Source organism: Atractosteus spatula, chromosome 15, assembly GCF_055471065.1.
Source record: "Atractosteus spatula isolate fAtrSpa1 chromosome 15, fAtrSpa1.hap1, whole genome shotgun sequence".
In the NCBI taxonomy this organism is placed as follows: Eukaryota; Metazoa; Chordata; class Actinopteri; order Semionotiformes; family Lepisosteidae; genus Atractosteus; species Atractosteus spatula.
The window spans coordinates 7546119-7689749 of record NC_142720.1 but is presented as its reverse complement, the minus strand read 5'-3'; the positions used below and the strand labels follow the sequence as shown (position 1 = coordinate 7689749).

The following is a 143631-nucleotide window of genomic DNA, read 5'->3' as shown; positions in this document are numbered from 1 at the left end:
CTTCTCTACCCACAGATCATTATCTATCTGCAAATTTCTGTTTCTCAAAATTAACACAATGCTATTTCTTTGCATTCTTTGGTCATTTTTAATTATTGCAGTCACCGTGTTATTAATTTTAGCAAAGAAAAAGAACACTATAAACCTGAAATTGATTAAATTGGAATTGCTCTAATTCTACTTGAAGTATTTGAAAAAAAAATGATTACAGTTAAAATCCTTGCCCACATACCTTTAAAAAACAAATCTACAAAATGTCAGGAGTCTCCAGACAAATCTAAGATTATCCTTTATAACAAACAATCTGAAAGATTCTGGACATTTTTTTTTTGCTAGCCCACTATTTCTGTGATTATAGTCAGTTCAGAATGAAACTTCCAAAGTGTTTCCTGTTTCACCTGCTAAACAATTTACTTTTGTTATGCCTCCTCCTTGGGTGGGTTCTCCTCTTGAATATAGATAGGATCAGCAGAAGGAATTAAGCATCTGTTACATGAAAGGAATTGATCACTATTCATGCCACGACAAATTTTGTTCTGCAAACGATATGTCCAGCTGAGCCTGGAGGTCAATGTTACATCAATTACTGCAGGCTGGACTGCGGATGCTGATGGTGATGCTATTGGAATTTGTTTAAAACACAAAACAGCATAAATTAAGCAGCTCGTGTCTGGGCGACGAGCTTCATGGAACTGTTTCAACTGTTGTCTCTTTGCAGCATATGAAGAAAGAAAGACATTCTATAGCATTCTGACCAAGTCAGTACAGAACTGCATTCTCAGCAACACACTTTTTCATAATCCCTTCATAACTGTCACACAAGACGTTATAATCATGCTTTACAGGGACAGATAAAAATGACATAACATGCTTAAAAGGTCACACCTTTTGTCTTAGCATCCTTTTTAGTGCCTGGTAAGATGCATTGTAGCAATGTCAAAATTACATTCTCTTTTACCATCCGATTCTAGGTGTTGCGGCAAAATTATTTTAACTAAAGCCTGATTCAGTGAAGGTTAGTAAATGCAGATTTGCTGAATTCCTCAACTCTGTTGTGTGAAAAATCGTGTTTATTATAATATACTGGTATTAAAAAGGGGTTGAGGATGTGTGTAATGATCTACAAAAGCACTAATGAATGTTGACTATTCTTATACTGTATAATGCGCACTAACACATCACATACATAAAATAACAATAAGAATGTGAGCTAAATTCTGATGAGCAAGATTCCTATCTGTGAAGGGGGAGAAGCAATTATCTTGTCAGGAGGAGGATTTTAATTTCTGATTCCCCCCCAAATTTACTAAGAACGTACCCGTGGCTTTGTTTTTCATTTATGAAAAGAATGGAGCAGTTTAGGCTATCCTCTTACAATTAATGCATGTTGGCTTCTTTTGAGAACTCGAGTGACACTATAATAACATTTCAACAGGGCTGCCCTTACCTGTCAAGGAGTCATTGTGTTGTCATGCCTGTCGTATCGTACTCACCCCCTGAGCACGCTTAACTCTGCAGAAAACCTATCATTTACCGACTCCTCCACACACAAAAAGTGGGCAGCTTTTCATTTTTCATTGTTAGAACGAAAAAGAAGTTCATTTATATGACTTCTATTAACACTGTTTTTCAGTGACATCCTCTATAATGACTATTATTTCTACACGTGCTTCCCAAGCATAACAATCACAGTTCCATGGTACATTGATAAAAGACAAGGTCTTGGGACGATGAGCCTATTTGCCACTTTTGTGCCTCTTTTTATTAAAATGGATACAGTATACATGTACATAACAACACTCCGGGTACGCCCTAATGATATGAATTCAGTGTTCAAAAGGAGCCCCACTTCTGCTGCTCCTAAAGAGTTTGGATGAGACACCTCAATAACCCTCTGTATGCTGCTGGATTACTGCATGTGTCACCAGAGATGAGATGAGAAATCATCTTGCCTTAGTTCTTGTGGTGTACACTTGAGTAGACAACCGTTTAAATAAAATTCTAAAAAAACACTCTTTGGCATCACAGGATTGTATTTCACTGGCATGAAGAATCGAATATTTATATTTTTGGGAACGTGTTAATGATCTAATGATAATTATGAAAAAAACACCAATAAATGAAATGTATTTTTCATTGTTTTGATGCATTAAAGCATCACATTTTGGTGAGCAAAAGAGAAACAAGCAGGAGAAAGGACTATTGACATGATTTCAGTCTGCTGCAAGGGAGAGGCAATTATGTCATCAACAGTGGGATATATCTCATGGTTTCCCAGTTTTATGAAGAGACTGTCTGAGTGCAGCAGGATTCACTGTGAATCATTGTTAGACATCCACATATATACACTTCATCTCTAGACCCTTGTAAACGTTCAATCACACCCTTGAAGAAGTCCTCACAGCTGAACTGTCACATTTTTCTTGTTTTTACTTTTCAGTGTAGAATCTACCTGTTCCTTTGCACACGCATTCCGTTAGGCAGGATCTCATGCCTCATGTAAAAGGGTCATGCAGATAACTCTTATCTGTGCCATGAACATGAGATTAAGGTAGGACACTGGATTGACTGAAAATAAGCAGATCCCATTATTAGGGCAGGGGTTGCTGTATCACCAGGAATAGATCTTGGAGCTCAAAAGCTAGCAGCAATCGCAATCACAGACGTCCAGTGTTTTGTGAACCTACAGCAATGACCCCCCCTAGTGATGACAAAAGGTAAGATCGGGACAGCATTCGAAGCTGGGAAAAGCTATTGAAGAACAAAGAAAAGTGTAAATAATAAGCATGGTGCACTGCTGGTACCGTAAATGTTAAAACTGAACAAGTAAAGGTTTATTCCATGCTGAAAAGGGAAGAAAAGAAATGCAACATTTCAGCTGTGGAGCCTTCTTCAGGCGACAAGGAAAAGAAGGCTCCACAGCCGAAAAGTTGCATTTTTTTTCTTCTCTTTTCAGCATGGAATAAACCTTGTTCCTTTGCAGCCTACGCATGCTGACGCAGCTACGCACTTGAACTACTAATGTTGAAATCGGGCATTAGTCAGCATCCGAAGAACAGGAAGCACGATGGTCATCATCCTGCTCGTGGTTCAGGTCTTCCTGTCTCTGGGCACCGGGCTGGGTCTCTGAGCACAATGACATGCTGTGGCTGAGGGGACGAACAGTCTGGGACCACGATGTCCCACCCTTGTTACCTCCTTGCTGTCCGCTCACCAGACAATATGCCTCTGAGTGGACCTTGACCTTTTGGTTGTGTTTTGTATTTTTTCAAGTGAAGCATGGGCTAGAGACCGCGACACTGTTGCGTGTCAAAGACCATTTATGTTCTCGCCCTCGAATTGACCACAAGAACAGACCCAAGCACAGCACCTAAGTGTGTCATACTTGTCCAGTGACCTCTCTCTCTATCTCACTCCAGAGGCAGGCACGGGGACTTAAATGACAGGGATATGAAGAGGTGTTAAGGGTTCTGATTTTCACAAAGACACGTAGTATTCAGCAACAGCCCATACATGAAGGGAGTAAAAAGGAGGCAAACTGTCCTCCAAAGGTCACCCAGACCCTTTCTCCACCTGAAAATGACCAATGAGTAGAAGAATATATTCTCATAAGGCCCTAATAGCTAAGAGTTGTCACCTCCAAGCCCTACAAAGTGAGTGGGGCAGACATGAAGAGTTGAATCCAATCCAGCAAATTTCACCATCCTGTCCCCTTGAAAGAATCAGGTTTAGTGCTGTGATCCCTGGCTAGGAAAAAAATAAATACTCTTCCTAGTCAACAACTAACCACAAACTGAGCCGTGTATTCCCTCACTTGCAAGGACATTCTCAAGTGAATGCATTTTATTTGATTACCAATCTCCTGTTCAAATTGTGTTGCTCACTAAACCTGAGATCTATTTTATAATGCAATGCATTCTGCAGCCTTCAAGTCAGTAAAGAAAGAGTTCTTGATCGCCTTGAAGGAATCTGCGCCACTCTCTTACCTTACAATTACTTGTGTGATAATCCACATCCCTCAAATACTATATAAAGCAAATTAATTCTTAAAATAAATAAAACATCTAAAGCAAAAGAGCTTCAAAACGAGAAAACTGTCAGATTCACAGTTTTTCGATTCCTTGGGATGCATTACGCTGTGAGCTTCAAACCGTTTCTTCTTAATTTATAACAATATTGCAAATAAATATGTGATGCATACATTTTCTATTTGAACAGATTCTATGAATTAATTTAAGCAGTATTAGCTGTACAGAAATGACACAACCTGGAACTCCGCATATATGCCTTAAAAAAGCCCCTTTTGCTTGGTTCCATCTACAAAGTTGGATGTGTTCTGCTACAGTACAAGAATGAATGTGAGGTGGCAGGCTAATGTACTTTATCATCTTTTGAAGTTCATCCATTGTGACAAATGTTCATTTTCTAACTGTCTAGAATTAAGGAGACTCTACTTCAATTGTCAAACTCAGTTCTTTGGCATGAATGGTTACACAGACTGTGCTCCACCAACTGCAATTCCACATTATAAGCAAACAAACAGCTTGTAGTGCATAACAATAGCTTGTGTGTTTCTGTTTTCAGTCACAAAAAATAGACTTTGCACCCCTAATGGTTCAGAGTATTCAACCACACCACAAGGGAAGATGCATCTCTTCAAGGCAATTAGAAAACTGCTGACCTGAACGTTAAAAAAACACACAAAACAGCAAGAGCCCCAAAGAGCAGAAAGTGGTTCTCATCCTAGACATGCCTTAGTTGTGAATATGCCTCTGTTTTTGCTCATCCAAGTGGATGCACTACAGGATTAAGGGTAAAACCAGTTCTCTCTTTGCATTGTTTTCCATGAATGTGAATTAAGTTAATTGCTAAACATTATCATTTCAACGGGGAAGAAGATTTAAGAACCCTCCTTCTAGTGTTCGGATAGGAATTAATCTTTAGCCCAGTCTGTTTCCATGGCAGCTCATGAGCGGAACATTAATACCTACTTGCGTGACAAGTAACAGTGTGAAGAAGACTGCTGCGTCTATCTTGTTAAAACACTGCAGGCGTACGTTTGCTTTCTCAAGGTGCGAGATCAAATTAGCACACCAACACAATACCACACAAGAGACTGCTACAAGAAGAACAGGTAGAAAACGTGATTGCTTATTTTATAACCAGACATAATGGACGAACAGGCAGCTATTTTTATTGTATACACTGCGATCATATTAGAATGTCCAGGGCTGGATCTATTTGCACAGCTTAAAGCAGCGGTAAATCCCAATACCATATCATAATCTGTTCTGTGAGTGCCCCTGAACCCCCAGTGACCTTGCACAGGACAGATTAACGTTGATCATAAACAAAAGAGCATTGTGCCAGGCTCCTGCTGTGCACTGTGCCACCACAGCTGACCTTCTCACGCCACCCTGCTGCTCTGCTTTGCCCCTCCAACCCCCAACCAGATATTATACTGATCTAACATGTGCATTGGACACCAAAGGAAAAAACAAAATATATGGCTTGGAACTGTAAAAGACCAATATAAACATATTATACACCACACAACGAAGTCAAAGGATGTTTCACCAGCTAGAAATGCATCTCAGAAACTGCCAAGAAGACTAAACTCCAGCTTTCAGCACAAATATTCCGAACACAGAAGAGTTCTGATGCAGCAGCAGAAGCACTGACCTCAAACCAGCTGCTAGCTAAGAGGTCATCCCTTCACAGTGCCTGAGGCCAGTCAGGGCCAGTTCTGCCTGAAGATTAGAAACTTGGTTCATGTCTTTCAGTTCTGACTTGTTTTTAATATCGTGAGATCTGCTTCTTGCCAAATGTACTAAATTCTATTGATTGTGTCCTATCTCATTTAATCAAAATGCCCATTGTGCAGCCAGAATTCAATTTATGAATGATAAATTAATAGCAATTAGTAATATTATGCTCTTCATTGGTAACAGATTTCCTCACTTCAATTGCTGGTGGCTTCAAATACACAAACACATGTGCCTCATGCCTCTCGGTCCCCATTGTAAGTGGGGCATACATCAACAGATACAATTCCCCTTGTATAACGAGCAAGGTTATTCATGAGAAAATCACATTAATTCTGCCCCAGGAGAACCCATCAGCACATCAAAGACCAGGAGATGAATTTGACACCCTTTATGTGAAGAAATTTGAATTCCTTGAAGCACCGATTCTATGATGCAGTAGTTGGCCATCAAAAAAAACACCCCCAAGTGCAGGTCAGTGAATTTGTAATCTGTGATGGTTAGCAGCATTAACAAAAGAGTAGGGGGATCACATTTTGGGTGTTATAACTGCAGAAGGCAAGGCAGAGAAAACACCTCCTGTGCATGCACTGGTGATCACTAGAACATCAAATGCTTTGAGGGCAGCCAGAGAGCAAAATGCTCTGAAGGCACAGAAGCCATTAAAGATCTTGAAATCTAGCAGCTTTCACATACAAGATCTTAATGAGCACTCAGTCACATTGCATGCAGAGATGGTTAAAACTTTAAGGTCCTGCGAGACTTGAAAAAACCCACTTATTCTGTTCCCACTTACCGAACTCGGCTTCCTTCAGCTCCAGCTCCTGTTTCAGAAGGTCATGATCCACCTTCATCTTTTCAAGTTTTTCACTGTTACCCTCGCTCAGAGCCTGCAGCTTCTTAATCTGCCCTTCCAGTCCGTCTCTCTCGGCACACAGCAACTTGATCTCCATCTTTACCTCTTTCGCAGTGGCAAAGTCGCTCCCTGTGCATTCAAAAGGAACCGTTTTTTAATAACCATGCCAAAACCAAATTTGGAGATTCCAAAAGCAGATGGCTGGTCATTGGCTGGCAAACTGTCAACATCAAACACTGCTAAAACTCCTCTCTGTTGCTGGAAATTAAAGTTCAATCCTGTACATTTTTTTTCATCCATTAAACATGGTCCGCAAAACTTGACCACAATGCACATAGCTATTGAACCCATGCCAAAAGGTAACAAGATAACAGGAACTTCACCAACGGCATGAAGCCAGAGAACTAAGATCTGGCTCGTGCTCTTGATGTCCTCCTAGAACCAAACCAGCCATACACAACCCCCATGACATCCAGAGCATCTGACCAGTTGAACACGATGCATAAAGCCGATGTACTGTAACAAGCTACAGCTGTGCAAAACACAAGGCAGACCTAGCACAGCAGAAGAGCCACGCCTATATTGAGGGCTACAGTCTGGAGTAGTGACTAGAGCTCTAAACGCTAGACCAGGGAGCTGTAGGCTCACATACCAGGTTGGACACTGTTCTTTTACCCTGGAGCCCAGTACTTCACTCAAATTTAAGTAATGCCCTGCTGTAAACAGGGGTGCTCTCCTGGTCATTGTCAGTGAGAAAGAGAATTTATTCTTAGCTGGTTAAATAACGGATTTAAGATATTAATTCACACCAGACCCAAATAACTTGACCTTGCAAGCGAGCGTTACTCACTGAAGAGCATGGAGGTTACGGAGGCGTCAGAGGTGAAAGGTGCCTGTAAAGGGTTGGCAATCAATACAGTTTTATAGCATGTGTTTTCCACTGAACACAAGGGGAAGCCCCCCTTGTGCATTCTCAAAAACATGAACCGAAGGACCTTCTAATACCTTCTAGTTTGTTTCTACTACAGATGGAAATAAAGCAATTGCAGAATACACATTACAGGACCTTTGACACTCAGGGCTTAGCGACATGTGATTACATTAGGAAACAGGACCCCCCCCAGCATACACAGTGTTTAATAAAGAGTGTGCAACAGTCACCCTACCCGATATGGCTGCCAGTTTGGCTTCGTGCAGGGTCAGTAGCTGGGTCTCACTTTCACTAACTTTCTTCCTTAGGCTGCTGCACAGCCTCTGACTCATGAAAACCTAGATGGAAGAAGACAGCCGTGCAACATTATTTATTTAGATGAGAAAGGGGTTACTCGAAAAGCGCACTTCAAAAGCCTCCCAATGTACAAATGTGACATAACAACCACTAAAGAGTAATGTAGCTTATCTGAACTGCATTTAACTAAGAAAGTGGAAAAACCTTTAAAAGGTTTTCTTTCAAAAGATCTATGGATTTGGCTTCAGTGAGTGTTTTCTAGTTTTTAATGGGTTAGACCGCTCTAGAGTGAAAAGACTATAGTCCAGAAAAGCGCTATATAAGTGTAAGCAATTATTATTATTATTATATAACTAAGAACTGATTAAGTCCCTTTGTGTTGCAGGTTAAGGGAGTCCACAATACACCGTCAACTGAAAACAACTTTTTATTAACACGTCATTGGAAAGAATCGAAATAAACAGCCCAGGCATCTTTTTTAATTTATTTAAATCCTTTAAAACTCTTCCATTTCTGGGGTAGCACTTTAAAAATGTTTTCAAGCACTCTATATTTTTTTTTAAAGCAGGTTTTTGAACAAATATTTTCTCGTCCCAGCACAATGTTGCCAACTGCTTGTCTACAATGGAGTAAAACAAATCAAAAATCCCCATATTAATAATACACAAGGAAAGAGATACTAGACAGAAATATAATTAAAGCAAAATTACCCCTTGAAATATAATGGCGCCCAGTGTTTTCCTTTTGACAGTGTCTCTCATAAATTTGCGGGATGAAACATTTACTTGATCTATATTTTTGTTTGCATTCTGTAATGTTCATTATCCATGTTTAAAATATTTAACTAAATCCATGAGACTCGAGGGTTGCTTTTCTCTGGTGCATCACTATATAATCTACTGTATATACACAGTATCAGTTTCTTCCCATCAAATCACGGGACATTTCGAAGTGACGTCTAAGCTGCAATCAGCGTAGTGCAACTCAGCATTTTGCTTTGCTCACACTGGAGACAGATATTAAGTGCTGAGAAGGGCTTTATTTATGTATCAGGCGAGCAGGGTATTATTGCTGCAATAGAGAAAAGACAGCAATGCTCAGTGACCTGTGAAGTTTGACAGCCCACAGTAGCAGCACACCCCCTGACACATTCAAGAGCACACAAAAGTGGCAAAGGAAATGTTATGCAACAGAGGGAATATCATATGCACCTGAATCTTATAGAAGTTCCTACTATATACTGATTTTTCTGTATGCTAGTTGTTAACAAAGGGTAACTTCATCCAGCATGCGACCATCCATAAAAACCACTGACCTTGGATATGTTTTAAAAATTAAAATTCTTCCAAAAGCAGATCAATCATTTAATTTCTATACATGAATTCATTAGATTTATATAAACACTGCATTCCCTCCTTCTACAGTGGTTAAGCTTGGTAACTAGCCTCAATAATGTCCTTCTGTTTGCCCACTGCATAATCTATCTTCATCTCCTCAGTTTCCAACAAAGTATCTCACAGCTAATACCTAGAATTGTTACAGACCTATTAAACATGGTCCTTAGCTAAATTCAAAATACTTTTTGAATGATATTTTTAAGGAAGGTGAGAAGGGAGGAAACCAATTTCAATGCAGAATGACTGAATAGCCTTTAAATTAAATCTTTAATAGCTTTAAAATCATAATCTGCTTCGGAGCCAAGATTCTTTGCAATCTGCTTTAACAGTGGCTTTTCCATTTTTCCATGTTAAAACATTTGCCATATGCACACATAGGCAATATAATAAGGGAGCTGTATATATTTTTACAGAAAGTTAAAATATACTACTTGGCAGACAAGACTCCATTGTCCCATTATTATACCCCCAGACACTCTCCCTTCCCACCTGCAGAGTCAGTGACACTGCTTGGTTTTCGGAGTATTTTTCAAGGCACGTTGCCAAGCTCTCCCTATTTGCAGACTGACTGTGCTCCCTGTCACCCTCACTTGATACACCCTGGAGCCATGACAAGAAAAGTGGCAAGTTTCAGAACCTCACACAGCTCCTCGCGGTGTAATACCCCTGAAGTGTCTCCTGGGATAGATTTGCCCTGTCTAAGACTAATACTGAACCATTCCCTGAGCTGCCCAATGTCAGCCATCAGCTACACACCACGCCACACAGTGAGCAGAGCCACTGTGGACTGCACACTCTGCAGCTGGAGGTGAGGCTTGTGGTGGTTCCTGGACTCACCAAACCCAGACAAAAAATGCTTTAAAGAAAGCAAAGAAAAATGCACATGATTAAACTGTTAGACAAAAGCTTTTTATAAAAGGAACAAAGTCACTCAGACATACTGAAAAAATATCAGTAAAACAGGAAGTTAACATAGGTGCCTGACATAGAACATTCAGAATTATATTACTTTATAGATAGGAAGTGACATTATAATACCTATGGCCTGCTAGAAAATAAGAATTTCTTCAAGCCAGACAATGGAAATCCTTTTTTGCTCAGGTGCTAGTAAGTCGTGATTTGTCAAATACAGGAGTTTTCTGCCTATGACAGCACAGGACACAGTACATTAGGCTGAAATGAAGCCCACTAAAGCCTACCAATGTATGCTATCTTCAGCTGTGGGCATCAGGAGGAGATATAACATAGCAATGGAGCCGAATCTGCATTAGGCCAGCGCTCGATGCTTGAGTTCCAGGTAAGTTGCCCAGTGAATTTCACACACACTTCACTGGAATTGTCTTACACTCCACTCCTCACCATCAGAAAGCCTGACTGATCAACAGTGCTATGAAATCATGAAGCAATGAAGTGAACTGGATTTGGAAAAAAAGATCCGGCACCACAATTTTATCTTAGCAATCATTTTTGTTTCTAACATGCAATATGTGCTTTTTTTCACACTTTTCTGATGTCTTAAAATGCATCTCTCCCTTCTAAAGCGGTCTGCTAAGAGAGGACCTGGTGATAAGCTCTTACTTTGGCTGTAAGCTCTCTGATGGCCACGCTCAGTGCTTGTTCCTGCTCCTGGAGGCTATGGAGAAAAACAAACACACAATAAAGATTAGTTCATGGTCACTGTAGACTTGTATAAATCCACCAGTCTATACCTGGTCTTCAAACAGCAGCATCTTGTACACAGACGTCGTTTAGCTGCTACTTGGAACATATTTTTTCAGTTTAGATGTGATGGGGGTCCATACAATTTTACAATGAAGTATGTAGAAGTGGTCGTTTTCGGCTATAAAGACAAAGAAAATACTCATAGGAGCAATAGATATGCCATCTCTTGCCACAAGTTCGGTCTCTTAAGAAATACATTTTTACATTATCTTTAAACAGTCTGTGTCTTTTTCTGATGCTAAAACCACCCTCCTTCCTAGATTCCTGCGTCTGTGCTCTGGTATCTACAGCTGCTTGTATACCCATAACGCTGCAGTAAAACTAATTAAAATAACAATTACATAGATGAGAAAAAGCATATTTTTTATTACCCTTCTCTACAAAAGCTTAAAAATAACAGTCCAGTATGTGTCAACTTAGGTATTGAAAAGAATAATGCATTTTTTCCTGCTTAAGCACAGCTTGGGAAAAGGGAAAAAGGTAAAGAGTTTATCTGGCAGTAGAAAAAGTGGAGCCATTTCTGCATGTCTGAAAAGCTTCGAAAGCTGCCCTGTAAATTTTACCTCAGCATTTTTCATCAAAGACTCCCAGCACACTAACACGGTGTGCGCACAAACATGAGTATTCGAGAAACTCTTCCCCTTCTATACTCTGTAGTACCAGACATATTATGTTACAGAGTCCTTACACAGTAAAACACTGTGGCTGTGCTCCTGCATGATCAGGAACTGTCAGAAAATCCAGATTCCACATCATAACCTGCAGAACCCTTGTAGGTACTGAAGGCTGGTATGAGCTTTAACAGACCACACCACTGGAGATGCCATGACAGCAGTAAGAACTAAACCAGCGATTACAGCACGAGACTGGCAGGCACAGTTTATGTTTCCAACAACAACAACACCCCAGGGAGACAAGTGCAAGTTACGAACAGGTCGGCTTGGTTTAATCTCAGCGCTTTTTTTGATGCTCTGATCAGGTCAGAAAACAAAACAAAATCAGCAAAAGCCTTTTCCGACCTCAGCCCCCCATGCTAGGACAAGCTGCTCCGTGGTTTTTTCACTAGTTTCCAATTAGTTCTTCCTTCTTCAGGTATTCTTGCCCATCTTACCCTTCCTACTATTCTCCCAGAGCCGGACTAGGCTGGACATAAGGGCCAAACAGTATATTACATCAGTTTTTTATGACACGCAAACTGTAATTTTGAGATCCGTCAGACCAAAAAAGAACCATTATCATAATATGATCACTGCTAATTAGTCTTGAAATTATAATCGTGCATGAAACATCGAAAAGTCCAACCATACTATCCGTGTCATGACGGCTTCACAGGAGTTGTCAATTTCATTTGAACCAGAATCCACAAAATATTCTGAAAAGCTGCAGGAGTCATTGTTTCACCAGCATCTGAGAGATCCCCGACCCTAATCCTGACCCTAACCCTTCCTCAGTGCTCAACAAGGCACGCGCCCCATCTTCTGGATTCCTGGTCACAGCCAGCTCGTGCTCAAACCTGCGACATCAGAACCACGGACCCTAGCACCTTGTACAGGGGACCTGGTTGAGCCCTCCACTCTTGACCTTTCAAACCAGGTCACAGAGACCCCAGTGTCAACCCTCCCAGAAAGCAAACTGCCCCCATTTTGGTCAATCGTTTTTCAATGTCTTGCACATCTAAAAACAGCTGTTTTTTTAAAAAGTCAGTTCTCTTAGCGCATAAGTCAGTGACACAGAGCATTGCCGTTGCTGCAGACTTTACAGAAGAGGCCAAATCTTATTTGTGCTCTAGCAGAAGGGCCTCCAGGGAAACTCTAATGACGTCAAAAAGGGGGCACAGATGCCTGCTAAGGTTCAATTCCACCAATGTGACTGGCTAACAATTACAGTAATAGTTAGATGAGGCCTAATTACTCCTTTTCTTTCCATCGATCTGCAGTACAATCCAGGTGCTTCGCAATCAGTAAAACTGTCTCATTCCACTTTTTCCCCAAAAGGAAACCTTGTAGCCTTTCACTACTGCTGGTTCATCTATTTTTAATTACAGCTACAGAGACTAATCAGGAATCTTCTCCAAATAAGTGGTAATTAATTCCCGTGCTGTGAAAAGCATTTCGTGAACGCTGTGGGCTCTGAGGTCAGGACAGAGGTGTGCGTCCACCGAGAGCTCACCTAGTGCCTGCTGGCTCTGAGCTTCACTCCAGTCAGAGAGGCTGCCAGCCCTGTTCAACAGCAATTAAGAGGACCTGCACTGACATAAATAAATAATCAGTGAAACATAATAATTAAACTGTGTCCGGCTATCTGTTTTTTTTAATGAATTTTCACTAAATTAAAGGGATATGGCTCTACCCAATTGCAAAACATTTTTCGTTGCATCAGATTGTTTTGTTCTACAAATAGTGTCCTTGGGGTGAGTCTAATTAGTTTCTTTTGCACGAGAAAAATACATAATCACCACCGAGCTTTAATTATTTAGCTGTAAGACGTTCACAACCGCTAGCGAGAATTCCTCACATTTATCTGTAATAATTTAAATCGACAGTGTGTGAACTCAAACCGTTGTAAAATGATTGCAGCAATGAGAATGCCTTATAAAAGTCTTTCTCTCTAGAATGGAAAAATAAATAATTCTGCACAGGCTCTGATTAGAGTTCTCAACCCTCTTTCTTTACAACACAAAGAAGTTCAATCTCATCTCATGCTGGAATATCAGGCCAGAAATTAAAAAATATATATTTAGGCTCCTGTTGACAGAATTAATAAAGCCCCCCAGACTTTTTCCTGTTGTGAAGCAAAACAAGAAGCCAGAACTTTATGGTCTGAAAAAAAGTCATGTCTCTCATCCTACATGCTAATCCTAAACATATCCTAAAAACTGACGAGAATCTTCCAACCATCTCTCCTACACTGCTGCTAATTAAATCAATTAAAAATAAAAGACAAGCCCTATGAATCTGAAAAGAAATGAAAAGAAATGGAGTGTGAAAGAGGGACAAAAAGGCCTCCATTCATAGAGTGCTCATGTACAGAAACTGCTCTGGCTAAGACCAGCATCATTTTATCAGAAGCAGTTGGGGAAACAGCTCCACCCTCTGGACCAAAAGATACCAAGGAAGCAAACTGCTGTAACTTCACAAAGGCAGAAAGGGTGATGCGGATGAAACATTATCAGCTTACAATAGTTCTAAGCAATCATAATCATAAATTACGCACTGTCACTGATTTCTTATGAACATTTAAGATTCCTTCAAACGTCAAAAAAATTATATGTCAAAAAAGTCCTTTTACTGTAGCCTCAAAGCCAACCTATGACATTTCAACTACACACCAAAAATAAATAGACGAGGAAAAGAAGAATTTACATCTTATATTTTACTTTCTAAAGCAGGTGAAGTGCCTTGTGCCCGTCTCTGTGTTGCCCGTCTGAATCCATTAATTACAGACCCTCCTGAATGCACAAGATCACTGGCGGGAAAAGCAGAGTTCAAACTCATTTGCAGAAAAGTCAACAGAGGTGAGCGCGAAATAAGGAGACAGGACCAGAACGAAATGGAAATAAGATGAGGGAGAATATCACCTAACCTTTAACATTATTCTCAGAAAAAAACGAGCATTGTCACCATTTGGAATTGGAATGGCCTGCAACACAACAAAGCAGAGAGTAAGAAGACACATCTCAACCTAAGGGACTCCATCCCTCTAAGTCTAATTACAAGCACAAAAGAGGACAGGAATTTTTGTGATATTGCACTGTTTTAATAACTTAATGAAATACTGACCAGACTGACCAATACTGAAGCACAACCAAATAGAAATCCATCACTCCTTAAAATAGAACAATTATTTATTATTAAAAATCTTGGTCAAATCCATTTCTAGGCAGGACAAGGCTGATGCTGATAGGTCACTGAAGAAAATATACAATGTGACCAAGCAGGCCAATCTGTACTAGTATTTCTTTACAAAAATGATTTTTTTAAATTATTTCTTTTTAAACAGTCCTTTGATCCCTATATTGAAGCAAGTCTCTGTAAACTCATTTTTGTTCAAGAGACAAATTAAAGAGCCTAAATGGGGTTTCCTTTGTTTATCCACTCTCCCAGGATGTAAAAAAAAAACTAGGAGAGGTCTGGCAAGTCGAAGAAAATATTTTCCTTCTGGATCATGCAAGGGTACTAAACTGAATAAAGACTGTAAATATGTAAGTGCTGAACAGACTGCTGTGAGAACCTTGGATTTAATGTGACCTTAAGTTACAGAAGATTGGAGGGACTTTCTTCCCTATCTCTGTCTCTCAGCAGGCCAGCTGCATTGTCACCTGCTGTGAAAGAGAAATTCAAGTCTTGCCCTGCTGTGTGAATGAAAACCTCCGACGGAAAACGCTTTTTAACATCATTTTCGCCACCTGATTGCTGAACTTAATGAGAGCAAATTACACATCTGCTACTCACTCGAAAGTGCATTTTGATTATTATTATCATCATTAATTTTTTTTACAAAGTCCAGCTAGTTCCACACAAACTGAATAATACCTTGCAGCCCCATTACACAGTACACACTGCCTTTAAGTGTAAAAATAATGCTGTGATTGGAAGGAAATTGGAAGGAAATGCTGGAATGAGAGTCTGCTGGTCTCATTCCAGTGTATTTGTGGGAGGAAAATGTTGAGGAGAGCTGGTCTGATTACTTCATTAGCACTGATTTAGCAGCTATTCATTCTTAAATGTATTCAAATCCCCAAAGCAGACAGAAAAGGCGATATTTTTCACAAATCTAAGCAGAGTTTTAACAGAGAGTGCAACTGGCGGCCCACTGAAGCAAAGCAGGTGTGAGCCTGGTCAGTACCTGGATGGGAGACCTCCTGGGAAAGCTAAGGTTGCTGCTGGAAGAGGTGTTAGTGGGGCCAGCAGGGGGCGCTCACCCTGCGGTCTGTGTGGGTCCTAATGCCCCAGTATAGTGACGGGGACACTATACTGTAAAAAGGCGCCGTCATTCGGATGAGACGTAAAAACTGAGGTCCAGACTCTCTGTGGTCATTAAAAATCCCAGGGTACTTCTCGAAAAGAGTAGGGGTGTAAATTTTCCATTGGCCTTTACCAATCATGGCCTCCTAATAATCCTCTTCTATGAACTGGCTTCATCACTATGTTCTCCTCCCCACTGAGAGCTGTTGTGTGGGGAGTGTACTGGTGCACTATGGCTGCCATCGCATCATCTAGGTGGGGCTGCACACTGGGGGTGGAGGAGGGGATCCCCATTACCTGTAAAGCGCTTTGAGTGGAGTGTCCAGAAAAGCGCTATGTGAGTGTAAGGAAATATTATTATTATGAAACCAGTACTGTGGTTACTGGCTTGCAAAATCATGGAATAATCATGGATAATGGAAAACACTGTATGTATGAGAGAGGCAAAGTAAAACACAGCACACTGTAACACTGCAACACAGTTTTTAGTTTTATATGCAGGACTGGAGAAAATGGCTTCTATACTGTATGTGGCGGGAAAAAAAATCCCCCAGCTTCCCTTCCTGTCCTGACCCTCCCTGGCCAGGTGAAGAGTCTTTTTCAGGGCATTTTCAGGGCACTTGCTTAAAGCAGGAAGGTGCTGGAATGGACAAATGGCACTGGGCAGTGGATGTGGGCAGGCAGATCTCATTAGCATGAGAGCAGAGGCTGACCTGTGGATGTGTGGGGGCAGTTCTGTGCACAGCTGTGCTCGGTGCTCAGAGGCCACCAGGTCATCCAGGGCCCTGCTGAGGTCCTGTAGCTGGCCAGGAGGGAAGCTAACCAGAGGCAGCTCCTCGCTGTCGTCATACTCCATCAGCTGCTCCTCCTCCAGAACCTGGCGATCGAGCTGGCTGCTCCGGGCCTCCAGTTCTGACAGCTTCCTTTTCAGCTCCTGGATTTCCTTCTGCAGTGGAGAACAAATGGGAGAAACCGCTCAGGACAGAGTGAAGTCACCAATGGAGAGATATGTATATAATATCCATCACACTCCACACTACCCTGCAGGATTGTACGGGCTGGTATAGACGGTATACCTGGGGCAGCCAGAACTGAAAACCTTCATGATCAAGAAGTCTATCTCGTTAAGTGAAATAAAAGCCAAATACTTTAATTAAGGAGTAAATTACCTCGATCTGCTGCTTCTCCTGAAGGAGCTGTTCTCTTCTCTGCACAGGGCACTGAAGATGTGAGCATGAATCCCTTTCTTGTTTCTGCCACTGCTGGCTCTCTCTGTTACTGGGCCTTGAAAAGGAAAGATTGTACCTTTCCCGTTTACAAAAAGCAAATATGCAAGCATTGAATTTGTTCAAAACATTATGTGAACATTTTACCGAATTAACAATAAATTGTTAAAATAGAAGGACAGGACCTGCAGTTGACAGAGCGTAGAATTTGTGTGCCAAGTGACACAAAAGTCATTAAAAAGTCATTTCAGCTCATTGTAGACACAAATTATGACAAAAGAGACCTGGGTAATACTGATGTCTGAAAACACGTTTTCACAAACCCATCTATTGAGCTGATCTTTCATGGTTTTATTTATGTAATTAACTGGGACACATTCTGTCAGAAAAATACAGCGTCTTTAGAGTCACAGGCTCATCAGGCTGGAAATATTCCAGGCTCCTGGAGTGACAGGTGAAGTAAAGGTACATACCTTCCCCCTGGATAGGAAGCTAGTCCATCACCATATTACCCCCAGCAACCCTGGGACTCGTTTATACAGTGAACTGGGTAAACTGGGTGAACTGGAGACACTGTACCTTGTTACCCAGAGCAAATAACTTGCTCATGGGTACATCAGCAGCCCCTGAATCAGGAACTGGAACCTACAACCTTCCAGTTAGCAGTCCTGAATCCAAACCACTACTCCTAAACTGCCCGAGAGATTAACAGTAAAATTCTATTACAAATTCTATTTCAAATTCTAATTCTGTAATAGAATGTAATTCTATTACATTCAAAACACACACAGCTAATTGCCTGCTACAAAGTAACCCGCATTATTCTATACTCTCTCGCTTTGAAACTCTAGTTCATGAACGCTTCTATATAAGATACTCCTTCCTTTGATGATCGAACTCCTGCAGTACACAGTCAAAGCACCTCAGCAGCACTACTGTAGAAAAACACCAGGGCGTGACCCCTGCTGCCTGACCCATTTTTCCCTTCCCTTTTGGAATATCACAAATGACAGGGCAATAAGAAGCTACTGCAAGTATTAATTACTAGAAAACTGAATACCATAACCTTACCTAAAAAAAGGTAAGGTTTCACACAGCTCCACATCTCTGAAACTCGGTGTGATGAAAACCCTCTTAAACTTGTAGCTGCTGTTCCTGATCCAGCCACTACAGTCATGATTTACTGTCAGATACAGCCTCACCGTCAGGGCTGCAGGGTACGTTATATCACTTTAATTAGTAAAATGTTTCATTCAAAAGCGTGAGGCAGGCAACTTTTTTCCTTCAATTAAAAATCGGTCAGTGATGCTGTCACATGAATCACAGCCAGACGTGTCAGTGTCAGTACAAAAAACGGCACGCCAGTTTCGAGAGGTCTGATGTCTCCAGCCAGTCAAGCCAGGACAAGGTCAGAAGTTGCATTAAACAAACAAAAAGTCCTGAATTCTTATTCCACCGCAAAATTACACAACCCTTTAGTAGAACGATCTCCTAAAATAAGAGAAAGGTTACCCTTAGTAATGACACTGGAAGATAAGGTTGCAAAAACAAATCTCCTAGGTTTGGTTTGCAAATTCTGGAAAAACACTAAACATCTGACCAGGTTTTGTTAGATTTCTGTGGGTGAGAACCCAGACCAGTGGTACTAAAAGAGGCAGTGAGGAGTTTAATGATCACACTCCAGTGTGCTGGAGCTCACTTGGCAAAAGCCATCAAACAGCTACAGCAGAAGCTGTGCAATAACACATCTCAGCCTCTCTTGTGCCGAGTGCTTTATGATTTTTATGGTGACATTTGGAGTGGAAAGGGCACATGTTTCTTGTGGCACAAATGTTTTTTTTAAAAAAAACACTACAAATATCCACACTTTGCTGAAACACCTATAGTCAGTTTTGTCCGTGTAAAAGGTTACATTACCTGACACGGGTGGGAACTGGTTTTAAACTAATGGCACACCATTTTGCGGGCAGGAGGGGTTGTTGATGTGGTGAACGTGCTGGATTCCTGACACGCTAAAAGGCCTGACGTCGGTCTTGCGGTATTCAGGGTCTGAAGGCTCGTGGCCGGACACTCACCTGCAGGCGGGGGTCGCCTCCTGCAGTGCTCCCGTCACCTGATCCCGCAGCCGCTCCAGAAGACGGGACACTGCAGGGTGTCGGGAGGGAAGCTCAGCTGTCAGGGAGCTCTTCTCCCTGCGCAGTTCATCCAATTTGTTCCGAAACCTTTCCGCTAGAATGACAGCAAACCCCTGTCTTAGTTTTGGTTCCCGATAAAGATTTTGCAAAGAGCATTCTGAAACATAAATGTATTATTATGCGAGTGGGGCTTTATGGACCCCAGTTTCAGATTTGTACATTCCAGGGGACTGTGGAGAAACAAGTCTGTAGAAGGTAAGGTCAATAATATAGGTATTCTTACAGAACAAAACAAAATTCATACTAATTTCCCATCTTAAGTTACCATACGATGCGTTTCTGTGAGACACAAAGCAACATAATAATATTTCTAATTCTAATAATTCTGGTTACTCCACTCAAAGCACTTAAGAGGAGATAGGGACACCCCTCCACCTCCACCAGTGTGCAGCCCCACCTGGATGATGTGAAGGCAGCTATAGTGCACCAGAAGGCTCCCCACACACCAGCTCTCAGTGGGGAGGAGAGCAGAGTGATGAAGCCAGTTGAGAAATGGGGATTATTAGGAGGCCATGACTGGTAAAAGCCAAGGGAAAATCTGACCAGGACACCGAGGTTAACACCACATGAAATCACGAAAAGTATATGATGGAAACATTTCTTCTTCGATAACTGTCAAGTCAGCTTTAGTGTACTGGGCAGCGACGTCTAAAAAAAGAAGTAAAATATTGATGGAATCTACCGCATGTCTTTTCAGTTCAATACACATAAACGTGAGAAGATGAAGCATACAAAATGGGCGAGGTGGGCTCCTGTGTCACATGACACAAGTGGGTTCCACTCTCACAAGAGGGGGGGACACCAACACCTTCCACAGCAGCCACTGAGGGATACTGGACTTCTGTCTGGGAGCAGAAAGTGCTTTGAAGGTTCTGCAGCGCTGGGAAAACAACACGTTGTGCCATCCCCTCAGAGGGCTGCTTTTCAACACAGATCTCCTTCCAAACAATAAGCTTCTGTCACATCAATGTGCTGTCAAATCTGTCATTGCCAGAATACTCCTCACCAGCGCGTGCAGCCATGGATTACATAAAGGTCAAGTGGAAAAATGTCTATTCCACTACATCACTGCCACATTTTCTAAAGGTCAATTTGCAAACTAAAGCTTAAAAAAACAGTAATGCTGAAGTCAGCACGATCCTCTTTGCTCCTCCTCTGAACCTCATTTATGCCACAACTCTTGTAAGGCCTGAGCAATGTTTCACCCAAATACTAATTTAACATTTATTTTGCTCCTTTTGGTAGGCCAACTTAAAATGTAATTTAAAAAAAAACCCAACTATGTATTTAGACCAAACTAGCTGCATTACGTTTATAAGGACAGAGGGACATTAATGAACATGCATACTTACAAAAAGTACACTGTGAGATGTGAAAACAGTCCAAATGAAGCAGACTTTCCAAAAATATCTACGCGCGGGGAACGCAACTGCATGCTGTAACATCAAAGGCCTGCTGCTGTTCAGAGCTGACACACAAGGGGCAGAAGGTGGGCTGTGCACTAGGTCATGACTCCATAGAAACTGACCCCTGCTGGGGTCTTACCAGTGTGGTAAATAGTGAAAGAGGCTCGTCTGAATAGGCTGAGGAAAAGGACACAGCACACAGACTGTGAAGAAGGAGGCACTTGTGAAAGGACTTACACAAAGCCATGGATTGGACAGACACTCAATAGCTGACGTGTGACAAGTGAACCACGCTGGAAAGAGGAACACGTGCAGTAGGGATCACCCGGCTGTCTCCAAACTGCAGGCAGCTCTACATGAAAGGCATCTGAGTAATACTCAAGCTTTACAGTTCATGAGCAAGACCTCATTCGGGATATCGTATTCAATTATGGACACTTAGAGTTCTGAGAAGAGCAATAAACTGCTGCAAGAAACTTTAGGATTGCTTAGCTACTTCTGACTATTATCCACTACCACCTACAGCTGAATGTTGGTTTTTATGCCCACTGTTGTTCACTACTGTATATTGTCAATTGTATGTTATTTTTATTTTGTATGTTGTATCATTTTGATTACTGTCTTTTCATACTACTCGCCTACTGTTATTAGTTATTGTGGTCTTGACCTATCTGTACACTGGGAGAAAGAGTTCCAATGCCAAAGTCACAAAAGGCAAATAAACTTTGAACTGTACTGAAGAAAGGATGAAGGGGGCTTGAACAGCCTTCTCCTATCATCTCTCTTTCGTACTTAAGTCCTGAAGAAGAAAGGGGGATGGGCAGATGGAGGCCGAGAGATGCTTCAGTTTGCTCCTGATTTACTGTATATTTACATAGCTTCAGGTCTGCTACATGTAATCCCCATTCACACTGGGAACGTACTATACTGTGTACTTCACTGTATTGGCCTGGTACCTTTTTCCCATTTAATTAACCTGCATTATTTTTTATTTTTCTAAAACAGGCTTCCAGGAATGACTGCTTTTGTCGAACCCAGCCTGACTGCTGATAAATGAAATCACAGGATCCACTTGCACAACAAAGCAGGCAATTCTCATTCCTTGTCAACAGCTTGGGCTCAGCAAATCCCAAGACGCCCTCTGTCGAAAGCAAGACGCTTCAAGAGGAGACATCAGAACATCCTTGTCAGAGCTCCCTCTACTGGTCCTGGCTGAGCTCAGCCCCCTTCCAGGAGCGCACAGGAGAATCCACGTCTCAGAGACAGAAGTTGTCAGAAGAGCATTATTTATTTAAGGCCTCGGTCTCAGAGGAACAAGCTATAGAGCCTTGGGCTTAAAAAGATCCTCATTCCAGGGAAAGGTCAGAGTCACGATTCAATGTAAACTGCAGAAAACTCAGAAAAGCATCCTCAAACGCACTGCAGGCAAATGTGAAAAAGAAGGAAAGGTGTTCAGAAACGGCACTGAAGAAAGGAGTTATTTTTTACAATAAAAGCTATCCATCCAAATATGTCATATTTTCTGTAACTTAGCATAGATACAAGAAGGAGCTATCGATTTTTAAGAGTGCATTACTTTAATGACACAGTCTTCTTTTACAAATGTGTAAAGTATTTAATAATCATTAAGTAACTAAGGAATGATTCAGTACTTCATTTATTGGCAGATTCAAAGTCCTGGATTGGCATGGAATCCCACCGCTGCTTCCTTAGGGCGGAGTGGTGGCTCTGTGGCTAAGGATCTGTGCCTGTGGCTGGAAGGGGTGCTCCAGGGGCGCCGTATAAATGGCTGACCCTGCGCTCTGACCCCAAGCTTCTCGCTTACAGAGCCACACCAGTATTGTATGTGTATAGAACTGTTTAGTTCGCAAAAAAAGAGAAAATTGTCATGTTGTGGAAGTTTGTGGGTTTTCTTTTATTTGTATGAGAGAGAGGTTAAAGAGAAAAAAAGTTTTGGTTTGCCAAAAGGCAAATTCCTAATGCAAGAAATTGTATATGGCTAATAAAGAGATCTTATCTTCTCTTAATTAATGGGATGGAGGTTTCCCCTGCTTTAATGCGTCTTTACAGCTGTCACAAAAGAAGCAATACCACAAGCTGCCAGTCGGGGGCACCAGTAACCGCTACGACAGTATGTCCTTTTATACTAATACAGCCGCAAACATAGCTCGTTGAAAGTTGAAAGTTTCCTCCTCAAAAAGCTGAATGTAAAAATCGAAGAATATTCTAAGAAACAAATCACTAATTTGTTCAATTAAAGTGCCCGGAACAATAACTAGCAGATACTAAGTTCACAAGGATCTGAACTTGGAAGCAATGACACAGTACAGACAAAAAAGAAAACGACTTATGGTTTCAAACACAGCACAAATAATACCGTAGGAAACTCCAGAAAGTTTTTAGGCACTGCAATGAGTTGTCAGCAGAACGGGGATATTTTTAGCAACAGGCAGCCTAGTATCCTGCCAAGCTGAGAAGCTCTTGAATGCCCGTGCCCATTATGTCTGTTGCTGTGTGCAATGGCACCATTCACAGACAATATGATACCACTTCTCTGCAGCTGATGGCCAAAAAAAAAGTTCTGTTTTTTTTATTTGTCAGATCTTCTGGTCTTTTGCCTGCTCTAGACTTCTGCTAATCGGCATCAATAATGACCAGACAGAAGGAAAGAGCAAGAGATGAAAACCCCCTATCAGTGAAGTTCTCATCACCTGGCCAGGGTGGTTTATCTGTGGACAGTGAGGACCAGGAGACATCAGTCTTTATTTCTCGTGAGACTAGACAGCGACACTCTGGAGCCATACAATGACACACGCAATAAAAATTAATTATATTTTTAAAAAAAATGACAAACAAAATGTCCTATTCAGTTAAAAGAAGCAATCTCCCTTGAATCAAACTGATAAACGCCTTCCATCCTCACTATTGCTATCAGTCTGTACAGCATGTGCTGACAGCAGTGGTCAAATTCACCTTTAATTCTGCACTCTCAGAACTGTGTGGTCCTCCACTTGCTTCCGTTACATGACAAAACTACTTCTGGTGAACTTCAGCCACGAGTTCTTTGCTCTGCCTTGTGCCCCAGGGAAACTGAGACAATACAACATCACTTTAAAAATAAAATAATCTCTACTAGAATAAAAACTAACAACAAAAAAATTAACAGAATGGAAATCCTATTTATGCTTCACAAGAAAACTGACGCAGTGTATTTTGATTCTTCTTTCTATAAATATACTATTTTACATTACAAAGTGTATTTATCATTTGGTGGATCATTGTGAACCCAAAATCAAAACAATGCTAAATCTCTTCAGTTGCACACTGTCTCTGTTTATTCACAACCTCTGGGAACAGCAGACAGACCCACCTTTGTCATTGATGTCATTGTCTTTCTCACTGCCATTGAAGTAAATAATTTCCTTGACTTCAGTTTTATTAATAATAAGCATTCACATGTCCATGCTATTCGGGTAATGACATCAGATTATACCAGCTTTATCACACTGTTTAACAATGACAAAGAAAATATAAAAGCCTAGTCTTGTTCTTTGAAATAAAGCAACCAAAGGTTAAGCTCACAGTTTGACAATGTAAAAAAAAAGAGTAAAAATGAGTGGAATAAGATTCAACAATGAGGAAAATTGAAAATAGCTGTACTTAAACTACTTATACATTTAAAATAACAGAAAATTTGATATTTTTTCCTTAAATCACCTACAGGCAGAGCAGTGATTCAAGCCAACACTTTAAGCAAAGCTCTGCAGGAAGAGGAAATCTCAGTGCACTTGAGTACTTACCAGGCGCAAGCTCATGTTCCCACAATACAAAGCATTGCAGGCCTTAATCAGCTAAAACCCCTTGATGAAAAACACAAAAGCCTGGGGATTAAAAGTTTGAAATGCAAGAACTGTTTGCATGTAAAAAGTGTTTTAAAAGTTGTTGGAGCGCTTTGCCCTTGCTGGCTCATGCAGCAGTACTGTAACATTCTGATTCCTCCCCTTCTCTTTTCCACACACACACACACACACACACACACACAATTTGGGAGGACAAAAGTTTATAACTAAACCTTGAAGTCGCTCTTCTCTGGCTTGTGGAAGGAGAGGAATGGAAGGGGAGTTCTTAAACAGCAACACAACCAAAGGGCCTGTGCACACCAGGACAAGTGCAAGAGAGCCGGAAGAGGAGGAGACAACTGGCTGTGCTCCCATTTTAAAGGCAATCAGAAGAGCAGGCTCCACGCCGAGACAGGAAGTGACTGTCTGACATCGTTACAAGCGGCCAGAGAAAGGTCTCCTGATCCTAGAGGAGCCAGCTGCGTCTGGCGTTTCTCCAGCAGAAGGGAAAAGCCTCCAAGACGAGCAAGGAACAGAAGCTGCCATCTTCTGAGAAGACAATATCTAAAGACTCGTTTTAAAGAACTTCACATCTTTGACAGCAGAAACTTCAAACTATGTGTAAGGAATCCAAGTGAGGAAGTAGAAGGATCCTATGCAGACGAGAGAGAGTAGAGGCAGCGCAGGTGTCCAATCCAAATCGTCAGACCAGTTTGTGGTCAAAGAGCAAACTAAGTCCAAAAAGCCAAAAGAGGTCGTTCGAAAGGGTTTTCCAAAAGGGCGAGATAGGAGCTCTCCAGGAGGGAAATCAATACCAAGTGAAGAGCAGAGAGTTCTGAGGGCTTAAATATGATATGAAATAAAGATGAGTGAAGACAGCACATGCGACGGCGCTTGGTGTGATTAGTCAGCTGCTGAAACTGGTTAGCTCGTTTGTAGGTAGATCTCCGATAACTGGCGGCTGGGACACTGTGTCCTCATTTATTCTTTGTATTCAACACATTGTATTCAACACAATCCCCAACAACAGTCAGTGATGATGATGATGATGTAACAGCCACATGCCACTGCTGGAAAGACAGCTGGGACCCTGAGCCTGGGTAACCTGGATAAGGGGAATTAATAACAAAGCCAGCAACTTGGGGTCTCATTTAAGGCAGTAAAGACTGCTGGACCAAAACTGCCCAAACGGCCCAACAGAAGACAGGCTTCAACTCTATTTCAACTTCCTGCTGCAAGGATTATACAGAACGGGTGCCCCACATTTCTGTGTGTTATTGTCTCCACTGTTTTGTTTTTCTCAAAGGACTGGTGCTTTCCTGCTGTCTGAAATCCTCTGAATTCACTTGAGATGCACCAAAAGCAATAGGTTTTGAAGTAAATTGCCAGAATGAGTGCAACTTCAACAGGCACAAATATATTGTTTCCTCTCTGGAATTCACAGCTTTAGCTGCAAAAGTGAAATTCATACTGTAGGGGAACACATGTCCTGTCACTGCTTGGGATTTTAGAAGGCTGACACTATTAAGCATTACTGGATTCAGACAATATACCCATTTTTCTTTTGTAAGTGCATTAACTGAGCTTTATTGTTCAGTATACGCAAAAGCTCATTTTAACATCAAATGCTTAACACAGTTCATTCTACTGCACAATGCAATTTAACCACACTGAAACAGTGTCTTTGTTTTGGTTAAAAAAAAAGAAACAAACCAAAGTTGATCAGAGACTTCTTTATAATAACAGTTTCCAACTTGTCTCAGAATTAAATGTTCTTGTGTTCAATAACCTTACCTCTGTCATAGTCATCCTCTAGTATTGCATTTTCCTGAAGTCTTTTGAGCTTTAGTATCATAGATTCAATCTAAAGACAAAATAAATGGGAAAAATGTTAAACATTTAATTTTTAAAATGTTCAAATAAACACATTGCAGAAGTCAGTCTCAAGAAAGCAATACAAAGAGAAATAGTAATCCATGTGTGATAACTGCGTGTGATCTCCAGGTCATTAATTAAAGTCAAGGTATGAGGTATGTAGGTGAAAGAAAGTTTCCAAATCAGGTAAGACAATGAAGCACAAACATAACAATGTTGTACTTTTACAAAGACCTCAACTAGGGAACCTGTCGGCTTCTCTTTAAAAAAAATCTGTTATCACCCATTATTATTGTTCGTCTCGCCCAGTTTGGAATAGCCAATTAGTGCATACGTTTCTCATGTTTCCATCCCTAGCTACAAACCCTGTGACGGCACACAGGGGAGAATGAGGAAGTGCAGGCAGACTCCTCCCACCCACCCGACTTCCAGCCGATTTCTAGCACATCACAAATCCCCTACCGGAGCAGGAGCGCTGAATGGAGGAGAGGCGCTGCTCTCACTGACAGCAGCACCTGTCTTTTAACACTTCACTACAGGCAGTCCACACGGGGTCTCTGCAACTGATAGCTGAGATGGGCCCCGGACACCTATTCCCACCCTGACCTTGGTGGCACTCACCCCACTGGGCAAGTCACTCGGGGAATCCCAATCACACTGAACGAGTGAGCCGACCCAGACTCAAACCCGTGATCAGAGAGCTCCATCCAGTTCTTGCAAGAACTCTTAATGACGGAGCCACTGGAGAGTCCCCCCCCACCCCACCCCTCCTCTTCTCATCAGTTTTCTAACCTTTATGTTGGTCCGGTTGCCCTGGAGACAGTCCTGCAGGACCGCTTCGTACTTCTTCATGAGCGCGTCCCAGCTGTGGTCCGAGCATGGTGTGCTGCTCTCGTAGCCCGAGGTGACCGAGGAGCCGGCCGACGCGGCGTCCGAGGAATCCGCCGACAGGCAAGACGTGGCTTCAGCGTCCAGGGAGATGGAGTCAGAGTCCTGGAGACTCTCTTTCATGTCAGCCCTGGTCTCCCGAGAGCCCCCCTCACTCCGTCTCTTCTCCCAGGACGGGCCCTCCCCGTCCCTCCACAGATCGGCACAGAGGAAGTCCTCCTTGTTCCGCCTTGGGGACACAGATCCGCCTTCAATTTGGTCTCCTGTCGCCTCTGCTGTGCAGGGGAGATGCCTGCTCTCCTCCGAGGGCTCGCTCGCGGAGTCTGGCCCGCAACTCGAGATCAGCGAGAGCCGGATGAAACTGAAGCTGGAACTGAAGGGCTCACCAGGTGGACCCAGAAACTCCTCCACACCGCTCAGACGGTGGGACCCTTCTTCCAGCTCACGATTGCTCTCGGGCTTCTTCTGGTTGCTCCCTGGGGCTGAAGCGCTTTCCTCCTGAGGAAGGTCTGCAGGGAAGCACCTTCCATAGCCGAGGCCTGGGCCCCCCTGGTCGGCATTCGAAAGCTGGTGCCCACGTGGCGATTCTTGTACCACTAAGTACGACTGGGAACTCGGGCTGTCGGAATGGTCTGCCCAAGATCCGGAAACATGATGTTGACCGGAGCTGGGCTTTGGGGTCTCTGCTGCGACACTGCACCCCGAATCGGCTCTGTGAACCTCCCCGTTTTTCGCAGGTCGTTGACAAGGCCTTTTGCTGACCATCTCAGCAGGGAACCCCCGCTGCTCCTGCAGCCCACCTCTCATGTACCCTGGCCTCCTGTAGAGCTTTTTCCTCCGAGAGCTGCTTCCTCTGGGCAGCAGAACCGGGTCACCTGGCGAAAAGATGGAACAAAGATCAGCCAGGCTTTCAAATCCATTAGAATCTGAAACAACTGCAGATTCTGCATTCTCTCCAACGCAAAGCCCAAACAGAAACACCTCCACTCTAATGCGCGACACCGGGCGTACCATGAATAACCAGCACCAAAACTGCTCCCAATTCGAGGAAGCGCTTCAAATGTGCTGTAGAAATTGCAGGGCCCAGGCAAGGAGCACAGCTGTTGTGAATTACAGCATTCAACCCTGCAGTTCTTCCTGTTGTCTCAATCATCTCTCTGTTCAACAGCACCAATATATCAAACATGGTTTCAATGCATGAATGCGCTTTAATTCTGTTATTACAGGGACATTTGATTTGAGAAGGCAATTATTTTGTAGGACTCATTTTTTACGTATATCTAAATCATAACTCTGGGCCTCGATCGACATTTACATCCATGCAAATTAATAACCAGAACCCACAAAATATGGGTATATTTTTATTCCATCAGCATCCTACACTGCCTTCCAACGGCCGTCAAGGGTGTCTTTGTCTCCCCATCTGTTCCAATGGCGCACTGTATCATGTGACACAAAAGATGCCACTAACTTGCCCACACAGGCAAAATACTGATGCATTCTAAACCAAGACCAGGGAAAAAACACTGGCGACATTCAAGGCCCTGAATCCATGCTAAAGTCATGTCAGGAGCCAGAATAAACTGAATGTCAGTATAAACTCAGCATGTCAAATCCCTAGGTTTTGTGACTCTTGGCTACTAATTCAGAGTCCTAACTTCTCATTACTGCATAAAAACGATCGAAGGACAAAGCCTTAATTTCCAGATCAAATTAAATGTATAAACCACACACTCAGGCATGGAGTAACTTCCTCAGATGTGATTTAAAATGAGATTTATTTCATTTCTTACCATTGCAAACATTTAGTCTGGCAATTATATTGGACAATTAAGAACCCTGAGCATTAATAGCCATAAACCACTAAACATTAGCAAGAATCAAGACATGTGTTACTCATACCATCCTTCGCATTTAAACCAAATTATAATGCACCTGTTGCAGTGCTGAATCATTACTTATATTCAGATAATCATTTGTGTCCAATGTAATGTATGGAACTCACTCCATTCTCTTAAAGTAGTAAAATCATGTAAGTCGAGAGGGTGTAACACAACTATTTTCTATAGAAGAACAATCAGACACAAATGAAAGCTAGAACAACACGTTTTATCTAGAGATTGGAGGCTCAGGTTTCATAGCTCTGTCTAAAGCTTACTCCCTGGGCTAGAATGCATTAAACCCTAAATGACATGTGAGACAAGAGAGGGCCAGTGTCAGAAGAGAACTGTCTTGAACCAGGATCCAGTGACACATTCCCCATATGTCAGAGAAATTGTGTCGCTTTGTTCTGCAGAAATAGTTTTCCAGTTCAGGACATCAGATCAGTACTACACAAGAGTCCTTCTTGCTTTCAGAGCAGGAAGGAAACTGTTAAAAGACTCTATTGTGAAGCACATGAAGCAGGCTACATCACTCAGCTTGCATTTACGTATTTGCGGTAAACTATGTGGTATCAAAATCGGGATGTTTCAAAGCTGTGTTCCCTGCACTACAAAATAGCACCACAGAACAGCCAGACTCATGTTTTTGCTTGACACTGAAGCTTGACACTCACTAAAGTCTATCTTATTTACACTCCAGGCACTATTTAAAAAAGCAGTGAGCAAAATACGTAACATTTTAAGCCAAGAAAGGAAACAAAATGCCCTTTTAAGTTAAGTCCCCCCTCATTCACCAACTTGTAACTTGCAACTTGTCTCTTTGAATAGAGCTCCATATTTACCTTAAGGATTAAAGGAGGAAATTCCAGGATCCCTGCTGTTTGACAGAAGGTTTGAGAAGCCCCCTTGAAAATGGTTTGTTCACACAGCAAACAAATGGTGTTCTCCCACAACTGGCTGTTAAACCATCCACCACACAGGCGACGCAATTTTAGACCAGGACGTTTGCAGAAAAGGAAGTGAAATTGGCATTTCTCAACCCTCATCTGGCTGTATCCTGTGCAAGAAGAAGCTGTGAATCATGGGGTGAAGTATTGGTACAGAGGCTCTTGTCTGGGCCTTTAGAGAACGAAATCTAAGGTAGAAATATAATAATACAGCTCTAATGACCCCATTGCCAGGGTTGAATCCTGTCCACAGTCACTGTACGCAGCATGAGATACCTCTATGGCAAAAGAATCTGCTTGTCTGCTTCTTTAGCTTCTGTTTTAAAATGGAATTAACCAAATTTCATGTTGCTATATTTCAGACTTTTCTAAAAATTCTCAGGAATACATCCTAAAACCCAGCAAGTGAGACTCAACCTCATTCCCCTTTGGAGACTCTCAGATGCAAATGGACAAGATCCTGTCTACCAATATGCAGTTACAGAATGATAAGATGATCACAGAAGTCTGTCCGAGCCTGACCGGAATGCAGCACATATCTCCATAGACTACCTAATTTTTTTGTTTTTTAAAGCAGGGTTTCTATATTAAACCCTGTAATTTACTTTCATCGACTGGGCCTCAGCACAGCACGGCAAAAACGCCTCAGCACAGAAAGTTATACAGAAAACATCCTGTTAAGTCATGTGGAAACACAAAGCTATCACAAGTGCGTTGCCTGTAGGCATAAATAAATAAATGAGAAAATTCAAAATCTTCAACATTTCTAAGAAGTTGTGCAACAGAAAAAGGGTATTTTAAGAAAGTAAGAATTTAACAAGAAATAAGGAAGTCCAATACCAGTAACTGAAACAAAAGCGATTCTCCTCCATAATCATTTTAATCTCTAGGCTGCTCAGGCAACAAAAAATGACTAAAGGCCTTTGAACAGAAATAAAAATGTCAAAACTAGTAAGATACAGCAGACGACAGTGATGAAAGGCCTTCATAATACACTTTTTACATGTATTTCCTTTTCAAAAAGCATAAATGAAAGACAGACTAAGATTGTAGATTAATGGCAAGACGATACAGTATAAATGCAAATAAACAAATCCCAATTTTTTCCAGTAGAGGAATTATTCTACATCACCTTTAATTTCGTCTTTTAACCAGCAGGACACCTTTCATAGCATCTAAGAACAATATTACAGACTATCCTTATGCTACATACTGCAGATTCACTGCTCAGGCTCATACAGTATGTATGATGTCAACGAGAACTTGAAAAACAAGCTCTACACATGACACACAGACTTCAAAGACTTTATTAATGGTCAGCTGAAAAACCTTGTTTTTTTATGTGCTTGCTTTATGTGCTCACTAGTTTCAGGTTTACTAGAAATATGGCTTCCCTTGTTGGAAAATCGTGTCATTCAAGCCAATCACGTTTGGATTAATATAGACTGGTTTTATGTTAAGGGACGACTTATTGCATAAATACATTCACAATTCTGACATTAGCACCGGGGCCTTCGTTTATTTTTAAACTAGCAAGTAGCATCTATGTTTATTCAACAACAATCCAAAACATCTCTGATCTTGAAGACGGGGGTAAACTGTTTTACATAGGGAGGAAAACTTTTCAGGCTGTCTTGGAAAAGCGCACACAATATTAGCTCAAACACAGCTACGTTTCAAATGATTGTTCTGCGTCAGGGTAGAGGACTCTAGTTCCCTGTGATATGACGGGTTGGGAAAGCTGATTGGACTGAACGTCGGACACGCACGTTTGCTGTGCTGTACCATCTCAAATTCAACTTTGTCCTCAGATCTGCGTTCTGTGCGTGCGTGTCACTCAGGAGACACGTCTAAAATGCTTGCTTGCCCGTACTACAGTTAAAAACTGTAGAAATGCGAAGATCACAAATTAATTCACAATTCTAATGTAAATCCCTCCAGTGTGGATTTTCAGATTATTAAAAATAAGTTCGCGTCACGTCCGATCATCCACACATTTGAATTAAACAGCATTCATGGGAAATTTCATTTTTTTAACCAGGGCTAGATTTGTTACTTTAAAACCTTAGGGCAGTCAGGGGTTTTATAAACGCACTGCGTGACTCCCTAAAAGAGCATATTGTGTTACATGTTTCAGCATTTTAAAATACATTTTGGGTCATGCCGTTTTTGTGCTCATCACGCGCGATTAATTTCCCCAAAAACTTGCAGTTCACAGAACTCGGCTGGCGTTTCGCTCAAAAGTTGGCCGTAGTGCAATTTCGAGTAACGAATCTGGCTCAGGCGGGTAGTGGTAACTGTGATCAGAAAACAGATGCAAAAAAAAATAAACATTTGGATACAACTGAAACCAACCAACACTATAAATAGATGTGAACATGTTTTCAGGGGCGTTTGTGCTTATCAATCGAACTCGCAACATTGTTCAAAGCCGAGTTTTTACAGCTTCAAAAACCGGTGCGGACATTGAATTGTAAAAAAAAAACGACAGTATTTTACAGTTATCGAGCCGCAAACTATTAACGTTCAAAGAAGATATAACGTAAGAGAAGAACATGCATAAAACACCGATGTTGTTAATCGTGTTTAATAAAGCGCAACGCTTTATGGTAAATAACGCCACTAATTACCTGTCCTGAACCCAGCGTGGTGCCGGTGGTTGACGTGCGTGATGCTGTCAGTGTCAGAGATCGGCATGGAGGGGACTTCGCCCTCTACCTTCACCATCCCGGTAAACATTTTGTTTGCAAGGAGGAAAAAAAACAACAACAAAAGCTGTTATGTTTCCAGAAACGATGAACGGATGAAAACGGACATCTTTCCAGTCTGCCTAGGAATTCCCTTCTCTGGCGGAGCTCTGCAGGAAAAAAAAATCACACTGAAGTCATTTCCGCTCGGGAAAGTGTTTCCCCTAAAAATAAATTCCAAGACTCGCACTGCTTCCTTCGCGTTTTGTGTCCCCTGTCTGGCCTGCGTTAAAAAGAAGACGCCGGCGTTGCTTTAGTCTGTTTCGTCTTCAGCCTGCTGCTCACTAACAGCACTGCCCTTAAACCAGGCAAAATCCCAGGCAGCGCTTGATGACAATTCCTGCCACTTCCCACTGGGAAGAATAACATTCGCCAGTTTGATTTTTTTTTACGGAGCGCAGCGCAATCTTCCAAGGGTTACGCAGAAAAAAAAAGGCTCGGCGCTTTCTGTTCCGTGTTAACATTATCTGCCGTCGTATTCCAGATACAGCCCGCGGCGCTTTATGCCGTTATGCGCTCCATTGTGAAGCCCAGGAGTTTCCTCTGGCCATGAGATGAAATCCGAAACCGCACGCAGTGCCGGAGCCGCCTCCCTCGGCTCTGGGATGCCTGGGAAGCGCTGGCTGGATGTGCAAACGAGTTAAACAACGAAATTATGTCAGGGACGCCACTTAAATGATGGTCACCATTCATTCTGAATATCAAAAGCGGGTGTTTTTTTCCAGTTTATAGACTAAACTGCATTGCCTTTGGAAAATGTGTCAAATGGTGTCGATGGACATGAAGGCGGTGGTCTTCCTGTTGGGCAGGAATTTCCAATCCCCCCTATGATGTGTGTCCACCCCCCTTCTAAGATAGTTTGGCCTACAAATACATCTCACAGGACTTTAAACAATCTCTCCTCGATTTGCGGACCCCTATCTCTCGCTGCACAGCCCAGAGAAGGCGATGGGTTTCGGATGAACAGATCCAGGCGAGACGGACGCTGTGTCAGACACACCCTCAGCGAGCTTTGCTTTCCATCTGCAGAGGTCCAGGTGTTTCCCTTTCCGACGACACACCTGTGCGCAGGTAGTTCTGAAACACAGAATCTGGTACAGTGTTGATAATAATTAAGACCTGAGAGGTTTTCGAAAGTCCCACTCGACCTTGTCACATCCATCCACCCATGTTCTAGCCCCTTGCTCCTGCTGAGGGTTGCTGTGGTGACTGGCTGAGCAGGGCAGCCCCGAATTTCCTTTCCTTTCCCCGGCAACAGTCTCTAAGTCCTCCTGCGGGCCTCTCAGGAGCTCCCAGAGCAGCTGAGAGATATAACCCCCCCCCCAGCCTGTCCTGGGTCCACCCTGGGTCCTCACCAGATGCCCAGCCCTTCTCAACTGACTCCTCTCGATCCAGAGGAGCAGCAACGCCACTCCAACGTCCTCAACTCTGTGAAACAGACTAAAGTAACTGTTTTTTAAATACTCCATTGACCCCAAACGGAAAACTGAAATCGACTAGACTGCAACTGTTAATTTACAGTATATAGCTGACCCTTTTATCCAAAGCAACTTATGCTTGCATCCATTTCTACAGCTGGGTGCAGTCTAGCAAGCAATTCCAGGGAAGTACATTGCTCAAGGGTACAAGAACAAGGGTAGTGTCTCACCCGGATTTTGGACCCTGCCCACTGCTCTCACTGCTTGCTGCAGTGATCTCACACCTGACTGGAATCAAATCCAAGGTGGTAAAACTAGTACCACAGCAGCTATGGTGTTGTTTAAAATTGAACTGCAGTTTTTTATAGATTTATTTGACTTAAATACAAAATTACCTCATTCATAATGCTGCTATGTTATGTTACTGGGCAGTTTTAATGGAAAGTAATTTTGATGTTTTTCTCAGAGAATGGGCTGCCTTTAGAGTCATGAGAATCTTTTAGTAGAAAGTTACTGTTCTGCACTTCGTGTCGTTTTGAGTGCAGGTACTGTGGAGATGGCCTTGTGTGTAAGGACCCTTATATAATTATTAATAATAACTGTTTACACTTATATATATATAAGCGCTCTTCTGGACACTCCACGCAAAGCACTTTACAGGTAATGGGGATCCCCTCCTCCACCACCAGTGTGCAGCCCCACCTGGATGATGCGATGGCAGCCATAGTGCACCAATACACTCCACACACACCAGCTCTCAGTGGGGAGGACAGCAGAGTAATGAAGCCAGTTCAGAGATGGGGGTTATTAGGAGGCCATGATTGATAAGGGCCAATTGGAAATTTGGCCAGGACACACCCCTACTCTTTTCGAGAAGCACCCTGGGATTTTTAATGACCACAGAGAGTCAGGACCTCGGTTTTACATCTCATCCAAAGGACGGAGCCTGTTTACAGTACAGTGTCCCCGTCACTATACTGGGGCATTAGGACCCACATGGACCGCAGGGTGAGCGCCCCCTGCTGGCCCCACTAACACTTCTTCCAGCAGCAGCCTCAGCTTCTCCCAGGAGGTCTCCCATGCAGGTTACTGACCAGGCTCACACCTGCTGAGCTCCAGTGGGTTGTCAGTTGTGAGTTACAGTATACAGTATGAGCAAGACTTCAGTGTTTGCAAATTGCAGAGGTTAGGCGCTCAAGTGCTGGTGGCAGAGCAGGTGCTCAGTGCTCAGACATGAGAGGTATGTGCTGCCCTGGGATGATGCACTTCACACATGTAAGCAGAATTGAGTTTTACAAATAAGAATGAACTGATAAAAGCAGAGGAAAAGCATAAGAAATTGTTCCCAAAGTGTTGCCTTGGGTTTTATCATTTCTAGTGAAACACAAACTGCAAAACCCCTTTCTCTCTTAAGAATGAAAATAATTTGATAAGGTAAAAACATTTTAATGTTTTTCTTACCTTTTGCTACCAAACACCACCACATATCTTAGTATATTTATAGTATATCCATATATCAGTACTGCAGTTAACCGAGCCCCTCTAACAGGAGATGAAAAGACATTGCTTGTGCAGCGCTGTCTCTAATGTGCTATTCCAGGCAGCCAGAGCCAAGGGGAATGCCCGGGCCATTTTGTGGCGAAACGGAGCTTTGCTTGGAAGTCTACTGTATGGTCGCAGTGTCGGGGGGAACGTATCAACTCCGCCGAATTGTAATCCAAGTTCTTTCATGCTGCTTCTAAACAAAGGTGCGCTTGTTCCCCGTCTCCTTCTCCTGCCTCGGTAGACATGAACTCTCTGTGAGAGAGCATCTCCTTTTAAACCATTCCAGGTGAGAATGGCATGTAGGCATTTAGCCTTTGAGCTGCAGACGGTAAATGAAGGCGTAACCCCAGTTCTGTCGTCACACACTGGCCCCCAGCTGGCCAAGCTTGAAACTGGAAATGAGATCCAGTTTCAAAATGATAAAAATACACCGGGTGCCAAAGAAACTGCATTAGAGGTTATGAATATGCCATGCTTTGCCACGTTTTCAGTTTACATTTTGGGAGATGCAAAACCGTACCGCGGCTGTGAAGTCGTGTCCCTTTCGGTTGTACATTGTGTCGCAAGGAACAGAATATAATTAAATTAAATGAGGCGTTTAACTCTTTCAGTCTGGTCAAGTGCAGGTTCATATGCACATTCGTTTCAATCCGAGTTAATAAAGCCACGTTAAGGGCAAGGGTGGTGGAGGGATCACAGTTTCACCGTGCGTGCCTTTTGCTCTTTACAAAAATGTCAGTGTCTGTTAAAGACAAAATATACCCAGCAGCGCTTTCGAAGGTTCATTTTTCGCCACTGAGGAAGATGTGTCTCCCAGCAGAGAACCAGCAAAAGTGAAAAAGTTCAACCGTAGCTCAGCATTGCCACCTATTGAGCAGATGCTGAACTGCAGTTATTTTTAATAAATCGGGTTTATGTTCACTACTACTGCAGTTCCACCTGCATGTTAATTGCTATAGTTAGGTTAACCCATTCATTAGCTACCTTATTTGCTAAGCAATAAGCTTTTGCTCTGACTTTGGAGTATTGCGTTGTGCTGTTTTTAAGCAAAGGTTTGAACGTTTATATTTCACATACAGCATGTTATTTTGTGAGGCATAGATATTTGATCTGTGCCTGACCTTGTGAATTGGCAAGTGAATGGGCAATAGTTTTTAATCTAACTCAATGCATTTTTTTAAGGAAGCACTTGTGACTATCATACACATGGAAGCTTACTGCTGTATTCACTTGTAAGAGAGAAAGCTGCTCCTTGACATTTTGGCCATTAATTAGAGAATAAAGACAGTCAAGATCAGCAACAAACTAAAACGGTTACACCGAAGAGCAGACCATTCAACTCACCCACTGCCTTTGGCTGTTAGTAGCTCATAGATGCAAGTATCCCATCCTGCTGTTTCTTGAAGGCTTCCCAGGAACATGGCTTCAACACAGCTTACCAGCATGTTCAGACACCCACAAAAAGAGCTTCTTGTTCCAAGTTCTATTACACCTCCCTTCCAGTGACCAGTAACTTCCAATCCATGGGGATTAACTCTGTCATTACCTTTTATGATTTTCAACACTTGGGTGCACTTACAGCCTTCATGCTGTCCTGAACCTTACTACCAGAAAAGTACTCCCCTGTGTCACAGCCATCTGTCTATCTCTCCACAAGGAGGCAGGATGGTATTAGTTTTTTTTTTTTGCTTTTCATTACTGGTTCATAGAACTCAAGTAAACCATTTAGGGTTATGGAAAGAAATGAACGATAAAAAATATTAATTAGATTAATAGTTAAAGAAGTAAATTATACTAATTATAATCATGAGCTGGGAAATGTATGAACTTTGATGAAATATTCCAAAACCAATATGCAGCTGCATTGATTGTGCAATACATATTTAGTAGATAATAATAATTGCTTACACTTACATAGCACTTTTCTGGACACTCCGCTCAAAGCGCTTTACAGGTACTGGGGACTCTCCTCCACCACCACCAATTTGCAGCCCCACCTGGATGATGCGACTGCAGCCATAGTGCACCAATACACGCACTGCACACCAGCTCTCAGTGGGGAGGAGAGCAGAGTGATGAAGCCAATTTATAGATGGGGATTATTAGGAGGCCATGATTGGTAAAGGCCAAAGGGAAATTTGGCCAGGATGCCAGAGTAACACTCCTACTCTTTTTGAGAAACAGAGTCAGGACCTTGGTTTTACTTGTCATCTGAAGGACGGCGCCTTTTTACAGTATAGTGTCCCCGTCACTATACTGGGGCATTACGATCCACACAGACCACAAGGTGAGCGCCCCCTGCAGGCCTACTAACTAACAATGTTTTTATGTGCAGAAACTGACAATATCCTAAAAGCTTTCAAAAGACCCAGTCCCACAACCCATCCTCACTGTAGATGGAGATTATGAAAGGAAGAAAACCCTTCTGCTGAAAGCCTGTTCAAGAACAGGAGGCTTCTGTAGGATTGTCTAGAACAGGGGACCATGTGGGAGATGCTATTTTGTTTCAACTACACTGAACCTGCATGGCAGCAAAGTTTTCATAAAGGAACAGTTAAAGGTTAATTCCACGCTGAAAGGAAAAGAAAAGAGACGCATTGCATTAAGGGGGTTCCCATACTGTACTACAAGTCAACAATTCAATATTTTACCTCTGCCTGTGCACAGGCAGAGAACCCAAGTCATACCTGGTGCTACTCTGAAACACAGCCAAGCACAGAATAATCTTTAAAAAAAAAACAGATTGCCAACTTTCTGACCCTTTGGCACAAACATTAATTTCTACTATGAAAGGTATCTTTAAGAAACAATGGATTCTTAGCCTGATTTGCAAAACCGACCTTAGTGACAAAAACACCATAGCAGATTAGCAGTATTGTTCTTCAGGCATTGGCCTGCAACCTTGATCTGAGTTTCCATTTTATTGCAATGGAGAGTAACTGAAAAACTACTCAGCATTCAACTGGAGCAGTATGTCAAAACCTCCGGCATGTGGTTAACAAGACAAGTTGTGTCCATGTGTACGCAAGACATGAAGAGTGGACCTAGCAAGCCAAGATGTTAGAAATTAAGTGGTGAAAATGTTCACACATGCTCACTCAGGCCAGGGAGACCATTCAGAACATTTCTGATTATGTGACTAAGGGATCCGCAGCATTAATCTGCACCAGGTGTTGGGTTTATTTAAACTCCACAACAGCAAGGGATTTTCATAATCCTTTCATAATACAAGTCAGTGGTAATCAGTGTATTATAAATGGTATATTATACTGTTATATAGCACACTCTTTATCACTCTTGGCTGTTCTTCAACGTTGTCACAACTCCACCAACTATTTGCAGTCAAGAACATAAGAAAGGTCACAAACAAAGGTCACCAACGAGAGGAGGCCAATCGGTTCATTTAGACCCTCTGGTAGCTGGTGCTCTGATCTCAGGATCTCCTCTGGCTGTCGATGCTGCTTCAAGAAGCCAGCGCCAAAGAAAAATGAACCTCTCTTCCCTGCACGAGAAACAATAGATTTAAACGTGAGCATTCTTCTGATCGACGTGGTTTATGATCCTGGGGGCCCCTCCGCTGTCGGAGAGAATTCCTAGCTCTCCAGGGGAGATCTGCTGTCAGGAACCGTCAAAGGAGAACGAGGCAATGGGATCCTCTTTCGCATATCACTCGGGACAGGGGAACCTTGAGCAGCAGCGGAAGGAATGATTACTGGGCCATCTGTCTTCGGAAAGAATGATAACTGAAGGACAGAAGACATGAATTGAGCATGCTGGTGTCCACTCCACTTGCGCTTGGGCCTTCTTCTGAGCAAACGTCTCTGCTGGAATGCGCCGAAGCGAGACAGGACTGGAGAGCCGCGATGATCCATGGAAAGTGAAAAAAGAGCCCGTCTAGACGTGGGGCACGTAGAGCACGTACAGGTCACACATCTCCCTCTATCTCTGCAAGTCAGGGAGAACCAGAGCGCCGAGCAGCGTCTACTGGAGATGATCTGGCCGATACGGCAGGAATAAACAAACCCAGCACCGCGCTCCTCTGCCTACGGATCTACACCACCGCACAAGGCGCCCGGTTTAAACAAGCATGTTGTGTCTCATTGACTTATTTTTAAAACACGGGGTATTAAGAGAAAAATGCGCGACACAGGTGATGAGCAAAACAAACAAACAAGCCAAAGGCACCAAAGGCAAATGTCCTGGATGTTCAAAGGCTGGTGGCATTATTGGGGTGAAAAAAAAATTACCATGACGGTAACAGATGTGACATAGACACCTTCGAATTACAGAACAGACTTTAATGGCCCACGAACACAAACAATCCCATGCTTTCTTACCATAGTCTGGTTAATGCAGAGCCAGACCTTCAACAACTACGCCCACACAGGAGGTTTAACACCGGAGGCACGGGGCCGGCAGCCAAGCAGAGCTAACGCTAATCGCCAGCCCGGCAGCCAGCCCCCTTTCCCAGAACCCGTTAGGAAATCCCTTCGTCGGGGTCGATTAGCGCCGCCCTGGTGGTGAAAACATCCGCCAGCATGTGCGTGGGGATCTCGGAGCCCCGCACCCGGAGGGTGTAGCAGGCGTCCTCCACCTTGCCCAGGCTCTGCTTCAGCGTGTACAGCTTCTTGGACACCTCGTAGGGGCCGGTGTTGCCGATGTAAGAGAAGCCGTCGTAGATCTGGCGCAGGAACTGGCTGAGCTGGAAGGGCGTGTCGATGTCGCCGTTGCCCACGCTGTTGATGCACATGCGCATGAGCTCCCCCGTCAGGTCCGCGATGCCCAGGAGGTAGTCGGTGGGGGTCACCTGGAAGTACACGGCTCCTTCTCGGCTCTCCTGGACTGACTCGGAAGAGGTACCCTGGTCACCGTGGAAAACACAAGCAGATGTGAAAGGTGCTGGACAGGGGAAAAAAACTGAAGGCTATTAAAGCATCAACAGTCCTTATTTTATAAGTATCCTAAGAACAATTCTGCAGTTTTTCGTAACCAAAAAGGCTGAACTCGGCTAACAATGTGAAACTCACATCTTTAAAAAATTAAATATCACAGAAGCCTCCAGTTTCAGATATACTTCAGCCATGGTCCCTTTACAGACCTTTTTCTGTGTTTGACAACATTTTTTACTCAGATAGCATCCTGCCAGTCTGCTCCGTGCGTACCAACTTTCTTTTTGTCCTTACAAAAGAAACAACACTGAACGTCTGGTAAGTAAATGGTTTGATTAATTAAAGAGTGAAAACAGCGCTGTAGGATTTCTTAAACAAAAACCCTAAACATTTCAAGAAGACTCAAATGCCATACAAAATAATTTTGTAATTTTTGTCCAAGAACAACAGTACCTCAGCCTCTTTTGTATTGTCTTTTACAAAAATTAACTTCTTATTAATTTCTTCCAGGCTGATTAACGAACGTTCTTTGATGAAGTGCTGAAAAGATATGGCTTCTACATATTCCTGGATCCCTGAAACACAGTAAGGGAACATTGTTAGAGCACAGCAAAGTGTGACAGCTCCTTTAAGTGGTGTGAAAAGTACACACAAATGCATGCTGCTATTCCACACAGCTTCTGATGTGATGGAACAAGAAGGAAAAGGAAAGAGGAAACAGTGAAGGCAGCTGTGGAGTCTTCTTCAGGTGTGTAGAGCAATGAGGGGGAGAACAGAAATATGAAGCCAAGAAAGAGAGGACATGAGACTAGATAGGAGACAGGAAAAGGGGGATAATGAAAACCATGAAAATATGGGAACTGAATATCAAGGGAAGTGTCAGAGGCAGCAATCCAAAAATGAACAGAGTTTAAAAAGAGATTAGTTGATCATTGAATACAGTGGGAATGAGTAAAAATATGTGAGGTGAGACGGGAACCACTGAGTAGTAAACACAAATATTGGGCAATGCCATGATTATGTACATAAATAAACCTTTGCATTACGTTTTCCAAAACCACTGTATTGCACAAACTCTGGGAAAAATCTGTTACATATGATGGTCCAGAGCATAAGTTCAGGAAAATGAGCAAACGATTAAGGAAAGAAGTTAGAGGAAAACAGCTCTCATTCAGATAGAGATTGCCACATACTCGCTTGTTACTGAGAAACACTGGGGAAGAAAGTGCATGAGATGAAGGCAAAGTTTTCCTCCTTTCTTCCTCTCTCTCTAGACAGATATGATGTGATTTAGTATTCATGTACATGATTTAGTATTCATGTAAGGCTGTAGGCAAGAAATCTAGGCAAACAACTGAAACAAAAAAAAAATTCAAATACATAGGAGGACTTTACATCACATAAGGTAAAGCAATTCCAAATCAGAAAGGTTATAGCTGAGCATCCAAGATACTATATCGACAATGATGACAGAAAAGAGTTAATTTTGAAGTTAGATTTAAAAATGCAATTAACATCAAATATCTGTCTATTTCTGGCTACAGTGCTACAACCAGTATCAATAAATATGCACATACTTTGTTTATACTTTCAACACATGATTTACTTTACTCTGGTATTATGTAAAATAATACATAATGTTTCCATCATTGTTAATTCTAGATAGTATATTTTCCTAATACATTTCCTTAACATTGACAAGGTTAGTACCTTATTTAAACAGGTCCTTACTATGCTTATAAATTAGTAACCTGCTGTTGTATAGCTCTGTGTTTACTGTGTAATTTTTATACCTGCTCATCTTCTTTTTCATAAAACGGGTTGGACTTAATCTATCTTGTTTTAAGAAAAAAAAACAAAGAACATGAAATGGCTTTAAAATCTGGTTTTCTAACAAACTTTTTTTTGTAGCTGCAATCTATTACAGAATAACTAAGATAAAGGAAAGCGTCCGCTTGTTCTACTGGCAACAGCAGTGCCAACAAGAATATTCAGAATAATTGAAAATTCTCCCGCAACAACAAGTCTGTCTTCTGCGTGTGAAAAACGGAATAAAAATAAACGCTGCTGAACTCTTGTGCAATCCTAGCTCAGAAAATTAGACCCCAGATGCATACGTGCGCCACCCTCATTTCCCAAGCAGCGATCCACACTAACGAAGCAAACAATGACAAAACACTGTGGCGAGCAGAAGATTAATTACCTCAGAAAAATGTGACACAACAAAGGATGTCAGCAAATAATGAAGAGTGGCGATGAACATAGGGGCAGGAATTTACTCGGTATGAACCCGATAAGAGCCATGCGTGTTTATCACCCCGAGTCACCGCTGTTCAAAGTACTTTACAACCTGGAGACACCGACTAGTGCTTCATCTCTCAGACACTCACCTCAAATATTTCAAGTATTAATTTTAAAGTTTTTAAAAACTATATAATATTTATAAATATATAAATTATATATTTATAAAAAAGTCAAATGTGATTTCAGTTACAATGCAAAATTATCTATAGTCATCTGAGTACATTATTTCAAATTTTTTAATATGCTATTCTCCAGGGCATACTAAGTAAGTCACAGACACGGAAACGTCCTGGGAGTTTCTTACCTGCAGATATAGAGAGCCTGTTGACTCCTCCAGTCTTCCTATAAGCATTGATCATCTGCAGTATATACAGTACATCATCTAGCGCCAGGCAGACGCTGGTGTTTGTGTCTGCTCCATTTCAAGCTTTGTGTTATATCACATGCATGCCTGGGACACAACCTCCAGTCACAGTGAGCCTGGGAAGCATGACATGATAGATCTGCCAGCACACTGGGTTCAGAGACAGTCAGCATCAAGCCTATTACATCAGAAAACTCTCATCAAGCAGCAAGATCCACTCTTGGTCCAAGTTTCCCATGAATCTTACGGCCTTGCACTTTCTCAGGACCTACACTGGATTTTTTCCACCTTCTCCTTATAAAGCTCCTGTCTAATTCAAGGTCTGGTATGAAGTTGCCTCTGCAGGCAGTGCCTAGTCACATACTGCATATTGGGGTGTGTTTTTAAAGCAGGGATAGAGAAGCTCAGTTTTGGCTCATGGCACTGGAGGTGCACCAGCCCCAGTTCCCCCTCCTTGCCCTGATGCACCTACTCTGCCATAAAGCAAAATGGATATATTTTGCATAAAACAGCCTACTTATACTTTAAAATCTTGCCTAAGCAAGCGTGCAAAAACCATGCTAGACTAAAAACAAAAAGACAAGTCATTGGCTTCCTGAGCAGCAAAGAAGGAAAGGAATACCAGGAGGGTAAACATAGGAATGTGCAGCCAGTAGGAGCCACATGGATCCAGTGGAAAAGACTCAAATCAAAGACTCAGTGCATCCCGAAACATCCTATTAGCACAACCTGTGAAAGGCACTATATAAACAAGGTGGTACTGACTTCATCAAATAAAGCAGTACAAAAACTGTTACAAATAATCATTAATCCCCCCCCAAAATCACATCACACAGAATTTTAAATTCATCAAGGCCGCGGCTGACATCATGCAATCGAGAAGCTCCCCGCCCAAGAATTGAGAAATCACAAGCATCAAATAGATCAGAAAAAATACATCAAGAGAGACAAACTTCTGGAAGGACGGAGGCTGTTGGTAGGAGCATGTGGGATGCGTGTCTTGGCCTCAGGATTGCAGTGCTCACCTCCAAAGTGCTCTTACTAATCCGGAGATAATTCCTGACAAAGGCAGACACTGATTAGAAAGTGTGTGTGGCACACCTACTCCCTTTGCCCCTATGTGCTTGAATCAAACAACTGTCTTTACGCAGGTCAGTTTATCATCCCTATCTGTCATCAGGGCATGTCATGTGCAGGAGTGCAGAATGAACTTGGCACACATCTGCAGAGAAGAATTACAACAAGGCACCCTACAGCCAAACAAGGACAGGTCTGTCCCTTCCTCTGCACCTACTGTAGATAAAGGATTACTCGTGAGCCCTTGAAAAACAAATATTTGCAAAAGCGTCTTATTGCTTTGTTAACAATTAACTCCCCATTTATTCACACAAGCAAAACTTGAATAAAAAGTACATATGTTGTCATACTGTATAGTGTACATAACTTTTAAACTACAGAATTCAAATGACATTTTTTACTAATCCAGTGGGATCTACACAAAAAAGACGTTGTTTATTATACGCAAAATATCTCCGACTATTACCAGAAAGTTGAAATGTTTTATATTTCAAGAAATCTGCTGACTTAGAAGTTGGGAACAGTTTCATAGCTGCTGGACCAGAAAGTCAATACTATCTATTTAAAAAAATGATTACACCAACCACTGTGATGTAAATCAATGATAATCCTCATTATTAGTTCTGTGAACCATTAAAGGGATTTTTTTTACCTAATCATATCATATTATAACAGTATTTTATATGTACATGGATGTGTTAAGACCTTATTTCGATACCCCCATCAAAAACTGGGTTTCAGACATTACAGTGTGCACAGACTGAAGCTCTGGCTTGTTATTTTGAATCAACTCAGTTAACCAAGGTTAGGTACTTTGCACAAATTACCACTGCTGAGGACATCAGTACACCCAGATCCAAAAAACTGCTATTTGTGCCCCAACATTGCTCTAAAGCTTTGTTTTCTTATTGTGTGGGATACTTTCAACTCAAATAAGCTTGCACAAATCCTCCAGTTACAAATGCTTTCAATATATCACACATTGAAAACAAGTAACTTTTATCATTAAAGCATACTGTGGTATAATTTTATAAAATTTTAAAACTTTTTTTCTGTCAACAAAGGGAAGGAGTTTGAGTACTAGCTGCACAATGCATCAACACAGAAGGCAACTAAAAAAAGATTAAGGAAGCAACAAGTTTTTTTTTCTCAAGCTCAGTTATCAAAATACCAAGACTATCCATATCAGTGCTTTAATTGTTTTTAAATTTAGCATTTGCATCAATAAAAGCTTTATTTCTTTTAATAGCTCCATGCAGAAATAAATGAATGAAATGTGACATGAAACTGCTTTATCAGTTCAGCACATTAATAAGTGGTTATACAATCTAATGAAGATGAAAAGAGAACTTGGTGGGAACAGGCTAGTGGTCACGTCGATGGGGAAGCATGAATAATTCCTCCGTGACCACAAACTAAAAATGCTAGATAACTGCTAAAATCATATAACCCCTAATGCTTCCTTGAAAACTTGGCAGACACCAAGTCTAAAAAAAACTTCTGCTTCTCAGATTGTAGAAGGAAAGTCTAATCTTCAGTCATTTCAACAACAACGGGGGGACATTTACCAATTAGTGTCCTAAGTGAACAATGTTTTCGCACAATCGTGAAATCTGATTGGAAGTCCTTCAGCAGATTCATTTTACAAAATGCTGACAGCAAAACCAGTATTTGGAACAAGAAGGAAAACAAGCCACTTGACGTCTGGTATGCAAAGGTACAGCATGTAAGCTGTAAAATGTGCTCGATAAAGCCTAGAGGAATTCAATAAGTAATGCAGAGGGATACGGTGCATTAACAAACTGCAGACAGCATACGCATTTATAAAATGAAAACAGTACTGTCCATACCTTTTCTGCTTTTTATGAGAGTAGCAGTATTTCTCATATGACTGTCACCTGCCTGTGCATAGAAGAGCTAACAGAAAGAAGCACCTGGGAATTGTGTTTAAAAGCAAGAAACTTTGGCTTTTAAAATGTGTTGTTTGAAATGACTGATTTTGAAATGATATTATACATACATTAGGTTTTGTTAACCTAATTTCTAGTGATGACAGTGAAGGTGACGGCACTTGACAAGGGGTGAATTTGCTCAATTCTCATGTTCAGAAAGACAACCTGAAAAGACTCAGACTAAACAAGGTATCCAAAAAAAAACATCTGCGCTGCAGCTGGATGAAACTGCTGCCTCAACAAGAGAATCTCACTCCTCACACAACACCAGGAATCCAGATACTGGAGAGCTCCGATTTAGCAAGTTTTTAGGGCACTATTACAGTATATCACTAGTTTCTAAAGAGCTGGAACAATTTCATTGTGATCAATTAAGAAATGTAGTGTTCATTTAGGGCCAAAATCTCTCAAAGGCAAAGAGTGTTCTTAATTAAACAGATTACTTGCTTATTTCGTCAATAATTTATGGGTATTCCCAATCTTTAGAAACAGGTGACCTCAGCCTGGAAAACAAAGAATCTCACAGAACTGGAAACCCCAGTATAAAAACCTAGGGCCAAAACTCATATTTCCTAGGGCTCCTGAAATCCTCAACAGCTGAAGACCTTTGAAAAGTGTTAAATTGGTTGAGTTAAGATCACGATTAGTTGCATACGATCATTAAGAGAAAATCTGGGATGAACAACCCACAGAGAAAGCAAAAACAAAAACATTTTAAATTCCCAAGGGAAAAAATATAAAGAAAGTCTAACCACTCTGCATTTCTAACTTCCATACTCAAACAAAGGCTATCTATAAAAGTTTAACTATAAAATTATGAACTAATTTCTTCAAAATTGAACATCAGTGGATGTGCAGATGAATTTTTATTTTTACAATAATAAAAACAGCCTGAAGAAAAAAGCATGAAGCAGTGTTACTTTAAGCTGATTAGGAACAGATCCTATGATGAAAGCTACTTTTGTAAAATTGCAAGTGTCTACTGATTCAGTAGCAGGCAACTCAGTCGGTAGAAACCAGATTGACACAGAAGGTTCAATCTGAACATAAAAAAGTCTGGAACATTTGAAATATTTCAGTTATATCTCATAGATATTGTTAACAACCTAGTGTAAGATTTCAATATAGCTATGGATTCCCCAGAAAGTACGTAGATTCTACATGAAAAGCTGTACAGTCCTATGACTCTTGTCTTTTCAAGAACCAGCTCATGGTTCACGCTCAAAATAAGTCACTTCGGAAGTTTCTTGTTTCAAAGCTCTCTCTCAGCTCCATTTCTATACGATTACCTTATCACTTCATACTGTAGTGTCGTCTCAAGGACAGAGTCCTAAGTTACGGTTTTCTGGTTCTTTGTAATCAGTGTATCATTCATCATTAAAAGATATCTTAAGCTTTGAAATTAATGGCCACAGTGGGGGGTGTGCCTTGCAAAGATAAACTGAAACAAAGGGCACTTCTAACATCAATTTTATTAACAGCTCTCCAGTGCCCTGAAAATGAACTTCCTGTTCAGTCAAGGACATTTAGGACAGTTCTTCTAGCACATGATATATCGCTCGAGCATGAAGTTTTTTTTTTGCAATTTTAAAAATTACAAAGGGTTTAAATACTCTTTTTCCATGTAGACAATGCATGATTATCCAACAGAGATGCTCAAACACTTATTCTGAATACTCCTATTGAAGACTTCATGAATATTCATTCAGTGATGTGGGTCTGTAGGAACTCTCTTTATTCATGAACTACTACTGATTAAAATAAAAATGTTTTAAATATCAGTGAGAAGATATGGTCAGGCTGCTTTATTTTTAATCAATGATCTCCTATTTCCTGCATGGGATCTCAGGACAGAATTGGCAGCACAGACAATGAACATCACTTCTCATCTGACTTCTCAGGGCATTTGAATTCCTAAGGCAAATGATACTGGAATCTGATGTTTCTTGGGATTGCACCACTCATATAAATTAAATGAATTATTTTAACTCTTTTGGTTCAATGAGAGAAGTCAAAAAATAACTTTATATATCCTTTCAGTGCATGATCCATTCTTTTATCCTGAAGTCTATTAGCTACCACTATCTTTCCTACTTGTACACTTGACTCGCAACTTGCATGCTCTCAACTTACTCCAGAAAATAAAAAAATATTGAAAAAATGCTTTATTCTCAGAAAAATTCATCAACCATGCCAAAGAGCTAGTCAGCCTCTACAGTCGCCCGTGAAGTGAGAATTCTCCTCCCATCCCTCCTACCCAGTGACCCAGCACCAGTACATCTCTGTTCTCTCATACAGTAGCATCGCAGTGATCAGCGCCCACGTGGCTGTTGTTTTTGTGAGAAAACTCTGATGTAAAGCCTATACTAGGGCTCCTAAGCAAAAGTCACGTAGTGAAACAGGTGGTGAAAAGAAGAAACAACGTTCAAAGTCTACGTTGGATAAAAAAACTGGAACATTAGACAAACTCTGAGGTGGCATGTCAGTGACTAGTATTGCTTGGAAACATGGCCGAAATAAATCCAGCGTTCAATAAAAAAGTGAATTTTATGAAGCTGTTTCTTATTTACTGTTTTTATGCTCATATTTAATATTGTGACTGACAATAAGTGGTTAGTGGGGGTTGTAGGGTATAATATGACAAGAATTTGGCTTTCGCGCTACTCAAAATCCCTATTTAATTGGTAAGAGGGCTGTACTCTGGGAAAGGGGCTTTGGCGATAGGTTGGGGATTCGCAAACAGGTGTAAACCCGGCTCCTGCCTGTGGCGTTCAGAGTCACGCTGAGGTGTTGGCTATAACGTCTCACCGGGAGTGAAGGCCCTGTGGTACTGGTGCAGGTCCTGCCCTCTCAGCTCCTCGGCGATCTGTTTGATCTTCAGTCTCACGCCGTCCAGCTTCACCTCGGACTCCGCCAACAGCTCCGCCACTCCAGGGACGCTGCGGCCAGAGGGAGACCAGGCGTTAAAGGGGTTTGCGGAACACAGCCGTCACCTGGGAACACCTACAACCTGGGCTAACAGTGGCCTCCTCCGCCCTCAGGGCTGTTGGATTGATGATCGGCCTCAGCCCAGAGCAACAGGCAGCATAACCTCGCACATTACCTGTCCCGCCAGGCAACCAACTGGTCCCCCAGTTTAAACACTGATTACTCCTCAAGCTGCAGAAAGCACGAACCATGAACATGTTAACTGCTCTTTTTCAAGCAAAGGGCCCTGTTAACGATATCCGTTCTTTTCTAAAAAAGTACTTTACAGTCCTGGAATGTGGCAATCCCTAAAAAAAATACACTAAAAGCCTACATAGAGCACCTAAAAGCATCACACACCCGAAGAAGGCTCCAAAGCCGAAACATTTTGGGTTTTTTTTCTTGTCTTTTCAGCAGAGAATAAACCTTTACTTCTTCCTTTGCAGCCTACGCATGCTGACTCAAGTAGCTACCTCCTTGAACTACATCAAAAAGGGGTTTCTTATAATGTATCTCCAAGGTATTATTATTCTTTAATCTTACATTAAAAACACCAAATCAGCATTTTACTATCGACAATGAGTCCCATTGACTACACTGAGTACCATTCAATACAGCTATTGGTTAATATACACAATACACACGGGTCTGTTCATAGCAAGAAGGAATGAAAGAACCACAGCCAAACCTTACCACCACCTTGGAAAAAACAATTCCTCCACTCACTCATGATATGCTACTGTTTTATGGTAATGTTTGCTCTTAAATCCACCAGCAGATTCCAGTAGGGTCCAGGATGAAACAGATTCTGATAACCCAAGCCCTGCATTCAGCAAAATGTCGCACCGTACCTGGTTACTCTGTGAAGGAGAAAAATAGTCCTCTTGCTTTCGATGGTAATATCGCGACTCAGTTTCACCAGCCTTTCGTATTTGTCATGCTTGGTGTCCAGCTCCAGCTGAAATGCTATAAAAAGAGGGGGAAAGCACTATCTTGACACCAATTTCAACTGTCCTGTCAGGGTACTACAAAAGAACTAGCTCTTAAGTATGATGCAGACTTACCAGCAATCAGTCTGCTCATTTGTTGCTTCTATTTCTCTATTACTCTAGCATGAAAAAAAACGTATTTCCTTACATTTAAATGCTGCCATCACAGCTGAAGTTGTGTTAGTACCATCGTCCTGATCTTCCATTTTGTGGGTCGGAGTGTAATCTTGTCTCCGTTTCCGAAAACTTCCATCACCTTTGAAACCAAAAACCCACAAACACACACAGGCATGTTACCACTCAAATGGTATGTTACATGGTCTTAAACCCCAAACAGCAAATAGACAATGAAATAACTGCTACTGCCCTGTAAAAAGGTTCCGTTTCAAACTTCTGTACTCATATCAACGTCCTGTCTGTCAGTTTATAAAATAAGTTCAAAGCGCAGCTACAGAGGAATGATTGGGTAAGATCTATTCTTCACTGTTAAGGAGGTTCATACAATTTAAGAGAATGTGGCTTCCGAGATCACAAACGAACTATTATCATTACTTATTTAGAAAACGACTTTAACGAAGCGTCAAACAAATGAGGACCTATTCGCGGGGCAATAAAAGCATTTGAATTTCAAAGGAAATGTGGGGATGTAGCCGCATTTCAAAGGGACTGTTCCCCAATTCCATCAGAAAAGGCTCACGTGTAAAATAAATACCGTTAACAATGCGAACAGATGTGTTTTCACAACAGCTGTGTACTCCTGCTCGCCTTAGCGAACTAACCGCATTCAAGTCTTTGGTTAGCTCTGAATGTTGTTAGCTGTGTGATCTGAGATTACCCAGTTAAACGCGCATTTTCAGCAATGAATTTTACTTTCAGAAATTGAGCTTCTATTTTCCTTCCTCTTTGTGACTGCGATTAATTAGCAGACAGATGCCATTCCTGAGCTTTTTAAATCAACCACAGCTGATTATCTTATTCCCTCCCTTTTAACCAAATTAACAACATTCAATATATTTTTGAAAGGAGGATTAGCTCGAAAGGACTATTTTTGCAATTAGCCCACAGCATGTGAGCAGAAATCATCGCTGCTGCTTTTAATCCAATTATTGTCGTAACTGTCCACACGCACGCACCTCGTTTAAAAAAGTATATATAAATTAATGAATATTCAACAACAAAGCTTCCTACGACAGAAAACTCAGGCTTTCAAGCAATATGTCGTGAATTCCGTTACTGCCTACAAAACAAATCACTGAACACTAACCTTCTTTTCTACTCATCGCGAACTAAAACAGTTTGTACCAAAATGTTCTTTGTTATTTAAACTCTGATTGACTTTAATTGCAGAAATTAACAATAGCCAATTCGCTGTGCCCAAGGATGTGTTTACATCAAACCACGCTTTCCTAAACAACCATGTTTCGCTCCTAGAACACTGGATCTGCTGCAGCTGCCTTATTACTGCCTGTTTAATTAAAACAGAAAAGAAAGAAAATCACGTAGGTAAATCAAATATTTAGAAGTTTAGTTTTATTCACAATAATCGAATAGAATTTAAAAAGAACACCGATGTTGTTTTCTGACCGTACTGTGACTAAGAAGTACTTATTTTAATAGCGGCATGAGCTTTGCTTGTTTTCATGCCGGGAGCCGACTTTTCATTTAAAAAATACGTCATACTGGAAAATTGCATTTTGGGAAATGTATTTTTAAAATATAGCGGCTCCAACGTCTTCCTAACGTGGTGTGTACAGTGTATAGGTACTGTACAAGACCGGTGTTTCATGTAAGAAAGACACTCAAAAAGTTAATGCAATTCTTACACGTGAGCACATAATAATTCTAGACAGAGAAATAAGTAGATCATTGTTACTCATCCTACAAGTATATGGGATGAAGGTGTGACAAATGCAGGGAATTATGCTTCTGTTATAACTGATTATGCGATACCTTTGATCAGACATGCCTTTACTATAGTCAGACCGAAAAAAAGAAATCTCGTCTGGTTTTAGGGAAAACAAGGCTGATTTTGCCTAATCGGGTTAAGCGCACGCAGTGAGGAAACTTGCAACCCACAAACAAAACCCAAGTCAAAATACGGGGTGCATTCTAATATCAAAAGTAAGATATGAGGGTTCCGAACTATTGTGCCAAGTGAGGGGTGGCGCTTAAAAACCGTTGCTTTGAACAGCAGTAACCCTGGACTCCACAAAAAGCTCAACAGCTGGCCTATCATTTGCATTAATAAAAACAACGGGATTTTTCTGGGACACTCAGAAAAAAAATCTTTCAAAGGTCCCAAGAGTCCATTTTGGGAACTATGACTCGGATGCTCTTGGCACCGTTAGATCTCGCAAAATACAGATACTTCCCGCAAATGTAACACCTCCGGGGTGTGTGTTTAAATGCGTTATTTCTTCTTTGTAAGCACTGCCTGATCAAAAATCGCTTTAGAAGAGGGAATCGGCAAAACCCGAATTTCTGATGGGTCACGAAGAATACACGCAATGGCAGAATATTTCGAAGAATAGTCAAACGTGCGCTGCGCGTCGCATGTCGTAAATGCCAAATCTACACACGCAAAAAAACTACGTCTTTAGATAAGCGCTCAGCGGTTCTGACAGCAGCCGCTGGGTGGCGCCCCAGGGACGAGCCCCTAATTTCAAGGCTTCAGTTCTGAGGAAACCCAGAACAGATTTAGTTGTCCCCCCCACCCCCTTGGCATTGTGACGTCGGTGTGTCTGGAATTCTGAAGCACAGAGGCAAACGCGTTCCGAAGCGCGTCGGAGCGGCCGCAGGTGTCACGGTTCCGAAACCGCCTACGGGCTGGGCACCCGATTTGTCTGGGCGACTTGACATCGCCGCGGGCTGCACACAGACACGCACGCCTCCCCGGCCGCACTCGACTGCTGGGGTTCTTGTGAATGGCTCTTGGCGGGCCCTGCCCTTCCCTCGTTGACGTCAGGGATTGGGGTTGGTTAGGGACGACGTGAGGAGCGGAGAAAGAGCGCGGCGCCATGTGTCCCTGCGAGACTGGCGCTCTGAGACCAGGGGCATTTCGGAGTGCGGAGGGAGTGCGCCATGTGCCGTCTGCACCGTCCGGTATTCGCCCTCCAGTAACCCGCAGAGGGTAACGCAGCGTGGGTGATGAAAGTGCGTCGCGCCGAAGCGGAGGAAGCAGGTTTTCCTTTGGGCTTGTTTGCGGCGGCGGCGGATCCCTTCCAAACTTGTACTGCGCCGCCGGGGCGAGGGGCAGCGCTGGATTTAAAGGGCCAGTAGCCGCCGCTGAACTTCGCAGCCATGGCGAGCGAGGAGGGCACGCTGTCGGACCTGGAGCGGGACCGGCAGTACTGCGAGCTCTGCGGGAAGATGGAGAACCTGCTCAAGTGCGGGCGCTGCCGAGCCTCCTTCTACTGCAGCAGGGAGCACCAGAAGCAGGACTGGAAGAAGCACAAGCTGGTGTGCAAGGAGGCGGGGAAAGCGCCGAGCCCGTCGCAGCCGGAGAAGAACCGGGCGGTCCGAGACGGGAAAGGAGCACAGCCGCCGCAGAAGGGCCGCCCCGGGCCGGACACGCCGGCTTCCCAGCGCCCGGCGGACACGGGGCCTCCGGAGAGGGAAGAGACGACAGATCGTATCAATTGCGCGGACGAGCCGGGTGGCATCGCTAACAACAAGCAAGCCGGGGACGGGATTCACAATAACATTAAACCCAACGGTCAGACGAAAGCCCAGCCTCAGAAGCTGGCCATGGAGTACATCGTGCCCTGCATGAACAAGCACGGCATCTGTGTGGTGGACAATTTCCTCGGGGAAGAGGTTGGACTGCGCATCCTGGAGGACGTCAGGGCCCTCCACCAGACCGGCAAGTTCACCGACGGCCAGCTGGTCAGCCAGCGGAGCGACTCCTCCAGGGACATTCGGGGCGACAAAATCGCGTGGATCGAGGGGAAAGAGCCCGGCTGTGAGAAGATAGCCTTTCTCATGAGCCGCATGGACGATCTGGTCCGACACTGTAATGGTAAACTGGGAAACTACCAGATAAACGGGAGGACGAAAGTAAGTAGCGCCCCAGGTGCGGACGGTGTTGCCCCCCCCCTCGGCGCGCAGGTGCACATAACCCTCCACACCCCCTCCCCTCTCCTCCCCTCTCCTCTCCCCTTAGCAGGTGAAAAACTGCCCTGCTCTAGTTGTCGTCGGTGAACCGCCGGGTAAACACACCTCCACGTGTTAGGAACGAGGCGCAAAGATGCGTGTTGCCTTTCGAGAGTTTTGTTTCACGCGCGTCTGTGAAATGCGGAGGTGACACGTTTAGCACCGAGTCTTCGGGGGGGGAGGGAAACAAAACTTACTTCGACCCGAAGAAGCAGGTGACGGGAAAATAAACGGGAAAAGTGGCGTAAAGACGAGTTTATTCCAAGATCCATTAACAATACCGGGTGCTTTTCCAGCTTGTTAGTACTCGAGTTCCTTGGTATTTGCTCCTGTCCGACACCTCTGCACCATGTGTTTCCGTCAGCCGTAGTGGCAAACAGCTGGAATATAGTCCGTGACCCCCTTTGACGTGTTTTCTGCGATAGGCAGTTAAAGGGTTAAAAGGGAAAGTGGTGTGTGTGTGTGTGTTTTTCCTGGAGTGGGGAAAAATGTAGCTGGGAACCGAAAAGCTGAGTTTCCATTCGACCGCGATGCAGGCATTTTGTTTGTCAGCATTAAAATGAAATCATGATGGACTACTGATCGGTGATCCTTGGGCGAAATGCTCTTCACTTTGACGAAGGAAAGCGAGGCCGTAGTCTGCTAATAACAGGAGGCTTAGTAGACATGGACCCAGGCTGAGTTCATCAGCGCAGTGCCTAATTGTCTAATGAAATACGCAATACCAGCTAAATTAAGAACCTGTTCTGAGCTGTATCCTTTCCAAAATCCTTATTTAGATGACAAACGTTTATTTTTCGATGATCGTTGGATACCGGCATAAATCATTATAGCACGTTGTTCGTGTTTGGAAAGAAAAGGCATCAGCGAGAGTTTTACGCACACGTGATTTAGAAAGTGATTGACGGATATAATTCCATGTGACCGAAGAAGACTGAGCCTGCAAGTGACAGATGTTCTGAATTCCAGAAAAGAGCATTTCTGTATTCAAATAACGGGGAAAATAAAAGGGAGGTTAAAGAACATTTTAGGATAAAAAAAAACGTGGCTCACTAAATTAGTCGTCTGAATTCTATATAGGCTGATTTCACTGCAGTGATAATGTTAATCCCTTTTTATGTTTTTGAGCACATTTGTGATGAGAACTAGGAAAAAGCACTTAAGAGAATCGAGTAATTTTTTTTTTAAATGCAGTAAAATAGTATATGAAGTACAAATGAAGTAGTCAAGCAAATAAAAACACAGACCCCTTGGATTAAGTAGAGAAAGCTTTTACCTGTCCACATTTACTGAAACTTTATGCATTTGTTAGAATGCATATTTGTGTCTTTTTTTACAGTAAAGGCTTTGTTGAATTTATACAGAACAGCATAGCAAAAAAAATGCTGTTTTGTATAAGTCAGTTTTACATGTTTTTTCTTTTTTCTCTTTTCAGCATGGAATAAACCTGTTACTTGTTCCTTATCAAAAAGAAATGCTCAGCTGATGCAAAATGATAATTAAAATAAGTTGAGCAGTGTTACATAGTAACCATAGGGACAGACAGTAAAGACGAATGACCGCAATGACTTTGTAACAGGAGCTGGAAAAAGAAACTGAGCAAAGTGTTGTCGTTGAAGAAAACGAAGGGCAAATGTCAGGACAGATGTTAGAACTGTTATAAGTAAGACTGCATCTTAAGATGGATATTAATGCTATTGGATTCTTTGGTTACATTTTCCAAAGGCAACATATCTTTGGTTGCAAAACGTTGAAGTTTTGCAGTTTTTTTTTCTTCCATGGGTTTGAGCACATTCAATTCAGGCTTTGTAAAATGCATAACTAACCTTAGGTACACAAGATATTCAAAAGACAGAAATGGAAAAACAGCTATATTTCTCAGAAATAAAAAGGTGTTTTAGGTACTTACAGTTTTTTTCCAACAAGAACTGAAATTCCCAATGAGCAGTAGAAGATTCTTATTATTGCACTGTTTATGGAATATAAATTGATTTCTGTGGTGCATTTTGCAGCATGCAAAATCCTTGTATGTGCACTGAAGTAGGCCAAGCCAATTTCAGAACTGACCTGTGCTTAAATTCAGCTATCTGTTACGGACTTTCTGGTGTTTGGAGAGTTAAATTCAGCCCTGAAAAGGATGCCAACCACTTATTTTGGAAAAGATGACAAAATAGCTCTACAGTAAAATAGCATGACCTGCACTAGCTTTCTAGGTATGTCACCTCTTCCCTTCTTTGGTTTTTAATTGCAAAGAAAGTAATTAGACTCCATAGGTATGTAAGATGCCCATGAATAAGACGTATTTTTAAATGGCATGTGTAAAAACAAGGTTATCACAGACAAAGGCAAAATAAATGTGCTGTTTGAGTTTTTTGTCCAGTAGTTTTGGTTTTGGGTATTGTTTCATGATAAATGTGTGGATGTTAACCTCCTTCTTGGAGTCAGTGGGACACAAAAGAGCATGAAACACCTTCATGTGGTCCAAGTGTGTATCCAGCTGAGTGAGGGAAGGACGCTTTTAAGCAGCTGCTGCTAAGTCTGAGACATCGTTGTGATTTGGTTTCTGCTTCCTTTAAAGCTTTTTTTTCTTTTCTTTCTTGAGCGTGTGACGGGAGGGGGGGAGGGTTGTGTCCTTAGTGCTCCTGCGGTGCGGTGCAGTGCAGAGGAGCAGTTCTCACTGCCCTTGCGTGTAAACCAATCGGGATGTTTTCGGGCCGTCAGCAAGTCACCTCGTTTCACCGCTGAAATGTGTCAGCCTGGCAGTCGCAGCGGGTGAGAAGGGAAGCTGTGGGCAGTGTGGTGTGGTGCGCCAGGTAATGCGTTTTAACTCCTGCCTGTCGGCGTGCAGGCGCTAGAAAGCTTCCAAGTGTGCATGCCGACGTTTATTTAGAAGCCTGACCGCTGCAGTCGTCTGTCAGAGCAGCAGGAGGTCACCCAGCTGGTGGGCAGCTCTGGTGTGGTGGGATGTAAAGACTCAGGTGTTGCGAATGAAGAGTTTAAAAATGATTAAGGATCAGTCGGCAACATCTATAGTGTGGGACCTGATTCCATTTCTCAATCGTATAGGGACTGTAAAAGATTCCCCTTGCTCATTGGTTAAAATGCTAATAATTATTTGAAGCTTAGAAGCGCTGGAAGCAAAACTTACTTTCCAGAGCTGTAACCCTTGCATTTAGTGAACAGTTCTGTTTTTGTTAAGGTCTCAAGTTATGTGATTCTTTCCTATGTTCATGTTGGATAAACATCTGTAAAACCCACCTCGATTTCAGGAGTAGGACTGTGTGATACCAGCTGCACCCTTGGCAGACCATCCCGGGTTCCTGCTGTGTCCTGAGGTTTGCAGGCCCACTGTATCGTTTGTGATCTACCAGCTGCAGTGCGTGGCCTGGCTGTGGTCTGGTTGTCAGTCCCTGGCCTGCCAGTCTTCTCTCGGGCCCCAGTCACGGCCAGGTGCAGAGGTAGACCTGGCCTCACCGTGTATACACAACACTCTTTTAATCCATCGCTCTCGAGAAGGGAGATGTAATGTTAAGCAGTCATTTGTCAGATTGTGCCCTTTTAATGTGAGGATGGATTTCTCAGTTCACTTTGGAGGTTATTTTAAATTGTCTTTTTTTTTTTTTACAGATTCTGTTTTTTTTTCCAAACAAATATGAGTTCTGTATTTGCATATGTTCTTTTTTTAGTTCTAGGCTCTAATGTAATGTTCAGAAATGTGAAATAAGATAAGAATGTTTAAAATGTACAAGTCAATAATTTTTAAGTTAAGGTGTCACATTTACACAGATGCACAGATGTCAGCAGTTTAGTTCCGTTTAACCAAGCCACCAATTTAGTTGATGCTTTTATCCGAAAGATCTGATATGTCCCTGTTATACAGCTGGGGGTTTTAAGGGAGTAATCTGAACAGTGACTATCCCAGGATTTGAACCCACAACCTTCCTGAGTCCTAAACTCTCCTCCACATAGCTGTAGTCAACTGGCTGATTAATCATGATAAACTATATAATGATTATGTAGTGACTGATTAATCATGGTTATCTATGTAGTGCTTTACATCCTGTAGCTCTCTTCTGAAGTACAGTACAAGCAGCCCTGGTACTCTCTTGATTAATTGGAGAAGTGAGATATTGTTTTGATGATTGAAATAAGGGGGAAATTTAAATTTAGGAAGGTTAGACTTTGCAAGCACAGAATAAAGTTTAGCCAGAACACCAAGGTTAGCAGCCATACTCTTATGAACAGTATCATGGAACCTTTCATGAACAAGCAGTCACAACCTCTGATTAGTGTCTCTCCCAAAGGGTAGCACCCCATTCACCATACTGGGGCAGTGGTTTAGAAGTTCTGGTCCAGGGGGAAGAGCCCCACCTACTAGTCCACCAGCACCACTTATAGCAGCAAAACGATTTTGCTTGGAGGTCTCCCATTCCGGTGCTGACAAGACCCAACCTCACTTAGCTTGTGAGATCTGATGGGATTGGGCTACAAGGTGGAATCGCTGCTTTTAAACTGTTCGGATATCTAAACCAAAGAATTAAAGGTAGTGGACTTTCTAATAAATATTAACATGCCAGCGTTTACTACAACTCTAGATTGCTGCAAGCAATGTATGTGACAAAGGTATTAGGATCTCTGTTGGTCCATCTTTTGGGAGCTACTGTACATCACTTCAGCGTGTTTCCAGGCCTCCTGCATGTCCTTTTCTTTTCAGGCATTCCCTCTGCTCACTTCCTGTGTCATTGTGTTTTGCTAGACAGAGCCCTCCCGTCTCCTGTTCTGCAGCTGAGTTTGAATAGAATATGTCCTTTCGTCTTTGCATTTAAGTTAACGATGGAAACTCTGGAAATTAAATCCTTTGAGGACAGACTTTCAGAACTAATTTTGTATGGATATGACAATTGGACTGAAAGTTCTACAGCTGATTTTCTTTGTCAGACTTGTATCTCTTCATCGGGACTTCTTAGGTTAGATTATTTACACTAAACACCTCTTATCTTAAGGGCTATACAGTGGTGTGGCAAGTAGCACTGCTGTCTCACAGCTCTTCAATCACATGCTTAATTCCAGAGCACTTTCTGTTTGGAGTTTGCATGTTTTCTATTTTCTTGCACCTGCTTTGGTTTTCACTGGGTGCTGTGGTTCCCTTCCACCTTCGAAAGACATGCTCACTAAGTTAATTGGAGCCTCTAAATTCTAATTGTGTATGCGTGTCATGTGATGAGATGGTGTGTTGTCCTGTCTGTACTTCTCAGATTGGCTCTGCATTGCTGTAGCCATTTCAAGGAATAAGAGCCTTTCCGATAATAGATGTATGGATGCTTTGTTTGCAACTTCTCAGTCTACAAGTGAAACCCTTTATTAAAAACAAATGATAATGTTCTGCAGTTGTACAACATGTTTTACTTGACAGTGCATTCAGTTTCCATAGTTAGTATTGGTAACAATAGTGTAAAAAGAGGTAAATGTCTTGCAGCTTTCCCTGAATTTACATTCTTAAGGGGACATGGTGTTTATGCTTTCAACTTGGTGTAAAGTGGCTTAAACAAAAGGGTCTTTGTTTTCTTTGAGGACTATGTGTTATTTGACTGGCATTTTCTGGATTAGAGTGGTTTGCCAATTGTTGACATTAGATAGCGATGTTTTGATAGCGTGCTCTAAGAGAACAAATTCCATCTGCGCAGTGACCGACAAAGTGTACTGTAACTGTTCATAGTGCACAAAAGCAAACAAACATGGGGTCGGAACAGTAGACTGGCATGGTTTTCCATGCAGAGAGCACTCTTGCCCTGACTGCTGGATCAGTTGTTTGAAAGAGGAACTGCTAAGAATGGATGTCCTGTACAATCACAGCCAGGGTGTATCCTGCCTTGCGCCTGTGGCCTGCCGGGATAGGGTCTGGCTCCCCTGCGACGCCGAATTGGATGAAGCAGTTGGAATATGAATGGGTGGATGTACAATCAGCAGGCAATTGTTTGTCATCAAATAGATAATTCATGAGAGCACCGAATAGATTGCATCAGAATTAAGCCATTTGCCTTGTGATTGAAATGAGCATAATGTCCTTAGAATTACTTATTTTGAATGTTACTTTGTAACAGAAACTAAAATCTGCAAATCACTCCTCTTCTGTTTACTGAATGTTAGAGGCATAATGTGTTATACACTTAAGTATTTGTGTGCCATGTAAACTGTTTGTATAGAAGCAGTGTAAAGAATAGAACCATTTCCCCTTCGTGATTAAGCTTAAAATAAATCTGGAAGTGTTTTATTTTTAAAATGGACATGGGGAAATGTTGTTAAGCAGGCACTTTACAGAGGGTTGCTGTGACATGAACTCGATGCCTTGTGAAATAGTACACATTGCAGGTCGGATTTCCCCATGTGTTCAGCCAAGCCTTTCAGCAGAAATGTGGTCACCCTGTAATGCCGGGAAACCAAAATCCAACAGGAATCCAAGACACACCTGGATTCACAGTTAATAGTTATCTGGCTCATGAACATTTTTAGCAAGTCAAGAAAAGTCACTGGCTTTGATTCAGAATGAACCTGCGTTGCGTGTTTGACCAAGTTTTCCAGCTTTAAACTGTGAAATCGTAAACAGATTAAGATAAAGGGAACTACATAAAACTCAATGTCATTAACTACAGCGTGGCTCAGTGACTACTTAGGGCGGAAGAGTGGCACTGTGGCTAAGGATCTGCGCCTGTGGCTGGAAGGTTTCCAGTTCAAATCAAAGTTCTGAATCAAATTCGAAGTGAAGATCCCCCCCCGCCCCTTAGGGCTGAGCAGTGGCTCTGTGGCTGAGGATCTGCGCCTGTGGCTGGAAGGTTGCCGGTTCGTATCCCACGGACGGCAGAGGAATCGTACTCCGGTGGGCCCCCGAGCAAGGCCCTTAACCCCAGCTGCTCCAGGGGTCCTGTATGAATGGCTGACCCTGCGCTCTGACCCCAAGCTTCTCTCTCCTTGTCTGTGTGTCTGCTGGAGAGCAAGCTGGGGTATGTGAAAAGACAAACTCCAAATGCTAGAAATTGTATATGGCCAATAAAGTGATCTTATCTACTTTGCGAAATGGAATCCACCAGACATGCAAAGTAGAAGCTGTGTGTTTTAGTTTTACTGCTTGTGTGCCTATAAAATGGATGCAGGCCAGTAATGCATTCAGTCTACTAACTGCACTAAATTGCTGCATAATCATTTCAGGATTTAATGGTTGTCTTATACTGAAGCTGTGATTTCATCATCTCTTGTGTTTGGATCATGTTTGATCCTGACAGGCATGCTTGCTGGGCTGTAGCTGTTTGTCCCGGGCCGGGATCCAAGGCTGACCTTGAGAAAGAGTGGGAGCATGTTGTTTTGACTGCCTGCAGCTGGAGGGGACAGAGGAGCTAGGAGAGTGGTGTGGGGGGGGATGGAGAAAAGGCTACACAATGTTGCAAAAGGGACGCAGGAAAAGGAATTAACCCTCACTGTTTTCCCACAGACCGCACATCCAGCCACTTGCCTTGGGCTGTTGCATTTCTTACTGTGGCCTGAGCTAGCAGAGCCTAGCCGATCGTCTCTGCTGCCTGCGGGGGTCTCTCTGGGCTGACGTGCAAGGCGTGGGACGTTATCGGGCCCTGACACTTTCCTGACCCCTGTCCGTGGTCATCTGGTGAAGTCTGCAGGGCAGCTTGCATGAACTCCCAAAGCCTTTGTGGCCGCCATCGCCCTGCTGACTTGATCTTTATCAGAGCTCCAGAGGCCTCTTCCTTGAACTGCGGTAGCCTGTGTCACCTTTCCCCCGGTGTCGGGCCGCGTGAGAGGAAACTGCCTCCTAGCACGGTGCGTCAGGGAAGGAAGCTTTCTCCGCACTGACACAAAGGAGATGCAGCAGAGCAGGAAACTGAACACCTCTGTTGTTTTAAATATACATTAACGACTGCCGGCGTAGTGCTATTACCGGAGAATGCAGTATATCACTCTCAGTTCCTGTTATAGAATAGGTACAAAGTTCATCTGGCACTGCCCGGGGCTTCAGGAGGAGGGGTGGGTTTCGTCTGGCCTCTCTGCAGCGAGGAAGCCCACACAGGATGGGTCAAGACATTCCTTCGATTAACTGGGGCATTTCATTCACCAATGTGCTTCTTCCTTGTCTGTTCTCCATCCCAGCTCAGGTGGAGCGTCCCCAAGGGTGCTGCGCTGGCATGGGTCGCGGCACCTTCAGTTTATTTCAGAATAGTTCCCTCCTCCCAGGAGGGCAATTCCAGGAGCAAGCAGTGCAACAAAGACAAACAAAAAAACATGAAGAAAACGTATGCGTGTAGGTATGACAGCAGATGAACCATAGAAGTGATTGACAGTAGCAGTGTGGAAGTAGCATTAGGAAGGTATCAGTACAGACTCATTTGTGGGGGGGTTGGGGTGGTGGGCTCTGTCCAGTAGACACCATTTACAGTCATTGTTTGCAAGCCTGATGGCCTCTGGAATGAAGCTAAGTTTCCTTGTATTTGTCCTGCACTGCGGACAGCGAAAACGTCTTCCTGAAGGCTAGAGTTCAAAGGGCCAATGAAGGATGTGAGATGGGCCTTCAGTGAAGGCACAGGCCCTCTGACGTATTGTTTATCTGTTCGGATGCCATCTGTCAGCTTGTGCCCCGAATCTGGAGAAACTGGACTTGCAGCTTGATTCATTGAACCTGCCAAGGAGAGACGCGTTATTGTGCTTTTTCCCCCCCCCATCTTCTGCAGTAGCCGAATACAGGGACATGCTGTGATGGCTGGTGTGTACGGGACTGATTAGGGTTTAATCCTCAGGACTGTTGAACAGGACCTGCAAAACAGCAGGTGAGACGTTTTTCGGAAACTGCCATAGATATGGCCACCCTGACTTCCTTACTCCCATGCAGGAGATAGTCCTACACATATACAGTACCTACGGCAAGCTTACAAGGCAGATCCTTTGCTTTTGGCTTCCGCAGAACCATGTGAGAAACAAAAGCATACGGTGCTTTGCACTCAGTTTCACCATAAGATAATTTAGTAATGCTCCGGAACAGCAAATATAACAATATAGGGCTGTGCTGCCAGTGACGTGTTAAAAGACAAGTGGCTTGAAAGTGACTGTCGGAGAAGTTTGCCTACATTTCCTTGTTTGCTCCCTGTGTGCAGTCATGGGGTTTGGTAGCTGCAATGAGACGGGAAAAACACTGGCAATAAATAAAATAACTGGAAAATAACTGGCAATTCAGAATTTATTGCATAAAAGATAGTTCCCCAACATCCTCAAAAAAGCGCTGCAGATGTTTGCCTTCACACGGTGTCCTTTTAATCTTGTATATGCAGTTCTATCCACTTCTCAAAACCAGATTTAATGATTATTCAGGACGCGCTTTTCATTGTAATTAGTGACTCAGATTGGCTTTAAAGGCTGATTAGTTACATCATCATCAGAATGAACTTGTCATAGAGGTTTTGTTTTTCAACTGGGGATGAAGAAAATGTGGAAATATTCAAACAATTAATCCAACTGCCCATTTTCTTCCTGAGCTGCAGTGTTAATTTCCCCGTTGCCAGCCTTTTTTTTTCCTTTGGAGAATTTTTCAATGAAGCTCTGCCGTCCCCTTTCTTGTTTTACAGAGCGTGTGCTCAGCGCTGGCTTGAGCAGCACCTGTTTGTTGCTGTGAGGTCCAGTGTCGAAGCCAGAGGCACACTTTCCTGGGATTTCTTTCCTCAGGCTGTAAGGCACACTCACTCAAAGTAGCATGCGGCATTTGTTTGCCTACCTGCTTGTCTGGCGTTTCAGCACTTCCTCTTCACCTTTTTGTTGTCTGAATGTAGTTTTGTCAGTTTCTTTCTTTCAGCTGTCCTGTCTTGTCCTTTGTTGGTTAGACATCCCTAAGTGCTGTGCTGCCTCAGTACCCATGCTGTCGGTGACCAGAGTACTTATCCAGGATGCAGGACCTGAAAGTCCAAGGGAAGTAATGGAAGACTTTTCTCCTTCCTTTTGTGGGTCAAAAATGGGACAGAGTTAAAAGCTTCAACAGAGCCCAAGTGCTGTATATCTGTTCCTATTGTTCTTACTCCACTGTAAAAAAACCAGGTCATTACTTTAAACAGTTACTTCCTTTAGAGTTGCACCCTCTGTGACTGATAATAAAATGAGTTATTCTACGCCTGCTGAACCTTTACAGTTCCCACACTTGAGCAAACAGGGAACCGTGATACATTTTTGCTGCAGTGGGTTAAACAGCTGTCAGCCTCAAGACCTTAGAAGGCCTTCTGTAAGTCAGAATTCCTTCTCCAGCTTGAACGTCGGAGGCGCTTTCATATTGATATCATCACTGGCTTTGGACTTATTGAAGGGTCATCGTTTTAAAGCCACGTGAGATGTTATCTGTAAATTTTCGGAGACGCGTTTCATTATTTTTTTAGCATTAATATAACTGGGATTTATATTGAATTCTTTTCAAAAGCAACCCAGTTCACTGACTGCCCTTCTGATTTTGTGAAGGCAAGAAACTCGGGTTTGTTATTATCCAGTAGTGGTTTATATGAGAATTAAATGGGAACAATTGATTTTTTTTAAATTATGATATTATTCTATTAATTGTTTACGGGTAAGCCTTGAGCCTCAAAATGATTTCCAGAATTAAATATACAAGATTTATATATAAAATCTCTATAAAAATTGTATTTACTGCACCTCTTTGTGCTTTTGAAGTTGTACATTTTCTGCCAAGGTCCTGCAAACTTTGTAAGTCCTGAAGCCAGTCCGTTTTCAAAGGAGCATGACACTTGTTTCAATTCCAATAGGAAACATTTATTCCTCAAACCACCAAGCTTCTTAGAAGAAAAGCGCTTCATATTGTGGGGCTGAATTTTTTCACAGCACCTCGGTTTTATTTATATATTGATTTTCTTTTTTCCCAGGTCTTTAAAGACTTGGAAAGGGGAAAAAAAAGAAAAGTTTGCTTTTTTGAATGACAAAAAGGGTTCCGGTAATGGAAACTATATGCGTTTTTTTCCCATTCAGAATTCCAAATAAAAACGCCCACGTGATTCAGGAGAAGGTTTAACTATAAGGGATATAAAAATAAGGCATGTGTTCTTTTCTTGCTGTGGCTCTCTGCAGCTGCGAAACTGGCGCCCTTCGGCAGCAGCGGGGCAGCCCAACGGTAGCTAAGGGTAGCCCGTTGACTTTTTTTTGCTTTTGGGAATAAGGGCGCCTTATCTCGTGCTGGCACACCCATGACTCTACTGCACGTGTCGTTGCAGTGCAAGCCTGCGCCCAAGGCCACTCGCTTTGTCACGTCAGCCAGCCAGCCAGCCAGCAGCATCGACAGGCTCATGCAGGGGAAAGCACTGCAGTGCAGAGGAGCTCCCCCAACTAAAGACAGGGTTTTGATCGTTTTTGAAACCCCACAGTCACTCCAATTGCATAGCAGCTTGATCCGTTTCTCATTTTGCCAGGAGTGCTGAAGAGGCAGAAAAGCTTAGGTGCAAGCTTAGGGTCTGTCTGCCAGTGTGTAGTGTACTGCACAGTGCCCGATTCTGGCCGATGCACAAGAGGGGGAGCTTGTAAAGCCTTGAATGAATCGGACTTCTGTGCACTCGGAATCTGATTTCCACCCATGCGTTTTACAGCCTCATGGGTTATTACATTTTATTAAACTCCCATTATAAATTTGACTTTTTGAGTGGATCCCCTCACATTAGCGAAACAACCAATATGCAAGAAGAAAGAAAAGGTGATTTATATTGGGGTCAAATCAAAGAGCCTTTACTGCAAGCTATGATACAAACATCACTAGAGTATGTGCCAAATATGTTTTTGCTGCTGTTCATGTTTGTTGTTTTACTTACGTTGTAAAGATTTGCACGTTTTGGTACTTCTCTGCATGATGACTTAATCCCTGTGGCACATCTACATCTTTCTGAACGATGCAGTCGTGTTTAGCAAGGTACCAATATTGATGTGATTTTCAGCCACATATTGGCTCAGTCACGACAGCATGCCCTTGTCTGTGTGAAGTGAATTTTTGGGGGAAGGTTCAGGTTATAGGTGGAATTGTGGTGTACAATACTTTCACTTTTTTTGTCAAGTCGAGGAGGTGATCGGAGTAGGAGTGTCTGTGCGGTCTCCCTCCCCTGCACACCAGCAGACCCCAGCAGACCATGCTGGGGGAAATTGATTTTAAAAAAAAAAGAGAACAAGGTGTTTATGCCTATGTTAACTTTTCCATCTTTTGTCTGAGGTCAGCCTGTTTTTTAAAGAGATCATAGACTATGCTGTCTGTTGTCACAGACACTGCATGATCTCTGTTATGCTGTCGTGTCAGAGGGGGTCTAAGTACTTCGCTGGGAAAGTCTTTTAACAAGCAGCCTGATGCAGTATATCCGAGTCCCTTGATTCCATAGTGGTGAGCTCCCCCTGATTGGCCACCGATTCAGATTGTGGTCCTTTTTGCCCAGAAAGACTGTATTTATGTATCCAAAGTGTATTGGCCAGTTGCCTCAGCTCTGCTAGAAAAGCGCAGCCACCTCAAGTATTTGACTTGAGAACCGTGAGACAGATTTACATTGCTTTTCCTGGCCAGGTCTCAATCCTTGATAGCTATAACTGGTAGAACCAGTTGAACATGCTCCTCATTCCCACGTGTTAATGCTTTCGTTACAACATTGGCGAAGGACGACCCAGCTGGAAGTACAGGAAGGGACTGGGCACCAAATATTTCAAACCATGTGGAGTACATCTCCCTGTTCAAGCTGTGTCGAGGCCCAGCACATCACACTGAGGGTTCACTCACCCTTTGTGCTGTGAATGTGAATGTGTATGTGTATAAAGACTATATATTTGGGTGTGGGCATGTGCAACCAGCTCCCAAGCCATGTGGTTGAAGCTGAGAGACTGGTTTCGTTTACGATACAGCTGGACACAATCCTCGGATCAGTATACTAAAGAGGAGTGCATTTGAATCTGAAAACGGCAGGCATTTCTTTACACAGAGTGTTGTGGGAGTCTAGAACAAGCCATACCTTGGCTTGTTTAAATAAATAATTGGATGAGATTCTCAGATCAATTAGCTACTAACTTGCAAAAGGGCTAGATCTCCTCTGGTGTGTAAGGCTTTATTACACTCTCATGCGTGAAAGTTTATCTATATTTACATTTATGTTGTTTGACTACCACGTTTGGAAATTTGCATTTCTTCCCATCCTCTGGCTTTCAGGAGTTTTATTTAGACCTTTTTGGGTTTCTTATGCAGTTACACAGTCTTTTACCTTTGTTTCTGCTATAACATTTATTTGCTCTTTTATTTGCTTGTACTTTCACTGTTTGGCGGGTGGCAGCTTTCTCTGCAGTGGCTTGTGTCGAGGAAGGAGCTAGGGTCTGAGTCATTCGTTTTTTTACAAAGTGTACAGCAGTCGTGCAGCAGCCCAGCCTATGTCTTTGGAAGCATGAAGCACAGTTGATTCTCACTACCAGAAAAGTCAAAACACGTGTTTTAATCATCCTGCTTGAGTGGTGATTTCTAAAATATTTTTCAATGCGCTGAGCTAATGTGCCAATTTTTGATGTGGTCCATCTATGACCAGATAGACACAACACGTAACTGGTTAATAGACAACATTTTGAGGTCTGTAAGACCAAAGAGTGTGTTTCCTCCAAAAAACACTTCCCCTTAGAAGCTTGTGTGTGCAAGAGAAGGTTAGTGAGTCAAGAGGAAGGCCTTGTCAAGAGGTGCCCTCTTCACACTCGCTGTATCTCGGTGTGATCAGCCCGACTGATCCTTCACTTTGGTGGCAGTATATCGCCAAGGGCCTAATGCAAGTAGCTCTGGAGTGGCAGCTGTTCCAAATTTCAATGCCTTTAGCTTTCTTTGGATAAAGTGTCTACTGTGCTGTCTAGTCACAGCTAGAGATTCAGTCTGTTCCTGTTAAATAATAGCGGTCAGGTTGACTCACTCCAGCTCCGAGTCTCTTGGCTCGTATATCTGAAAATCATAGTGAGCTGTTGTGCAGCAAATTCTTTTGGCATGAGAGCCTCAGCCTTGAATAACTGTGAGGAGTAAAGTACTGTGAAGTAGCAACATGTAAAAGGAAGACATTTTATTGGTTTATTTTGTGTCTTCACAAAATAAGTCGGAATGTGAGGAACCTGGTAGCTTCAGTTTAATATGAGCTAGAATCTCGGGATGATCCTTATCCACACTATCATTTCGTAATGAACATGCAGAAAAAAAAATGGGTGTTTCTATTTTTCATGCTGAAATTTATTTATTTAATTTACTTCAGTTCCATTATGTATTCATCAACTTGTGTTCATGTACAGTGGTGTGAAAAAGTGTTTGCCCCCTTCCTGATTTCTTATTTTTTTGCATGTTTGTCACACTGAAATGTTTCAGATCATCAAACAAATTGAAATATTAGACAAAGATAACACAAGTAAACACAAAATGCAGTTTTTAAATGAAGGTTTTTATTATTAAGGGAAAAAAAAATCCAAACCTACATGGCCCTGTGTGAAAAAGTGATTGCCCCCTAAACCTAATAACTGGTTGGGCCACCCTTAGCAGCAACAACTGCAATCAAGCGTTTGCAATAACTGGCAATGAGTCTTTTACAGCGCTGTGGAGGAATTTTGGCCCACTCATCTTTGTAGAATTGTTGTAATTCAGCCACATTGGAGGGTTTTCGAGCCTTAACCGCTTTTTTAAGGTCATGTCACAACATCTCAATCGGATTCAGGTCAGGACTTTGACTAGGCCACTCCAAAGTCTTCATTTTGTTTTTCTTAAGCCATTCAGAGGTGGACTTGCTGGTGTGTTTTGGATCATTGTCCTGCTGCAGAACCCAAGTGCGCTTCAGCTTGAGGTCACGAACAGATGGCCAGACATTCTCCTTCAGGATTTTTTGGTATACAGCAGAATTCATGGTTCCATTTACCACAGCAAGTCTTCCAGGTCCTGAAGCAGCAAAACAGCCCCAGACCATCACACTACCACCACCATATTTTACTGTTGGTATGATGTTCCTTTTCTAAAATGCTGTGTTACTTTTACGCCAGATGTAATGGGACACACACCTTCCAAAAAGTTCAACTTTTGTCTCGTCAGTCCACAGAGTATTTTCCCAAAAGTCTTGGGGATCATCAAGATGTTTTCTGGCAAAACTGAAATGAGCCTTTATGTTCTTTTTGCTCAACAGTGGTTTTCGTCTTGGAACTCTACCATGCAGGCCATTTTTGCCCAGTCTCTTTCTTATGGTGGAGTCATGAACACTGATCTTAACTAAGGCAAGTGAAGCCTGCAGTTCTTTGGATGTTGTTGTGGGGTTTTTTGTGACCTCTTGGATGAGTCGTCGCTGCGCTCTTGGGGTAATTTTGGTCGGCCGGCCACTCCTGGGAAGGTTCACCACTGTTTTATGTTTTCGCCATTTGTGGATAATGGCTCTCACTGTGGTTCGCTGGAGTCCCAAAGCTTTAGAAATGGCTTTATAACCTTTTCCAGACTGATAAATCTCAATTACTCTGTTTCTCATTTGTTCCTGAATTTCTTTGGATCGCAGCATGATGTCTAGCTTTTGGGGATCTTTTGGTCTACTTCACTTTGTCAGCCAGGTCCTATTTAAGTGATTTCTTGATTGAGAACAGGTGTGGCAGTAATCAGGCCTGGGTGTGGCTAGAGAAATTGAACTCAGCTTTCCAAAGATGTGATAAACCACAGTTGATTTATGTTTTAACAGGGGGGGCAATCACTTTTTCACACAGGGCCATGTAGGTTTGGATTTTTTTTCCCTTAATAATAAAAACCTTCATTTAAAAACTGCATTTTGTGTTTACTTGTGTTATCTTTGTCTAATATTTCAATTTGTTTGATGATCTGAAACATTTCAGTGTGACAAACATGCAAAAAAATAAGAAATCAGGAAGGGGGCAAACACTTTTTCACACCACTGTATGTCTTCTGCGCTTTCATTACGCTGTCCTTGAAAGCTCATTTGTTATGTTCCTGCTTGTGTTTTGCAAGACAGACCGCAGAAGGCCCCGCTCATGAGCAGCGGTTTGGACTGCCCAACAGTGGTTAGCAAAGTTTGTTGTGCAACTGCGTGTCTGCCCTGCCACACAAACGCAAATCATCGTCATTTTTTCATATAAATGCAAACAAACGAGAAAAGAAACACAAACAACAGTGGCAGGAGCCTAAGACAGCCTCACTCTGGGGCTCATACCTCAAACGGACGAGCAGGACTAGGACTCGCCCAGAGTGGCTGCTGTTGGTAACCATGACAATGAACCACTGCACTTGAGATGAGCACTAGTGCTGTATTGTTTTATTGACAGACCCTCACCAGCCTCTTTTTCTCCCCCCTGCACATTCCCTCAGTGCTTCAGTGGTTTTCTCAGTAAAACACTGGCCCCTCCCCTCCCCTGAATTTACATGTGACGTGGCATGTCTGTTTTTCACAGCACTGGATAAAGACATCTCTCATGCTGCTGTTCACTTTTGAACCTCCAATTAGCGTTCTGGTCAGTGGTCAACATCCCCTAAAACTTAAAGGAATAAGAGCCGGTAAGCAATCAATACCTCTGAAATAGCCACTTTTTTGTGTGCTATATTTGCAAATTATATATGATGTGCTGTTTTTTTAGCCCCTCTGTTTTCTGGTCTAGTTTACATTGGGCAGTTTCCCATAAGCAAACAATAGGACATTTAAGCTGATGACCCCATGCAATTAATAAAATAAAGCGGGATATGCATTAGCTGAAAATTCACAGTTGGAGGTTTGTGGATTTTTAAAACAATGTCTTTACCAAATGCCTGAAAGAATATGGGGGATACAGATCAAATGTATGCCTTTTTTTCTGGATTAAGGAACTCTGAGGTGCTCCTATTTGTGCTTATGAATGCAAGGTTTTGTACAATTTTATACCACGTATTTGCATGACTAATGAAGCAACTTCCAGGTCCATTGAAAGAGGAGCAGCGAAGGCAGTGCACACCCTTATGGAACCAGAGCACTGGTTTGCAAGTGCTTTTTAATTGCTGCTCAGTTAGATCAGAATGATTCAGTTATTCAGAATGAAGCAATTGTTGTTGTTATTATTATTATCATCATTATAGAAGTAGCCCTTCCTGTACATTGTTTTTTTTTTAACTAGTTAAGCCAAGGATCTCATCCAGCTGTTTCTTGAAAGACACAAAGATATCAGACTTGACAGCGTTGTTCCATACTCCCACTGCACTCTGTGTGAAGAAACATCTCCTGTTCTCAGTGTTAAATGCGCTTCCATGGAGTAATCACATGTGGCTGGTTCACGTTTCACTGTTCATTCTGAAGAGGTCCATTGGATTGGCTTTGTCTTTGACTTTCGGGATATTGAATACCTTTGATGGACTTTAATGAGATTCCCTCTTAGTCTTCTGAATTCAAGACTAAAAATACTTTTAGCCTGTTGGTTTAAGACATTCCTATAAGCTCAGGAATGTATTGGCTTGCTTTTTAGTGGACCGATTCCAAAGCGGCAATATATTTTGAATCATGGTATGAATGTTGGAGGCCTTGGAGAGTTGCTTCCCTTAAGTTTTTGGAGTATCCGTAACATTCTGCCTATAACTATCCTAATACTGTTCTAATGTGGAAGCTTGTCTTTCATATTCTAAATATCTGAGTTAAATATTAATTAATCAACCCTGTCAAATCCATCATCTAAAATTTTCCCTTCTTTATCTTGGAGAAACTTAATTTTATATAGTTCTTATGCCGAAAAACAAGTTTGATTATTTTAGCTGCTGTTGAGATATTTATTTTTCTACGTCTCTTGCCATTCCTAATATCCTGTTTTACTTGTGTTTGCAGCTCGTTATACCCCTCCTTAAATTTGGATCCTGTTGTTTTTTAATAATTTCATAAAGGACTTTTATTTTTCTGTATATTTTCCGTAAAGTTTTATTCAAGCGCTTGGATCACCATTTTCAGGCCTTTGATAAGCTTACTCTGGGGACAGACCTTCAAGCAAAATGGCTTTAAACTGTTGCCATCCATTCTCTGACGATTTCGCATCTATCCATATCTATCCCGTTCCACTTTTTCCAGGCTCCCATCTGCTTTCCTGAAATTGTAAACCTTTGTTTTGGACTTAACCTATACGGTTTCAAAAACTATTTCAAAGCATTCCATATTATGATCACAGTTCCCTGATGGGTCTCTCACCTCTGTTTTCCTCACTTTATCTTGATTGTTTGCTGTCATTATGAGGCAGTCATTAGCCATGTCTGCCTATTTCAGTTCCAGCTGCTGACATCCCTGATGGGTTTTCCTAATGCACGGGATCAAAGTTTAAATCCCTCTCAATAACCGCTTCTTCCTTCACACATTGCATCCTTGATTGTGTTATACTGAATACAGACAGCATTATAGTCTTTCTGAATTTTGATCTCGCCCTTACTTCTGACAGACCTGTTCAGGCCCTACAAAAGAAATGGGACAGAATCCCACAAGACAGCATCTGCAACCTGTGCAAACCATGTGTTTCAACTGTACACCTTGAATTGCTCACAGCGGCCTGTAACTAAAACAGTAGACTCTCTATTGGTCCAGCCTGTTGACAAATTGTTATCAGTGTAAAAGGTCCATTTAAGTCATATCCATTCAATACAATTTTGGGCCACCTGCTACAAAACCTTTTTTGTCATCATCCTGTTAACATCTTTTGCTGCTCAGTATGGATTCCACAGATTTTCCATGTGTTTTTTTAAACTCTGATTTGTGATTCAAACATAACTCTGCTGTATGACATTTGTTGTGGCTGTAGATATCTTGCAGCTGTATATAAATTTAGCAGATGATTATCTCAATTACCTGGCTACATGAAACATGAAACTGTGAGAAAGTCTGGTATCTGAAATTAAATTGTGCTCTTGAGTGTTTTGAGAGGTTTAATGTCTAATGTGCATGTCCTAGTGTTTTGTAAGCAGCCACAATTGCATTATGCATGTTGTTTGTTTTAGTTTTTGTCTTTAAATTATATGTGTGAACTCTGCTCATGCTAAATAACCCTCAGTGCTAGTTATCTGGATTAAATCTGGCCTGTGGATTTGTAAAAAGCCTGTTTTGATATAACCTCTGGTTCTCTAGTTTGCACAGGATGTCATCGCGTTACGCTGCTGGAGCAGAGTCTGTGGGTGCTGGTGGGAGGGTCTCCCGGTGTGCGGTAACGGAAGGTGTCGTAAGGGAGTTGTAACGTGTGCTGCGGGCTCTGATGGGAGCCCTCCTGTCTGAGCGAGGAGCTGAAGACATGTCCGCCTGGTTTCAGTGTGGCAGGAAGCTTGCTCTCCCTTCCTATAAACCCCTCATGTTTTGCGGTCTTAAAACTTCTTTCAGGAAAAGATTGGTATCTTTTTTTTTTTTTCTGTCCTCCAGCCAAGTTCAAAAACCCACACAGCCCCTCAGCTGCGCACAGAAAGATAAATTAATACAGAGCTTTGTTCAGAGCGGTGTCCTGGCGCGATGTGGCCCATGCATGCAATAGCAACTGTGCTCACTGAGTGCTCTGGGAATGTAAACAGAACTGTGTGGAGAGCAAGGTCAGTTTCCTAATAAGAATTTCGCCAAAGAACCCAGAGGAGCTGACACAGGCAACAAAAAAATACAATTTCCATTTAATTTAATTTGCAAATAATCTGTTACCACAAAAAGCAAGGCACTGCATGTTTCTGTCCAAGTAAAATCAAGAGTGTCTCATAAAATAGTTTTGCCACATCTATGTTAAATCGCTCTGACCTATAAAAAGCGCAGAGGGTGTCTTTCCTGCTACTGTTCTGTGGTCAGGACTGGTATTTTATTACTGAAATTACAGGACAAAATGTAGGTCTGTTTAACTATCCCATGATCTGCAAAGCCAGTTAATCCAGCACAGAATGTGGAAGAACTATGCAGTCTGGTTTTTCACTTCACACCCCATTGATATGGAGTTTGTGTAAAAACGTCATGTGACACTTCACCTTAAGAAACCAGTTAGCTCAATTTGCATAACACTTGAACTAAGACTTGTGTGCTTTCACTTAAGAGGCAAGCTTTAGCAATGATTTTGTCTTTAATTCTCCCAACTGGACAGTGTAGCTGGCAGTGAGCATACATCACATAGGTCTGGGCTAAGGGGGGAAATAAGGATGATAAAACACATTTTAAGTTCCTTTAAAGCACAATCAGGCTGAACTGTTTCCATTTCAATGAGGAGAGCTACATTTTAAGTGTATGAGTTATTCGTACTGTTTAGCTAAGTTGTAGAGACTCTGATATTAAAGTATACAGTATGTACTGTACAAATACTGAACCATAGCTTACCCTGATGTTTGTAGTTGTTAATAGAAGCAGCTCCTATTAAGGAATACTTTCAAAGCTTTGTGTCGCAGTAAGAAATCTGTTTTATTTCTGCAGATAAAATCCAGGTGGTGCTTTGACTTTAAAAAAAAACAGCAGCAATGCAGTGAATGTTGTGTTGATTTAAACTGGACAGAAAAGGAGACACTGAGAAATTTGAATTATAATAATTCAAAGCAAAATACATGTGTTTTTGTGGAAAACAAGGCATAGTGCATCGATAATGTGCAATTTAAAATAAAGCGTGTTCAAGGTTTAATTGTTTTTCAAGAAATACCCAAACTAATTGTTTTGAACTTGAAACAGGGTCAATGAGGGAAAAATGCAGGAATTATCCTGAAGCAAAAAATAGCCTCGTTTTAGACTGTATTTTCGAAAACAGGAAAACAGCTCATTGTCAGTTAGATGAAAATGAACTATGTATAATGGGGCCTCTGTTATCCCAATTTCACTGTGTCAGTAAGCACAAAAACTCGCACTTGACTTGTCAGTCTGTTAATTTATTTGTCACTTTATTTCATTCCCGTGAAATGTATTGAATAGAGCAAGTTAAAGGTGAGGACCTTTTTAACACTGCAGTTTATGTGCATTTAAATCTGCAGAATCATTTTGTTATGGTTTTCCTTGCAGACATGAAGGTGTGTAGATGTGACCACATGAAAGAGCTGGTGAAAAGGGCTGCCTGGTTCAAAAGATTGTAGAAATGAAAACCACAGAGTGATGCCTCTGACTCCCAATCATTAGCCCCCTGTTTCCAGTCTGCTTCGTATCTCTCCACGTTCCCACATTCTATCCCTGGCTTAAGTTTACTCCTGACAGAAAGACTCCTTCGTCTTTATGGACAGTTTCTTGCCCCTCTCCTGGTCAGATCTAAATCAGATCCCGCCCGTGATTTCTTCCCATGCTAACCAGTAAACACTAACAACGCATCAGGTTGTGTTGTCTGTATCTCCTGAATTATTGAAAGAAGATAATTGATAGAAAGCAGCAGGCCTTCTTAAGGGTGATATGACCTCATTTGGTTTGTCACTTCATGCCCAGTCTCTTGTTGTTAAAAAGTCCAGGAGTTAATTTAGTAACTTTTGCTAAACTTGAAATACGCCCTGATCATTTGTATGATAAAGTAATATACAAATAAGGAAATTAAATTTCCCGATCTAGATTATAAGATTTTTGTTTTATATCCTTTTTCTTTTTTACTAGCCAGGTCTCCATCAGGAGACACAGACACTCTTGCTTAGATGCACAATGAAGTATCCTTTGCATAAAGTCAAATCTCATTGCTCCAGGTTCAACAACACCATGAAACTTGGTCTTCAGGTCTTAACCTTGACGACAGACCCAGGGCAGCAGGAGCCTTGATGCTACAGAGGCTGTTCACGGTCTGTTGTGGTCTACTTACCTCTAACTCGTTGCCTGGAGGGGTGGGGGGAACCACCTCCTTGGACCCCCAGAGTTTTCTTTATGCTCACTGGGGGGGTTTTGTTTTCCTCTTCCCTGTGCCCACATGGCCAGCTGCTGCTGTACAATATTGTTAACTGCTATATAGTTCTGTAATGTGCAATGTGGCAGACTGTTGTAATGGACACTATAGCAAATGAAAGTTTGATTAAGATGTGTCCTGCTGTAGTTACAGAACTTCAAGTGCAGCTGTGTTTTCCTGGGGCAACTATATGTTTTCAGCTCTGATGTTGATGCAGCTAGACTGGGCATTCACTGACTCAGCCCTTTGGAAGCTGACCCATAGAATATTGTGCTTAACAAAATGTATTGGAGGACATTGTTGTTGTCATGTTCTCCCAAGATATGCAAGCATATGCTTAGAACATCGCCTCACACAAATGTTTCAGCTGAAACAGACTGCTGTGCTTAAAGCCCATATAGCGACCCAGTGCTAAAGACTTTAAAGACTTGACTGTACGCTACATACACAGTGAAGCATGAAAACATGGAGAGAGAAATCAAATTGGTCTAAGGCTACAGCTTCTTCGGCCAGCGCAGAGTAACGAATCAGAACTGCGTATAGAAAATGAGCGACTTCAAAAACACCAGTTAGATTTCCAAAATCCTGTATTTTATAATCACCAGAACAATGGATTTTTTTTTTCTTTTGGAGAAGCCCGGAAATAAGGTGGTGGTGAATTTCCCTGCGACCCACCTAGATGTTTTTGAGGATACGCATATATAACCACCCTCTGACTATAATGGCTGATCCCACCCAGAAGAAAAACTGGTGCCATCTCTGTTCTGTCCCTGCGGCCTGGGTTCTGAAGTGCCTTGGCTGGCTGAACACTTTGAGAACGTTGTGAGAGTTTGCAGGCATTAAGAAGGAAGGTGTCAAGGAAGGCACTTCCCTATGTAGCAGGAGACCGCGGTGACCCCCCCCCCCCAACTAGAGATCACAGGCTTTCGTTTTGAAGTCAGTTTTCTGTTGTTTTTTTGCTGGCAGACCTGGCAGGACTGCAGGGGGTGTGTTGGGACTTGGGAAATGAGGGAGCCTATTTGAGGAAACTAGGATCGCCTCCCTTCAGTTTAATCGTCTGGTCTAAAGCAGCATTACATAACCCTTTGTAACGGCAGGACCCCTGGGCCGGCTCCCTCGTAATGATTTCTCGTGCGGCTGCCGATGTAGCCGAAGGCAGCGCCAGCCCCTCGGGGGGGAGGCCACACCGCCACGGCTGGGAGAGGGGCAGAGCCTGTGTGCACCCCTCTGCAGATCGGACCTGGTGGGGGGGCCCTGGCTCCTCCCCTCACCGGCCACGACAATGACAAATGTGTTTACTCATCCCCGGGCGTCCCCCCTCCTTGTGCCAGGGCATGGTTGTAAATCAGTAGCGGCCTGCCTCACGCGCTGCACGTAGCCGGATCATTAAAATACTGCTCGCCTGGCAGCCCGCCAGGAGCTGGGAGTGTCTATCAGTGTGCTGCTCCTGGAGGGGGGGTTGGCTGCCGGGCCGCCTGCCTGCCTGCCTGCCTGCCTGCCTGCCTGCCTGCCTGCCTGCCTGCCTGCAGAAGCGGCCGAGGGGGACAGTAGAGAGGCGCTCTACTTGCTGGGTCTCCACCCAGGCAGCTGGCAAAAGAACGACACAGTTGATAAAAAAAAAAGGCTCCAGTGAAACGCAGCTTCACGTCTAAATCGGAGACCTCCTTCTGGGTCCACGGGACAGATGCCAATAGACGAGCTCTTTTGCCGCATGTGGTATCACTAAACAGATCTGCGCGAGCACAAGTGAGCCGACGCAGGCGTCGAGTTGCTGTGTAATGTAAATCTGAGAAGTGTGCTTTTCTGTTGTGTTGTTGCCGTTTGGAAGACGAGAGCTGGGCTGACTTGGCAGTTATGCTTTTTGCTAAAAGCACACTCACTATTTTTATCGCAACTCATGCTATTAGTTAGATTATGCCCTATTAAATTAATCTGATTGTACAAGTCCTGGCTTTGCTTTCCTTACAATTATACCACACTCAGTTTCTATTTTTACCATTTAATTATTGATGTCCCCACATCATTCTTTTATTACAAGATGTCCACGGAAATATATATATTTTTGTAACCCAATGCATTACGGAATATGTTGGTTATACATTTATGTGCCGTGTCGGTTTTGAACCAGTGCACCTGTAGTGCTGTTGGAGAATGTGACTTTCTAATCCTTCAGTTTAGGAAGTACAAGAATTAAGCTTCTTCACTTCGGGCGCGTATGGTGCAAAAAAAAACAGATTAAACAAATGGAAAACAAAATCCACCGTACAGCAGCTTAGCTCGCTGGTGTTCTGCCAAGGTGTCTCGAGTCTTCCATGCATGCAACTTAACCTCCTCTCTGAAGAGTGAAGGTCTTGACATTGAGGGAGGTGTTATTCCAGGCACAGATCTCAGCCGTGACATTCCACCCCACTTCTGTCACCTTTTCTCCTTACGGGGCAGTCGGATAACCACGTGAGTGTTGATTCACACGTTCCAGGAGTTTACCTGCGGAGCTCGTTCACAGAAGGCCACGAGGTCATGCTAGGGATCCCTGTATTTAGAGTTTTTTTGACTCTCAAGGGGGTGAGAGAGAAAGGTCAGAAATTTTGCCAGGTGCAACAAAACGCCTCCAGTAACTGCCCTCTAAAACAGGAGTAAAACCTTCTCGTAAGGCAGAAAAAAATCACAACAGAATTGTGTGTCCACTTTGCCCACGCACTTTATACTTCTGGAGGCAATCTCTAAAGCAACTGTTTTGACGATTGCAAGAGTCAGAAACACAAAAGGCTATCTCCTTTATGAAACTGAATGCTTATATGAAAAGGGATGGATATTAACACATGGTCTATGAGTTTTTCTTTTTTTTCTTTCTATAACTGCATATCGTAAGAATATCCGCAAACAAGATGTCATCCTGTCCATTTCGTTTTTCGGTAGCTAATTGATCAGAGGAACACGTTTCTTGAAATAAGCCATTTGTTTTAACAACAAGGCTGGACAGTTGTTCAACACCTCCACTCCTTTTTGTGTAAAGAATGTGCCTTCTTTTCTCAACTTTGTATAAACTTACTAGTAGTCAGCGTATCTTTTCCCGCTCCTTGTTATAGGAGTCTTGATGTGTGTGGTGTCACCTTTGCTAGCATAATATCATGATTGATAAATGTAGTTGTATGTTTTGTATTTGTAATGTTCCATTTTATCAAAAGATGTTAAGTCAACTGTATTGGATTAATAATGTGCTTCTTCTCTCTGAAATGTGATTGGATTCTGTGGTAAATGTGTGACGATTTTTCTTTTAAACAACAAAGAACCTTAGTGTTTGTCCTTGTGTAACACTTTGATGGTGATAAATGGGACCTTTGCCTTTTTTCCAGCCTAACTCCCTTGATGATATAATTGAATGCTGGAGGATGTTACTGTATACAAAAATAATCTGTCTGCTAGTTTATTTACCGGTCTGTTAAATAAGGATCCTCAGTTTGACACTGGGACAAAAAAGGACAAAAGGCATGCGGCTTGAGTCTATTGTTCTCAGACACGTGTGGTACCAAGAGGTTATAAACATGAAACCACTAACCATACAAACTACACGTTTCTCCAGAGCTGCTCAGTATCTTTATATTTGCAAGCTGGGATGTATTGCCAGTTTTTAAATGCACAAGTCTGCAGGTGCAGTGATCCTGTATTCTTTTCTCTTGCTTAAACCAACTGCTTAAATTCCCACCATATAAAAGCCTTGTGAAGCCTGAACTCTGAATTCCCTGGATTCTTGATCTTAGTAATAAGATACAAAAAATCATACTGGCCTGTTCTAAATACATTTTTATGAACCTGAAGGTGCAGATGCAACCTTGAGCTGATACAGTTTCATATACTGTATATGAAACTGTATGTTCCTGGCCTTTTAAACTGATACACGTGTCTCCCCTTCCCCCATCATGTGAACTTTCTCTCAGACTGCTTGATCCATAACATGATAAGAGGATTTACTGTGAAGCTATAGATCTTGGATATATGTCCAACAACAAGAATATTCATCTTTAAATTACTCTCTTGTGGAGCTGCTGTGAATTCAGGGAAATCCCAAATATTCTAGTTTAGATAGCCCACTTACCATAGATTTTAAACCAGTACCCTTTGAATATACTGAAGAAATTAGCAACAACCGATTGGAAAGAAGCTTCAAATTTGCGACACTTTGTGTAACTGTTGTGGTTGTTTGTTGGGTAAATAAAATTTGTGTTTTACTGCAGAAAGAAAAAGGATTAGTGCGTCTCGTTGGACCCTACAATTTCAGAAAATCACTATTATTTTTTTTTTGCTGAAGTAAAATTCTTTATGGTTCTGAATTTTGCAATATATTTGCAAACCCAGTAAATGTTGTCTCTGCTTTAATGAAAAGTTAAATTTGGATTCTAAAGACATCCTGTAAGATTCAAAGATGTTAATGCTTTGCTGCCAACCTCAAATGTAGGACATGAGGTACAAGGATGGAGTATACTTGCATATTCTAAACAAAACGCCTAAAAGAAGGATTTGCACTTGATCTTCCTTTCGGGGACTTCAGTGTGTAGAGGGAGTCCTGCTGTCAAAGAAGTCATCCATGTTTTCTGTCGTCCTAGTTACAATCTCTGATTGCAAAGACTGAACAATCATAAAACCTGTAAATAAAACTGTCCTCTTGCATAACAGTGCTGAAAATTGCATGCCTTGGTATGACGAAGCACTTTTTAATGCAGGGAAAACTCCTGGCTTCTTCTCTCGGCAGCCAGGTATGATGCGGGTATGGTTTTCCTTTCCTAATCGTCTTCTTTGATTTGGTTGCAGGCGATGGTGGCCTGCTACCCAGGCAACGGAACAGGATACGTGCGGCACGTCGATAACCCGAACGGTGATGGGAGATGCGTTACTTGTATATATTATCTTAATAAAAATTGGGATGCCAAGGTACGTAGACTGCAGCCCTTGAAAGTCGCCACACTCATTTTCGACTCGCTGGATCCAGTCTTTCCCCCTGTCCTAGTGGTCATGATTATCTTGCTCTTTCAGTTTTTGCACGTGCATCGTGGGCTTGTCTTGTCAGTTTTGCCAGACCGAAGTGTGACATTTTTTTTTCTCCCTCCTTTTGAGAGGAAGGAAACTGCCGAGCTGGAACAAACTGAGGCTTTGAAACTAAAAAGCTGCCCAGGATAATAAACCCCATGTGAAGTTCTGGGCAGGCTTTGTCTAAACAAAGTATTTCCTCATCTCCAGATTTGTTATCTCCTCATTAGATCTTCCTAACAATTTCTTCCTCATATTCTACACACCTCACCACTATCATAAGAACTTCATTTATACACAGGTTTTCTCATGGGTATCTCTGGATACTGCATAACTAGATGACTTCCAAGACAAAGAGACATGTAAACCCAGGATACAGGAAAAGCCTTTTGTCCTGTTCTGGTCTTAATGCCATGTTCCAGATACTCCACATGGAATATAACATTCCATTTATGGGATGCTGCGTGTGTCCGTTTTTAATAACCACTTTTATTTTTACAGAGACATGATGCACTTGGAGTTTAGTCCAGCAGGACTATGGCATGGGCAGCCACCTGTTATAGCTATATATAAAGCATGAGACACCAGTCCATCGTAGGGCACACACAGCAGGGGAGAGTGGCCACTTAACAAGGGCAACACATCTATCAGCTGTAGGAAGAAACCCAGGCAGTGAAGAAGAAAATGCGGTAATATAAAGGGTTGAGTACAAAGGAACAAACGTCAGATGAATTTCCACACAAGGCAGCTTCCTGCAGGGAAGAGGAGAGCAGAGGAGAAAACTCTAGGTCAGGGGTCTCCAGCCCTATAGTTCACTTGTTTCTAAACATTGGCAACGCCTGTGTTATCTTGATTAAGGAAATGATCTGTACAATTAACAAAAATGTGGTCTGTGGAGACTGAAGGGGACTCAGATTCTGGTCCCAGGCAATCTCCAAGTTACTCATTTGAACGAATCGCCTGCTTGATTGGTCTGAGGGAAAATTGTTCCATGGCTTTAGGAATTGGCAGTTCGGGGGTGGCCTATCAAACCTGCCGGACTGGGGCTGCCCAGGATCAGGGTTCGAGACCTGTGCTCTGGGCCAGTGGTTCTCACTCCTGGACTCCCCGCCCTGAAGAAAATACTAGAGCAGCAGGCAGACCCAGTACTGCCAGCAGTTAGCACTGGTACAAAAACCAGAAGAGGGGGTTCCTCCAGGACCAGGAGTGAGAATCCCTGCTCTGGAACCATTTAGAATTGAGGATTGTTCCAAACTGGCCTTATCCCACTCCAAGATTAGCCACACAAGCTCCTGGAAAGGCAAGGAAATATGCCAAAGGGCACAGGTGCTGAAAATCTCAAGTGAAACGTCCCCATAGTTCTTCCCTGCAAGTGTCCCTTTGAGTCAGATGGCCATTTCCTGGTAGACTCTTCTCAGACAGAAGAAACTGCGTCAGAGTCCTCAGTCCTGTTTATTCCATAAGATTACACTACAGAATCTAAAAAAAAGTCTATTTGTCTTTGGGGATTAACCTGTACTTCACGGGTTTACCCTGCCTGATAATATAGGGTCACTATATTTAAACAGAAGACAATCTGTAGAGAGGGGGGAGAGTGGCATTTGTACCAGTATCAATTAAATTGAGTTGTATTAATGCGATGTATATGTACATAACTTCTACTGTATGTATAGAACATACTTATGTATAACTATGTCTCTGTGGCAAACAAGATACAAGTACCAGCTCTCAGCTTCTCATTCTTCTCTACCACTTTAAAAAACATGGGCATTGTGTCTTTAGTTGTGCAGTGTTTGTGTTCTTTTGTTTTGGCGTTGTGTTTTGGGATAACAATATAAAATAGCAAATAAAGATCTCTCGAAGAAACACTTCTGTGCACAGCAGGGAATCAGATAAGGCACTAAGGTTAGCGTTATAGCTGAGCCAGGGGTGGAGGCTGTGGAAACATGGTACCTGTTCAGAAGGAAAACCGAGCCGGGCAGCGACCTAGACCAGTACCCAACTAGAAACTATGCGCAGTCTCTCTCTCGAATGGTCAATATTCTCTTCAACCCTGAACCATTTCGCATTGACAGTCCTTGGGGGGGGGGGGGGAAGAATAAGGGTAAAATCGCAGATATTTTAAGATATTTGAAAATTCTTTCTGCACAAATATTCAAGGACCAAAAAGGAGGACATATGAGAGAAAATCTGGACGTTACAGGGTTTCTACATCCTAAGATGAACCTTGATTTTTACTGCCTGCTCCCAGGCTCAATTATTGGCAAGTCAGCAGACATTTTGGCTCAGTGCCTATTGGTGGCCCGTTTAAGAGCCAAAATGGCTACCTCCTATGGAAGCCTCCCAGGACCAGAAGAGATGAGTCTACCATGCACTAGTTTCTCTCACATTTACATATAAGGCGTTTGCACAAAGTGGTTAAAAATTTTAAGGGAAAATTCCATATTTAATGCCAAGGTTATTCAATTGTTATGGTGGTTTATACAACAAAATCATTGTCTTTAATGTACAGTATGTCTCTCTGGTATTACTGAAAATCCATGAACTGCTATGCTGACAATAAATAGCTGTTTTCTGAATATTCTAGAGTGCTGTGCCCTGGGAAAATGCACTGACGCAGGAACAGATTTTAGTTTGAATTTAATCAGGTGTGTGACCCCCTGACCTGCTTATAGAGTTTTTATCTAATTACAGGATGCTCTGGTCTGCCTGTTCAAGATAACGTTCTGTAGTCAAAACTGACTAATCTTATTTCCAAGCTGTGGCCACCACAGAACATCATTATTTTTGGATTTTGGCAAAAGGACACATGCATGGTAGCCAAAAGAATTTAAAAGTCACACCAACATGGAAATTGTCATTTTTATTCTGTCCAAACCAGGTAGTAATCTGAATATACATTAAGTTTCCTGAGACTTTCAGAAAAACAAATTTGCCCGTTCTGTCAGCTCCGTCCTGGTGACATTTGACACAAGAAAACTTGAGAGAAACATATTTCCAATTTATAGTAGGCCGTGGGCCCATGCCAGTCTTTTAACTGCAAACCATGCATTGGGTTCTGAATTGCAGTATTCCAACTCCAGCATCCATCAGTTTCCCAGGTGACTTTAAATTGGCAACAGCTATGAAGAAAAGTTATCTTGGTTCAGTTAATTATTCATTACAAAGCTGCTTGTATTTCAAGGCCTGCCGAACTGTGAGCATGTGGCTTGTGGAAATCTACCTAGAGATGGCCTCTCCTTTTCTCCTTTCTCACCGCGGAGCCCGTCATCAGTGCAGGCTCAAAGCGGAGCTGCCCTTTCCTCCAGTCACACAAGTGTTCAGAGCAAGCGGACAACTGTTCAGTGACAGCGTAGGGAGCACTGAGCTGCCTGCCTGCTCCCAGCGCTGCAGCTAACTCATGTCAGAGAACCCCTGCTACACCAGCCAGAACGTTCCTGTCACTGGTGGAAACTATGCAGCGAGAATAAAATAGCAAGTGACTCTTTTCACATTCTGATTCCTCAGTTTAAATATATATCGAGTATCTGTTAACTCAAGGCTAGACCAATGAAAGGCCAATACCTTCATGCTTGGGGTACTTGGGTCTCCACATTGAAACCTCCTGAGCTAACCTTCGGAATGTGCACCTTGTGTAGTTTCCTGTGATCCTTTTGAAGACAGACACAGAACACTGATGTTTACTGCTCTAAGAGAGTTATTTCCAAACCCTGGTCCTGGAAGAACACTGTGTCTGTTGGATTTTGTCCCAACTGAGTTCTTAATTGATTTTGGTTTTCTGTTTGTGGCCAATTTGTAAATATGGTTTCAGCTCATGAAATGTCAAATCGGATAAGTCACTGGTATCATCCCAATTGGTATCCGTTTCGGAGTTTCAGAATTGCCCTCATTCTGGTTTGTTGACTGAAATGTAACCAGTAGGAGCTCTGCAGAAGGATCTGTTGATCTGTTGGCTTTTATTGAAGTTGTCATTTACAACTGAGCTGGAATGAAAATCCCCAGAGATGGGGATGGGGGTTGGGAGCCAATGTCCTAGAGATCCTAGAGATAATATTTATGTGTTTTATTTTGTGTTATTTATGAAGAGTAAGGAGTCCTAATCGCATTAAACACAGTAGGCTCATTTGAATGCAAATTAGAATCCCCATAGTTTCACTGTAGAAATTCAGCCATAATGAATGAACACTTATAGGAAATGTGTGATCAGCTTTGATGCACCAAATAAATCTAAGATCCAGCTAATGTAAAATCAATGTTTTAGTCAGTAAAAAAAGGTCAGTATAAAGTGAAGAACAGTAGCAGTTCTTGCAATTTGTAGAGCTTTCAGTATGTGCTTTGCAGACTCCTTTGGAGAGATGTGTATTTCCATATGCAGTCTGGAATCGCAAAGGAAATTTCAAATTATGTCTGGGGAAAGGGGCTCTTTATTTGTGAGCTTCTTTGCCTGCAAGAGGAAACATAAGCTGGGGCTTAATTTTTTTTTTAAAGATTAAAATGGCTTTTAAGGTTCACTGATGTAAATACAGGCTGTTGGCCTAGTAGTGTATGTCAAAAATGAAAATGGCAGTTTTGTTCCAGAAATGTAACCTTTGACGAGAAGAGCGAAACGTGATTTAGTCTAGAATACAAACTGAGGCCGTGGTGTTAATTCTCCGGACCTGCAGCATCATGATCTGGAGGGTCTTGTCTTAAGCCTGGAGGTTTTTCCTCCAGCTTCTGCCAGCTTTGGCCTTTTTGTCTGAAACCAACAGCACTTGGTTTCTTAGCAACCTAAATTGCAACAGACTGAGGGGACAATGGAATGTTGGCTTTTCCTGCAGCTTTAGAATTTCAGTGCTCTTGTGCTTCACACACAGTCCAAGCAGGACTGAGGACATCATTACAGAGTTCTGCAGATCTGTAATGTACATTTTCCTTTAATGTTGCTCACTAGCTTGACTGATCCACTTGAAACTATCTCCTGTACTGCATACAGCATTATACCCAGTTTAGACCAGTGATCTCCTAAAAAAAAATCCAATATTTCTATTGTTTACAGGCAGATTTGAAATGCCTTTGAAAGGCAGCTATAAAAGTCACCTGTATTCTATGGACTGCAAGGTTCCAACTGAATATCCCAGTCCTCTGTTTCAAAATGGCATATGGACACATCTTGAAAAGATTGCCAGTGACATCACAGCTGAAGCATGGCCTTAGGGCTGTAACGTAGAACACAGTGATTCAATTTGTGTGGGTGACATGGCTCTACCTGCATTGAGAGTGGTAGGACCTTTGCTGTTCCTGAGCTCAGAACCTTATACCTGTTATTTCACATTCAGGAATCTGATTGTACGCACTTAACGGAAGACATTCCTCATTTGAAATCACTGGAACTTTTTAACCCTTTATTCCTTTTTAGTCATACGCCTCAAGTAGGAGTGTACAACAATACATTTGTAATACAATAAGGAAATTTTTTTTATTTATATCTACTGTATATGTCCCACCCAGGGTGTATACTGCCTTGTGCTCATTACCCCCCTTGAGCCTGTATTGGATAAAGCAATTAAAAAATTAAATGGTGTGCAGTATGGTCTTGACATTTGCAAGGGTTCAGTGCACAGAACAGTCACAAATAGTCAGATTTTCACATAACCACCACATGGGTCCTCCCCTGTACAGTTGCATAATGTACTACAGAATGCAAGATCTGAAGGCATACAGTAAGTAACCCTTCCTTATATGATAATGTACTAAAGCTTAGGCTTTAAGATTATTTAAGTAATACTATTCAAGTGAAAGAAACCACAGTAATCACAAAATTAGAGTAGTTCAAATAAACAACATGAATCCCTCCTCTGTGACTAGTGGATGCCTGCACTTTCTCTCTCTGCTGCTTGAATAGCACGTGTAATTAAACTGTAAAGTTGTCAATAGGCTGTCACTCCCCACGCCACTGACACTGAACCAGGAGTTTTCCTTACAATATAAAAACAAGACCACGCTGAGCCGCGGATGCTGGATAGTGGGAGCTTGGGCTGGCAGCAGGTTGAGTAGAGTTGACTCACTAGTTAGATTCGGCTCATGATCTTTGCGCTACCAATTGGAAAGTTGTGGTTAACAACCTTCAGCTTGGTTTCCACCTAAGACCCCCTCAGCCAGAATGCATTTTAATTAAGCAAAGTGTCAAATGTAAAACTTGTAGATGCCAAGACCCTACTGTATGTGTATTTTCTTTTAGGTTTTAATTTAACAGTCGCTAAAATCATTCGTTCATCTTGGCCCTTTCTTTGCCTTTGAACTGGGCAAAAGTATTACCCAGAAATATCTGCTCTGGTATATTCCAAAATGGTATATTGGACTGATTTTTTTAAAGTATAATCATAGTGTACATGGAAGAAGAAATGGAAGAACCCATTTGCTTTTTATGTAGGAACCAAGTGACTCACGTTGTGCAGAACTGTTTGAGTTGACCAGGGCTCTCTCGGTTCTGAATGGCACTGTGCCCCCTGTGGCCAACTTGGGCTATTGCAGGCATGCAGTGCTGTTGGTGTGGAACGCACCTCTCTGCCACTTGGCGCTGATCCTGCAGTATGGGACTGTGCTGCCTGTGATGCATTAAAAGACGCCCGGCATGAAGGTGGGCAGCCTCAGCGTTCATAGCTGCAAGCCAGGATGTGAAAAGGCAGACAGGTGGCAATACCATAATGGGTGGGTACAACAAAAATCACTGCAGCTCCTAAATTGCAAGAAAATAATGTTGTGCTGACTCTGCATTGTTATCTAAAATGTCCGAAGCCTCGTATTGCACACTTCCTGCCCCAGCACACACACTTTGCACTACAGCGGGCTGCGGGAGGAGCCGCTGCAGTATTTTTCAGTCTCTTCCTGGACGGCGCAGAGGGGTCACACAGAGTTTATGCTGCAATCTGGCAGCTCTATTCTGAGAGTGGCCCAGTTCCTGGGATTATGCTGTCTGGACTGGAATTGTCTTAATTGCGAAGCAGGCTGGGCTGGAGAGCGTCAGATTAGAGTAGGAGGGTTCTGCGGGTTCTGAAGTTGCCTTAAATGTCAAGGTCAGCAGAGGGAGGTTTCACTGAATCCTCTCGGTCCTCCACGGGCCGTTCTGCCCGATGCAGAAGCCCATGGCTGTGGAGGGACGGGTTTCGCTGTTCAGATGGGGTGGCTGGGCCGTGTCACAGGCCGACGGAGACCAGGATGTGGTTTTGGCTGCTGCGTGCAGTCAGTCAGGCAGAGCTCGGCCCTCCGGGTCCACCGCACTCCCCTAGTCCGTTCAGGCGCCCCTCGAGAGGCACCACGGCGGGCGGAAGGCCAGAGGCCCTCCTGTAGCCATTAAGCCATATTGCCAAACGACCGGTGATTACGAACTGGGCTGGCATGGGTTCTGTTTCACACAGTCAAAAGGGTTTTAAACCGTGAACCTCAGACAAATATTCAGACAAGTGTCGGAGTGGAAAATGACACTTATTTCCTACCTTTCCCAGTGCCCTCCCCTGGTGAGCGGCGGAAGGGGAGTGCTGGGGCAGCCTGGGACAGCCTTCTGCCATAACTGGCTTTTTGTGATGGAGGCCCAGGCACTAGATTCCCCCAGCTGAGAGGGTTTCTGCTCATAAAGTCAGTGAGAAGGGGTAGGCAGACTGACGGGAAGTGTGCTCCTGCCTCACAGTGAAGAGGAGTCCTCTGTGATGTCACAGGATGGAATGGCTGTGAACCTACTGGCCCTGCTCTTCCCAGGGTGTCTCTGGACTTCCCATGTGGAGGGAAGAGTGTGCTGGAAATAGCAGGGCCTGTAGCAGCTGATCTGCACGAGGAATGGGTGACAGTTCTCAGTTACAGCCTCAATTATCACGGTAATGAACTGCAGATCTTTTGGAGTATACTGTATTAAAATGTAAAGCTGTTTATACTTGGGTGAAATGCAGGTTTGCCTCTCCAACGTGGTCACTGTACGTGGAAGGAAATAATCACGCAGTCTTTAAGCATTTTCCAGGCCCATGTTGAATTCAACTCATAAGTACATCATGACCTTTCTGGCTGCTATGTATTACTGTGCTCGGAGCAAAATGTAGAGCAGAGATCACAGCACACAGCTCCCTGCAGCTTTTGTTTCACTTGAGTGCTTTCATTGCAGACCCATTGTGTGCCACAATATACCACTTCAAGGCGGAAATGGCAATTTTGCTTTTCATCTTCACCGTTTTGTGCTTTGAACAATAATTGCGATTACCAGCATCAATTTTTTTTTCCAGTTTTAAGTAGAAGAATCACAGTAAACCACAGTGAAGAAGCTCAGCCAATAATATCGTGATAATCACCTCTCCTTGATCGGTACATTTAACTCAGCTTCTGGAGGTTTGTTTTTCTGTTTACCTGTCCCGTGTGCCTGGTATTATTTTTGGAAAGTAACATGTTCTCAGGAGAGTCACAGCCATTGACAAAAAATTGAAATATCTCATTGTATTTAGTGTCTAGATGGTGTATAGGATTTGACTGGACTTTTTTTACTTTGCCTTGATGACAGATTTAGAGTTGAATTCCTCCTGAGCAGTGGTTCTTATAATTCCGTGGTACAGGAATGTACCGTAGCTCTAGTTCTGCAGAGACTGAAAACACCAGTCTTGGCTACAGAGCCACAGAAAGGAAATGGTAGCAATTTGGTCTTTTTTTTACAATGTAGCAACTTTAGCAGTTGTCTGTGTCTAAAACAAGAAGTATTACAACACACAGGAGCTTGTGTGAGTGACTATTTTTTATTATTCCTCATCATTCTTTGTTATCCATTTAAGAATAATACCAATCTAAAATTAAGAGTCTATTTGAAAAATATGCCACTCGTGCAATATCGAACCCTTCATTGAAATGGTGGGTATAGATCACTTCATAATTAATCCTTCCAGCCTAAGCAAAAATCAACCCAAATCGAACCCATCTCCCGTCTGAAACTGTATCTGTATCTCAGCCTTGTGGAGGAACTGGATGACGAAGGCTTTAGTTCTTCTGTCAGTTTTGAGCAATTCCTTAATAAATATTCTTTAAGTATAATGGCAATACAATAAATAAACACCTGGAAGTTGCATTATTTTAAATCTAAGCGGATTAAAGGGTCTTTTGTGGTTTTTCCACAGGACTGCCCTTGGGGAAAAAGTGATATGTATCCCAAGGGTGCCTTCCTGGCTAAACAGATCGTACTTCTTGCATTCCAGGAACATGGGGGTCTGCTCCGAATATTCCCGGAAGGCAAAGCACAGTTTGCCGACATCGAGCCCAAGTTTGACCGGCTGCTCTTCTTCTGGTCCGATCGTCGAAATCCTCATGAAGTCCAGCCAGCTTATGCCACAAGGTGAGCCTCTCCCCGTGTCGCCGGGTCTGTAGGCAGATAGGAGCCCAGCCCTTTTCCCAGACCGTTTCCACCACTCCCACGTTCATTGTACATTGTACGCCTGACCTTCAGTTCCCTTTCTGCTTAGCATAGCCAAGCATCAGGTTCAATGGCCTGTTAAATATGTATGGTCCTGCACATGAGCAGAGCAGTGTAAAAGAAAGACGTTTCGAAGCAGCTGTGGGAAGGGGCTTGGATTTTCCATTCCCTGCATTCTTAATTCTCATCAGGCACTCCAGCTCCCATTCCTGTCTTCTGCTGGAATTAAGACAAGTATAAATGTATCGCAGAATCTTTTTCTTAACTGAAAACTGGCATGTCAAGTACCTTGCTGTCGTTTTTCAACACTATTCTACCTTTCGTGGGGTTCTTTAATTATGGAAGGGTGTCGTTGTCTACTGTTTTTGTTCACAGTTGCTTTTTTTTCCTTTTGGTTTTTCTGCAGTGAGCTGCTGAGCTAGGTCATGACAAAGTTCTGAGAAGTAATAGTGTAAAAACACATTTGATGTTTGGGATTCTTCACCCAGGAACAATACAGTTTTAATCTCAATGCTTTATTAGGCTGACATTTCTTCTGTATTTTTTTTTAACTAAAATTTTTAAAAATGTATAGCTTGTGTAGTAAGGTTTCCGATTCCTAATTTTGTGATAAATATCCTGTGAACAAAAAGGGATACACGCGTGAAACTGAAATTTGGGCAGGAATTATTAGAATTATTTACAGTAGCTGCTTGGCTGATTAAGCTACGGTTGTTCTTGACAGCTGGAAACCCGAGAATTATTTGAGACATCTTGTGGTCCATTTGTCTTAATTACACTTGGTGTTTATTTCTGGGATTGCTTATGAATGAATTGGAGTTTTCTTTTACTTTTACCCCCTCTTTGTACAGGTATGCCATAACGGTGTGGTATTTTGACGCAGATGAAAGAGCTCGGGCTAAAGAAAAATACTTAACAGGTATGGCAGATCCTAAACAGCAGGAGAGAACACTATCTAGGCGACAGCAGAACAGAACTTTCAACACGTATTGTTTCCCTGAGATGCTTACACTCTGTATTTAGTATATATTGCTTTCATTTTAATTGAGGGATTTCTTAAAAATGCCTATACTATAGCAGTACTATACTGAAATATAGTCTTTCTTTTCAAATTCATACTATTTAAAAACTAGGGATTGTGAGAGTACCCAGGCACTCCACTGGCACTTACAGAAATGTGTTATCCATTACCAGTTAGTAAGGATGGCAGGTCCTTGTCAAGACAGAATGTTCTAGTTCTGGTTTTCCCATTGCTTACATTTTTCTACTGTATATACAGTATATATAACTGAAACATAAAAACTATCTGTTTTACACAAGGTTTAAAAAAAGTGTTGGTTGCAACGGGGTTTGTAACTGCTGTGCAGTAAATTTGTCGCTGTTCAGAAAGGACTGACACAGCAATGGTGTCAGAATAAGTTTAATTCCAAGAGATTCTAAGGTTCCCAGTTTATAGTTCAGTTCTTGTTCCTTGCTATTGCACGATGCATTGATCTGAAGCAGCTTGCTCTGAAAACCAATACATAAATACATATGTATTTATTAGAGACAAGAATAAGCCCAGTACGGGTTTTACTGAAATGCCTGGGTAGTTTTCAAAGTGTCTGGATTTGTCTCTCATTTGTCTCTCATTTGTAACATTAGTGTCACATTTCATGTAGCATGCAGGGGACGACTCTCATCATGCTTTCCCTGAAGACCAGTCACTTTTCCACAGATTTCACCTGCACAGTGGCATCTCCCCAATTCTCCAAACATTGTTGTTTTCTAAAAAAAACAGACTTTCACCCTGGAGGTTTACAGTGGTCCTGGAAGTTCAGTTTTCATTTTGGTTTTCCCATTTGTTTCACTAGACCGGTTCTTCCTCACTACTGTGTCCAGTTACTGCAGGATTAACTTCATTCTCACAAACTCACGTCATCACTGCTAGCGACGGGCTCAAGCCAGAAGAGCACAAGTCGTCCAAAAAGTTAGGAACCCCCACTCAAATGTTTGAAGTCTCTTGCTGGGTGGCAACGAGCGCTGGGGTAGGAGAAAGACTTCGTGCCCCTTGCTTGGCCAGAGCCAATCCGTTAGACTCCACAAAGAAAACCACATACGGTTCTGATGCATCAAATCATGATGTTGTTTTTGCAATAAAGCAAGGAGGACAGGTGAAGTTAACACGTTAACATCGTCTCTCGCTCACTTTTTCAAACAGGGCAACAGGCTGTTATTCTTGAAGATGAGCAAAATTTTCATACAAAAACACACATTTTTGTTATTGGCCTGTACCAGTTTGTTGCCTTTATAAGTTGTAAACTAGGTCGGAGAGTCGGGCGGCTAGCTCAGGTCTGTCTTGGCAGTAAACCAAGGCCCCTTGTTCCTTTCACGTTGCTAGATCGGAGTGCGAGTGAAGGATACTTGAATTACATCTCCATTCGAGAGACCTTGTCCAGCCAGGAATTTGCAAAACAATAAAACGATTCTTAAAGGCTTCATTGTTAACTCATAATAAGGCATAGGTTCCTTCAAACTCTAGACCTGTCCTGCTGAAAACTGGTCGAACTGGTGGAGCACAGGCCCATGTGTCTTCACCCGCAACACCAAAAAACGCCATTCCGTGAGAGGAATGACATGGATCAGGCTGCAGATATTCCCAAACCTTGCGGGACACGTTAATCTCAGGAGCTGTCTAATATTTGGGCGAGACAGGTACACTGTGACGCGTGTGTTTGGCGAGACAGAAATGCTTTTTCTAAGAGATGGACAAAAACAAAAAAACTTGGGAAGCATGGGCTTGCTAGACTGACTCAGAACTCGGAGCCCAAGCCTGTGATTGTCCTACGATACAGGTTAGCGGATCCAATTGATTTTTCTCCCCCAATGTTATTCCAGGAGCAGGAGAAAAGGGAGTGAAGGTTGAGCTGAATAAACCCCCCGACACGAGTTTCTGAGAAGCTGAAGAGGTCGACCGCAGGCCCCGGCTTCTCGCTGTCAGGAGAGAGAGAGACGATTCGCTGTGAAAAGTGGGAAGAAGAAACTCCTCTGCTGTCTCTACTTTCCCGTTGAACATGGCTGACCTTGAATGTTTCGGCATTGCACTGTGAGGACTGAAGTTTCCGTGTCTTTGGTTTTGCTTTCTGTGAAAAACACTGACGTTAAAGCGATCACAGAACTCTCTTATTTGCTAGATGCAAATGAAAACTATTATATATGTAAAGGCTGGGTATTGATCAGAGCACATTGAGCAGCACAGTGCATTTTATCTCTGGTGTTTACTATCACATTTAGATTTCTTGGTAACTGTATAAACATGAAAGGTACAACATACTGGATTTTCTTTGGAATGATAAACCTGTATTCATGGAAGGAGTTCATCTATACTCCTAAGGTTTGCCTAAAGTGAGAGCTAATCATAATCCCATTACAAGTATTTATTGAGTTGCTTAAGTACACAGATGGGGTGCTTCAGTTGCTGGCCTGTATGGATTGTGACGCTCTTTTCTTTCACTGGCTGTTGCTTGGTAACTTGACATGGTGTTTGAGATCTGCAAGCTTCACTACATCAGTGAGGATCTTTCGATTGTCCGAACTGTATCTTAAACCACAACAAATACCAGCGCACTCACTTTTCTATTTGTAACTCTGCTTTAAAAATGCTTTCCAGGTCTATTCTAAGACTGTAAACTAATAGGCATATTATCTCCCTTTTCTGAATGCAGTTGGTCCCGAACCCCTGTTCTTTGTAGACGTTCAGGAGGTTAATTCTGAACGTTCTAGGTTTTACTCCCAAAAAGAGAGAATGTCTTTTTTTTAACTGTGAGACTGTAAATTCAGATGAGTGCTGCAGTTTTGCAAGCTGTTGTGTTATGAAACCCAAAATGTCATAATGCAGTAGATCGTTTTCACTTGCAGGTCATCTGTACAACAGTGCAGAACTGACCTTTCAGGGCTAACTAGTAGAGCATTGATGGGCCACTTGGTGAGGAACCAAATAAGGTTGATGTCTTGGTAAGAAGCACTTTCTTCTGTGCAAGAACATTGATGACATTTTGTGATCCTCACAGAATAAACACTGAATACTGACCTTCTATACATTATATTGTAATCAAGGGGGTGCTGGCAGATAAGTGAGGTCTCCAGCATTGTCCAAACCTTCCCCTTTAGTCCAGTTAGACTCTGGGCACGCTCACGCACACACTAAACTCTCCCTACAGGGGAAGAAGAGCTGAAAGCCTTCTCCCAAGAGAAATAAAGACTTCGTTATGGGCTGATGTGTTAGTCTGTCCACAAGGAAGCTCTCTACAACCACCCAAAACACAGATATCTCAAACCAAGGGCTTTAACCCTATCTAGCCAGCTGAGTCCCATTCACTCAGGATTCAGATCATGCCTTTGTTTGGCTCGCTGTCACCGGACAGGAGTGCAATGCTTTTCACTTTCACAGAGGCCCTGGAAATTGTACTGCGCCTCAGACTACTGGCCTTGATTGTGCTAAATGCTAAAATAACATCAGAAAATCATAAAATGGCATTTTAAGTTTTAAATTCAAAGTCTAATTTTTTTCCTTTATACCCAGATGTGTTCTTATTCTCCAACAACAATCTCCTAATTCAGATTGTTTTACATGCAGAAGAAAGAAAAAAACTTAGGTTATTCCGATTATTTTTCCCTTTTTCGCAAAGTTAATTAATCCATTTAATATGTATCAATGTTTGTTTTAACCTATAACCTGTGCTGACTTTTACAGCTTTTTTGTAACGTCTTTGCTACTAATCTTGAAAGAACGTGTATGTACTTTACTTATGTGAGCAGATGCCAGAAATAATTCTCATTTAAAAATACAGCTGTTTGTGTACTTCCTACCTGAAAAAAGGTGATGTGAAAGTTGATTTTCCCATGTTGCTCAGTGAGTGAGGAGTAAGGATGTTCTCTGTATGCATAAAGAAAAGATGGAGGACCTCACTGTTTAATAACAGCACAGCTCATTGCCAGAAACTGGCTGTGTGGGATTTAGGAGTCGTAAGAATGAGCCTTTCTGCTTTGAGCTGGCTTCAGTGTGCAGTGTGACAATTGTCTTTACTCTGCCATTGAAAGGTGACCCATAACAAAGGATGTTTCAGCGTTTGCCTTGACTTCTAAACAAATGCATCTCGTTCAGAGTAACTTGCATAAAAGTACGTAAAATGTGATCAGGAGGGTGAGTTGCAACACCCAAGAAAACCCTAATGGCAAGAGTTAATTACTTTCTATGGACACTGTGCGAAATCCATCCCAGTGTTTTGGATTTTTGCTTTTTTCTGAGGGTCCTACTGGACTGATGCTCCTCAGCATGTCTGGTCAGGCACCTGTGTTATGAGATCAGTTACTTTATTGTTTAGTCACTCATTAAAGGCACACAGGTTCCATTCTCCATTACACCAGGTTTAAAAGAACTTCATTGTGAAAGGAGAGTCAGTCAGCCTCAGAATTTTGTCATCACTATAACACTGATTTTAGTACAAACGCTTCCTCCAGTAGAAAATCATAATGTAAGCTAATGGCATAATGCGATATCTCTACCTGCATGAAGAGATATGGGTTTGCTTTTTTTTGTATATAAATCAATGTGATATAAAATACAGTGTTAATGATGAAATGACTGTCAGTTTGCTTGATAAATTAAAAATACAAATCCAGATGTTTTCAATAAACACATAGAAGCCTTGTGTATGTCTTTGTGTGCACTGTGGAGACTTCGTAGTGGGTTTTAGAGCATTTAAATGGTTTGGCGAAGTGCAAGAGTGGTAGCTGTGGTCTCTTAATCCATCACTATTTAGTCCACTCCTAATTAAATTAATTTAATATGTGTGACGTGTTTGTACTCTTTTATATAGCTGGGCATTTTACTGAACAATCAGAGTGAAGTACCTCTTTCTCAAGGATAGGAACAGCACTGCGCCACTTGTGATCTGATCCCACAGCCATCGTTATAAGTCCAGAGCCCTGCCCACTGTTTCACACTCATGAAGCAGAGCAGATGTCCTGTCCCTTACTCCCTGGATCTGTACACAACTGAATTGCAGTGTGTGTTGTGGGAGGCAGGGGCCAGGTGTATTTTAAACAGAAGACTTGTCTGATAGTATATTCATTCAGCTTCTGAAGGCTCACGCTTTGTGTTCGAATGTCCCTTGGCAGTGCTTATTGTATTTACTCCCTAAAATAAAAGGGCCTTAGTTCTTGTTCCGTTACAAAGGTTAGATATGTTCACGTGTCACAGACCTGTGTCTGTGGGTTTATTTGTATTGGCACGAAGACCAAAGTATGTTTTCTAAGTGTCCAGCGCCATCGTGTGGTTCAATATGTTCAACGTCCATCAGCAAGTGGTGAGATCAACACTCGGAGCTCACAAGCCGGTGGATTTCTTTAGAACGAACAGTGAAACGTGAAGCAGAGGACTGAAATGAGAACAGGAAGCACTTCTTTACAAAGGGGCGTGGGAGCCTGGAACAAGCTGCCCAGCCATGTTGGTGAAGCCAATACCCAGGCTTTCATCAAGGAACAGCCTGATGAGATCCAATTAGCCACTAAGTACCAAATGATCTTTTGTTCGTAACCTTTCCTCAGTTTTTATTTGGAAGTACCTTTGGCAGCAATTACAGCTGCTAGTGTCTACTAGTTTGACACATGGAAATGGTGAAAGTTTGCCTTTTCTTCTCTCCAGTCTTGTTCAGCACTAATCAGGTTTTCCTGCCATTTTTCAACCAGATTCAACTCCGTAAAGCTGTGGGTAAAAACATTTGCAAGACAATATATGCAGAACCATGAGGGTCTTTTATTGCCAGTAATTTTCATTTTGACAATTTAGCAAAAGTCAATTTAACATGGATTCTAAAATAAAAAGTGTTTTATAATGAATAGTGAAAAGCCATTTCAATTTGATATAGATTATGTGCATACTGAGAGCTATAGTTCAATTTAAAAGAATTAATTTGCATAGATTAAGAACAACCCCAAACCAAGCAAATATTAGCCACTCTCAGAGAAATGGGAGTTTGGGGTTTTAAACCCTGGAGCATCTGCTTAAATCATTGTAGCAGGCGTTGATACTGGTGTTCGGTTTGTTTTCTACAGCTACATAACCAGATGTAGTGTACTGCAGTGCCTGCCAGTTGATGATATCTCCTGGCTTGAAGCTCACACCATTCATGAAGTCATGTATTTCACAGGGAGAGAGAACATAGGCCCACATGTGCACATCTGTAACCTGACCAGTGAAAGCATCGTTAGTATTAAATCCCCCACTATAGGCATCCTGTTCTTGACCGAGGATGATACTGGGATCTGTGAGAGATCTCCCACGACCCAGACCTTTCCTGGAGCCGGCTTTTCCATTCACCCACAGCTGAGACAGGCCAGTGCTGGAGTCCCAGGTGGCACAAATGGAGTTCCATTCGTTCAGATCACCGGGCAGTCCCCAGAACACAGCAGACTTGTCGCAGATGGCCATGTGGTACTCCGCTTCCCATGTTTAATGAATTAGTATTTTACAACATGGTCAGTCATTTCTTTCTCAAGAATAACTTTTAAACTTTACTTAAGCTATTGCTGTGAAGACGTGGACTATTTCAAGCTGAGGAACAACAGCAGGTGCAGGTCGTGGATTCTTCAAACAAGCAGCATTCAAATCGGTGATAAAGGGGTGCAACTTCCATCCACACCCAGATGTGCTGTATCTTCCTTTTATTCATTTATAGAGCTATCACGAGGAAAAAATAAAAACTTTCACTGGAGTTAAGTCTTCAAATAAGTAAATATTCAAGCCCATCTATTTTTCTAAGTACAGCTGCAGGGGAGCCAGAACCTCTCCCAGCAAGCAAAGAACACAAGGCAGGGTGCAGCCTGGACAGGACACCAGTACCGCGCAGGGAACACACTGTGATAAAGGGGTGCAACTTCCATCCACACCCAGATGTGCTGTGCCTTCTTTTTATTCATTTGCAGAGCTATCATGAGGAAACAATAAAACCCTTCATTGGAGTTAAGGATTTCCATGGAAAATCCACAATAATTCTAATAAAGGCAAATGATCTGCTAACATTCCCCTTTGTCTGTGCATGACTCAAGAGAGTTAAGAACATTTCCAGAGTGTGTTTTTTTATTTCTTCATATAGTGTTCAAACCCACCTCTTTTTCTGTCTTCTACCTGTCCCAGGTGCCTGTCCCCACCAGTCCATCACATACAGTAGCACACACACACACACTCACACACACACACACACACACACACCAGGGACAGGATTTGAATCCAGGGCCAATTCAGACTCTCTGTCCAGAATTGATTAAAATATGTGCAAGTTTTATCAGCACCAAGCTTACCTTTACCTGCTTAAGCTGAGACGTTTATCTTTCAGACAGTAACCACTTTTAACTCTGACCTGTAAGACCTTGTGCAGCCTCATCATTCACTTGCATGACACAGTCCATACTGGCCTGCAATAAACCCTGGAGATATCTATGTAAGCAACATTATCAATCGATGAATATTGCTGTTATAATTGTTTTGTTGTTGTTCCAGTTCTTAGGGACAGTATTTGGCGTTTAGCATCCCAGCTGTTGTATTTCTTATTAGTCCCATGACAGGTATGTACTTAAGATTGTAACAATACAGCATCAAACAGAGAAATGGGTGCTGTTACTTGTAGTAGGGAAGAAGAGTTTCATTCCACATGAAGGCAAAAGACTCTTTTTCTATCAGAGAAATATGTAGTGCTCTGCAGTAAAGGGCTAGTGTTCCTAAAAACAATCATCTAATTTACATTTGAGTATCTGAAGAAGAAAGAGAAAAAACATGGCTTAATTTAATTCTGATTAATGTTTAACCTCACCTAATTTCAAACAATTGTCTAATTTAGAATTTTGTGTGCAATAGGAAGGAAAAGGCAAGGGTCATTCTGAATATTTTTTTCTGGATTTTGCAAAGTCAATATATCTGCATTTCATATTTCTGTTTGTTTAAAATGTATAACCCATACTGAAATTTATAGCTTTTTGTGACTTTCTTACAACTAACCTTGAAAGAACATGTATGTACTTTATTAATGTGAGCAGATACAGTACCAGACATGATTCTCATTTAGAAATGCAGCTGTTTGTGTACTTCCTACCTGAAAAAGGTAAAAAAAAAGTTGATTTTCCCAGGTTGCTCAGTGAGTGAGGAGTAAGGATGTTCTCTGTATGCATAAAGAAAAGATGGAGGACCTCACTGTTTAATAACAGCACAGCTCATTGCCAGAAACTGGCTGTGTGGGATTTGGGAGTTGTAAGAATGAGCCTTTCTACTTTGAGCTGGCTTCAGTGTGCAGTGTGACAGTTGTCTTTACTCTGCCATTGAAAGGTAACCCATAACAAAGGATGTTTCAGCGTTTGCCATGAAGTCTAAACAAATGCGTCTCGTTCAGAGTAACATGCGTAAAAGTACGTAAAATGTGATCAGGAGGGTGAGTTGGGACATCCAAGAAATCTCTGTGGCAAGAGTTGATAATTTTTATGGACACTGTGCGAAATCCATCCCAGAGCTGTTTTGGAGCCTTTTCTGTTTGGTCAAGCACCTGTGTTCTGAGATCAGTTACTTTATTGTTTGGTCACTCATTAAAGACACATAAGTTCCATTCTTCATTGTACCAAGTTAAAAAAAAACATCATCATCATCAACGTCATTATCATCATCATCAAGATCATCGTGAAAGGAGAGTCAGTCAGCCTTGGGATTTTGTCATCACTATAATACTGATTTTAGTACAAACGCTTCCTCCAGTAGAAAATCATACTGTAAGCTAATGGCATAATGCGATATCTAATCAATGTGATGTAAAATACAGTGTTAATATTGAATGACTGTCAGTTTGCTTGATAAATTAAAAATACAAATCCAAATGTTTTCAATAAACATATACAGTAGAAGCCTTGTGCATGTCTTTGTGTGCACTGTGGAGACTTTGTAGTGGGTTTAAGAGCATCTAATTGGTTCAACAAAGTCCTAATCAAATTAATTTCATTTGTGTGACATGTTTAACTGACTGGTGTTTTTACTCTTTAATACAGCTGGGCATTTTACTGAACAATCAGAGTGAAGTACCTCTTTCTCAAGGATAGGAACAGCACCACTTGTGATCTGATCCCACAACCATCCCACTGTTCCACACTCGTGAAGCAGAGCAGATGTCCTGTCCCTTACTCCCTGGATCTGTACACAACTGAATTGCACTAAAATAACTCCCTTCCTTTGTTTTTGTTCTGTTACGAAGGTTAGATATGTTCACGTGTCACAGAACTGTTTCTATGGATCTTGTTTGTATTGTCACAAAGACCAAAGTATGTTTTTTAAGTGTCCAGCGCCATCATGTGGTTCAATACGTTCAACGTCCATCAGCAAGTGGTGAGATCAACACTCAGAGCTCACAAACCCACAGCGCAGCACAGACAAGGAAACCTGATCCTGACTATGCTAAACTTCTAGTGGGCCACAGAACAATTTATGAGGATGAAAATTAGTATGAATGTTGAAGAACTTGCTTATATAGTGTATTTTTTGCACTGCTATTTGGGAGTCAATATTTGATGGATGTATACAAATATGATACCTGATACAAGTGGATGCTGCGTGGAAATGCATTTAAAACCGAGAAAAGGAGGTGCTTCTTTACACAAAGTGTAGTGGGAGCCTGGAACAATCTACCCAGCCATATTTCTTTTCCCAAGAAACAGCCTGATGAGATTTAGTAGGCTACTAACAACCAAATGGTCTCCCCTTGTTTGTAACCTTTTATTTTGTTATTATTTTGAAGCACCTTCAGCAGCAATTTCATCTGCAAGTCTCTACCACTTTGACACACAGAAAGGGTGAAAACAAGAGCAAGGGTTGCGCTGTGTTGAGAACAGAGACGAACCTGAGGCACAGCATTTCAGTCTTCGACATGTTGCTCTTCTCCGGCATGAACTCTGCCCAGGCAGTGTCGGATTATTCCAGGAGCTTGAAAACTTTCCCTGAGAGGTCTGTGGAGATGCAAGTTAAGGGCAAAGCAGTGGTGAAGCTGCAGGACCTGTGTTGAGCCCAGGGACCCTACAAAGCATCAGGCCAGCTCCTTTGAAGGAAATGCAGCACAAGAGCAGCACTGCTAAATGTTTAAAAACAAGAGCATGATAATTATATTTTAGGAGCAGATGTTCTAGAGGGTAGTATGTTGGTAGGTAGTGCAGTGGTCAGCAATGCTGCCTTGCAGTGCTGGGGCCTTGGTGTGCTAGCTGTGTGGAGTTTGTGTATTCTCCCTGTGTTTGTGTGGGTTTACTCTGGCTACTCTGTGTTTCTCCCATAGTCCACATCCATACAGCTGAAGTAATTGTCTCCTGGCAAAAATGCAACTATAGTTTTTTTTTTTAATTGATATAATTCATATATAGGGCAGCATGGTGGCACGGAATAAGTATTTCACAATATGGTTGGTCATATTTTTCTCAGGGATAGCTGTTAAACTTTACTTAAGCTAATTTTGTGAAGATGTAGTCTATTTCAAATTCAGGAACAACAGCAGGTGCAGGTTATGGATTCTGCAAACATTGAATCTGTGTTAAAGGGGTGCAAATTCCATCCATACATACCCAGTTGTGTTGTATCTTCTTTTTATTAATTCATAGAGTTATCACATGGAAACACAGGCAGACCCCCCACCCGCATCAATGGCTTTCAAGCCATGAGGAGGCCGATATGATGTGGAAAGTGGCAATAAGGCCGCTAATATCACAGGGAATGTCGGATATGCACTCAGAATATAACTCATTCTATATATCCTGGGTCTCTGACAGAAAAGGGTTAATAGATATGGTCGTTGTTTTAAAATTCCTATACAGAGGTAGGTCCATTGCAGTGAATTCCAGTTTAATTCTTGGACAAAGTCAGGACTCTGGTGGCAAATTGAACATTTCTGACACTCTTGTTGGTCACTATATATTTTTGGAATTATGTCTCCTTCCCTTTTTGAATTCCACAATTTATGTGAGTGGCCTGATCTTCAAGCCAGGGAATAGTCTCAACTGTCAGGTGCTGCAGTATATCCTTGTCTGGAAAGTATTTTGAAAAAAACAAATCAGAGGTCATCAGTCTTTAAAGTGTTCAGTTCTCATTGTTAAGATCATAAATTAGGGCAGTTCATTGCATTTGCATCCTTGTGGACAAGGCTGTGAGATAATAGCAACCTTCTTAAGACAGAATTAGCAACATATGAAAGGGTTACAACAGGAGGACTCCACCTCCACCTTTTTGTTCAATGTCTGGTAGTTTATTGATCAATCTACTGATCTCAACCATCTGTTTCCTTAATTATGGAGCTACAAATAAGTCTAACAATGCTTTCATGTTTTTGGAAAGCTTAATGGGACACTACAGGTTTGCAAACAGCAGGGTAGTTCTGAAGCTGAAGAACTTTTTCAACGTTTTCAAGAGGGGAGAGTTGGAGAGGGAGTGAATGACGACTGTACAAATACACCTGCGCGTACTTTATGGAGACATTTTTTGCTGCTTTGTTCCAGAAGCCGGCGAAGCCAGGAGAGGCTGCCAAACCTGAAATTTCAGGTACGATGCTGAGTCTGTTGACTCTTCCCCTCGCCTGTAGGGGCACTAGTAGCCTTGGACTTCACACGCGTAACACTCCGGGCCCGTCTCTCACTACTTCCCGCTGGCTCAGGAGATCAGTCCGCATCTATCTCGAAACCAAAATATAAACACGGTTGCGCTGGACAATAGACGATGTGTGTGGTGCACACATATTGCCTATGTTAGATTTATTTTATAGGCATTCGCCAATTTCGATCCAAAGGTATCTTTACTGATGATATTGGGCAATAAAGGACTAGTTTTTGCTCGAAATTGCTAGTTTTATACTGCTTCCTTTGCGACAGTGCTATGTTACACGATGCCCACCTTCTTCTGGAGTGTTTGTTAAGGTGAAAGTGAGATACTTTTGTTATTGGAAAGCTTTCTGTCGTGCTTTTTAATTATTCTTTTGGATCCGTGATGCTAAAAATCACGACTCAGATCGGAGGGATATCTTTTTTCCTGTGGTTGCTCGTTGGGGACTTGGTTTTGGGCTGGTTGAACGAGAGGCAACGAAGCGAATCTGCTGGCAGGGTTTCACCTTTCGATAACCTAGACCAAAGCTGTTTTTGTCATGTAAGTATAAATGGGGGTTAATATCTTTGAGGATGTTACGAGACTTTCAAAACTGTCCTTTAAGCCTGGCCGTTTAAACTTCTGGCATTTTCCACTGTCTCCTTAATGTGACGTCATATAAATGCACCAAAAAATGTTGTGCTGGCATGTTAAAAACTGTATTCCGTTTCCTCGATTCCAGTCGGGTTTCTTTATCATCATCTTTAAGTTTCCTTCGTTCTAAGTAAGCTTGTCTTCGCCTCTTGCGAACCTAGTGATACTCATTGTATAAAAGTCAAGTTTAAATACCTATTATTATACCTAAGATATATATATACATGTTATTTTTGGAAGCCACTGTCGATGAGCTGTTGAAGACGGCAAATGAAAAAACACAATCTGAGTCCTCCGTTTACTGCATAACATTAAATCTGCAATATTATTTTGCTTCAGATAATCCTTTGACCGCCTAACCTCCGTTGGAAAACGACAGTGTATGAATGGATTTACTTGTACTGTCTGCTGTTTACAGTCGATTTGCGATTGTAGACTCTCTGTCTTTTATATACTATGTATTGATTTGAACACAGCAACTGCTGACTAGGCAGATTTGACATGAGCTTTTATTATTCTGGTTCCACAGGTGTTATAAGGCCTCCTTGCTAATTGTCTCACATTAATGCGTCTCGTGTATCAGCGGTTCTAATACAGTTTTTAGTTGCGGGTGACATTAGAGACAGGGTACCTCTTAGAAACTTTCTGCAAGACAAAAATCAATTTTTAAATCTTTTTTTTTTATAACTTGCATGTAATAAATAGTTTTTAATCCGGTTCCTAAGGGCTCTCTGCGTTTTTGCGATGATATGACCTTTCTGTTTCGGGGGTTGTCAAACCGGAAAACAAATAACGGTACTTGGGTTGTTTACTAGCTGTGATTTAAGAGATGAGATCACTTTATTAGACATATACAATTTCTTGCATTAGGAGCCTTAGCCACAGTGCCACCGCTCCGTCTGTTTTAGGAAACAGACCAGCGTGTCTTTCAACAGCTCATACTTCTAAAACCTAAATTGCTGTGGTATTGTAAATTGGATGCTTTTGTCTTGGTTTAAATATATTGTCTTGGTTTGCACTATGCACATTGCACTTTACCCTGTCAGACATGTCTGTGTCTACATTGTCTTGTCAGTGTCTTGTCTGTATTCGCGCCGTAGACCTGGAGAGCGATATCTCGCTCCCCTGTAGACTTGTATATGGCTGGACTGACAAATAGACTTGAACTTGAACTATAGTGGCTGTAATGATCAGCTGTCTTTTCAAACGCCCAGACAGGGAGGGAGTCTGGCATTGGCCATCACGGCGGTAAACTAATATAAGACGACATTCCCTTTGCTGGTCACTGAAAATCAAGGTTTTTCAAACTAAGTACGTGGAGGTCCCGGAGTCTGCCGAGTTTATTTAGAAGCCGGAATGTTCAATTGAAATAACCAAATTATTATACATGTGTTGAATGTTTCCTAAAGTCATTTATAGATGATTACTCAAAATATCCACATAAAGGCACATTTATTTGTAAACACTGGTTACAAATATTACAGTTATGCAATAGAATAATCAGACCAACTATGTAACTGAGATTTTGACATCGTGTCTCTTTCCTCTGATCTCTCCCTCTCTCTCCTCCTGTCCTCTCCTCTGTACTCTTCCTTGTCTGATCACCTCATGCGCATCTTTGCAGAGCACGTCCTTGATCGACTGCAGGCGCTGGCTAGGGACATATTTAAACTGTCTGGACTCCAAAAGGTTCAACCAAGTAATTTGCCACCGTAAGGTTACATTTACAATCAGAAAAATGTATATATGTAATGCATAACTTCTTCATTTCGATGGGTAGCCTACACTGCAGAACGTTATAATGAAAGGGAAAAGGTCGGCCCCTTTTAATTTCACTTTACACGCCTTTATTGTTTATTATACGAGGAAGAAGTATCCTATTAACATTCGGCGAAATTGTAAAGGTCGTTAACTTTTTTTTGAAAACAGGAAACATTAACCACAGGCGGGTTTTTGAAAGTAGGAGCAGGTTCCCCGCCCCCTCACGTGATACAGAACGGCGTGGCCTATCCGGATTGGGTCACTATAACGACGCTCACTAGGGCTGCGCGGGACTTGTAGTCCGTTTCTACAAGAGATGCCGTTGGTGGAACGGGTTGTAAACGCAGCCCGGACTACAAGACGCAGAATGCATTTTTGGTGCGCCGCTTGTTTCCACGTGCTGCGAGCCCTCCTTTGTTTGGAGGCGGGGTTTGGTTATCAACTAAGGGGGCAGGGAGTGAGTTCCGACCTGCCCTGGGCTGTAGCTATAGCACTTAATAGACAGTCACCGCACAACCCTGCCAGGACGGCCCAGAGTAGCGTCTGGAATATTTGCATGGATGCATAAGGAAAAGTGGCTTGCTCGCAGTGAAAGCTGCTCCAATGCAAGATCACCCTAAACTTTTGAACGCTTGACAACACGTTTGCCGAAGAAAGAAAGGGGTACCCTGTCCCTCAGCTACGTAATGAGCGGAGCGCTTTCCCTGTCGGGAGTGGGGTCGCTGTTTTTAATGGTCTGTTTCGGGCAGTGCAAGTCAGAGGTTAGTCGGAGACCTTTGCTACGGTGTCTTTTGCTGAAACATTCTGGTTCTGAAGTGGTAAAAATGAACTTCTGAAAAGCACCGTATGCTTGCTTTCTAAATATAACCCGTTCTTCCTCTCTCAGCCTGTCACTGACTGCGGTTTAAATGATACCAGCTCTATTAAGTTTTCAAATTGCGCCTGCTAGAGACACTTCGGGATTTTTTACGTGAACATAGTAGAGCAATAAGTGTTTTTTTTTTCTATGTAATGCTATTCTGTGTATTTTCTCTATTTTTTTGCTGCGCCCCAAAGCTCTGGAATTCTATATTTAAGGATATCCGAGAGTCTCTTTCCCTAAACATTTTCATATCGAGACTCAGAACCTTCTTTAGACGGGCTTTTATTTAACTGTTTGTCTCTTTGCTTTCTTACTGTATTGCAAACCCTTATTGTAATTGTGTCATTTTGCTGTCTCCTCTCGTCGTGTGCTTTTTTTCCCTTTCTGTTAAAGTGCTCTGAGAAGTTTTGTAGGAATCATATAAAATGGCTTACATCATAATAAAATGTTTTTATAAAACGTGGAAAACCTATTGCTCTAACCCGCAGTCACTTCGCTGCTACAATGCTATCCTTAATCCATTGTCATTGTGTAAAATACATAACAGTGTTTGCAAATACTAAGAGGTAGCAGGTATAGGACAGAAAGGTTATTGTGGATAACCTATGGAGACATCAGGAGCTTATTTCATTCATGAATAATTTGAAAATATTACTCGCTTGCACTTAAATATTACATTACAACAGGTCTCTCTGTGTACACACAGTATATTAAATATTCTGCTGTTATAAGGTTTTCAACTGATTTAGACAAGGTGTGTATATGGTGTTTTATAATCACTTTATCAGTCTGATTTTTTTCAAGGATAATACCTCAGATCCATTTAAATAATAATGATTACAACTTACAAAAAGTTGAGCTTTTTTAAAAAAACATTTTATTCATGTGTTGGGAAGCCCCATTTTTTTTCTCAGTCCCGCAAAGGAACGCTTTGCTGAGAGAGTGTGCACCTCGGATATGGCCGAGGTCGTTCTTTCAGAGGCACACAGTTCACATCTGGCCCTTTAAGAGCTGAGATCCGGCCTGTGTCCGCCCCAGTTCTGCAGTCTGCAGATGTCTTTGGACTTGGCTTTGCAGTCCTGTCAGGCCACAAGCCCCGATTCCGAGCTCAGAGACCTTTTCTGCTGGCGGTCAAGTCTCGAGAGACCATGGCGGGTGATGAATACTGATGAATTAAAGTTAGCAACACCAATTTTACCCCCAAACATGTCGGTCCTGATCTTTCTTGACATCACGAATCCAGTTCCCGGAGAGTGAATTAAACAAGCTTAAGGAAGCAGCGCAATACTTGGTGGTTTGTGAAACGTATATGAGGACAGGAAGTCTAGTATCAGCGCTGCTTTTCACATCAGCCACGATGCAGCCTTATCTATTCCTTGATTGCGATCGACAGACCTTAATGTTGGTTTCACAACAGGTTTTTATGCTTACAGTGTGAATCTGGGGAATATTTGGTAGAGGGAAGTTTAATGGTTCTGTATTTAGTGCTAGGTCTACGGACAGTAGAGATGGGTTTTTAAATTTGTTCTGTTTTTTGAGAGACATTTTGTCCTTTTTATTTTGATGCTGTGTGGTGAGTTTTGCTGTGAGCCCTGTCTGGTGTTTTCTAGCTGACAGGTGTCTTGGATGACTGCTTCTGTGACATAGAGAGCATTGACGTCTTCAACAACTTCAAGATTTACCCAAGGATTCAAAAACTGACGGAGAGAGACTACTTCAGATACTACAGAGTAAGTCTGCCTATCAGGTACATGTTTGGTTTAATGTGCTTCTGCGAGAACAAAAAATCCACAACAGCATACTGTAGCTTTAAATTTCACGTGCAGTGTTTTCCAAGGCTTTTGATGAAATCGGATTTCATGGAGTTTGAAATAAAATGAGTTCAAATGGGTTTAGTTTGCTATACACACGGCCTTAGTTTGGGTTCCTGTCACCCACCTCCAGTCTGAATCTCTGGCAAAGCCACTTAGTGCTCTTTACACTTCCATGGTGGGGAGATAAATAGGTTCTGTTGTGTTTCTTTCCAGTCAAAGATCTGTCCTAACCCAATTCAAAAAGGAAAGCAAAATGGGCTTATTCATTTTTTGTGTTGATTGTTGTTGATGAGGTTCTCGCAGCTAGTTCTCTAGTAGTTACCCTTTTATGGGCTAAAACTAATTTTTTGTCCCTGGGATGCTTGCCCTTTTGTAACTCGTTTAGATTTAATTATTGTAGACCGTGACATGAAGAAGTCACTGGTGCTGCAGCTGTATCGTCCTCCCCTCACTCTGGACAGACATGGACTCCCCCGCGATCCTGTTACACAACCGGTTATTGCTTAGGTACTCATGCTGGACAGATGCATGGATGTAACTGTAGCTGCAGCCTTTTGTTTGCTCAAAAATCGCGTAAGCCCATGTTCTCCTTTTTGCTTAGTTTACACCGCTTTTTTAAAAAAAATTGGTAGGGCTAGTCTCTATAACAGGTGTCCCCAGTCCAGCTCCTCTAGGTCCAGTATCTGTGCACCAGTCTATTCTAAGTCTGTTTAAAGCACCAGCACCTGAAGAGCAGGGAGCAGCTTATAAACTGGATCCATTAAATCAATAATGAGCTGATTCAGGATGTTACAAGCATAGCTGGACTGGAACCCTATAGTGTATAAACACTAGCACTCCCATACCAGAATTGGGGATCCCTGCATTGCACAGAGCAAAATGTCCTGTCCTACAAACTCCTTTGCTAAGGTACAGTATATTGAATAAACATGCAGGGTATTGTTAGCAGTTTTCTAGTAGCTTCACCATGTTTGTCATACATTTTCCGTGGTTTCTCAGTCTGTCTCATGCCTCATCCCATACTTTTCTGTGTTTTACTCCACACGGCTGTGTCCTTGCCATGGTATACCACAGTAAATTTTAATAGAAATTCTCCACAAAGACCCAAAATTAGCATCCTGAAAGATTTCAGGGTGCTGTGGAAGCAGGCTTCTAAAAGTCATGGTGTCAGAAAAAAACTGGTATAGACTTGAGTGTGGTAGACATCATAACAAGCATGGTCAAGGGTTTTGTAGTGTTAAGACTGCTGTATTTTTTGCACTTTTCTCATTTTATCTCTTTTTGTGGGCTGAATTGTGCTAGTCTTTAAAATTGTTCATAAAATACCAAAATAAGTAATTTTTCACCTGTTATGCAATATCTTTATAGGTTTTCAAACCCTAAACAAATATATTTATATATAAATATTATAGAATAAAAAATATATAATATCATATTTACATTTCTAGTAAGTATAATATTCAGAAAAACTATCTTAAAAACATACAGATAAGAGATTGACTTTCTTACACAAAATCCGCCTAACCATATCTCATCGCAGCTTTATAAAAAAAGACAAGTCTAGAAAGGTGAAGAGAGGGTTAGGCCATTTCTGCACCTTTGAAAATGACGGCAAAATCAAACCAGGCTGCAAACAAGGAGTTAGGTATGATAAGCTGCGTTATGGATTAACTTCTGAGGAGACAACGTGAGGTTTTAAGAGGTCAAGAGAATAGGAGGGTATTGGCTGTTTTAGTGCGCTGCTCATTCAATCGCGCAGGGAGACCTCTCTGAGCACAGTAGTGGAAGCTGCAGTGCTTCTCTAGCAGTAGGTAAGAATCTCAATGAAAGGTGCTGCTTTATTGAAAGATCCTGGGGTGTCTTCAGGTTGCAGGAGTTGTGTAAAGCTCTTGAACACACTTTCCCCCAGAACATTACACTCAATAGTCTTTAAGAGCAGGTGGGTCATATTTCTGCACGACAGGGGTATTGGTCTCATTATAGCTGCATTATGCACAGTAGGAGAGGGCTGCTGTGAGCGTCCTCCTTTTGCAGTCTTTTGATGTGTGTCTAAGGCTTAGCGGTGGAGGGGCCTATTCTTGATACAGCCACGTCAACAATATACTTGATACAACCTCACGCATGCCCGAATGAGCACATTTGAATCCTACTGGACAGTGTTCTTGGTGTTTCTGGAAATTCACACTGAGACATTCACAACACGTTGGTCTTTGTTTACTGACGAGGCAGGAGGGTTCACCTGCGCCATTAATTTCCCTTGCTTCCCAGCTGTCTGTGCTGCGGTGTTGACTTTGTTTGACCCCTTATGCAGGCAGAGAGGTCCTGGTGCACAGATTCGGCTCAGCTGCAGCGAGCTCGCACAGTGCTCTAGATGCGTTTGTGTGGGCTTAGTTCAGGGGTAGTGTTGCGGTCGGGCTGCTTATTTCATTTACATATTGACTGCATGGGTCCTTTCCATAATAATTCATACAGGCAGCAAGATGGAGCCATCCAACATCACAGCCTTTTTATGGCAGAAAGATTTGGGAGATAGTAGAGGGGTGGATAACAAAAGGCATGTTCTTCCTAAATTATATTACCCAGAGCCCCAGCACTGCGAGGCAGCCGTGGTACCCACTGTGCCACCATACCGGCCAGCTACAAAGTTACAAAAAAGAAAAAGAAAAAAAGTCTTAGGCTTTGGTCATTTTAACACTTTATCATTTAAACTGCATATCACAAAAAGTGTCCACATCCCATAGAGAGGTTCGCACTGAAATTAAGATTATCCATTTTTGATGTCAAAATAATTAATATGTAAGGGAGTTGGGCTCTACAGCTCCTCCGCAGGGTGTGGAAGTGAAAAAGGAAATCTGACACACATCCGTTGCTACCGGCTGTGAAGCAGGGCCTCTGTGCACAGCCCAGCCTTTTGATGTGCTGTACAGTTTTAATTGGCAGCTCGCAGTCAGCCCTTTTCACAGCTCTCTGTGTAAAAGACAGCTGACCCGCTGTTCAAGGACTCCAGGTGGTTCAGGAGATTAGGAGCATGAATTCAGCTCGAAAAATAGAGATATCCGCTGGAATCAGGTGGGAACTCCCTTGCTCTATTACATGGTCATTCTCTGGTTAAACATGAAAATGTTAGTTTAAAGTATTCACCTTTAAGAGCATTCCACCCACGTTTGTGCCCACTTCTTTTAAAAGTCCACATTGTTATTAAACCAAATTACTTACTGCATGTCTCTTCAGTACATGCACAGTAGGTTTTAGCCCTGTGCTCTCCCAGTTCCCCTGTCCACGATTTACTTTTCACCTTCCTAATTGGACCGCAGTCCAGGGCAGTGGGGCAGCTCAGCCACATTGGCTGCACGTGGCATTTAATCAGATTTTTAACAGCGTGGAGCCCAAACACAGGGTGGCAGGGAGAACACGAGCTGACCCCAGACTCCGTCCACCCGTTTTCTCACCACTCCTTCCAGTTCAGGGTTGTGGGGAGCTGGAGCCCGACCCTGGCAGGCTACACCCTGGATGGGACGCCAGTCTGTCACAGTGTAACCGTGTCTCTCTTGTCTCAGTGGCTCTCCGTGTCTCGGTGTAACGATTTGGTGGCGGGTGAGTGTAGCCGGTAACGATGACCCCTGTCCTCCTCCTCCTCTCCTGCAGGTGAATCTGAAGCGCCCATGCCCCTTCTGGCCGGACGACAGTCACTGTGCCATCAAGGACTGCCACGTCGAGCCTTGTCCCGAGGTTCGCCTCCTCCTTTTATTTGCATGTGCTCCAATTTCTCAGGGTTTTGGTTGTGGTGGCCATTTGATTAACAAATAGCGGACTTGGATGGTTATCTCCTCGCTAGTGAAAAAACTCAGGCTTGCTCTGGGTAAGAGAGACAGTGCTGCTGGAATACAAAAACATGTGGAAGCACAGATTGCATCTTAAACAGAGGCCCTTTTTCTCTCTTTCCATTGTTTTTTTTTGTGCCAAGATAGACAGATATATTAAACAAAATAGTTAGCACTGGCTTGTTAAGCCTACAGCACATAAGAACAAAGATGCATTTGATTAAAAGTTCCCCAGAACCATTTTTTTTTTAAAGTTTCATTTTTGATAGTTCCTTCGATACTGTAGAACAGAGTTGTTGAAATTTACAGCCTGGTGTCATGAAATATTCTCTGTACCATGCACAGACATTACTGCAGTATGAAAAGATGATGCATTATTAATATTTTCATTATAACTTTGTCCAGTGTTTGCACGCAAAGGTAGTTTCAGTTCTATGTAGCTAGTCTCTGACATTAATATTTCCCTTCTCTAATCTGCTGTATATTTCTGTTGACAGAGTAAAGTGCCAGTTGGAATTAAAGCTGGAAACTACAACAAAGTAAGTTCTCTTCACTGCATACTGCAAAGTGAGGGCACAGGGCAGTAATCTATGCAGATTTTATTAGAATTTATGTGCAAAAGCAACTGGTTTTTGATACTTGTTTTTTATTACTATTTTAATTTAGCAAATTATGCTGTTATGTAGTATTATTCAGTCATTGTATATTACATGGATATGCATTTAATTTAAGGGGGGAAAAGCAATTTTGCGGGGTGTTCCTGAGCTTGTGTATTTAGAGCCCTTTGGAGGGATCTTGGGTTTGCAGAATTTGATGACTGTTAAATCTTGTCCAATACTGGACATTAAACAGTCTCTGTGCTCATCTGTAACATATATGTGCTCATATATAACATGTATGACTTGTTTTTGGGCTCATTGTATTCACAATGAATGCAGAGAGACATGGCTGTGGCAGATAATTAACTAATGAGCAAGTCTTTTTGTGGAGTTTAACCATAAACACCTCTAATGATATTAATAAAGTACAGCAAACACCAGTTGGCTTTGAAAAGAAAAAAAAAACTTTAAGCCTATGGAAAACAGAGAAAAGGTATAATAATGAAACTGGCTATTCTTAGTGTTTGAGCCCGGTGTTGGTGAACTGTTCTTTCTCAGCTGGTTTTGTGCTTCTCGCTCTTTGTCTGGGGTTGCTGTCAGCGTTGCCTGTGTATTGAAGCTGACTGAGTGAATGACAGCACCTCAAGCTCAGTGTGGTCTTGGAGAGCAGTGTTGTATTACACTTTGGGTCAGGTAGCAGGAAATGTGGGAAAGCAAACTCGCTGCTAACTGTAAAAACTATGAACAGTGTGAACATAATCACTCCTTGTATTTAGACCCGTGCCTTTCACCCACATGTGCTTTAATCTTAACATTTAATCTTAAAGCTTTGCATATACTGTAGGTAGGAAACCACTTTATCTGGCACTGAAAAAGATTGCTTAACCTGGGTAACGTGTGGAAGCCATTATGCACCAGCAGCCCTACAACACAGCACATTAGGTGGAGGAGTGAGAAATTGTCTCACCAGTTAAATTAAAAGGAACCTATGGGGAGGCCAGACTGTACAAGACCAGAGTTAGCCGGGACACTGGTGTTAACACCCCTGTTCTTGAGAACAGAATCTTAGTAGGTCCTGGGATCTTAGTAGTTTGGTTCTTGGTCTAACGAGCCAACCAATGAACGGCACGTTGTGCAGCACAATATTACCTGTCGTGGTACTGGGGTACTGTTTTGGGAATTCTGATTATATCTACATTTAAATAAGTTTGAAGGCCTGGAATTTCCTAGTAACTGAATAAACTGAAAGTGGCTTTTCTTAAAAGTGCATGCGAGTGTCCATTTCCCCGAACTGGTTTGTTTGTCTATTGCCTGTAATGTGCTGGTTTGTTTGTCCTGTACTAGGGCCAAAGAACGGGGACATCTGGCCAGCTTAGACTCAAGGTCAGTTGCTGCACACTTTTAGAGTAACAGCTGTTTGTCCTTCCCGATGAGTCTGAGCTCTGCATGTTCTGAAAATGGATGTTCCCCCTTTACTGGAGAGTCATATCAAAGGGTGGAAGCCCTGCACTGAAGAGAGGACTGTGCCTCTAAGGGCACAACACTCATTCTTGCAAAATTGCAACAGCAGAATGAGAGATAATGAGAAACCAAAATCTAAGTAATGAAGTTCAGTTTTGTACCACTCATAAGGTGACCACAAGATCATCGAAGTTTCCGTTTTTCAATTTGGTAAAAAAAATGTGTAAAAGTTGGTTCATTTTCTTGAAATACATATCAGAAGTTTAGACAGCTCCCGAGTTCCCAAAACCCTGCTGTTCAGCCTGTATCGGTAAGCCTGCTTGCTCTATTGAACATAATCAAGTTCTGCATATGTATGTAAATCTGTAATACGCAGCAGGTGGAGTTGACATCATTGTCACGGCTCACTAATCTTACTGATGAAAAGCTCACAGGGACCAGCTTGGGCTGGTTTCTCTTTCAGATGTTTCCTAGTCCAGTGATGAAAAAAGAAGAGTTTTGAGATGTTCAAATGCATGGTGCCTGGGCAGCCCTACACGTTATAAGCCCCATGCTTATATGAGGGGCTAGAACAACCCCTCAACTCATCAGAACTTTAATGTTGAAAGCAAAGCTTCATATATCTTGTCAGTACTGTTCAACCCTAATGTAGCTCTTGAAGACTTTGGCTGTGGCAGGAGTTGTATTGCACTGTTTTTAGTAGCCAGTTTGTGGAGTCCTTTCACACAACTGGATCACATTCGAACGTTTTACTTCTCCTTTACCCTACTGTCTGTGTATCAGTTAATAAAACGTCATCAAACAAAAGTTCAATGTTTATCTGTGAGAATCTTCCACATTATCGAAATGTCAGCCTCTGAATTATTGGAAAGTGGATGGACATTAAATTATGATTGGACTCCTCTTATTGATTTTTTTTTCTATTCATGATTTTTTTTCCTAGTCATGTTGCTAGGGGTCTTAAAGTCTTAAAATCAGCTGTTCTGATGATCATTTTCCTTGAATAGACAAACAGGTATTAAAAACATAAGTTTGTCAAACATAAGTATGTCAGCACAAAAATTAAAATTTTCTCACACTTTCACTGAACTTTATAGAACTGTTTTATTAGCATAGCATCATTTCAGAACCCCAGGTTGTTCTTTTGCTCTTTAAAAAGTTATTATGCCCCATTATAAAGTGCCCTGGATGACAAAAGTAATTTCTGTGAAGGGTACTTACTCGGGTGAGGAGCACACAATTTGCTGGGAATTACTATGTGTAGGCTTAACCTTTTAGTACTTCCATGTGTCACAGGCCTCCAGAGGCAGTTTTCATCTGTCATGATATCCCCTTAAAAATTTTGTTATAACTTTATAAGTATAGTCAGTAGAGGCCTGGTTCAAGGCTTAACGTTGAGGGTAAGTAGTGTAAAATAGCACCTTCTCTGGTTGCTCCTTTAGTTCCAGTTCTTGGTGGTGACACACAGCACTAAGCAAGGAAGCTCAATATTTGACTTTGTTCTCTACATAGGACGCTATAGAGCAGTGGTTCCCAGTCTTGGTGTGTGTCGCCAGGACCAGACTTGTGAAGCACTGCTATAGAGGAACCTGTGCTGCCTTCCTCAGGTCTCAGGTGGCCTAGAAAAATGCCCGTGGAGCCCAACAATTTTCTCACAGCCAGTTTGTGGAGTCCTTTCACACAATCGGATCACATTCGAACATTTTAATGAAAAATTACCAGCCAGAGCTAGTCTGGCCAGGCTCTGTGGAGGAGGCAGTCTCCAAGGGCTGTGTGAGGTGAGGCCTGCTGGAAGCTTGTGTTGTGCTTGCCTGTCTTCTGGGTGCCAACCTGTCCTCTGAGAATCTGGTTCATGACGGAGTGCAGGAAGATGTTCTCCACCTGTCAAAACAAGATCTGATATTCTAAATTGCCCTTCTCTTCAGCTGTCAGTCCAGACTATAGTTGGAGTCTGTGCCATTCTTCAGATATCCCGTAATGCAGAATGGTGTGGTTACTTTGCAGAGCTGGCCAGTTTTTGTGTTCACCCTCAGTAGATTGTGCTGTGCTTTAGTATATGATTGTGTTGTTTTGAGCAAGTTCAATTCACCACCTAATGAATTTTGACTTGGTCCTTATATGATAGTTCTATAAAATAGTCTTCACAATATAGGAATGCCAGTTAGTTTTTCACTATAAACCCAACAACCAGCAGGGAGACTGTACCCACACCTGAAGGGCAAACTCCTCCTGCACACTCACCTAGTGAGCTGTTCATCTTTGTACTCCTGAGGCACAGGCGGCTCAGAGCTGACGTCACTGTGAGAATGGAGGAGCCTGGGAAGGGGTCACTCCTTCGCTGGGAGCCCCACTCTAGCCCTGGCAGTGCGCTGCCTATTCGGGTCATCGTCCGCTAGTGGCTTGTCCCAAGCTCGGATCCAGGCCATGCGATTCAACCTGCCCTCAAAGCAAGTTCCTTTGCCAGTCAGGCCAAGCGGGAACAGGCCTATGTGTTACCTAATGATTATGCTAAACCTGTAAGGTCATAATTAGAAACATCTGCTCTTCCATTTGAAATGACATGGATGGAATTATCTTCTGACATCTTCCTTTCAGTTTGCTGCGATTCCCCCCAGCTGTCGATGGGTTAACAAACCAGCTCTTTATGGGATAACACTCTCAGTTTGCTCTGGTTTGTTTTGATGTAGTATTCCCAGGCGGCGAATGCAATTAAGGAAATAGAAGACTGTGAACAGGCGCATGAACTTGGAGCAATAAATAGCACACTGAGGTAAGAGAACGCTGTAGTGGTACAGCAGTTGTTAACAACTCCCAATCTTTTTGTCCATGTGGAATAAACTGGGTAACTACAGTAAATATTTTGGTGAAAATCTTAAGTTTACCTTGTTGAATTAAAATATTTAATGTTGAATGGAGCACTGAGCTCAAAACAGAACAGCAGTGGACAGTGTTCTTTATTAAAAAAAGCAGTTTTAAAATGTTCTGTGAACATTAAAAAGCCTGTCATGCTGTTTCTCTGCTGCTGCTGAGTATATATAAATATTTAAAGTGATTTGATAAATAAATACATCAGAGGCATTGCAGGAAATCAATTAATCTTTCACATGATGAGAAATGTACGTCTTTTTGGAATTCTTCCATATTTCAAAGCTGAAGGAAGTAAATGTGCATTAGCTAAAATGTTTAAAATCTCATTCACAGACATTAATTGGCTTGGCAGTGTTTTTCTCAGAATGGTGTGCTGCTACCGTTCTAGTACTGAGGAGTGGCAGCACTGGACTGTCGCAGGTCTTCAGATGCAGTCATGCACTTATTCCTGCACTTGAGTCGCATTTTGCTGTCATTTCATCCTTGAGATGATTGCTGACGTGGCAACAGCAATTTTTCTCTCCATTTCCCAGAGCAGTGCTTTGATTTGCAGCAGGCACATTATTCCATCCTGCCTTTTGGTGAAGCTGCTGTGATTTGTGGTTTTACCATACCCTGTTCCACACGTTAACACTAGAACAGCAAAATAAGAGGAGAAGCGTATAGTTTTGTGGACTCTGACATGTTAGAATCTGTGGTTGCTGATGGTAAAATTAAATATGGGGAGCCCTCCGTGCAGAGATCAGTGCTACTCCTAAGAACACAAACCTGAGATTCTCATGCAGTGTATCATTCTACTAAATTATTTATTTGTAAAACTTATTTTCTTCAGCAACCAGAGTAAAGAAGCCTTCGCAGACTGGGCTAGGCATGATGATGCACAGGACCATTTCTGTGAACTCGATGGTAATGTCCTCCTCTTGATCGATTACGAAGAAAAATATATATTTTTTTTTAAACGGCATCAACAACTCTCGTAAAAGCTTAAGGAAGAAAATTAACATTCGAAAGCTGTACCTCTGCCTCTAAAACATCTTGCTAGTCTTCCCAGGAGTTTTGATTTTGAAGCAGTGCCCCTGACATGAATTGTCTTGCTGGATAACTTTTTATAGTAGAATTAATTTTTTTTACATCACACTGCTTAAATTAAAAGTTTAATATTGTGCAAATGTGGAGCTGTAGTTGTAATTAGTGGCTTACTGTTGTAGTGAAGAAAGGAGACTTTTTGGACAAGCAAAAAAGTTGCCATAGGTTGGCTGCAGCTTAATTTTCCGACTGTCAAAGTTTTTATTCCGTGCCTCTCAGCTGTTTCTCTTGACTGACCAGGGAACAGTCAAGACAGGGGCTGACCGTTCTTGTTCTTCAGATGAGACCTCGCCTGATGCAGAATACGTCGACCTACGTCTGAACCCTGAGCGTTACACTGGGTACAAGGGCCCGTCCGCATGGCGGGTGTGGAACAGCATCTACGAGGAAAACTGCTTCAAGTAAGGAAACAAATTAGCTTTATTTCTTAGGTTTTCCACCTAGTTACTGGAAAGCATGCGCTGGATTGAATGGCTGTCTCTCTCTCTCTCCAGGCCTCGATCCGTGTATCGTCCCCTTAATCCACTGGCTCCAAGCAAAGGTAAGAGAGGGATGAGTGAGATTGTGAGTGTGCTCTTCTCTGTGCTCCTCTGGCTGAAATGTCAGGAGTTGGCCACACAGCAGAATTAAAACAGACGCCATTCGCCCTGGTCTTGTCAGGAATTTTGTGTCACTTAGGCAGTGCCGAAGCATAAGGAAAGTGAGTGGAAACCTCTTACGCAGTTACACTTGCGCAGTACTTGTGTGAATGTGGACATTTTGTCCTTCTTGTGCTGGAGATGTGTTTGTAAGATTCTTTTTTGTTCTTTTTTTTTTCTTTTAGGCGATGATGACGGTAAGAATATTTATTTTCTTGAATGCCAACACAAAGCTATACAGTCTATCATATTATAATGGTTTCCATGTTTTTGCTACCTCTGTGATTACACAGCGGCTCCACATTCAGTTATGCCCTTTATATAATGTAACTGCTGGTGATGTAAGTCCGGTCTTAGCAAGAACAAAATGCAAGTGTCCATTCACAGTTTGTTACATAAATGAAAACTGAAAATATTTTAGAATATTAGTATTGGGAAAACCCAAAACAATGTCAAATTTTCTAGTTATATATGAAAAATGTTCATACCCCAGTGTTTACTATTTCAGTAGTTACCCATAGGCGTATAGAAAAAATAAAAAGAACTTTGTTGCCGATCTGAAATTTGCTGTAGCACCTGGCTGATAGCACAGATGAGTTACCTTCCACTTTGATTAAGACTCAGGAAAATCTAATTAGGTTTTAGGTCTAAAATAGGAAAATATGGACTAGTCATAGGGGTTATTTCATCCTGATGATTTGAGAAGTCCCAGTTTTTACCCTTGCATGCAAGCTAACCTCCCAGACAGCTTCTCTAGCTGCAGATTTGGATAAAGTGCACTTTTATCCTCTTCCTGGTGGGGTAGCAACTATCCCATTACCCTTGAACAACTGGATATCGGACACCACAATCAAAACTGGGATTTCTTACACATTTTTCTATTGCTGACTAGAGTCAGTGATCCCTATTAACCTGTAGGTGAGAACTTCAGACAGTTGTACAACATTACATATACATGTATGTATATCTAGATTGAATGGATTTGCAGGGTGTGAATAAATTTAATTAGTCGATTTGGACAATATGCAGTTATTTTGGATACATTTGGTTTTGCAAAATCCAATACCTGTAGTCTTAGCATCAGTGAACGTATGAAATACTGAATGAACACTTGCAGTTTTCATGTTGTATCAAGATTATGAATAGATTTGAAATCAAATGTAGAAAATGTATTTTCACTTTAATTCAAAATACTTTATTCAGGGGCAATTTAAGTGGCAGATGCTCTCTGAATTCTCAAATCTTTATCCTTCTCTGTGTTACATGATTTAATAAATAAATAAAGCATAACATAAATATTTTCTTTACACAGGTGAAGGATTTTACAACTGGCTAGAAGGTAATTTCTGCTCTTATACATTACCAAACTAACAGTAATATGATACATTTATATGTGCAAATGCTATTTTATTTCTTGTACTGAAAGGTACCTTGTATCTATTTTTATTCTTTTTGCATATTATTTTAAAATATTATGTTTTAATATGTTGGGCAAGTTGACGTAATTTACAGCTTTAACTAATCCTTAGTAATGCATATGGTTACTAAATAAATTATTTTATTTTAAGCCAAGGGAGAACATCAGTTACCTGTGCACGGGTGATGTCACCAGCCTTGAGCTAGGATTACCTGAACCAGACGATTCCTTCATTCTGTCCCATTCAGCTGAAACTAAGGAGATGAGACAGGGGCTGTCTTCACCTCATTATGTGTAGAAGCATGGCCTCACTGACCCATTGTACTCAGACAACCATAGAACCTCAAACACACACCAACGCCTTGTATTCTGGTTAAACTAGGAAGCATCACATCTATGTTTTATGCAAGATCTTTTATCCTCTCTTGATTCAAATTCTACAAGGTTTCTTCTGCCCAAGTTATTTTGTCATTCCTTTTGTCTAAAGCAAGATGTGTTTTTGAAGCTGCAGATGGTTTAGGTGTTTAAAAGTTCAGGTACCCGGCTGGGTATGTTATGCTTCAGTTAGTAAATCGGTAAAGTTAACCAGTAATAAAACTAATTTTATGACACCAAAAGAGGTAGCCTTTTTGTCTGCTAGTGTTACTATTAGTTGATGTGAAATTAATAGAGCCGTTTGGGAAAAACGAACTGAGTGATTTACACCTTTTTGAGCAGGTGAAACCTATTGAGAGATGATGCATTTTACATGTAACTTTGTTTCCTTGCAAACTTGTTTTCCTCTCACACAGGACTGTGTCTCGAGAAGAGGGTTTTCTACAGATTGATCTCAGGGCTCCACAGCAGCATCAACATTCACCTCTGTGCAAAACACCTTCTAGATGGTAAGTGAACGGCAAAAACAGTTTTTTTTTTGTTCAGATGAATTGCATCAGCACATAGAAGAGCTTTTTTTGTTCTTTACTCTGGTGTTTTGTGTGTTGCAGAGGGCTGGGGTAAGACTGTCTGGGGACCAAATGTGAAGGAGTTCCACCATCGGTTCGATCCTGCCGAAACCAAGGGAGAGGGTCCGAGGAGGCTGAAAAACTTGTACTTCCTGTATTTAATCGAGCTGCGGGCACTGTCCAAAGTTGCACCATACTTTGAGCGTTCGATTGTCAACCTGTACACAGGGAACGCCCAGGAAGACACTGAGACAAAGGACCTGCTGTTGCAGATCCTCAATGAAACAAAGTAAGGAACAAGCTTATCACTTGTTGTCATCACAATACACACTCCGTGTACAGCTGTAATTAAGGGGAAAAAAAGTAGTTTAAGCCATTGATAGTCTATTGTGATGTTTCTTTGCTTTTCAGTTCTCTTATTTTAAGTCTCACATGTTGCACCACACAGTAGTGCCAGTGTGCCCTTCTTGTTTAAGAATACGGAAGTGCATTGAATGTTGTTACACTATGCTAGATTCTGGAGGGATGACTGGCCACTGTTACTAATTATCTGGATCTTTCAACAGAGCTTTCCCAATGCACTTTGATGAGAAGTCCATGTTTGCAGGAAACAAAATGGAAGCAAAGACGCTCAAGGTAAGTATATTCAATCCTCAGCATCGTGAAATGAAGTCTAGTCACGGAGCAGTCAGAAAGGGCTGTCAGGTGCCAGGCAGCAGTGAGGTTGAGTCGGAGCATTGATGGCGTTTGCAATACTCACCTGTTTAAACCCTTTGAACATTCCCTGCTAATGCAGCACAAGCAGAGTATTCATGTGCATCAGAAACCTCTGTTGCTGACGAAAATTAAAACCAAGAAGGGCACAGAAATGGTTTTAATTAATCTCCCTGCTGTTTCTCTGTTCTCTGACCCCAGGACAGACACGACTCCAGTGTTGCTCAAACTGATTAATTATGTATGGCACTGAAGATAATTAATAAAGGGTTTTGTAAATGACTAGTCTCTGTTTCTGTTGCTTCAATGTGTACTGCAATCATTCAGGCAGAGATGTATTTCCTGTTTTTCACTAAACAGAGTGGTACTGGCAGCTTTTCCTTTTCAATGTAACCTTCATTAGACAAATTAAATAAATGCCTGCTTAGACTCGGACAGCATTAGTGTATCCTCATCTGTTCCCCACTTTAAGACAACAAGAGACAAATTCTTTTGAAAACCACAGCTCTTTATGCAAACCAGAGTGTAGGGATTTGCATTGCTTGTATAAATAACTATAACAAATGCATTTTGGTTTCTGTATCTACATCCGTAGCTATGTTTTTACTGTCTGAATAATTGTCTAGCATCTGGTGTTAAATATTTGTGCTCATAAGAAATACTTCCAGTACAAAACTTCATCAAAACATAAATGTGGAACTCCGTGAACAGATTCTATACCCTTATCTAGTGTTAGTGTGCCTTTTAATATCAATTCATCTGTCCTTCTCTCCCTCTCAACTGTAGTTCTCCTGAACTGCTTGTTTCCATAAGAGAAGTAAATCTAAAACCCAGGATCAATCTCTGTTTTCCTAGGAGGAGTTCAGGCTCCATTTCAAGAATATCTCCCGTATAATGGACTGTGTCGGCTGCAGCAAGTGCCGCTTGTGGGGCAAGCTCCAGGTACGATCGTCTCTTTCTCGTGCAGGGTGACCTCTGCCAATTCATCTTTGTTCCTCCCGGTCATGCACGACATGCGATTGGCTAATGCAGCAGCATGCTTTGTTTCTGTCTCTTACCACATAAATGTATCTACCTTTGGTGGTTCAGCAGAATATTCACATTAAGACTTGTTCAAGAACTGATTTACTTTTCGCACATCTCTCCTCAAACCCAAGTCTGGATCGTGCAGCAAAGCAATACTGTCTTCCAGCGGCATGGATCAGCATTTTCATCTAGTGTTGGGTAACAGTTTAGTTCTGCTTGTGAAAACGCGTGCCAATCTGTGCATCGCTAATTTCTTGTCTGCGCTGATCCACTGTTCCGAGGCAGCCTCTCTTTCTCGGAGGCTGGAAAACGAGTCAGGCTAGCAGGATCTCCTTTTTGTGGTTTCTCAAATAATGTTGGGTTTCTCTCTGTGCAGACCCAGGGACTGGGCGCCGCGCTGAAGATTTTATTTTCAGAAAAAGAAATTAAAAACCTTCCGGAGAACAGCCCATCCAAAGGCTTTCAACTCACACGTCAGGAGATAGTTGCTCTTCTGAATGCTTTTGGGAGGTAAGATCTGTAACAGTTGGCTACCAGTAACACTTGGCTACCCTTTAAGGGGAATTTCAAAGCTGTTTTTATTTTTTAGGATTAGAAACTCATTGATGAGTGCTAGACCGTTCTCAGAAAACCACACGACTCTTGTAAATCAAGCTGGAAATTTCTGTATTGTGATAAAAAAGGAGAACAGATGAAGCCAGTAACTTGCCTCTCACTTACTTTCTCAAGGACACCAACAGGCTTTCATTTTTGGAGATGAGCAAAATTTTCATACAAAAGCATACATTTTTGTGATTGGTTGTTAAGTTTGTTGCCAGAATCAGCCAGTTAAGACAGTTTAACTGTGGTCAACGCTGGCAGTCAGCCAAAGTCCCTGTTTCCGCTTTATGTAGCTAAATCTGACACAAGATGCAAAACCATACCACCGTTCATGAGACCCTGACTTCCTGGAGCACAGAAACAAGTCTAGCAGAATTTGCTCATTTAATTTTGTAACATATCATAACAAGCATGAATTCTGAATGCCTTCAACTGTAAAGTGTAAAATCTCTCATTTACAACACTACATTTCCAGGCATGCCCAGCGCCATACTGCCATCATTGTCTGTGATTCTGAACGAGGGGGCGAGGTGAAGCAGCCTTATTACACCGTACAAGCAGGCTTCTGAATCTCTTTTAATCCAATCGAATTATTGCTCTCGACTTCGAGACGGTTCTGCCGACAAATACCACTTACAGGAATGTCTGCTGCACAACCTGCACTTATTCACGTGTACAGTGCATCACAGTACATTAGTCATTTCAGTGACTAGTGAGCGGGAAGGGCCACTTCACGTCCAAGTTCTCGTGAGCTCTTGCCCTCGCACAGAGCAAGACCAGCAGCTGGCGACAACATGGCAATTTACAGTATTTTCACAAAGTTCACGATTTTGTGCTTATTTCGAGATTTGTAAAATTGTCCGATACTGTCGATTAATTTATGTTGTTACAGAGATTAAATAACCAGTCTGAGAAATGGAGACTGCAGCTTCCCTTTAAATGATCCTGCTTTAGATTTCACAGCGGTCCCGTATAACTCCTTTGTTCTCCTTTTTCTTCTGTATTTTGTCTGCTCTCTGTAAATGCAGGAAGCCAGTGAGCTACAGCAAACGCTGTTTTTTCTTGCTGTATGTTTCAGCTGTTGCTTAGCAGGATGAAAATGCACTCTCTTAATCTCTGTTAATTGTATGCTACATTATCTGTGCCTTTATTCTGAGGTGAATAAAGCTCCCTCTTGGTCACAAGAGGGAGCTGTTAACTTTCACAGTAACGAGTGTTGACAGTAGAGTAGCTATTTGTCCAAAAGCTCATTTCTTCCCAATAAACACTTGGGTTAATGTGGACCTGAAAATGACACCTTTACTATGCTAATGAAAACCTGAAAAACCGAATGAAAGAAAAGGTTAGGGATACGTCATCGTGAGCCAAATAAAACAAGCAAATTATAATCCAGTGGTTGATTTTAATTTTTTAAAACTTTTTTTTTAATTTTAATTTAAAAAAAAAAATTTTAACGCCAAGTCTTCATTACCTTGACTTTTCCTTTTGCCATCCGTTTTTGGGATTTTCTTTCTCTGTTCTTTTTCCAGGCTCTCCACCAGCATAAAAGAACTTCATAATTTCAGAATGCTTCTGAAGGACCAGAGGTAACGAATATCTCCTGCCACCGCGTGGCTCCCCCCAGTGGACACTGCAATAGTCTTAATCCTTCTGGCCTTCTCCGGAATGACTGATACTTCAGGGAATGTGCAGTCGAGACCTGGATATTCACCACTTGATATCGAAACTTCAGGAAGCAGAAGCAAATAAAAATATTGAGCTTTGACATTTAGGTTTCTTTTGCCCGCACCAGTGACCCAGCTTGTACTCCACACTGACACTCTGTCCCTGTTCATCCCTTTTTCATTCCCCTTTCTTTACGAGGGATGCCGGTAAAGAAATATACCGTACAGTCAGATAGTACTGTAGTCAAACGCGTCCTTCATGTGGCTTATGTCAGATGAGGTTGCAAAGTGTGATTTGCGAGGTGTAACATTTTAAAAGGATTAAAGATTATCGAAATTGTTAAAGGGGAAGGGAAGCAGTTTGCACTTAGCTGATAATGATATGCTATGAAGTGCATTACAATATCGTAGTAAAATTTAAAAAGTATGCTTGTCTCAGTTTTCCAGGGATTAAGGATTAATGTGGTTTATATTTCTGAGTTTGCTCTGTTAAAGTAGGTTATCTATTCCACTGGTTGTCAAAACAAATATAACTGCTAAGGGTTGCAGCAGTGTAGAGTCATACTGCATCCTGGATAAAACTCATAATCTAATAACCTAACCAGCATGTTACTGGGAAGTGAGAGGAAACCAGGACATTTGGAGAAATCCCGCACAGGGAGAGCATGCAAACTCCACCGACATGGCTACACATGCCAGAACTGAACCAGAGACCTGAGGCAGGTAAACCACCTTGCCATTCTAAAAACATGTCATTTCGTTTTTTAATAACGGGGATTAGTTACGTTGAAGATTTTATACGTGGTTGTACTGCGTTTCATAGCACCTTTTTATCAGCATCAAGCGGATAGACGAGCTGGGTCATCGCTAACACATCTCGCCCTTTTGATTAGATAGGTGCACAGTGCAGGCTTTGCAGCCGCTGGCGTCTCGCCGATACTGAGAGGCGCGTAGCCAAACGGCAGGGTGCGAGGCATGTTGCAGATTACAACAGCGAAATTCAGGCTTGCACTTTTTTCCTTGTTCCCCTCCTTTCAGAGTGCTTCCCATCCTCTGGACGGAGTAAAACCAGTGATACAATGGTGTGGGAATGGGGGATGAAACCATTTCTTTTTGTTCCAATCTGGTGAAAGTTTTGTTTTGTTTACTTTTGTTGGTTGAAAATTGTTACAGAAATCACGCTGAATTGCAATTCCATATCAAGAGGGAGGCAACTGCTGTGCTGAACTCTTGTTCTCGTGTCCTGTATTAACAACTGACACAATGACCTCATGCAACTGACACAAGCATGGCAATACCTTGTTTAGGTAGGGTCAGCGTTCGTAAATGTAAAGCTTTTTTTATTGTTAAAGGAATGGGCTCTTTTGACATCAACCATCTCCTCCAGCAGGCCTTTTTTCTGTGCATAAGGGAAGTTATGATCCTGTCATGTAGTCAGATCAGGCATGTGCGATGATAGAGGGTATTAAAGTTGGGTCTTGCCATGACTTTTGAGCCAACCATATTGATGCATGCCTCCTTTATTGATATATGTGTGATTTCTTGAGAAATCAAACCTTTCACAATAAGTTTAAAGTGCTGGTGTGTGAAGTTTAGCCTTCATTGCTACAGATTCTTTGCTGATGGGGTTACAGTAGAATATATAGATATAAAACACTTTATTTTATGAGAGTGGTGATTCTAATATGATAATAGAGGCCTGAGTTATGAATTCTCTTCGCAATGAACAGATAACATGCAATAGAATTTAATCTTCATGAATAGTGTAATTGCTAAAACAATTACTGAATAGCAAATTGCTTTTCCCCACCTCTTGATAGCCTCTGTAAGCTGTAGGTCAGAACAAGATTCATTTTATTTCCCCTTGCCAAACTTTAGATAGATACTTTATTGATCCCGTGAGGGAAATTTAATTTACAAATGCATTAAAGTAATTCTTGGCACTTTAAAATACAGCTCTTGGTACAGAGGTCTAAAAGTAACCAATAGTAACTGTTCTAAACAGTAGTGTTTTCTATTATTGCAAACCTGTTAAAAGAGGAAGAAAGCCCAGTATAGACCTCTCCCAGAGGGCTGTTGATTTCCCTTGCTTGAAATAAAATTGCAAACCTGTAAGTGTATATAGCATACTCATTGTAAATGGGTAATTTACTAACATGTTTGAGTTACATTATATAATTCCTTAAATAAAAAAGACTCCCATGTATCTTCTTAGCAGGTTTTTTTTTAAAGAGGCCATGAAGAAAGACTCTTACAAAGCAATTTGGTTTTAACAATCTTTTTATTATGAAGAGATGTTTGAATTCACTGTTTGTGTACAGTTGACCGTGTTGGAAGTTGTCACAGTTATATGATGGTTTCAGGGAGCTGGAACTCATGCCCAGTCATCTTCAGTTCTGTTATCCTGATGTTTACTCAGTGCTGCAGGCATTTTGAATGACCAGTATTTCAGTCCTGCCCAGTGAACGCAGACTGACAAGGCCTGAATCAAGAACAGAACTCAAAAGAGTTGAGTTCATATAGTTAGGAGAAACCATCAATTAGAATAATGTGCTTTTTATTTGGTCAGATTTTTACAGAAAACTTTTTTAAAAATGCAAGTCTGGGGCCAAGTCATAGAGCTCTTATGGCATCTTCTTGCAAATGTTTATGCCTATAAAATGTAAAAAACATTTCTTCAAGTGTTGTGCTTTTGAATTATTTTTGTTGCATACCATACCCTTCATTGTATTCTTAGCTCGATGAACATGCCCATGCCTATGAGTGATAGCAAGTACTGTGCTCATACTGTAGTGCTCCAGCAGTTCGTCTGGTGTCCAGCACAGGGCTGGGCAGTCCCGGTCCTGGAGGGCCGGTGTGTCTGCAGGATTTCTAGGTCTTATCAAATCACCAGCATCTGGAGAGCTTAGAGAAGCTGTTAGATTGGTCACATTCAGCTAATGATGAGCTTGTTAAGAGCCTGCAGACACCCAGGCCCCCTAGGACCAGTATTGGACACTTCTGTGCACTTAACAGCTTTCTGTCTGTAGCACTGTGCAATTTCTGGCACCCGGCACAACCTGAACTGACCGCAATGAAGAATTCCACAACTCTAAGACAGTCTATTCCATTGTAAAGATCATGACAATGAAAAGGGAAAGGAGACAGAATATGCTGCTTCCCTGAATTCACCGTGACCCCTTCAGCGACGTGTGTGTGCTGTTGATCTGACAAACACGTAGTGCACAGCCCTGCTTCTAGAGCTCCCCTTTCCAGCAGCTTTCATAAGACACTACGTCACTTATCTTGGAAGAGTTGGGACAATACCTGTGATCAGTTAAATGTTTTTTTTAAAAAACATTGAGTAATTTAGGGATCATTTGAGACCAAATTCTGAAGTTCATTCAGCCCTCAAGGACCTGACTTCTCATGATTATACAAATTGCTTAATTGATCTTTAAGTTACTAGGAGCTAATTGTTCCTAATCTAAAGAAATAGATTTTCAGGTAACTTATAAAAAAACTGACCTGGAGCTCTACAGGACTGGAACCGCCTGCTGAGTAGAGCTTTGCCCTTCCTTTCATGAACTGTTGAGCAGTAAATGCATATGGTGACTGGTTTTGTTATATCTTTTTAGGGGACATGCTTTTGATTTACATTCCTTTTTTCCTTAAAATTAAATGTCTGGCCTAATCATTACCAGTTTTAAAAAGGTGCATTTGTAAGGATAGGAGTACTGGGTGACCTGTATGTGAATGTTTCATTGCAGACTCCTCTTTAGTGTTCATGGTGCAGTCTTGTAACAGACAGCACTGTATGTACAGATGGTTAAGCCCATTAATAACTCCCTCCTCCGCTGTGAGCCATCGGCCATGCTGCACTAAATGTGATCAAAAGAGCCCTTCCTATGTGTGTGTTTTACATTCCATATGAGAAATGTGCTGCCTAAGGTTACTCCACTAACCTCCATCTGCTTCTTCTAGACTTTCAGACTTTCACTTTTCTGAGCCAGAAATGAAGGAACTTGTGGGATGTGAAATAAAACCAACTGTAGTACTCCGTTCTGTTTTTCATGTTGGAAATGCATGACTCTTACTAGCACGAGAGCTTTCTGTGCAAGCCACTGTCTGCCTTAAACTTAAAGTTGAAGCTTTCTCACATGGACAAAATCGATTGTAAAGTTCCGTCTGCCGCTCTTTGCTTTACAATGTTCCCTTTACCTTGCCTTTTTACTCTAATATATAACTCTTAGCATTTGTAAAGAAGAAATTGATATCTTTTTTTTTCAGGAACTCAAAATCATTGCACCTGTATTGATCTCTGTACTTACAGTATCAAGTATATTTATTTGAAGAGAAGAATAAATATTTGTGGTTGTCAAGCATAACGCTGTGTTTGGGTTTTCTGAGAAAAATTTTAGATTCACCAAAATGTAAAGGAACTCTGAATAATGTGTTGGCCTCAGAGACCACAGGACCCACATAGCCCCTTTGATCGCTGATTCATCTGAGGATTTTTTGTTGGCTGTGGGTTGTTGGTATAGTTGGTTCCATGTTGTCATGCCAACATTCTGTTGGATTTTGAATTTATATGAAAGGGTTTCACAGCTGCAGGCCACGGTGGCACAGTGATTAGCATTGCTGGGCCCTGGGTTCTGTTCTGGGCCTGGAGCTCTGTCTGTGTGGAGTCTGTATGTTCGCGTGGGTTTCCTCCCACAGTCCGAAAAAACATTGGCTTCTGGGAAAATTGGCCCTGGTGTGAGTGTGCATGCTTGACTCTCTCTGTCCTGTGATGGGCTGGTGTCTTGTCCAGGGTGTATCCTGCCTTGCGCCTGTTTCCTGCCAGGAGAACCGTGACTCTGAATTGGAAGAAGTGGTTAGAAAAATGGATGGAGGGTTTTTAAAGTATCACATCCCTTCCTTCTAGCATGGGGGTGGACAGTCCAGGTCCTGGAGGGCAGGTCTCCCTGCTGGTTTTCTAGATCACTTCAAAGCGCCAGTGTCTGAAGAGCTGGGAGAAGCAATAAGTCCATAATGAGCTGAGTTAATTTAAGAACTAGGTTGGAAAGAAAACCACAGGCCCTCATTGACTCTGATGGTCTCCCCCTGTCCTGGTAGGATCACCTTCTACTGAGGTTGTGATGATGGTGACAGCGATTGACAGCTACTGGTTTCAGCATACAGTACATCGCCATGTGTCCCAAATAGTTGGGCAGAACTGTCCAGTTCTTGCAGGCCTCTGTAATCTCTCAGTAGAGGTTGAGAGGGAAGGAGGTGAGGCCACAGCCGATCACAAGGTCTCTTGTTTTGAGATTACATAACAGTGACACCATGTTGCTGAAATGTTGTTGAGCAGGGGCTCGTAATAACAGCACTCGGGTTCTTTGAGACATAATGTCCATCGGCCGTACTTTGCGCAACATGCAAGTGCTTTTGTTGAAACCATTATACCGTAAAAGAAAACAGATGGAAAACCAGCTGACCGGGATGGTATTTTGTACAACGTGCTCTTTATTTGCGTCTCTAGTTCAGAATGGACCACGAATCATACAGAGATAGGAAAGCTGTAGAGCCGAAATGTGAAATTAAAATAATTATGCATATATATATAAAAAATAAAATCTAAAACCTTTCTACATCGGGAAAATGAAACATGCATAAAATATATCTGTGCCCCATAAATAGCACTGGTCTTGGATAAAATAAATAAAATGTACCTTTCCCATCTATGTTCCTGCAGGTACATGTCTAATTGAGCTACTCTATCCCTCCAATGTTGAGTGAAGCTTTGTACAAAACATCAGGATTAGTGTTGCTCTCTGACAAATAAGTGCAGGCTGTTTTAATAGGCTTTTAAGTACTCAGACTTAGTGATGTCTGCAGTTGGGCCAGCACTGCAGTTCCAGTTTGACCCATGCACTACCTTCAACAGCTCTGCAGTTGTGTAATAACAAAGAATCAAGGCTGAAAATGAGATCTTCAGAATGTTGGCCAGCTGTCTCTGCACTGTCTTTAAAGCCTTGCCTTAGCTCTCACTCAGCCATTGACAGCTAATACTCCGATAAGGTTTCATCTGTCCAAAGAACTGAATCCTCAATAAAAAAGCATGACAAACACAACTGGTGCTATTTGGCCCAAAACCCCTTTTTTGCACTTTTTACTGTCTGTATATACGAAATGCATAAGAGCACACTCTAGTTATTACATCATCATCATCATCATCATGTTTATCTAGTTAGTCACGGTATTACTGATAAGTGGGGTTTCACTGTGGCACATTGTAGGTTAGTTTTTCTAAAATATTATACCGCCCCCAAAATAAAAGCATCTGTTTGCTGTGTAAAATGTGCAGAATTATTCTGGAATTGCGAAACCTGCCTCCCAATGCCAAGCCACAGTAGCCCTGCTTTATTAGCCTTCTGATCTTATTCCAGTTTTACAGAAGGAGGGTGTTTTCTCCATCGTTCCCCTGGAGTTGACAAGCCATTCAAGCCCTGTGCATGCTCAGATACCCCAGTGACAGACATTGGGGGTTGTGTGTTCACAGCAGTTGGCAGGTCTCAGTTTTGTTCACATTTGAAAAGGTTTCCTTCATCTGAAAGTGAAATTGTTCCTTGTGGGTTTTTTTGGATTCCTTGTTTGTGGTCTCGTCAGTCCTGACTGAAAAAGTGGCCCTTGACCAGTGACTCTATTAAATGTGGATTCATGTCAGCTGTATTATTCATTCTATGCAGTGCAGTATATTCTAGTTATCAAAGCAGTCTGGCTGCGTATCATATTGTTGATCACCCCCCAGCGTCTGCTGAATTTGTCATACCCAGCAGTTTGTGAAGAACTGCTGAGACGTAGGGTGTTTTGTGAGAGAGATGGGAGACAAAGAAGATGAATGTCAGTCCCATCAGCACTGATCTCGAGACCGAAGGACAACTAGCCTTAGTTTCAGGGTCGCCTAGTCAAATAAACCAAGTTGAAAACATTTGTGAGCAGCAAAGCTAAATTTTAGAAGGTCCCGAACAACAGAACACATCTTTTTTTTTATATAAAAGTAATAACTATTTACAATGAATGTAAAAGGCCACGTGTCCTACAGTTCGCAGAGCCGGTGAAGCCCCCCGTCTTCCAACATCATCCGTAGGTCCCTGTGCAAATGTGCGGTGCAGGAAGTGTCTGTCAGTAAGGGTTCAGCTCCTCTTGCGTCGGGGGGGAGTCGGGGCTCTCCGTCCCGATGTAGGCCACAAAACCGCTGCTCCGGCTGCCCCAGTCGTAGCACTCCGCCGTCAGGCTGCGGAGGAAACGGCGAGACAGCCCTCACAGGTCAGGCAAAAACCCCGCTCGTCAGTCTTCTTCAAACCCCCCTCAGGTAGAGGAATTCATCTTGCACCCAATGTGTCCAAGTCACTAAGACACTTCCATCATTGCCAGGCAGTAATCAGGCAATTTAATGGCACTGGCAGGTTTCTGCATTGATTCAGTTATGCTTTGCAAAGTTTATGGATTTACTGCTTTGGGCTCTTGTCTGGTGACGTCTGCTACTTTTTATTTTTGGGGGGGGAAATATTTTTTGGTCATTTTTAAAAGAACAAAGCAGCTTACAGCTCCTCAGGCAGCCTCTTTTCTACGGTGTCGTCTTTTCTAGTTTTTTAGGTTGTTTTTTTTTTACCTGGCCTGGACGTTCTGTGGGATGATGTTCCAAGCCAGGTCGTCGTCGCTGTCGTAGCGCCGGGGGTTGTCGAAGAAATAGGCCCTGGAGGAGAATGCGTGGCTGGGGATCCGAGAGCCGCCCTGAGGAACGCAGAGGAAAAGACGCAGTGAAGACAGTCACCCTAAAGTCGGAAAACAGTTGCGAAATTTATCGATTCCCAAGATATCATCTATCACGAATGTGTCAACCTACAGCAAGTTAAACAACAGGGTTCAAATCACAGCCTGGACCTTTTTCTGCCCTGGGAAGTAAAATTCTGTTGAAAGTATTGCTGATATTCACCAACATTTCTTTCAGCGTGTTTGCAACCTCAGCAGCCTTCGATAACATTTAGTTTCTGAAACAGAAATATATCTCAGGGCCAATTTTAAAACAATATGCTCTGGAAAGGACTAGATTTGTCCTGGTTTGCGACATTATATTATACATGTAGCAAAAATGGTCTTTTGTTAAAGCTCAAATCGACAACAGTGGACAAAAACAATATTTCAGCAGTGTGAAATGATGCATTTAAAGGAGAGGATATTTCAAATTACAGCCTTTATGAAATCAAGCACTGTGTAGCCAAAGCAAACAATCATTCCTTTGCCTTTTAAAGATAATTGGTGACTCATCCTGGGAGAAAAAAAAACAACTGGTGCATTCACTGTTATCTATTAGACAATGTAAAGAGGCTGTCCATCAAACAGCTCTAAATGTATACTTTTCTGTGCTGGGTAGGGGAGTATTCCTGTATACCTCTACTGACTCTCTCCTTAGGCAATAGTTGTCTTGACTATTGCTGTGTGCTGAGAATCAATGTCATGAGATGGAATTAATATTCCTGTATAAAGAATGACTGGCAAAATGTCCTGTATCACACCTCACTGTCAGGCTCACAGCAATGCCCTTGTCCTGGTAAGCAGTCTTAGCAAGCATCTGTCTCAATTTAAAGCACAGCTGTACCCCTCACATCAGGAATGATAATGCCAGTTGTCCATCTTACTTCAGAAGCAGTAATGCCAGTCAGGAATAGTAATACCAGCTGTACTCCTTACTTCAGGAATAGTAATACCAGCTGTACTGTACTCCTTACACCAGGAAATGTAAAGCCAGTTATACTTCTTGTGCTTGGAACTGTGTCTGAGTACCAGATATCAGCAGATGGTTTTGGGTCCAAGATCCCCAAAGCTGCCCTGGACACCCCGCCTCCCTCCTGACTCACCCCATCCTGCGCTGGCCTGCGGACTCTGAAGAAGAAGACCACCAGCGATGTGGGGAGCAGCTCCCACACGAAGAGGATGACCCCAAATACAATGTAGCCTGCGTCCCCCAGCATGGTCTTCAGGTCCGCCTGCCCGGAGAGAGGAGAGGAGGTGTCAGTCAGCCCACAGAGCCTGAGGTGATATTCATGGGGCTCAGCTACATGTCTGTCAAAGTTTACCCTTGATTTAAGTCCTCCTTGCAAACATTTGGCCAAATAGCTCATTATTACCAGTAGCAGTAGTCAGATTAGTCTTCAGTTTAACACATATTTATCAGCATCCTGTACCTGAAATGAGCTGGGTCAATAATTTATTGGGCATAATACTTTTTTTCATTCATTTGTTAGTGTTCAGGTTTATTAAGAATGTATCCATGTAAGTGGTGGTTCAGGAGAGTAATTTCAAGGGCATCAAAACATATTTGCAACAATTGTTTTTACTTTGGCTTCAAGATTAGCTCATAATTGCATAGGTAATCCTTGTCATACTGCCCTCCAATTCTATGAGTACTTTGCAAAACTTACACAGGGAATTTATAGTAGTTTTGAAAAAAATAGCTCTGTTGAGTGTGATGCCAGGTAGAGCTCGGAGGTGTTAGAATGGGATTTTCGTGCAAGATGTGGACTCTTGTGAAAACAAACAGCTGAAAATTGGCCTACTGTTTGATGGAAAAAAAGGATGCCTTTAAAGAATTTGCATGTCAGGATCTATGAGCGTGCATACGTTCATTAATGTGACATTAAGGACATTTGAAAATACAGGATCTTGACCACAGTACCTGATCCGATACGTTGTACCAGTCATAGTCGAAGGAATTGATGTTCTTGTAATTGGCGAGAACCAGGACCACCAGGTTGTAACAGGCCCGGGAGGTGTAAAGGAGAATGACGGTCACTCCTATTATTGTCACCTGGCATACTGATGTTCCCTGAAAATAATTACAGGGAGTTAAAAAGCCACTCTGCGTGTGTGCCAGAAGTATAACTGATCCAGCTACCAGAGGCACGTAAGAAATAAGAACAAAGGATCTAACCCGTTTAGTAGTTAGTAGTAAATTAATCCAGAGATCTCATTCTTGAAATTAACCAGGGTATTGGCTTCATCAACATGGGTGGGCAGACAGTTTGATACTCCCACAACACTTAGATCTATAACCACATCAATGCACTGCTAATGCGACACACAACACAGCTGTTTCAGTGCAGTTTTGATGCTCTTTCTGAGGAGCCTCATATGTAGCAGCACAAGTACAGATTCTGGACAGTCTTATTTCTTAATTACAGTCTACTAATATTTTGGATTTATATTAATTTTATGTCATTCAAAATCATTACTGGTTACCTCTTTCCTACACATGTTCTTTATGTAGTACCAACTCAATTAAAATTAAATGCTGTTTAATATCTATATTTGTTTATACTGATGCATACCCACATCAACATCTTACAGTGTCAAAGACTGTCTTTCTATGGTTTGTCAAAATACCATTGATAAGGGAGGACAACAATCACTCATTCTGGAAATTCTGGAAGCTGCCCACCTTATTTAACGCCCTGTGATTTAACTGTTCGATGATACCCGACAGCATTATCTACACTTCGCTGGCTCCTTCCTACACAATGGTTTTGAAAAGCATCTCTACTTGGTCTCAATAATTTTGTGCATTCCCTGTTGAACGTCTGGCCCACTTTGATCTTGTGGTCTTTCAGGCTCAATGTCAAAATGACATTGTTGTTACCTTAAATGGTACTTTCTCAACTTTTGACTCATTTCACAGAAATCCAACTAATACTAGTCCCTGGACGTGCTTACCTAAATACATACTTTAGGTTTGACGTCCTAAGCACAAAAAACATACTTTTGTAATAGAGAAAGTTCTTTAATATCACATAATCTTTGCTGGGAATGTCAGTGCAAAATGATTTTAAAGGCCAAGTTCTCACAACTCGGCCGCCAGGAATGGTATTCCCATTAGACACAACTGAATGGCTCATCCTTATTCATGCTCTAATATCAGAGGGAGATCATTTGTGTGACAGCGTTTGTGTGACCGTGTGCTGCGCTCTGTAACATAGCGTGAAATGGTAAGTTTATTATTTTTTCATTTCTAGCAACAACAAAAATACAACCCAGAGAGCAAACCCCCACTGTGTAGAAGAGTAAACCTTTGGAAATGCAAAATGATCCACTCCTGAGCTCCCCTGTACGTTATTTGGTCCTAGAGACAGATAAACACAGTAGCTCCACCTGAGCAGGTAACCCCATAAATGTCCCACCAGAGGAGACTTACTTTAGACTCCAGGTAGATGTTTGCTAAGGACATCTTGGCTATTTTGTAGAGGCACAGAGAGAGGGACACGGCGCAGAGGACAAACAGCGTGTCATTGATGGCCACTCGAACCAGGACGATTATCTTGACATCAGCGCTGGACATTTTCACCAGCAGCGCGCAGGTCAGGTTCACCACCAGAAACAGCAGGCTGATGGACAGGAAGGTCAGGTACAGAGGCAACCTGGTATGAGCGAATGGAGGAGCTCAGAATCAAATCAGCAAGAATCAAAGTACAGACTTTCTGAAAGTCTGCCATGATAAATCTGCTCAGATTGTTACGTGGGCTTCACCAGGCTCTCACTGTTTTGACTTTGCCGGAATTGAATAATTGCACGGTTTACCATCATAAATCATTTAGAAACATAGAAACAATCAGGCCTGTTAAATATTTACCATGGTAAATCATGATGTTCTCAAGCAAAGTACAGTGAGGGTATGGCAAAATCCTTGACATGCATAATAAACACGGTGTACTCTAAACATTGCAGTTGCAAAAGACAAACACAATAAAGGTGAGTACTATGCAGACTATGACAACCATAGGACATCACAATACTTGGTTTCATTGTAATAATAATTGCTTACACTTATATGGCACTTTTCTGGACACTCTACTTAAAGAGCTTTACAGGTAATGGGGACTCTCCTCCACCACCAGCAATGTGCAGCCCCACCTGGATGATGCCCCAGTACACTCACCACACACCAGCTCTCAGTGGGTGACACCCCTACTCTTTTCGAGAAGCACCCTGGGATTTTTAATGACCACAGCGAGTCAGGACCTCGCTTTTACATCTCATCCAAAGGACAGCGCCTTTTTACAGTATAGTGTCCCCGTCTATACTGGGGGCATTAGGACCCACACAGACCACAGGAGGAGCACTCCCTGCTGGCAACACTAACACCTCTTCCAGCAGCAACCTAAGTTTTCCCAGGAGGTCTCCCATTCAGGTACTGACCAGGCTCACACCTGCTGAGCTTCGGTGGGCTGCCAGTGGTGAGTTGCAGGGTGATACAGCTGCTGGCTAGTAGAGCACATTTGTTCAAGCACTAGGCCAGTGGAAATAAAGTAGCTTCTCTTCTTGTAGGCCCTCTCTGTCGTTGCGTACTGTAGATGATGAAGTTCCCCATTAGCTTAGCGCTGTGTTTAATAATAACCCAGCTAAAAGCTGTGTGTTCTGTGAAGCTGAAAACTCTGGTTGCCCAGGTTACGTTTCACTTCCTTAAAAAAGAGAGTTGTTTTTTTTTATAACCTCTGACATTTTGTAGGCTTTTTTAATTTTGTTGTTTAAATGATATTTTGGAAACGTTTGCCTGAGTTTGTCCAGGTTCAGACGTTCAAACTGCAAGGATGTGTCACATTTTAAAGAAACAGACAGACAGGCAGTTAGCTCACAGAAAACAACAGCCAAAGCTGGACAGTTCTCAGCCTTATGAAGAAACAGAGTATATTAAAGGCTTCTGACCTGTACTTCAGAAGTTCTGGTGCATACTTGGATTTAGCCTTAAAAACAACCTGCATGGGAGAAGAGAAAAGAGAAGTTCTGAAGAAACATACCATGGAGTCATTTGTCTTTCGGCAGCCCAAGTCTGTATCTTAACAATTATGCTGTGACACTGCATCAGGGAAGCCCACTGCCCCTTGATGAGACTGAATTACTAATTAATCTAAATATCTGCTTTAACCCTAACCCCTAGAAACAAGTAGGGATGTGATCAGAAATCCGTAGTTTGCACATAAGCATAAAATTCATTAACCTAATATTCATGCTGTCACCACTTATTTACATGGATGTCTTTCAGGATCCTGCCTGAACAGGTACAATGAAGTATCACACATAAAGGGATATGTACCTTGCATTTATGATGTATTTGGGTCATATACATATGTGTGATGTGAGGCAATGATCTGCATGTCCCAACAGACATTCGCCGGCTCGGTCTGCTGGTCGTTCACGAGTTCTTTCATGCCCCCGAAACAGATGCCTGACCAAACAAATAGTCATTTCACAAAGCAAGCGAAAAGGTTTCCCTTATCGCCAGGAAGCCAGTGCAAAATGGAGAAGTGTCTGACACAGACAATCTATTTTAAAAAATTCTTCATCTTAACTACGGGTAAAAAACAGCAGGAATAAAAAAAAATATGTTAAAAAGAATCTTGTAGTAAACAACTGAACTTCCACAAAATAGTCAAATTCATGTATCACAATTCAAGTGCAAAAGTACAGCCTGTCTAGCAGCATTCTTAAGGAAAATGGTCACTCCCTTTATCACACAATACGTTGCTGTTGCAGATTCAGTAACTTTATAGTATACTCCTTAACATAGCTGAATGCTGGTGTTCTTTAAAGTGTGTGAGTGTAAGGGCTAATTCACAGGAGACCCAAACCTGCCCCCAGTCAGGAAATATCTGTCCTATTTTGAATCTTGTCTACCCAAAATAGCACGTTTTCCTTCAACTTCATGCAAAGTGGTAACATTTGTGCTTTATTTTTTTTCAGATCCACCAATTACACAACGCATTTGCTTTTAAACCACGGCCTATATTGCTGGTTTGACGCAACAGCCCCTTTACTGAATTCTTTTTTCTGCCCAGCGTGAAGTTAAGTATCTAAAAGGAAACAGTGTGTTGAAACAGTGTTTGTGTTCCGGAAGAAACACAGGACATGCAGAGATTTTCGACAGAAAAAGCTCTGGACAGTGCATTCGCCAGACTCCTGACTGTTTCTCTCAGCTTTCACACGTCCGCTGGCAGCTCCTCAGGATGTTCACATTCACCTTACAGCTTTTGAGGCAGGGTTTTAAGAAGCGTACAGAGGTCAGCATACGTGCTGAAGATTTATGATGCACTAAGTCAGATTACATAAAAGGTTGAACTTCTAAATATTAATTTGAGAAAAGTTTTGTTTGGCCGCGTTTTCTACAGAAGCTAGACTGACCACCGAGGAATAATGGAATAGAAAGAAATTCAAAGACTGGAATAGCAGAAAGTTGGAAATGTGGTTTTTATTCTCTCTCGTATATGCAGGAGAAAACTAAATCTGAAGAGTCTTACGCACTGAGGGAGATTTCCCAACTACAATGTGTGGGATTTATTGGGGATTCCAAAAACAGTCCCAGAGGTTATTTAATTGCAACAGGAGAACGGAAACAAAAGCTGCTATTCAGATTAGCTGTGGATAATCTTCAGTATATACAATCACAAGAGATCACATCGGAGATACTGTTGTTTGGAATGCTAACAACAAAATCTGATTGAGATACAGAAAGTGGTTTATAGTACCGCAGCTAGATTTACTATTGAATTGTCTTTTAAGAAAACACTGCTCCTAAAACTCTAAAATAAACCTGAACTACAACCTGTGGCTAATCACCAGGCGGCATGAACCCTAACCCCTAGAAATAGTTAACCTAAACACTAACTCACCAAACTGAGTGAGTACTCAGTTCCCATAAATGTAAACAGTTAACAAACCCTAATGCCAGCTTTATCCCTAAAACCCTCAAACACTAACCCTAACTTTAATTCTTACCTCTAACTTTAAAACATCTAACGCATCTCTAATTAGATGCACAGCCCTAATAAATTAATACATTCGATTCTAATTAGTAATTAAGTAGTAGTATAAGCCTCACCGCTCTATTAACTATAAGTAAGAACCCTCAAGTCAAGCCCTAAACCCTCTCCAAGGTGTGATTTGTCATCAGTCCTTCTGGGGTTCTAGATGTGAACCACAAAGTGAAGTAAAATAATAAACAAAATACAAGCACTATGTCATTTTGCCAATTTAGATTCTGATTTTTCTGCTCCTTGACCATAGACTCGGTAAAGTATTTGGCAAACTACATGCGTTTAGGTAATGTATTGAGTTCATTTAATTTTTCACTTTTTCAAGTCAGATTTTTTTACTGAACAAATATGCTTAGTTAGCATGACCTGGGCTCAATGAATCATTTCTAACTTGGAGAGCTGCCTCTAGCCTTTGCAGTCTGCTCTGCAGTCCAGTGGTTTATAAACTTGTCAAAACGTGCCTGTTGTCAGGACCTCCTGTGAGAACAAGACTCACTGTCAGCTGGCTCTGATGAAGTAAACAGCTAAGTCTCTGCTTCACAATTTGAGCAGCTTGAATTGACACTGACTCCACAAGAGCGCTGAAGAATGTACCGTACATGCAGCATGACTGTAGAAAGATGTGTGCAAGTAACTGCAGTGCATCACTTCAGAAGTTTTGCACACCTCAAAGACAGAGTCTGTGGGTCACAGAAGGATCTATAACCTTCGAGACTCTTGCTGTTTACTAACTGGACGGTGGTGCACCTGCGAGGGTGCTCACTGCCTGGCAGTAGCTGAAGTAGCTAGGTTTTTCCCACAGGAGCAAAAAAATGACAAAAGAAAAACAGCATACCTGTAACCCATCTCCCCATTTCTCACAAGACCCTGCCTGACACACACACACAGACACACAGGAGGAGAACTGACCTGGGCGAAATAGAGGTTCATCAGGCTGAGGGTGAAGAACTGCAGGCACACTGGGAAGCAGTAGAGGAGCCAGAAAGCGAAGGGACCGAGCGAGTTGGCCGTGACGAAGTTCCTGAAGTAGAAGGAGAAGAGCACGGTCCGCAGTGCTGCCCAGAGCAGGCAGAGGAACAGGAAGACAGTCTGGTAGCTGAAACGCTTGTGCCTGTAGTGAAGGACGAGCCAGAGCTGGACGTACACAAAGACGAAAAGCAGGGAATAGAAGACGGTGTAGGCGATGGTCAGGCCCAGCTTCACGTAGGGGGGCACGGCTGGGCTCAGGGTCGGGGGCGGCACAGAATCGTTCCTCTGGAGCTCCCTCACCGGTGCTGCCATCACCTCCCGCCCCCGTCCGCCACCGACCGGCGGTAGGCCTCTCCACTCCGCGTCTGTCTCAGCGCAACCTGTCTCCCTCTCCCCGACGCCGTTCCATGCAGGCTGTGCATGCAAGCGCAGCCTCTGGCATGAACAGAAAAAAAGAAAACAAGCTCACTTCCTGCTTGCACATCGGCGAGGGCCAGAAGCTGCAGCACATGATCTCTATTCAGAATGAATCATTTGTCAGCACTTGGCAGGAAACTGAAATTTGCTCTTTGTGGGCAATCCCCAAACAATCCACACACTGACAGTCCTTTAACTCTTTAGAGAGACCCAGTCTCGGATGTGGACAGAGACGAAAGGTTTTATTTATCTATTAGCAAAAGGTTGACTTGGTTTGAAATTGACAAGTTGTACGCAACGGTTTTCTTTGGAAGGCCTTCAAAAAAGCTGTAGAAGTTCAGCTGTTACAAAGCTGTTTCAAGTTTTTTTGTAAAAAATGACTTGTTCCAGGTCTATGTTCATTCCCAAGTGTGGATATCAAACTCTACACTTCCATATATATATTATAGATATGTAATCTGCTGTGCATATATTTAGGTAGCTTAAATAGCAATCCCTTTCAAATTGCTCTTAAACTATACTTCTCCAGTTACTTTTCCTCGTGCTTAGCTATGGACATATGAAGACATAAATCACCTAGAGATTAGGATTACAGGTAAAAAAAACAAAACCTTCAGAATCTCTGTAACACTTCTTTTTCATGTCAGTTTTATGAATAATAAATTCATTAACCTCTTGAATGGGAAGGTACAAGTCGAAGAACATGGACGTTTAATTTATACAATTTGAAAAATGGAATTGCGAGTCTGTCCTGGCTTTGTTGCTGTCGCCATGAGATGTTTACAACACAGTGTTTCACGTAACTAGCGTTAACGTGTTTGCAAAACCCATCGCTATTTACAGTTTCGTGTATTCAGCTTGTGTAAGAACATCTATTAATAATATCGCCTAATTTGAGCCTCAATGGATCGATGTTTTCCTCTGTTTAAAAGATGTTATGCAAAGGAATGCATTGAACGGTCACTGTGCTATATTTACGTTTACTTTCACTTCTGCTAATGCAGACTGCTGTATTTATAGAAAATATTTCCCTCTAGGAGAATATTACTCTTTTTCGAGAGAGCTTTGTATTTTTAAGAAGTATAACAACCAACTACCAGGATGACCTACACGAAGAATACAAATCAAGGAGTATAAGACTTCCACGCATTTTAGTGCTTCTAAATCTTTTTTTTCCCGTTTGGTGACGCACACTGACTTCCAGATGCTGCGATATCAAACTCGATTTGGTATTAAATGCAGATATTTCCAGATTAAGTGTACTGAATCTTAGCACGTTTTAGCCCCGTCCACACAACGTTACCAGACGTTTTCAGTACAGCAATGCTTCAATCGCTTAGACGCTTTTACTCAAACGTTTCAGGCAAGTTGCTTAGGTCAGTACGCCACATGAGATCTTAATCTTGGGATTCCCATACCAGCAGAAGTACAAGGATCTCTTCTCTAAGAGGATGACATCCCCTGACATCCCCTGACATCTAGAAGCCCCCTGGTCCATATTTCATTCCTTCGAAGATGCTGTGCGCTCAAAGGTCTGTCTCCTTGTGCGCTGCTAGTTGTTTTCTTCCGTCTGACCGCAGGTCATGAGAACTGGGGAAGACCGGTAATGGAGGTCCTCTGCTCGGACCTTTGACCAGCCCCGTCATTTCTCTCGGGATCGATAAACATTTCTGTTGGACTCCACTTCAGTAAACACGACTGGAGTTTGTTTTCCAGCTTCTAAATTTTAAGGGGCAATCTAGGTAAAACAAAAACAACACGGGAAAGGCACAAAGCTGTAAACTTGCGATCACCTTCGTCGGGAAAATATGCCATAAGGGTGGACACAGCTAACGGCCATGTTACTTAATTTAATACAAGCAGAAAGCAAATATGCATTCCACCGTGTGGTCAGATGGACACTGAATACATTGAAAGAACATGTTTCCACAAATCCTACTCAGAACAGCTATTGTAGCAAATGAGCCGTTCATGATCAAACA

General features: G+C 42.0%; 5 protein-coding genes and 1 pseudogene across 8 annotated transcripts in view; 2 read left to right on the top strand and 4 right to left on the bottom strand.

Moving 5' to 3' along the window:
• Window positions 1–33324, bottom strand: part of disc1 (DISC1 scaffold protein) — a 65729-nt gene extending 32405 nt beyond the window's left edge. The window contains exons 1-9 of the mRNA XM_088934185.1: window positions 32822–33324; window positions 27266–28236; window positions 26393–26462; window positions 19234–19387; window positions 17102–17216; window positions 16646–16878; window positions 10825–10879; window positions 7788–7890; window positions 6562–6750 (exon numbers count right to left, since the gene is read on the bottom strand). Of these exons, the coding sequence (XP_088790311.1) occupies window positions 6562–6750; window positions 7788–7890; window positions 10825–10879; window positions 16646–16878; window positions 17102–17216; window positions 19234–19387; window positions 26393–26462; window positions 27266–28236; window positions 32822–32930 (1999 nt within the window). The 5' untranslated portion in view covers window positions 32931–33324. The remainder of the gene's footprint in view (window positions 1–6561; window positions 6751–7787; window positions 7891–10824; window positions 10880–16645; window positions 16879–17101; window positions 17217–19233; window positions 19388–26392; window positions 26463–27265; window positions 28237–32821) is intronic.
• Window positions 33325–40183: 6859 nt separating this feature from the next.
• On the bottom strand, window positions 40184–51908 carry tsnax (translin-associated factor X). Its single transcript, XM_088934300.1, has 6 exons — window positions 51708–51908; window positions 50592–50699; window positions 50306–50420; window positions 49296–49426; window positions 41244–41365; window positions 40184–40762 (listed from the first exon to the last, which is right to left on the bottom strand). Exons 1-6 carry the CDS (start codon window positions 51721–51723, stop codon window positions 40379–40381), a joined length of 876 nt encoding a protein of 291 aa, XP_088790426.1. The 5' UTR covers window positions 51724–51908; the 3' UTR covers window positions 40184–40378.
• A 1207-nt stretch (window positions 51909–53115) lies between these two features.
• egln1a (egl-9 family hypoxia-inducible factor 1a) lies at window positions 53116–96571 on the top strand. Of its 2 annotated transcripts, XR_016094208.1 has the most exons (6): window positions 53116–54499; window positions 81248–81367; window positions 90667–90803; window positions 91733–91800; window positions 92735–92908; window positions 93759–96571. XR_016094208.1 is itself a non-coding variant. In XM_088933982.1 (5 exons), exons 1-5 carry the CDS (start codon window positions 53744–53746, stop codon window positions 93815–93817), a joined length of 1140 nt encoding a protein of 379 aa, XP_088790108.1. In that variant the 5' UTR covers window positions 53116–53743; the 3' UTR covers window positions 93818–96571. The 2 variants fall into 2 exon arrangements, 1 of the variants encoding a protein (XP_088790108.1); XM_088933982.1 differs by lacking the exon at window positions 92735–92908.
• A 1334-nt stretch (window positions 96572–97905) lies between these two features.
• LOC148819960 (C-reactive protein pseudogene) lies at window positions 97906–98352 on the bottom strand (annotated as a pseudogene).
• A 5210-nt stretch (window positions 98353–103562) lies between these two features.
• Window positions 103563–129799, top strand: ero1b (endoplasmic reticulum oxidoreductase 1 beta). Of its 3 annotated transcripts, none has more exons than XM_088934438.1 (17): window positions 103563–104067; window positions 108394–108513; window positions 112243–112326; window positions 112916–112957; window positions 114362–114400; window positions 117166–117248; window positions 118179–118252; window positions 118713–118833; window positions 118927–118973; window positions 119256–119267; window positions 120383–120409; window positions 121279–121371; window positions 121474–121720; window positions 121998–122067; window positions 123001–123087; window positions 123548–123681; window positions 125301–129799. In XM_088934438.1, exons 1-17 carry the CDS (start codon window positions 103912–103914, stop codon window positions 125359–125361), a joined length of 1497 nt encoding a protein of 498 aa, XP_088790564.1. In that variant the 5' UTR covers window positions 103563–103911; the 3' UTR covers window positions 125362–129799. The 3 variants fall into 3 exon arrangements, with proteins under 3 accessions (XP_088790564.1, XP_088790565.1, XP_088790566.1); XM_088934440.1 differs by lacking the exon at window positions 103563–104067 and adding an exon at window positions 106445–106682; XM_088934439.1 differs by lacking the exon at window positions 114362–114400.
• Window positions 129800–130907: 1108 nt separating this feature from the next.
• gpr137ba (G protein-coupled receptor 137Ba) lies at window positions 130908–143195 on the bottom strand. Its single transcript, XM_088934441.1, has 8 exons — window positions 143068–143195; window positions 141173–141667; window positions 138159–138208; window positions 136651–136873; window positions 135139–135288; window positions 134321–134449; window positions 133075–133196; window positions 130908–132696 (listed from the first exon to the last, which is right to left on the bottom strand). The coding sequence occupies exons 1-8, from the start codon at window positions 143125–143127 to the stop codon at window positions 132585–132587; spliced, it is 1341 nt and encodes a 446-aa protein (XP_088790567.1). The 5' UTR covers window positions 143128–143195; the 3' UTR covers window positions 130908–132584.
• Between the last annotated feature and the right edge of the window lie 436 nt (window positions 143196–143631).

What these genes read in the sequence shown, in the direction of transcription:
- tsnax (XM_088934300.1), bottom strand. An exon ending in CCACAGGGCCTTCACTCCCG is followed by an intron (nt 41,366 to 49,295) that starts GTGAGACGTTAT and finishes ACTGTGTTTCAG; the next exon opens with GGATCCAGGAATATGTAGAA. An exon ending in ACAATACAAAAGAGGCTGAG is followed by an intron (nt 40,763 to 41,243) that starts GTACTGTTGTTC and finishes CACGGTGACCAG; the next exon opens with GGTACCTCTTCCGAGTCAGT.
- egln1a (XM_088933982.1), top strand. Translation starts at nt 53,744, where the DNA reads ATGGCGAGCGAGGAGGGCACGCTGTCGGACCTGGAGCGGGACCGGCAG. An exon ending in ATAAAAATTGGGATGCCAAG is followed by an intron (nt 81,368 to 90,666) that starts GTACGTAGACTG and finishes CTTGCATTCCAG; the next exon opens with GAACATGGGGGTCTGCTCCG. An exon ending in CAGCCAGCTTATGCCACAAG is followed by an intron (nt 90,804 to 91,732) that starts GTGAGCCTCTCC and finishes CTCTTTGTACAG; the next exon opens with GTATGCCATAACGGTGTGGT.
- ero1b (XM_088934438.1), top strand. Translation starts at nt 103,912, where the DNA reads ATGCTAAAAATCACGACTCAGATCGGAGGGATATCTTTTTTCCTGTGG. An exon ending in ACTACTTCAGATACTACAGA is followed by an intron (nt 108,514 to 112,242) that starts GTAAGTCTGCCT and finishes CCTCTCCTGCAG; the next exon opens with GTGAATCTGAAGCGCCCATG. An exon ending in TGCAAAACACCTTCTAGATG is followed by an intron (nt 121,372 to 121,473) that starts GTAAGTGAACGG and finishes TGTGTGTTGCAG; the next exon opens with AGGGCTGGGGTAAGACTGTC.
- gpr137ba (XM_088934441.1), bottom strand. Translation starts at nt 143,127, where the DNA reads ATGTCAGGGGATGTCAGGGGATGTCATCCTCTTAGAGAAGAGATCCTT. An exon ending in AGATCCTTGTACTTCTGCTG is followed by an intron (nt 141,668 to 143,067) that starts GTATGGGAATCC and finishes TGTTCATGCCAG; the next exon opens with AGGCTGCGCTTGCATGCACA. An exon ending in CCAGAACTTCTGAAGTACAG is followed by an intron (nt 136,874 to 138,158) that starts GTCAGAAGCCTT and finishes CGCTCATACCAG; the next exon opens with GTTGCCTCTGTACCTGACCT.